The sequence below is a fragment of the Rhyacophila brunnea genome, unplaced genomic scaffold (genome assembly GCF_057557595.1).
Source record: "Rhyacophila brunnea isolate RB1 unplaced genomic scaffold, BYU_Rbru_1.0 scaffold_2, whole genome shotgun sequence".
NCBI lineage: Eukaryota > Metazoa > Arthropoda > Insecta > Trichoptera > Rhyacophilidae > Rhyacophila > Rhyacophila brunnea.
This window is the reverse complement of record NW_028232859.1, coordinates 20,125,047-20,269,225: the sequence shown is the minus strand read 5'-3', so window position 1 is coordinate 20,269,225 and position 144,179 is coordinate 20,125,047. Positions and strand designations below refer to the sequence as shown.

Here is a 144,179-nt window from a genome sequence, read left to right as displayed (position 1 = left end):
ATAATTTTCAACTGTACGCGCGACGAAATTTTGTACTCGCTTCGCATTCATTGAGAGAACGTCGAGTCAGACATACGTCACTTTGCTGCGTGATGGCGACGGGCCAATTAATTCTAAAATCGTGTAAAGATGACTAAAAACGTTACCCATTTACTTTAAAAAGAAAACATGTCAATGAATATATTATTATTGTTACTAATAGAATAATAAACAGAACATAAAATGGACGTATGTTGGATTTATATGAGAAATAATATTTCGTTTGACAGGCGTCTTTTGCACCCGCGACCCGCAATCCGCACATCGCCTAGCAACGATCTTTTTAGACCGTGCCTCAACTAATGCATGGCCTTAAGAAAAGTTAAAAAAAGTGAATGTCTCATTATCTCAAAAGTTTATTTTGACAAATTGCTACCTTTTTTTCTTATGGAAGGCATAACAACCATTGACAACTACAACCCCCGGACAGAATAGATTTTACCTAGGCGTGATTGACAGCCAATGGGAGTTTCAATATTGTTCTTCTAGCTTCACGTAAGCCTAAACTTCAAGTAGAAAATGATATTGGTACACTTATGATGTTAGTGCACTTCTCTAGTAGCGGCAGCGAAATAAAATCCCTTTGTAATCACCAATAATATTTTTTGAATTATGATTCATACTATTTCTGGAATTGTGCATGCAATAAAAATAACAAATTTTGATACAATTTCAAACTATACCTACCTACTAGAGATTATGTGTGGATTCTGGATTATGACGCACAAAATACCTTACCTATCTATGTTTTGTTAGCTCTAATATGTACATACTCGTTTTGAAAATAATTTCCTGCTTCGCGTCATCAAATTAATATTGGGCTCTTGCGATAGCTCTATTATCAAAACAGTAAAATTACGTATTTACTATGTTAATACTATATTTTAATATTCCAGTGATTTCCAACCTATTTTATTTGGAAAGTTTTCGGGGAAGCCTTACCTGTCTGGCCATTGCCGACTGAAGAGAAAACCGATACATTCACGACTGGTCCTACCTTTCCGCCCCTCCCGTTGTCTATGGATGACCTGTCATTGCATGTCATTGTCTATAGAGTGCTCATACTGACGCGTCTACTGGTGTTTACTTATATATGAGTTAAATGATAAATAATACACTAGCATTAATACACCTTCTACAAATGTCATGATTAATGAATGATCAATGCTACATATTTTTTGGAAATCGATATTACCACCGGTTTTTGTGTAAAGGACTAGTCTGACGTTGATAGCTGATGAATAACAGGAATGTATATTATTTATAAATAACACTGATAGTTAATATATTTGATTTGAGATTTTTTTATAATTCAATTTGAAACGAGAAAGGGCGAATCAATATGTCAAGCAATCTGGGATCTGATTTTGACAGCTGAAAAGTGGACCACTCGTTGCTTGTGCAAACAGTTATGCTCAGGCTTTATTAATCTAAAGATGGCGGTGGTCTAACACATTAGCGTCGATAAACACATACAAATTATATAGGTTTTCATTTTACATCTAGCGTAGGTACAGGTAAAAAAACAAACGTTTTATATGTATATATTTTGTGTTAATATTGATCATTAAAAACCATCATCCAAATATTTTAACAAAGTTAAACGTTCAAAATGTTTCATTCTTTTATTAGGCGACATCACGGAACAGATTAATAAATATAATTATGGGTTATTAAGGGTAATGAATGTGTGAGTGTCCTACGAAAATGAAACACATTATAATAGACGTAGGTACAATGGTGTGTGTTGCAACCTACAAATACACCAATATTGAATGAGCGTCAATGCATACACCGGGAGCAGTTGTCAGAACGAAGAACAAGCTTAGAATGAAGTATTCTTCACACGTGTTTAAGTTTATCCCATATTCTTTCACACTCAAGACCGGTTGCCTGTTAATCCACACCCGTTAGGTATTTCAGTTCCCTGGTTGACATGAAAACCTTCAAATAAAGCACTGCAGAGAAATCGAGAGTTTACTGGTTACCCGAACGATTGTGTATGATTTGATAGAAATAACAATCTATTTTTATTTTTCCAAATAATAAATGCAGGAATTTTATAATGTTTTGTGAAGTATCTTACACTGAGTTCGTGATAAATGCGCATTTTCTTTAAAACATCAACATAATTTAATAACTTTGACTGGTCTCAACTAATCGGGGGCCCCCTTTTAAATTTTCTGACGAATCGGTTCCGTTATTTGGGTCGAAGAAACGTGCCGCTGAATTATTATACTTTGTTAAAAACTTTTAAGCACGATAACGTAGTAATGGATTAAAAGGAAAATAAACAAGCGTAATTAGTATAGGATAAAGTGTGATTTTTCGTTTTACCAAGGTTGTATTTTATCTATTTAAATATTGACTGTTTTATTGACATATAATGTGTGAAAATAATGAATGACTTTTTAAAACTTTGGATATACGATAATACTGAGGTAAATAATATGAACATTTTTGTCATTGCTTACTAATGAGAATTACAAACATATATTTTTAGAAGGTTAAGCAAAGTGTGCTGATGTATGCAGACGTTTTAGTACGACATTATTATTCAGATGCGATCACTTACCCACCATAAAATTTATCAAGGTTGTAAATAATAACTGTATAATTTCCATCGACAGTTGTTATTATTTAATAAAACTAACAAATGGAGCTTAGAATATTAATTATAGATGAAACGATGATTTCGCGAAACTAGGAATTAGTTTGAAATATGTTAACGTTTTCTAAAAATATGTACTTAGGTACCGGCGTACGTATAATTTATTTAAAACTATTTGAAAGGAACACCAATATATATTTCTGTCTAATACATTTCCCTATTTTAGTTGAAAGTTTTGATAGTACACCCAAATTTTCACATAAGTCACTTGAAATAATTATAATAGTATACACTAAACTTAAAGTGTATTGGCAAGTAGGTACTAAAAGTTTATAAGATTTTCCATCAATACGTTTCTGATTGCCTATATATATTGTAGCTATAATTATAAGTTTGGTAATTTTATCCATTGATTTATATATCCATACTCATATAGTTATAAAATATTATGCCGTCTGTCCGATTGGCTGAACATAGAAAGAAGGTATTTAAAATTAATCTGTTTCGAGTATGAGAGCACTTCCAAGAATACTAGGCGCCATTTTCAGATATAAGAAAAATTAATGATGGAAAAATAATAATAACTTATTATTGTTAATAAATTATTAATACATTTGAGTTTTTTCTCCATTATAATATAACTAAAAAAATATGCCACTGATAATCAAAGAAAATATTTTTTAAGGACACATACACACTGCCTACGTCGAACCATGTCCGCGCGCCAGCACGGATACAGTTTCCAAGATAATTCAAATTTCTTTATTTATACATCGTGCTTGATGAACTTTGCAAATTAAAAATTCAAGACGTACACTACCTGACATGAAAAGAAATGAAATAATATTAAAAAACAAATAAATAGGAGCAGTATTAGGACAACAGTATAAAAAGAGTAGGTGTAAAGAGTAAATGCAAAAAATATAAAGTAGAGGGATGGGCATACGTGAGGACACAACGAGAGCCACATTCTGGATTTTCATATATATAAAGAGCCACACCTTAGTCGCGTTCTCACGTAGTATTAAATACACAGATTCAAATTTAATTACATTTCTACACAACTCTTAATTGCTACATAAAATATAAAAAATACATAAGTATATAAGAAAACAAAAAATGAGAAAGAAAACACAAAATAATTAGTTCAAAATTTATTAAACATTTTTAGCTAAAAAGCTTCTTTAAAATTTGGTGTAAAATTTGTTACAACCGTTCGCAGCAAATCTGTCAAATGCTCGTTTGTTAGCTGTGAACGATGTTTTGATTTAACAAACGTCATAGATAAGTATAAAGATTCACAACTAGGTATATGTTGTACCGAAAATGGAAAATAATCGGCAAGCAGCATTCTTTAAATTAGGATATTTGAATATGCGCACACGCATACACCAATATGTGCGTCTTTGACAGTTGCATGTTGCATTCATATTATACGCGCATCTTGTCACTTACAACATTTAGAAAGGAAAACTCGCGAAAATAGAAGTATAATGGGGTAAGAAAATACCTATATTTTTTATCAAGAAATATTGGGAGCCGCACTTAAACCAACAAAGAGCCGCATTTGCCCACGTCTGGTATACAGTACTTCGGTATCATGGTCGTGTGACAGTCTCCCTGGATTTCTCGATTCTAAATTTCACTTAAATGTTATGTTTTCTGTAGTAGGTACCTAATTGTCACCACAATAAAAATGCATCGACAGAACTCGTAATCCAATGCATTACTGTGATTGCAATTTGAATTATTCTAAACAAACTGTTAATTTTCTGCTTTTGTATTTTGCCGCCGTTTGCACCAACGAGTGAAACATTACGAAATAGCACCGATTTTTTTCAAGGCGAAGGGACGTGCTCACTTGCATCACCCTTTTACACGTAGGTACGTACCGGTGTCTGCTGCACGCCGTCTTTTGTTACTTATCTCATCAGAAAATATTGTTTAAAAAATTAGGTTATTTATTTTGGTGTACGGGGCGAAGGGATGTATTAAGTTAATCCCCAAAGATCTAGCCTGTAATTTAGTTTAATTTGTGTTGTATTCTTCCTTACTGCAAAAATATTCAAATAAATACAGGTAGGGTTTAACAGAGTCCTCCCGCAAAAATCATTTCTTCCTAATTACTAGTAGGTATATTATAATATAGACCGACATCAATAAATCAGCGATAGCAGGAAGTCGCTGTAGTCGCATATATAAGACTTCTCACTGACGTACCTTTCATGGCGGCATCGCGCACACGGCGTGTTTAAATAATGTATCGACTCTCTTTTTATTCTTTGCAATAAACCAAAAGTTTACTAATATTAATTCTAACATCACTCCTGATCGTTTTAAACATATTTTTCATGACACCACGGAAACGTAAAATGAAATGATAACTTTGGGGGCGTTCCTCATTTGAAAACGGAAGTGCGAGCTGCACTGGAAGGCATCGTTAGTTCACATTTTTAACACGTGGACAAAAAGTTTTTGTTCAACAATCATATTATCTGTCTTCCGTTGAAAACTAAACTTAAGATTAAAATTTTGGATAATTAGGTTAACATTTTCTCACTATAACTATTTGTGTACATAATCGTTGACTAGTAGAATATACAATATGTGGGAACAGACATAATTTATTTTTAAGTTTCTCTAGTAAGTTACATTTTTTCTCAAACTATAGTGTGTAATTCCTAATAAGGTTAATGTCCGTTTGTTATTTTTAAGTTACTTTGCTTTATTGGGAAATTAAAATATTATATATATATAAATATTATTTTATTTAATGGTGAAATTGGCGTGAGAGTGTGTGATGCTGAGAAGAATCCACGACCAGAAGAACTTGCGCAGCAGTGAAAGCATCCGATGAAATTTTAACAATTTTCGTCAGTCGGTTTCGCCACTCTTGGTAAAACTAGGCCGACTCTAGCCTCGAGTATGTACGGTTAAGTTAGGTTAGCGCTGGCGTTAGATAATATTAAAAACAGCCGAGCCACAAGTGCGCCGATATCACGGACACTGCGAAGGTTTTCGGCACCACGTCTAGAAACAGGGCTGTCAACAAAGATTTTGAAGATAAACGTTCTCGTATGTGTGGGTTCGTTTTAAGAAATTCATGGGATCAAGCCAATAATTATTGATATCTAGACGCCTTTGTCCGATCCTATTTTTTACGTATTTGTCTCGTTTGCATTTGCATATTATATTTTTATTATTTTTATTAAGGCTATACTTCAGCTGAGGCATGGTCTAAAAAGATCATGACTAGGCGATGCGCGAACGAAATATAATTTGTCATAAAAAACATGCGTCCTTTTACTGATATGTTTATTATTATATTCGTAATAATAATAGTATATTCATTGACATGTTTTCTTTTTCAAGCAAATGTCAATAACCGCGTACTGACTGAGCGAGCAGCCTCGAAAGGATGCCTCGGGCATTTGCTGTGCGAAAATTCCTGCGCAAGGCAGCTCGCGACAAAATATTAACCTAACGCTACGTGAGGCTGTCGCGCGTAGCACCTTTAAGCATTGACAAACCGACAAAGCTTGGATCGGCCGTGGCAACGCTTGGGCGAAGAGGCGCATGCGTTTGCCGCGGACGAGTCGCGTACTGGCTGACCGGGCATTTTCCTCGCCAGGCTTTTACGTATAGTATCTATGGCGAGGGTTGAGTCAGTACGCGGCTATTGACATTTCATTATCCGGAGGGTGGTCAGGGCAGACGATTGGCTTGAGAGTCTGCCGGTATAATCGAGGTTTATATTTTATAGCTTAGCTTTATACTAAAGGCTCATGTTATTTTAATAAGGCGGACTTATGTATCCAGATAAAACTTTTATATAATATGAAAGTGAATCTGAAAAATAGTAGGTTACCTACGGTAGGTAACCTGACTAAAACTGATGATTAAATTAGCTCCAATTCATTATACGTTGCATATTCATTTAATGCTCTGATATTTAAAAAAATCCCTTGCATTAGTGCTACAATCATTAATTAAGTTGTTTTATTATTTAGTAAAAACTCATATATAATTACAAATAATAGTAGGTATGTAGGTTAATAAGTGACCACTATTTTCTTTTTTTATTTACAAACAATACTAACTTGACCAATTGAACCTTAAGAAAATATTTTCGGTTAAGTATTTATATAGATTTTTTTGTTGGCAATATAATGGATTATGAAATAATTAATTAAATAAGACATTTTCATCAACACCTATCTAATGACGTCGCACAATACACCGGTCTCGAGAGCCCTACCAATTTGGGGGACCTAGAGAATATCCCGTTTTATTCAGCTTATCAGATTATCGACGTAGTCTTCATTTTATTAAAAAAAAAATATATTAAAATTAATTTCATTTTTGTTTCATTGATGACCCTAGTACAGATATCGCATATAAAATGCATTGACTTCCCATATAAGCACATTTTCGGCGCAACGAATAATATGTGATTATTTAACCGGTCTAGTTAGGTACCTACATACCTATCGATTGCATATATTATTATTTTTTATTTGGCAATGTAATTTTATGGCATATTATGAGAACAGCAGTATATCTTGTGATATAATAAAAATATAATATGAGTATATTCAGTACCGGGTTTAGGATCGTGGGTGTATTGACTGATTTTGAGTTCCCATATACCTACATTAAAAAATAATTACAAGATAAAAAGAACTTTTTATAATCAACGTTTTTAAATTCTGTTGAACCATATAAACTTGACTTGACTAGCTTAAACTATCAAAAATTTTTTTACTTGACATGTCATATTGATTTTCATAGTAACGCACGTATATATTAATAATTTTGTTGCTAGAACCCCAGATCCCCTACCAACCAATAATGGTGTCGAAATAAATTTTCATACAAAACAGAATTAACTGAAAATGAATTCAATTCTACTTAAAGATAACTAAAAGTATCAAAAAAAGCATTGGCATCGTGTTCTGATATATTCTAAAAGTTTCAAATGTCTAGCTAGTCGGAAAGTTAGTTAAAAATCGATTGCAAGATTTGTATCGGACAAAGAACCACCGGACAAATAAGAATACGAGCTAAGAAAAACGTTGTAATAACTACGAACGTACCTAGTAAAATATTAATCTATTTTTGGAGGTAGATGAATGTGGAGGAGTTAATGTAATTGAAGCTTGGATGTTTGGAGGAGAGAATTTATATTTTATCGATACGAGAATACAATAATAAAGATGAGGTTGTAATCGCGGGTATGGATGTACTGGTGAGATCGATGTGATCAAGAGATTGATTATATTTATGAACTGAGAGATTTGATTCGAATAGAATGACGGTTGACTATGTCGAGTGAAGGACTCATGACAATAGTAGTGTGACGTGTGACGAACTTGGTGAGTGAGTGAGGATCCGTGGAGTATCCTTCCAATTTATACAAATTTAATGCAGTATATATATTACAAGAGATATTGTCACAATTAACAAATCATAACAGACCTTACTGATCTAGTTATGATTGCGGAAATGCTGACAATCATTATCATTCTATTGTTTTTTTGACAACAACACATGCCATATTAAAATGAGTCGCTCATTTAATGCTGAGTGGTATGATCGCTACATATCTGAAAAGATACAGGTACACAAAAACTTTTCTTATTTTGATTTAAAGTACACACTAATTTATTGTGCTTCTTAGAAAATAAATTAAAAACGTAATTTAAGGTAATAATAGTTTGCTAACTTTCAAGAATGATTTTTAAGTACGTTTGCTCAAATAATAAAGTTTTTTATATTTATTTAAATATGCTACAGTAACATCATGGTGTTAAAATCATTAAATGCAGCAGTTGGACTTTTGTGTGATTTAAAATAATATAATATAATGTAGGACAGTCATACTGTTAATCTGGTAGATAGGTACTTCTCGGTTATTGTGTCCCGTGGAATGGTCGCCGTGATAAGTGATCTCTACACCGACACCAAGTGCTGTGTGAGAGTAGATGGAATCTTCTCCTTATGAGAAATCAATGGAGTGTGAAATTCAGAATACGTAAAACGTCGCAGTTATTTTTGACTTGACAATTGAATGGTTTAAGATTGATTAAGATGATAGTCTTTTAAGTCGGTTTGCCATCCGCATATGCCTGGTGAGTTCCGATAGTAGTGCAAGTTATTGAGTAACTTCGATTACAATGTGGTAACGTATTCCCAGTAAATCAAGATTTTCGATTCCATATTATGTCGTTCAAATTGATTAACTTATTTCTTCAATATCAAACAATCATCATTAACTACAAACGGTTTACCATAACATTTGTAGAATACGAAATAACTACCACTACGATTGAAATTATATTATGATCGGCCTGAATATAATAGGGCTTAGCCTAGCGTAGTCGATAAAATTTCACTTGCGTGAGCTGAGTTGAAGTGGGCGCTTTTTTATTAATTCGTTAAAATATGTAGTATATATTAATATGTACCAGTTGCATGCAGTTCAATGCTTTAGATTCGGGACTATGAAATAATATTGTTTATTTATTTTACATTTTATTAAACTTAAATAATATGATTTCTCTAACGAGTCTAACGGTTTGATAGTAGTAAAACATAAGAGTACACTTTATGTATTTTTCCAATATTATCCCTAAGTAACCGCGCGTAGAGTTGGGTATTTCCCGAGAAAAACCTCAATCTCGAGATTCGGGATTTCCCGAAATGATGTAACTTTGGATTCTCGAGATTCGGGATTTCCAGAAAAGACTTCTCGAAAATTCTCGAGATATCGGGAAATATAAAAAATACTGTAAAAATCCTAAAATCAGTGTAAAAACAGACAAATTCCAAAAAATATGTTTTTTTTTCATTTATCTAAAAAGAAAAACGAATATAAGTAGGAAAACAAAAATAATTCAAAACATTACTTATTAAAATAGAATTTCAATCTTTCAGTCTGACAATCGCGTACGCTTTTGAGACACGAAATTCCCTGTTGTTGAAAAATTGCGCATACTTTGAGTCGAGGTTGACTTAATTGTTTTAAATACCCCGATCAGTCTTTGAACGTTTTGTATTTGCTGTCCACTTTTTTCATATAGAAAAATCGTTTTTTAATTAATATTTGATAATAAAGAAATCCCGAATCCCGAGAAAAGATTCTCGAGATCCGGGATTTCCCGAAATGTAAAAAATTTCAATTCTCGAGATTCGGGATCGAAAATCTCGAAAATTTATCGAGAATTCCCGTCGGGAAATTCCCGAAACCCAACTCTAACCGCGCGTCTCTGGTAGATAAACAATATAATAAATTCATTCAATTTAATACTCTATGCTTATACATAATTTTGTATTATACTATAAAGGTATTCTCCTACTGCGTTATTAAAATATAGTATGTAATAATTATTTTACTGTTTTCATTATTTTATTAATTATTTTTCGTGTCATATTGTGAATGTCTTAAACTTGTAATTTATCAATGTTCACGCGTGTAAATAAATACATGCATGAATTGAATTGTACTGAATATTTTGTCATCCAACTGGTAATGTAATAAAAAAAACAAAAGTAATGTTCTAAGATTAGTCAATAACAAACATTTTACAATGCTAATACACAATTGCAAAAATCGTAATAACTAACATGTCGCTTGTTGACACTATTGCATATTTTAGCGAGAGTAAGTGATTTTAATAACAATAGGTAAACATTACCATACAAAAATATGCATTATTATAATGATAATCTGTGTAGCCATACATTCTATATAATTTCGTTTCCATGGCCGAAATAGTCAAAATAGGTTAAAATAAAAATAATTATTATTGTGATTAATTGATCATTATTTTTACGTAACATGGCAATTTTAACCATGATTTCAGTTTTTATAACGTCATTGCGACTAAGGACAAGTAAATGCCAACTCGATTAATAAAGCGTTAAGTGTAACTTATTTATGTTACTTTGTTTTTTTTAGTAGTAAGTTAAAATACTATTAAAAGTTCAGAGAATAAAATTGTTATACTGTGTACCTAGGGATTTCAATACCGAATGAAAATATCAATTCCGGTTTTTCGGTATTTATTATTGAATACCGATATTCGTTAAAACATAAAAAACAGTAAATGTAGCTATTAAAATCTCTTTAAAACATTATTTTAAAGCGAAAACCTACCTATCTACATTTATTGTGTTGACATTTAAAAATATGTATTGATCATAATATTGTAGAACTGTGTGATTTTCACGAATAATTTCAATATATTGATAATTTTAACTAACCCTTTAAAAGGCTAGTTCATTAAGTGCACATAAGTGCGGGTGCAGGAAAAGCTCTTTCAACGCTTATGATACAGTCATATCAACAATTGTATTATAGTATAATTGAATATTTGTCACGGATGTTTTCTATTCCGAAATAATATTATGTTAATTTATCCGGACAATTTTTTAAGGTATATTTGATGGATTTTGTTTTGTTGTTATTTCACCTCTGTTGGATTCAGTCAATATATTTTCATTTTAGCAGCACATAACTTAACTTATACACTCAATTTAATATGCAATACAGTACAAAGTAATGAAAAATAACAATAAATTCATTTTCAAAACGTTAACGAGTGTGGTTTCTTAATACCAAAAATTGCGGCATTTTGGATTTTTAAAACCGGTATCTTGGTATTGATAAACACTGGAATACCGGTTTTGCAATACCGGTATTGCAATCCCTATGTGTACCATCTCTAATTTCAATGATTAATAATACGATATTATATTTTCAAAGGTCATTTACAATAATAATCATTAATGAGAATATTATTGTATAAAATATGTATTTTATAAATGTATGATGCATATTTACTTTCATAAAAGATTAGTAGGGAATTAAGTATAGTTAGCGAATGAATAAACAGCATCTGGAAACATTTAACTAAGGCTGTATTAAAAAATCTGGCTCGGTCAGCTACCAGGAAAGCTCTTGGTAGGCCCCCTCAATAAGTAACATCTAGGTCTTCGGTGGAACTATAAGATTGGCGAGCTGAAGAGTTTTTTAATGGCGTCATGTTCATCTTCTAAGTGGCCAGAGTGCGGACATGGCCGAATAAAGAAGTACCTAGCCAATAACTGTGACATGAAAATGAAAAGGCGATTGTGACATCAATTATGAACTTGCGTGTATATTTGCGATTATGGATAAAAAAATAATAAATTATATATTGTAAGATTTTTGAAATTTTATTATATAAAGTTAGTGGCAACATAAAATATCGAATTACAGCAGCAATCTTTGGATGACTGAGGTAAGAAAAAAATAATAGAAAATACTTAGATTCTGTGATAATAATATATATTTGTAGATACGAAATATGGGTATAAAAATTAAATAACCTGGTAACCGATTAACTGGCGAATTAGAGATAACATTACACTAACTAATCGGTTTCTTTTAAGGATTAATTCGAGTGAAAATATTGATTCAATTTTGATGTTGCACGTGTTAACGTGCACAACATTATTGTGTAGTCAATTTTAATCTATGTTCATGTATTTTTTTTTTAAATTAATATGGAATATAATCGATTACTGATGACATATTATATTATATTGTATTACTAATAAATAACCTAAATATTTTGGATTAATTTAAGTAGTTGAAAAAAATCTTTTTCCGTTTAACCTAGTTTTCAATTTAAAATTACTCGATTATCCGGTTATTAAGAATATCGAGTAATTTACATGCCTATATCCGATATAAGTTGAATAATTTTCTTAGAAGACGTGCGTGATGGTACAGTTAACTATCTTATAAATAATTTTATTATTATCGTAGTATTATCCAAAAAAAGTCCCTATATTTATTTATAATAACTTGGTATATTATATTATAAAACTATTTTATGCTTTTTATGTAAGATAAATTAAGTTACGTCATATGATATACGTAATACTTCTTGCGACAAATTTGTATATCAAAAGACATTAGAGAAACCTAATAACTGTTCTTAAAAAGAAAATCGCAAAATTCTAAAACTCAATTTTCATAGATTATAAAGTCAGATAAGATAGCATTACCTCGAGGTATTAAGGTATACAAAGATTAATTCATCAAACTTTATTATAATCTATTATAATACTTGTGTTAACAATGATTATAAATTTATAAAACTAATAATTTTCATAACTAATTTGTGATTGTTATTTATATTAAATGATCATAATTTTGATGTCAATAAATTCGTATACCTACACAATGTTTTTCTCAATAAGTAGGCACACAATTAATACGTATACTCTTTACTGCATGATTAGATAACAAAAATGAGCAGTATAATATGTGCCTATATATTTTTTATCATAGTGATGAAATTATTTCAATAAAAAATAATATTAGACAATATTGTCTCCACTATGATAGATTATGATTGAATGAATCAAATAACCCACGGGCGAGCGCGGTCTAGATTATCGTGTGTACACATACCGTTGATATAATTATTTTCAATAATTTAACACTTATAATTTGTAATAATAATGTTTCTAAAAGAAAAACAATTGAGTAAAACTGAAAAATATTTTATTGTAAGTACGAGAGTTGATCATCAAGGAAAATATGATAGAATGTAACGATTTATTTTTATTTTTCAATATACTTAGTAAATTTTCCATATAGTTGAGGAAAGAAAATTAATAACAAGGAAAAATTCGTATTATACAGTGATTCGTCCTTCGAATTGACATAGTCAAAGGCATTTTATTATTACAACGTTTTTCTTAGGTCGTATTCTTATTTGTCTGGTACAAATCTTGCAATCGATTTTTAACTAACTTCCCGAGTAGCTAGACATTTGAAACTTTTAGAATATATCAGAACAAGATGCCAATTTTTTAATACTTTTAGCCATCTTTAAGTAGAATTGATTTAATTTTCAGTTAATTCTGTTTGTATGAAAAGTTATTTCCGTAAAAAGTAAAACTATTATTGGTTGCTAAGTGGGTCTTAGCAACTAAATTATTAATATTAATATATACGTGCGTTACTATGGAAATCAATATGACATTTCAGTATTATTTCTATCAGTACACATTTTTTTTGATCGTTTAAGCTAGTATATAAAAAGTTATTTTTATCTTGTAATTATTTGTATTTATTTACGCAGATGGAAAGGGAACTAAATGACTTCCTTTGTCTTATATTGTAAGAAAAAAAATATTGACTGAGGAGGCTTTAAGAGCAATATTGATTGTGGTCACAATAATTCAGTGAGGGTGGCTGGATCGTAATAATTGGTTTGGAAAGTCTGCAGTAATGGAACTCGATTTAGACAGTTTCAAGACTTAGTCACATATAGTTTCCACGTTCAAGTCTCTGTGAAGAGTGGTGTTGCGAAAAAAAATCTTTCCTTTATTCTAAAAATCAGGCCCACGCTAGTGAGTTTACCACTTTGAACATTTTAAGTGTGGGGTAATTCTTGTACTTTGACTGCATATACGCCATTATCGATTCAGGTTATCTATAATACACAGATTTTTCATTTCCGGTCACTAAATTTAGTGATGATGGTTCTCACCCAGCAATATTTAGTAATCACGGCAATATTACCCCTTGATGCTGGGGAAATAGTGACAACATTCGCTGAATGCATCTCCATCCATGGACATGTATAATTTTTCAGTTTTTCTTTTCAACCCGTACCTGGAAAGATGCCCATTAATTTAGATATTCGTGAAATCTTCAGTCATCTCTCTAATATATCAGCAATCTTCAACTCTCTTGTATATTTATTAGGATGTTACTTTTATGGGTCACCTGACGTGTAAGAATAAAATAATAATAATTACAAGATAAAAAGAACTTTTTTATATACAACGTTTTTAAATTTTCTGTTTAATTATTATGCTCAATATGCTCAAACTTGTACTTGATATGAAGTAAATAAAAAACAAACAAACAAACAATAATATAGAATACCGAAATGTCATTTTGACATTTCATTTTGATTTCCATAGTAACGCACCTATATATTATTAATTTAGTTGCTAAGACCACCCCCTTAGCAACCAATAATAGTATTTTACTTTTTACGGATTTTTCTGAAATAACTTACCATACCAAACAGAATTAACTGAAAATGAATTCAATTCTGCTTAAAGATGGCTAAAAGTATTAAAAGAATACATTGGCTTCGTGTTCTGATATATTCTAAAAGTTTAAAATGTCTAGCTAGTCGGGAAGTTAATTAAAAATCGATTGCAAGATTTGTACTGGACAAACAACCACCGGACAAACAAGGATACGAGCTAATAAAAACCTAATAAAAAGGATGTGCTGTACTGAAAATTAGTAACTGACTTGAAGAAAATGAAGACTGTATAATATTTTAATAAGGTAGGTCTGCTAGATCACGATTATCCAGAGTATCGATTATCCGGTTTATACTATGATCATCAATTTTATGATTATAACCTAAATGAATTTGAAAAATAAAATCCATCCCTATAATTATTCCTGATACATTATAGATGGTTCTACTGTGGGACATGTTCGTATGCGCTGTAGTCTTATTACAATATGATGTAGGTATATTATGTTACCTAAATACCTATATTACTTAATATTATGTTATATATACCCACTCAATTTGTGAGAATTACGCATGTCTTTAAAAAAAATAGTACAATTTAATAATTATTACTGTATGACTGATTTGAACTGTTTCGAGGCCCCATTTAAATCTTCCAACAAATCTATTGCGTCATCTGCGTCAAAGAAAATCGCCGCTGCCAATATTACAATGTTGTAATATAACGCTTCGTAATTATCACACTTATCGGTTTATTTGACACTTATTGGTAGAATGTATTAATTTATTAATTAGATACCAAATAAAAAGAATTACAATAATTATTATTCGAGTAAATAAAAAAGAGTCAAAATTAAGTGTCAATCGATTAAGGCGGTTTGGTTTTTCAAGTTCATTGCCAAAGTAGCGTTGCTTCGGCTGAGCGAATTTCCGGCTAGCTGTACAACGAAATTTCCTCAACAACTGGTTCTGGGATCTATGTTCGAGTACGAAACTTGCATAATCATTTCTCGATGAAAGTAAGTAGGTAATGGCCTATTGAGGTGACCAGCTGTTTATCATTTCGATTTTTTGTTCCGCGTTCCGAAACATGAATTTCGCTTTATTGTCGAGTTTACAACGATTAATTTTGATTAATTATTTTTGTGAAAGAATCAAAATAGAGATAATGTTAATACAAACGTATCTAACTAACTTGGCGTGGACTTCTTTTGTTTACTGTTAGGTTTTTTATCTTCTGTTGAATGTTGTCATTGTCATTTCAAAAGAATAGCCTTTGAGTAGGTGCCGACCTGATTGGTGACTCTGGTTGTATAATTATTTTATATAACTACTGATCTCATAAGGTTCAAAGTACTGGACAATAGTGATTGCAGCTGAATAATTATTATGCTGGCTGTCTTCAGTGACGTCCTTAGACAAAATGCCGCCCCATTTTTTATACAGTATTTAAGAAATATGATGTATGTACTGTGACACCCTCGTATGGTCCCCATTTCGGGATGTCTTTGTGTATCTGGAGAGGCCCGAATCGGTATCAAATCCAACAAATAGTAACGGCTGATTGCGAAGATAATTGAATAATGTTAAATATCTGCCGGCAACATTGTCTGAATAGCGTTAAAAAAAATACGAATGGCAACGCCGCATTTCGTACGTCTCTCAAGTGACCGTTGGTTTTAGCGAGAGAAGCGCTGAAGCGCTTTTGACAGCAACGCTGTAAGCAGTGTTAACCTCGCTATCCGTCAAAATTAAATCGAAAAGAATTTGTATAAAAATGTAACCGTTTAGAATATATTAACGTAAATATACCTTGCCGTTTCCAAAACAATTCCGGTGTGTTATTTATTCACCTCCACATCCCGAATCCAGACGAAAAACCAGACAACAAAATAAAAGTGACAGTTTGTTTTCACTTACCAAAATGGAGGGAAATGATAGTACCTATATATCACTGATACAATATATACCACTAAATCTAATTTAAATGCCATCTCTACTTCAACAGACAATATTGCGAGTCCACAGTTTCAGAGCGAGTGCCTGGCGAAAATATTTATAAATTAAATATGTAAGTATGTAGGTACCTACCTATAATTCAAATATGATTCGCAAATCTGCACGTGTCATTTCTGGTTATCAAGGATGTGACATCCAAGGAAAATGTAAGTAAACTAGACATCGCAAACCCAAATAAAAATCTACAGTCCTGTTAAACCTTTTGTGTTAATTGATACATTTTGTTTCCAACCAGTGAGCTGATTTTTTTAATGGAAAGACATTCATTTCCGTCATTACTACGTTTAGGTACCTTTTTCTATATATATATATATATATATATATATATATATATAATGATTCTTCTCGATTTGCCGCCGTTCAAGTAACTGGCGCCCCCAATCGACGCTCAATATGCCTACCCCCATGGGACGTCATTGGCTGTCTTTGAGAGAAGAGTTTGCGAAAACGTATGCTGTAAACCTATCAGCGTTGCCAGGCATCCCGCTTTTCAAGCAATAAATAGATTGTCCCGCTGTTTTTTTCCAGACGTATTCTACAGGCACCAAACGCGGCGACTTCGTTCGTTCGTCGCACTGGACTAGCCAGTTCCTCACCGCCAAGCTTCATGGGTTTCGCTTAAACGAAGATGGGCCGGGTAGTACCTGTGGGCATGACCAACAAGACGCTGAACACGTCCTCTGGGATTGCCCGTTTATGGAATCCGAACGAGTGGAGCTGTTTGCCAGGGTTCGTCCTTACGCGGGCCCAATTGGCCACGCGGACCTGATTGCAACAGAGGCCAATTTTGCGGGATTTGAAAAATAATCCCGACTCACCCGTAGAATCAGACTAAATTCTTGAGCATCAGTACGCGGGTACACAGGGCGCATCACGCCGGCCAGCAGAGCTTGACCTCACTTTCTCACTTTCAGTCTTAATCACCGAGGTGCATGGTTGCAAATAATCTGTCCCGTGCGGCTCCGTTCGGGACGAAATATGAGTAATTAAATATTCATTCTGTCGCGATACAGCGCTGTGGAAGGCGGCCGTGCATAATCCACGGCTATACAGACACGGCGGGTGGAGGAGGGTTTATACTGTCCAGAGCGGGATAGCTAGCTTCACGATTATTCACAAATACAAATAAGACGTTTAAAATTCTATGAAAACTCTAGACAATAATATGCAGATCAGCGCTACGATTTTTCACGTGAAAGCATTTTTGCACAGCTATGTTTTATAACCATAAAGAACGAAATAAGTTTCGAAAGTATGGATAATGCAGTGTCTATATTAAATTTGATTGGAGAAGTCTATGGACCTGATGTATGAAGAATTTAACTCGCTGAAACCTATTATCGATATGATTGGGTAACAGTCTTGTGTAACTGTTTCTGAGAAATGGACAGTTATAAAACATACTAATGCTTCACACCAAACATAGGGTCTTGTAGTACGCCCGATTAAAACCGGGTGTTGCGCGGGGCAGATGTGTGGGAGACTTCTAACTTTGGAAGGTGGAGTGTAGATGCAATCGTGATCAATATGCTTAAATGAGAGCATCAAATCACTGTTGATTGGACGGATTGGTGAGACATGTGCAGCGGATGGAGAAGTGTGAGTTATGTAAGCTATTTGGCAAAACCCTAAAGGGCGAAATTGAACTTCTGAGGCTTCAGTAGGTTGATGGTTTCAGCGATTATGACGTGAGAGATACATCGGTACTGTAGACTGCAGAGTGATGTTTGGTAGTGGAGGTATCATCAAGCTTAGACTGATGTTTGAGGAGGTCAGACAGCATCATCATGTGCTGTGAATCCAAACGTGACAATAACGTTTGAATATACTGTTACATTACATTCGTAAACTCGTGAGAGGTCATATAAGGAAAGATAAAAAATCCGGTCAGTTGCTGTTGCAACTATATAAAAAGATAATAAATAGTACCGATGTCATTTATGAATACTTCCGAAAACAATGTGGGGATGATTGATTTAAAAAAGCTCTTATTAAAATAACACATGTAATCTTAAGTAGGTACTAACGTATAAATCAATCAATCTAACCATGTCCGATCCTAATAAGATCATATGGGCCTCCAGTGGAGGTTTGTATTAACAGATTTTGTTTTTACGAGAAATGGATGTCAGCCACTTGCTCAACCTACTAGGTCCATACTCTGACTTATACACAAATTGAAAAACAATATGTGTACTTACCAGACCCAGGATTCGAACCTGGGACCCACGACGCGATAGGCGGACGTTTAAGCCGCGCGGCCATCGTATGTCATTAAGCCCACTGTCGTCAATAGTTGAATAACTACACCATGAAATGATTCTTCATATTATTGTATCTACCATCACTTATAGGAGGTCAGCCATTATCCTGGTGATTATCGATTTATCGTTGGCTAATTTTATCAATCACTCTCTCCTTTTCTGGTATCTACGTATACAGAATCTTTGCCCTAAGACCCAAAGAATGCTGTGTGTACCTCTGTCCTCTCATTAATAATGGGCGAGATAGGTAAGTAGGTAGGTACTATAGTTTTCTAGTTTTGATGCTACCCAAAAAATCTTTAAGAGCGTACTTCAGTGAAACGGCAGATAATTTTCAACAGTAGGTACGACGAAATTTGGTACTCGTCGCCAATCGGGAATTGACAGTCGAAGTGTGTGCACGTCGATTTGTTTTGTCATGGCGTCCGATGAATATATTCTTAAATAGTGTAAAGATGACTAAAAAAACTTTTCGTATGTAGGTACTTGAAAAAGAAAACATGCCAATGAATACTATTATTATTAGTAATATAACAATAAACATAACATTAAATGGACGCATGTTGAATTTTTATGACAAATTATATTTCGTTCGGCACGCACAATCCGCGCATCGCCTAGCCACGATCTTTCTAGACCATTTTAGACTCAACTGAAGTATAGCCTTAAGATTATTTACCCTGTCGACCTTTAAGGATAATATTATGGAAGCATCAACAATGCATTTGACATTTCTGTCTTTATGTTGTTCTTGATTCCATATAATTATAGACATAGGTATTGAAATAGGTATTCGAAATATTAAATTTATTTAGAAAATATACCAATTTATAATAATATTATACGCAACCCATCTAACACTTAATATAATTAAATTAGGAATTATAAGTCAAAAGCAAGTTGGTTGCAACTTACTCAACCGACAATAATATTCATGAAATGTAAATTTTGTACTTGTTCTACATTCGATGAGAGTTACACCTCATTATGGAGTCTACGATCGTACATTCAAATAATTACCTATTATTATCCATCATGGACATTATTATACTGTGGTAAAACTTGTGTATTGAATCAATGATAGTAATCTTACAAATTTAATATCTCATATTATCAATATATTCATCACATCTTCAACATATTATGGACTTATGTTATTAATTCTCACTTACTTCCCCTATCAGGGGGCAAACCATTCCCATCGGTACTGTGTCATGTTCTGCGTGTCCCGTGGCGGCTAAATTTAATGTAAATTGTACGTCAAACATTTCAGCGTTGCACAGTTCTTTTATCGGAAAGAGATGACCGTATAGGTACTATACTGTCTCCAATTTTATTACATTCAATATGAACATTAATTCAATTTTCATAGCTGATTTTGGCAAAAATCATGAATTCAAGAATGAAAACCTAACCTAACCTAACAAATAATCCAGTATATCGGCTATTTACAAAATTTGTTTGCTGCTGGCTTCCTGTAAAGTGTAAACCGACAAGAACCGTATTTTATTTAGACATGAATTTTATGTCAGTACTATACGACCCAAAAAGGTTGGATGGTTTTTAATGGACCATATATTTCCGATACAACATTTAACGGTGAAGTGTGATACGGCGAACTGCATACATACAAGTTTCCGGACACGCTCCCGTGCATGGCAGGCCGGCAGCGCATCAAATATGGTATCGCTGTAGAGTGAGGGAGGTCTAGCCATGGTGGCGTAATCCCTGCGGCTGTGCCACAGGGTGGAGCTCGGAGTGTCAAATCTTGATTATATTCATCACTAAGCACTGACGAATCTATCAAGCATTCGTAACGCAGTCGTAACTGCGTAGCCCAAGGCCAACTATAGTCAGGCCGTAACACGAAACTGTAAACAACGATGGTAGTGCTAGTTATTGCTCATACTTCAAATGCAATATGGCAAACTGTTTGTTAAAAATGATGATTGCTGCATAGGTAAGTACTGAATTAAATAAATGGTAAGTTATAATTTGAGTAAAATATGCAATCGAAAATCTTCATTTATTGCGAACAGGTAACCGAATTTCATTCGAAGGTAATGAATAGTTAGCACTACCATCGTAATTCACAATTAGATATTAGACAGAAGATTAGGCATACCAGTATATAACTGGGGTCCTTCTGTGCCTACTTAATAATTCTAACGGATTAACAATATTAACACAGCTAAAATTGCTCTCGCAACTAAGAATAATAAAAATATTGGTAGTAATTTTTATTTTGAAAGTCAATAATGTCACCACGACACCCATCTGATGAAAAGTTTATATCAATTCACAATCGATAAGATAATGATAAAATTGGTGAAGATATTGTATCTACCTATTCTTATTTTGAAATTAATATCAATTCGAAAATATTCGAATACCTACCTACGACTGCATCTAATGAAATTAAAATATTCTGTAATGTGTCACAAAGTGTGTCTTGTTTCTATAATGCAATTTACACATTCAGTAGGTACAAGTATACACACGTAGGATTTAAAATAACCGTAGGCATCTTTTCAAAGAATCAATCATTCAAAAAGATTATGTTAATCTTTTAAACATATTTTTTTCTATCCACAACCCATTTTTACATAATACATATTATAGCGAAGATTATAAAAACGTAGTTCGATTTACAAATAATGATAGTTGCCTATTAAATTTCCGAATTCAATCATTTTAATGTATTCGAACAAATTTTACGGTTTGAAATAAAAAAATACTCTTTCCCAATCTGGCCCTTTACGGCCTATACGATTTCTTACAAAGGCTGATATGTATCAAAAATGATTGTAAAGATTTTAGTACCTATAACATATACCTACGCAACATTCATTTATGAAATCTAAGGTCATAAAAATGCTCAACTGATGATAAATGTTAAATTATTTTACTTATTACTGGTACCCATTAGAAATGTTTCATAAATGTAGGTTATTGCAATATTTATCTTGTAATAATAAAATAAATACTAATGAGTTAATGAGACCGACAAAACCTATTCGAAATAATCATAACGATACCACAGTTCAATAGGGGAACAACTCAAAATTTAAAGGTTTTGAGTTAAGAATGCCAATATAATTCAACAAAAAAAATAATCAAAGATTTCTTTAATGTGTCATAAAATCGAATAACCTTTTCCGAGATTAATCAGTAATTCCGTTATATAATCAAATTTATTGGTTAATTCTTTATTAAAATGTACAATTCCATTGTGCATTGACGAATTCCACTAAATTAAATATAAAAAAAACATAACCTTTCATCGAAATTAAGGCTTTAAACCTTTAAAATTACTGCAAAAAATTAAAACGCCATTATCTTGGAACAAGGTTTTACGAGTTGTTCCCCTATTGAACTGGGGGGTATCGAATTAATATCGCTTGATTTGTTATATATATATGATTTTTATGTATCGCAAATTTAGGACTGCAATTTTACCAGATTCCTAATAACAAAGATTTTTTCACAGTAGCAATTAAGAATGCAAGACATTACAGGGGCGAGCCTCACAGTATGTACGTACTGCGTCCAAAACAGTGATTATGATAAACTGCTTTGCGGCATCAGCTCGAACAGCGCTCGAAATGGACCGTAATGCACCAGAGCGCAGCTGCAGTTGGTGAATCTTCGAGAATATATATTATATATCACGTGACGTAACCATCGATTTTCGTAGGTATGCGGCGCCGACAAAATTTTAACCTAATATTTTATGCATGGCCCCCACAAGGGGGGCTGACAGGGCGCTAGCCTGGGGACCCGGGCTCTGGGAGGGAGGGGCTCGGCGTGACGAGACGACCTGATAAGTGAGATAAACACAGATCACAAATTTGCCCTAATGGAAAAAAGTCGCCTGCAGCGCTATTTTATTTATAGGTAGCCTCTTAACATTTTAAAATGTTTAGTTGTGTGATGCAATTTTGATTACTGTGTGTCGATATTCGACAACTCCATAATTCAAGTGGATTTATTTAACATAGGTACAAAAAAAATGCTAAAAATGCACCTGATATCCTTAAATTTACCTGAAACTACATTTAGAAAACGATTTTGTAAAGCGATGGGTAAGGGGGGCCGCCAAAGATCCTGGCCTGGGGGCCCGCTTCAAGATGTGGGGGTCATGATTGTATGCCACAAGTTCAAAACAGTTATTTCATTTGACAGACCGAACTTGGCAGGTATATATCTATTTATAATACCTACGTCGTCATACATATGTGAATATTTTCGGAAAATTATCGAGCACTCCGGTTCGTAAAATTTTCCATTTCAAGCTCTCCTCGAACAGTTCAAAAATTGCATATATTTTGGACAGTCTGGTCAAACTGCCAAGGGATTTTTTCAATTGACTTTGGCCTCTAGTCTTCAAATGCATTCTATTTTGGAGACGGTTGTGTGGTCCAAACATGGCGCGCATAGAACTTGTAATTTTTTGACTTTTACGATTCTTGGGATTCAAGATTTTTTTTCATTCAAGTATATTTTTTGATTGTCAAGAACTCGAAATTGGTTTAATGAATTCTCGAGATAACGAGAATTCTATGGAAAATTGTATTGAAGATAGATACCTAATACGTAAACAATTTTTTGTGAATTTACTTAAAAACCTGTACTTGAGACTTTTTTGTTCGTAGATGGTGATTCTATCAATCACCAATCGATTCCCCAAGGACAGTTTCCAGTTTATATTGAATTTTGAGTGTTTCAAGAATACCGCAAACCTAGAAAAGTGCTATGATTCTTAAAAATTTAAAAAAATAGTTAAATAGGTATAATACTTATGTCGAAATATATTATATTCAGTTGATTACCTACTGAAGGAATGAGTGAACCAAACTCCTCACATATGACAAGACAAGTGGACAAGTCTACAGTTTATTGTTTTATATTATTTAAATGTACCTAAGTACCTACTAGGTAGGTGTCTTAATTTTTATTTAACTTATTCTATCTTAAATTTTTTTAAATTTCTTATTTATTCGGTAGATCATTATTATAATATGTATTTTTTTCAACCACTAGGTACCTACCTATTATGTTAGATTTCTGAAAAGTTTTTTTTCAATATTAATTAACCAGTTAAATTGATAAATAAAGACAATAATTTTCCCAATTGAAATATTACTGCGACAGTGCGATAATAATATGGTCCTCCTCATTCATCTGCAATGCGTTCGCATGTAATCAGTCTTAAAAATATATCATAATTGAGCGTAGTTATGCACAAAGCAGCCAAGCCACAATTTTGAAAAAATGAGTTATTGTGATTTCCATAATCTCACACGTTTGTTTTACGTTCTGCACAAATCAGCCAAGCTGCTGTCATACAAACGTCTCATATAAATGCGTTTTAAAGATTTTGCAAATCGCAGAATATGACATTTTCGATTTGCATAAAGCAACCAAGCTGCTGTCATACAAAAATGTCATATAAATGCGTTCTAAAAATATGCAATATTCGTTCTGCAAAAAGCAGCCAAATGATATTATTATGAACTAACGTAAATTTTTAAAATCGTGACTGTAAGGTCTACATTCAATTAATAAACATTATTTTCTCAATTACATTATATGTTTTTCATTTTATTATTTATATAATATAATATACAGATTTTTCATATAAAAAATAGTGCCAGGCAACTAAATATTGATGTATAATTTACAAGTTTTTCGAATTATTTTCAGAATTTTGAAATTCCCATAATAATTTAGTAACTTAGAAGGCTATTTTTAAAGAAAATAATCAAAAATAAAGACTTTTCTCACAAAAATAAGAGATGGCTGCATTCTGCAGAATGCACATTCTAAAAAACATCATTTTACTCAAAACACCTGGACTGCTAAAATACTAAAATTTCATAGATTATATGCTTTTATCTCTTCAAAAGTTATACAAAATCATATATATACCTATATAATATCTATCATTCAAAAAGTATACACAGTATACAGAGGCTTTGCTGATTTAAAGAAACACAATTTACATAAAAGTGCTTCTATCTCTGTTTGAGGTTTGTGTGGCTCGGCTGCTTTGTGCATAACTACGCTCAATTATTACAGTTTTATGATATAAAAATCTTAAAAATACAACCGAAAAGACGCATGCAATTATTTTTAAAATATTGTAAATAAGTAATAAAATGTGTGGAGATGGAGGGCTGTAGTCATCTAATAAAATATTATTATAATTAGGTTCGTACAACATAAAAATGTAAAATATGCAGCTGTCATCAAAATAATATACAAATTAATAAATTAACATAGGTACCTATTGTTAATACATTTTTTATGTGGAGACATACAATAATATGATTAACGGCATCTATGAAATAAAATAACGAAGATAATATATTATCTGTATTTGCTATACTCTACAGTGCGCGTAGGTACAAGGCGTAATACCTACCTATTATGTTTTTATTTTCGGTCAGTAGGTAGTAAAATCAATACACATTCAGACGGTACCTTTCTTTAATTTTATTAGATACAAAGAAGACTCATTAAAGCAGGACCCATAGGTAATTTATTTCTGACTCCATAGGGCATAGATTATAATGCATAAAATTAAGTCTTTGGTTGCCGGTTGGCGTTGGCAACATTGTACCCAACTGTCAAAGTGACATTCTGACTAGTCTATGATTCTGACATTTGAAAACTAAGGGCTTGAACAAGTGCAAAACCACTAAGACTTCAGTAAAATTATTATTTATATAAATTTAATGTTATGGTTTTTATAAGTACAGAAGCAAATGATACTCAAGTATCTTTTTAAACCGCATAGTTATTTTAATTATGTAATTCAAATAATAAGGTTACAGTAATAAGGAGCTTGTTCAACTAATTTTTACAATTACCTACCTACATAAAAAGAGACTTGGGATAGAGGAATGTGTAGGTTAGGTAGATATTTACAATTTAGAGTAATTTTATGGTACTCTATATCGTTTTTGTGATCGAGGTCTTTTGAGACCAAAAACCAAACCAAACCAAAACCTAACAACCTACTGTACACCTTTAAAATAATTATCTATATTGCGTTTGGTTTTTGGTTGTTTTTCAGTGGGTTGTGTAAGGTTTTGGTTTGGTTTTTGATTCCAAAACACGTTAATCACAATGACAATATTATGGGAGTATTAATACAATTATCCTATTTAGCAATATATATACACATAATATAGACAAAAGTATTTATACTTGAAAAGCATTGAAATAAGTATCAACTGAATTAAATAAAACCACAAAATCTCTTGATCTTATTTATTTTCTTAGAACTATTTGGTACTTATGATTACTTACTTAAAACATACATAGTTATGTCGCATATTTGCTCAATACTTATGTTGTAATAATATTATAACTTAACATTAGTGATATGCAGGCCAAGCCGTTGAAATATTCTGGAACTTCGAAAATGCAATTATTTCTTTTATTAGGAAATTAGCAGTATACAAAAATCACGTGAGCAGTGACTGCTCAAGCTTTTCATAAAACAAATATCACATATAATATAGGCGCTAATATCAGCATAACACCAGACAATTAGATAAGTGTAATATCAATTAAATCTCTCTTATTGTGTAAATTCATAATTGGTACATAACATGCAACGGTACATTTTAGTGGATAAATGCATTATTTTCTTAAAAACCGAAACAAATACAGTAAAATACCGATTCTACGATTTTGAAGGGACTGACAAAAACATAAACAAAGGGAAAACGTAATTTGTTCAAAAATGTGGTTTGCCATAATTGTTAATGATAATAATTGTGTTCTTTTACGTTTTCAAGAGCGTTCCTTTTCTCTTAAACCTTATTTTTTTATTATATTATTTGAACGGGTGTAAAAAAGAAAACAACAAAAAACAAATACAATTGCGTTGTGCAACCTTGTTCTTAGAAACGTTGTAGTATAATTAGTCTATGGATACTGCAGACATGTCTATAAATAGAATTGCATACATTGGAATTCATTTCAATGATTGCCATGCATTGAATAAACATATTCAAGTAAATAAGATTTTAAATTTTAATACTTATGTACTTAATTTTAATCAAATTTTGAATATTTCAGACGTAAAATGCGGGAAATAAAAATGTATAGGCGGGAATTAAATGTACTGGAATGAAATGGGACCGCAGAAACCACATGCAAATAGCGGGAAAATGTGAATTCCAGGGATGTAAAATCGGGGTTCCACTGTAATGTGTTGTTTATAGTATGGCATGAAGTTACATTACAATAACAAACGACTGATTACACAATCAAATTTTAGATATTAAATTACTTTCATGAGGTACCTATACTTATTTTAGAATCATAAACAAGACATGGAAGCAAAAATATAATGATAAAATTGGCTTTGCTTGAATCGAATTTCTATTTCCACATAATTGATCTAGTAACATTTTACCTACTGCGAAAATTGTTTATAGTAGGTACACAAAATACCGGCAATGATTTAATCGCAAAATTAAAAATTATATGTCTTATCAACCACCTGATTTATTTTAATCATATTTTAATTCCAAATACAGTTATTACTGCAATATAACAAAAAAAAACGGTACATGTCGGTTATGGGGTATACAGCCACAATTGGGTTAGTTTAGGTTAGGTTAACCTGACAAATTATCCAGTATATTGGCTATTTTCAAAATGTGTTTGCCGCTGTACCGACTTGTACCAAAAAAACTCCAAAGTTTTTAAAACACAAACCTATTCATAGAATGGAATGATAGTTTTAATATGACCATTTTACTTGCCATACTAAAAATATTATTACATCTGGTATACATATAAACTCTTCGCCCAATGATAGTGCAAGTGCCCGCGGGAAATAAGTTTCGGTGAATCTGAGCCTTTCCATGCCCTAAGCTGGACCAAATAGTAAATTTTTAGGCTCTGCGGACCAAGAGGCAAACTGGTGGATATTTACGTTCAAATTGATTTCGAAATATGGAAACATTTCAGATAAAAATATCTATGAGTGAATGAAACTTATGTAAGTAAAACCAAATTAAATGAATTTTTAAAATTACTGACATCTATGAAAAAATGCGAGACATAATCATTTTATTGTCAATTTATTTGTCGAGTGTGTGTTCAAACATATGTTGATAAATCTTTAAAGTAAACACTGCGTATTGAATTTATTTTGTTTGACATGTCTAAAAACGCCACGCCACTATGGTGTGTGCAGTTGGTTATGCTTTGCTACCATAGGACGCGACATTGGCTGAAGCGGTAGGTAAAGTGTTAATAACTCTTTTAAGTCATATTGGATATCTTACAAAGTGATTAAATTACTATTTAATAGAGTGGGTAATAAAACTTTTGACAACGATTCCAAAATGTTTTCGGTATGGTTGAATTAGTAACTATTGAAAACAACTAATATTGTCGGATATGTGAAATGGATTATTTGTTGATAAAAAAGAAAATCGTGACCTACTGTTGATGTCTCGTTTTGGTTGCTAACTTACGTACTTAACTGTTATATGCGATTTTATGTGATTGATTTATGTTATCTCAATATTATAATTTATTAATTTAGGACAAGTTGTTTTTATCCCAGTAGTGCCCTAGAAGGTAATTTTCAGGGCACAGATGTGAAAATTGCTTTAAATGAATTTGTAATAAGGAGACATGACTTGCAGCTAGTTTAATTATTAGTCTGTGTAACCATTGTTCAGCTACGCTTTCATATTATATAAAAGGTCCATTGATCAAATTATATCTATTGGTTGTCAACAGAATGAAAAATATTGTTAATTGTGCTATTAGAAATATTCTCTCTTTCACTAATTGCTTACATGCCTTACTATTTAGTCAAGTATAGAAGTCATATTATTATAATTACAATACCTAATCCAGTAAAAATGAAAGATATTTTTGTATTATCATATTTTGTTGAATAAATTCCAATTTTAACTGTATGTAGTGAACTGGGTGATTTTTCTTGAATAGATATAGAACGGATGGATTCATAGTTTTTTTTATGAATACGCATTGTGAGAGACATTTTTTAATGGGTGACATATAAGTAGTATTGGTAGATTATTATTTATGCATGTATATCATAAATATGTTTTTTTTTAGTAATATTTCAAGTATTTATAAACAGAAATAGAAAATTGTATTTTGAAATATCTGTTTATATAAACAGAAAATTAATATATTTGATTGAATGTACCTATGTCCGGACGGATCAATTTAATTAATTATTAATTTAGAATTTAAATAAAATAAATCCACTTGATCTTCAACTATAAAAACTAATAAAATAATCTTTAAACCAAACGCCCATATTGGAATCCTTACCCACCAAAAACCCAACCTAAGGCAACTACTATATTTTTTTTATTAATGTTAAAATCAACGATAAGACTTACAAGTAAAATTAGCTTAGGTATTTACTTTTAGGTATATGAATATAATGAGTATGAATGTGAATTAAGATGAGTTTTATACTGATTAAATAAATAATAATTAGTGGTTTCTTAAGAAATATAGTATTCAAAAAATATTTGTTTTAAACAAAGTGAACGAATAGATTAACTTAGAAATTATTCATGCAATAAATATTCAATTAACAACACATTTATATAGAATCAATTTGGAAATGCTTAGTAATGTTTTATTAGTTTCTATAGATTGTTCAAGCAGCTGCAAAAATAATATGTTTATTATCGACAAATAATAATAAAGTAAACTTAGCCATATTGTTTGTTTTAATAAGATGTATTGATTTAAACAGATGAAATATGTATATTACATACACCAGGCATGTCCAAATTCAAGTTGGCTGTGATCTACCTTATATTGTCATTCTTTAACTTAAATAAATGTAATATATTTGGGTGAGGATATTGAGACGTTACACTTGTTTTTCACCATTAGAAAGAAATCCTCAATTTCCCATTCTCGTAAAACTTATATACTTTGGTCTTCTTGCATTCATTGTCAAACTTCTTCTATGCAAAGAGCATAGACAAAGGGAAATTACGCCTCAGTTTAAAACGTGGGGATTCCCATACTATTCTCTTTCTCCTCTGTGACAGGCCATAGGTGATGCTATTAAGTGATATGACGAGGTCATGTGAGCTTTCTTAATGTTAATTCGGAAACGACATTCACGACAACTGGTTAATAATATAAAGATCAGAATGGTTAATGTTTCCTCTTCCAAATCACAATGAAATCATACTATAACTGAACGTGCAGGATTTTTACATTTTTTTAGGCATATGGCGCAATCAACCAAAATCCATCCCTTGATTGATGCATTAGACATGCCTGCACTATACTAATAAATTATATATTAGGAAAATTACATCGATACATGCATGTGAAATATTTATAATCGGTCTATAGTAGCCTTTAAAAGAAGGATATACCGTATTTCCTCGATTAAAAGACATGTTTTATCCTATTTTGGTGTCTCTGAATTCGGGGTGCATCTTACAATCGCTGTAAAATTATGCGGTTGTAATGAATCATCACTGATTACTAGTAGTAGTGGGGGTCAGTTGGTCCGGCACAGCGGAGCAGATAGTCAAGTTACAGTAGCCACTGCCTAAACACGTTTGAGTTTGAATACAAATTTTATCCCTAATCACCGTTTAAAATGTCGACAAGAAGACTACATTATGATGCTGTATTGAAAAGAAAAGTTAATACGTATGCAGAAGACCACGGAAACAGAGTTTCAGGATGGAAGTTTGTCATATTAAGTGAAGCGAATATTCGTCGTTGGAGAATTGATCGTAATCCTATATTTTCTTGTAAATCAATGACTAAATTGTGATTGCTTGACTTTGTTATAATAGAGTTTATATTCATATTGTTTTTATTTTTTATTATTGGTATATAAACATAAGGGTGTGTCTTATAATCGAGGAAATACAGTATTATACAAGGCCTGAACAAAAACGATGCATGAGTGCGAGTGAGAAAGTATTCGGCACCCTTACATTCTCTGCTACACGCGCTAGAGTAAGATAAAAGGTCTACTAGCTACAAGCCAGTTTCCAAAAGTATCGCCATCAAATCGGGGCGAAACGCTTCTCATAGCGTCGATAACTTGCGAGCTCGTGTTGCTAAAATTGATATTTTTTGTGTTAAACATAAAGTCAGTGGTAAATATTTTTGGTTAATTAAGTAGAAAAGATGGTTCTGTGTGTTGTCTTAAAATGTGGTAGCCGTACTGATAAGCAAGAAGATGGTATTACGTTTCATAAGTAAGTTGATACATGTTCGTGATAATTTATTTGTATGTTATTATATATTTTAATATCAGTGACCTAGTGTTTCTTTAAAATAACTTAAATTATGGATATCTTTATCTAATGGTTGCATTTTGACCGCTTAAAAATACTATATAACGTAAAAAAATAGAAAATAATTTTTTAATTCTGAGCGTCTAGTGCGAGCACTTTGGGCGAGCACTAGCGAAATGGTCTATGGTCTCGAACATTTGTAGACGAATGCGTTGGCTCGCTCACAAACCAAACGCAAGGCACGCGGCTTCATTTAGCAATGCAACGGGTGGCGTCTAGATGTATCTATAGTCTAAGGTATTATATTACCATATTTATGACACTGCTATTTCAAACTGTTTGTTTTAACTATTTTATTATAGAATACATAAATACTTTTCTTCTTTTCATACAATACATAATAATGTAATGCATTTAATTCAACTCTTAATATCATACAGAGTAGTACTAATAGTTAAACAACATTTTGATAGTATATCGTATTAACCGTAAATAACAAGTAGGAACATAGGACACTAACTAACTAAAATTATTTAAACTAAGTGAAAATGTGATTACGGAAAAATCATCTTTTATAAGTTTTTAATAATAATCCAAGTAAACAGAAATAGTTCATAACAGAATCACATAATTTTATCTATTACCAGTAGGACATAGGTAAATGAAATTATTCTAGACACACGCTGTAGGAAGTTAACCTATTTTTAGATCAATCTTGACTTTTCACACTCATTCATGCTACGAGTATCTTGGACCCATCATAAATAATACGAATACTCAGATAGTATTACTATTAATAATTGGACCCTGCTATGTATTATAAAATCAAGGTACCTATCCGAAGAAGTAAGTTATAAATCCAAACTGTTAATAAAAACTTCATCTTAGAATTAAATTATTCTTTAATATTAAAGCCAACAATTTAAAATTCACGAAAGTTGCTTGATCTATAAATGCATACAGTCGTCCAATTGAGCAATCAAAGTTATAATATTGTATCATCACCCCCTTTCTGATTTGTGAGGGAAAAATGAAAGTTATCAAAAATATGTGTAATTTTGTCTCTATTTAGTAGAGATTGCAACATTTCATCAATCGGCTTTAGTAATTGCTGCCTGGAATTCTTGTTTTCGTTTATGCCAAAATCACATATATTGGATTCAATCTTCAAACACGATTAACCCAGAACTGTTGAATCACACTTAAAAGTGAGAACCGGGGTGACAATATGTAAAATCACTTTCTTCTATAAATATTGAGAGAATAAAATACTTCACAGGATGTTAGCATCAATTATAAAACATCGCCTTATAAGAGTTGTACATAAAAGTACCTACACTGATACTCATACTTTTAAAACATTGAAAAGTATTATTTTAAACATCAAGTATTTTTTCCAATTGTCCACCTTTTTTTAAATTATCCATGTTTTATAATAGGTTTAATGAAATCTCTAGTTATGGGCTCTATTTATAAAAAAATGAAATCGGTACCACTATATTTTTTTAACAATATCAGCATATTATATTGTAAATACAACATCTATTTTATTTTATTTATCGAAATGGATAACAGTGATGTCTATGTAAATTCCCATGCAAAATTTGTCTCGATTTCACTTCACATAATTTGTTAACATGACAGTAGGATGGGCTTAATAATACACGTTTATTAAACTACAATACAAGATAACTATTTGTTGCCGCTGTACGATACATAATACTGATAAAAAATCCCCTGCACTCGTGAGAGATGCTTTTTTAATTTGACATGGCAACAAATCGTCCTAACTACGGGTTTCTAAAAGAACAGTCTAAATTAGTTATTACTTTGGTCCATAAATAAATAATGCCAGTCCAACATTCTGTGTTTCAAACACAGAAAACACTGCAAGACCAACTGCAAATTAAATTCACCTAAGAACATTACTCAATAGATTGGTAACCATAGACATTCAAATCTGTCAAACTTAGAATTGTGTTAAAGATTTTGTTAAATCTCAAACCCATACTCGGTGAAGTTAAGAAGTAATGTTATGATGTTATATAGTTATTTTAAGACGTAAAATTTGATATTATTACATATTTTAATATCAATATATTTTTTAAAGAAAACATTTTCTAAGCACTGAATTAAGTAGTATTGGTTGTGTAATTTTGTTTAGTTTCTATTTATTGATGTTCTTCACAGATGTCGATCATAATTGGTTTCTCTTGTAGAGAAAGAGTTAATGAAGGAATCGGTAGAGGTGCATGTGATTTTCTTGAGCGTGCTATCCAGCATCGCAGTCTCACCATTGACCAGACAAGGCAGTGAACTATTGCTAAAGTAGTTATACACAAAACCACGAAAATCATCGATTTTCCAGGCTCGCTCCAATCCATTGATTTATAGATGTACGAATTCCCGTCTCTGAAAATAAAAATATATAACTGTTACCTAATCATTTTTGTGAATTTTTAATGGAAAGAAATTATATTAATTACATTTCAAATTAATATATATTATTTGTTTATAAAAAATGGTGTTTTTAAATATATTAAAACTATGAATTATTCAAAAATCTTTTCAATAAGAACATCAGAGAAAACTTAATAAACGACCATTTAAGTCTTTCACTGCTAAAGACGCGCTAGGCGCGTAGCCATTAGATGGCCATTAGATACTATTAGCATGATAATTAAATGAGGTAATTAATTCGTGATTAACTGGTCAGCAGTGAATGTGTAAGATGTTTTTTTTTGTTTGATTTAAAAAATATTTTTTTTTATAATGTTTCTAGATAACACTTCAAAATATAGATTATCATCAAAATGTCTCAAATTGCAAGCTTCATATTTTTCCGCTAGGTGTCTCTAGTAGGCGTAGTATGAGGTAAATTAAATTATTTTTGAACACAGAATATTCTTGGAATATTGTATATACGTCTTCATATCTAGCTGTAACAATGTATTTTTGTATCAATTGACAATGGTCCGTCTAAGCAAAAGATACTGTCCAGGATAATAACAATTAAGATCATTATTAAACTATTTGGATTATGAAATATATATTGAGTTTTATTTGAATTAATATTTATCATTACATAGCATAAGTACCTATATTATAAATTCACACCATGCTTTGGTTTGTAGCATCCCTTACATACACATATTAGTCTATACTCTATGCCTACAGATATAAGACATAATTTGTATTTGATCCACGAGATGGCAGTACGTTAGTCAGTAAAACAGATAACTGTTGACTAGAAACTTATCTCATTTTGTAACCAATATTATTCATTTATTTTATTCTTTATTGATCTAAGGAAATTTTTTTGTCTATTTGAAAAAAAGATCTATAAATATATTATACTTAATACAGTTATAACCAAACAATGTTAAAATAATTGGAGGGAAACATTTGGTGAGTCTCTTATAGGATATTATTATGTCATGGTAAGGTATTTTGTAGCTTTTCTTCTTTCACACACTTTACACCTCTTGTATTGATTCATGACCACAAGGCTAACTTCTATTGACTTTCTTCTACAATTATTTGAATTTGACATAATATAAATAGATATTACTATGTGACTTTTAATGACACAACATATTATGAATCGGAATACAGTTGAACTTGGTTATTACGAGGAAGATGGGACCGACTGAATTTGTTCGTTATAAGCATTACTCGTCATATCATTATATAACATTTTTCGCGCCACGTTCAATTTAAGCATAGAACATAAAAAATCTGAAAACAATGGTAAGACTCCCCGAAACAAGCATGGCATTCATAAACTACAAAATAAGTTGTTTATTGTAATGAAGTGCTGAGCAGCCGGCGCTGGTAGCTACCTACTGACTTCACAAAGCTTCGATTTTTTACATGCAATTTCAACCATATGCGTGGATACTTTTTCAATGTTGTCGGCGAAAACACCAATTAGGTACCTACTTAGACACTTAACTAGTGTCATAAACGTAATCCGACCCCGGCGGCATCGATCTAGTTAACTCCCCGGTCAGATTTTATTGCTTAGGGTTGAAAATGTTGTTTTTAAACGATCGATACATCAACAGTTTTACTCGGTATACCTGAGAAGTAGCTAGTTATCAAAATGAATAAATGTATGGAGAAAATCATAAACTTAAATGTCAACGAATGTTTCCTCATTACATCCAAGATCTCGCTATTTCCGTGATCGTAATAACCAAGTTCAACTGTATGTATTTTCAGTTTTCAGTAGTATATTGAAAAATGGAAAATATGTGGATTTAAGGGGGAGAGGCATTATGAATATTAACATTATTAAGCTCTAATGCCACTGTAAAACGTGTTGTATTTGTATTCTACCACTGAACTGAGAGGACTATTTATATAAATCATTATTGAGTATTACTTACTTGGCGGTCCCTCCACAGACGTAATATATAAAGGAGAAAATAGCATAGGTGATTGCCATAATTCCAGGATATATCAAGCTCTTCAGTTGGCATGGATGCATCACAATCCACAAATCTATTATCATTATGATTGAATTTCCTACATGTACTAACAGGTTAATGCTGTTTAGGTCATGGATCTCTGAAAATAAAACATATTTCATTAAATTTATAGAATGCCACGAACAATGCTACAACAGAAATAATATTTATTATTATTTAGAGGACGTGTTCCGAACCTTCTCTGAATCAAGATAACCATTTATAATGGCCGTGACCAAGTAACCTTAATAACCAGTAATCCCCTGTCACATTAGTATAATAGGCATTTTTAATAGGGTGAAGAAAATATTATATTTGTATTTCATAACTATTTTTTTTATTCAACGAACAATTCGCAAGATTTAAGAATATAACAGTCTTATAATTTATTAAGTATAAATTTGTATGACAACACCTCAATAATATAACCACTAGAAAAATCTTGAAAAAAATATAACGCCTTCCAGGATTCGAACCCGCGTGGCCCATGTGGCCTATCAAATAAGCATTGTGTGTCCTATCTAATTACGACTAAATTAACTAGTAGACTGCGGCATGTTTAACATGAAGCGTGGCCATGACACTTCAACTTATAATTTCCGCACTCTAGCTTACTAAATTGTGTTAATTTTAATGCATTCGGCTTTTGTATTTTAAATCATCGAAGTATAATTTACCTTAATTACTAACCGGTGTCAGGATCTTTTGAAATTTTAGTTATAATGTACCTACTTGCACTTGCTAATAATTTAATAAACTATATTTTATTCAACGAATAATTCTATATAATTATAATACGAAAAAGCAGTCGGTAGGTTTATTATATTGTCCGGAAGATAATAAATATGTTGTGGAAATTTAGATGGCTGTCTGAATTTAACGAAATTGAAATAACATAATTAACTTATCATGAAATAAATTGATAAATGTGTAAAATTGAATAATGATATTACTTGGAAACTCACTTGGATTATAGACTACCGCCCAGTAGACTAGAGTTATACTAATAGCAGCATCAATTGCAACATTATGCATTATTGCATAGATGCGGTAGTGCTTAGGTACCTCTGATTTTTCATCTGGAAATTAATAACAAACAAGTTTGAACTCTAATAATTGTATTATTTTTGTAAAACAACTTAATAATATGTATTAGTAAAAACAATTCAGTCTACAATAAAATTTGAAAATAAAAGATATCTGTTTTTATTTACACTAACCCACTGAACAATGAATAATCAATAATAATAAATAATATTCTTGCTTTTGTTGAAATCAGCTTGTCAGAAAAATTTATAGATGTCATTAGATGTCAAAAGAAATTATTCTATCATCCAGATATATTTTTGATATCATAAAAATATTATATGTATTACAAAGTGTTTTTATAAACTACCCACGATGGCCGAGTGGCTTACGCATCAGATTATAATGTCGATGGTACCAGGTTCGAATCCTGTGTCTGGCAAATACAATTATTGTGTTTTTTTTTATTTGTGTTTGGAGTCAGAGTATGGACCTAATATGTTGAGCAAGTGGCTAACATCTATTTCGCATAAAAACAAATGGTACTGTTCGGTTATCAGGAATACAGCGGAAAACACATTTTGAAAATACCCGAAATACTGGATTATTTATTAGTTTGGGTTAGTTTAGGTTAGGTTAGGTTGGGTTAGATTAACCTAACAAATAATCCAGTTTATCGGCTATTTTCAAAATGTGTTTTCCGCTGTATTCCTGATAACTGAACAGTACCAAACATATATGTCATAATATAATCCTAATAGGATCGGACATGGTCAAAAGAATACATATATTTTTTACCAAGTTCGATCCTAAAAAGATCATATCAGTCTCCACACAGTGGAGGTTGTATTGATAGATTTTAGCCAGATCCACAATTCGAACGCGGAACTAATGACTTTATAAGCCAACACGTTATCTGCTTAGCCATCATGGGGTAGTGAAGTTTATAAAAATACTTTGTAATATATAAAATATATATTATATTTTTAGCAGATGATATGAAAAATATTCCTGCATAAAAAAAAATAACTGGATAATAATTACATTTCCATATTATTATAAATATTTGCTGTTGTCTAATAAAAATTTGTAAAAAAACTAGTCTAATGCAATGAAAAAAAAAAGTTTTGTTTATAGATGAATGATTTACCTCTCTAAAGAGTTTATTTTCACATATAATTAGCATGACAAACTAATATGATATTAAGTTAGTCGCAATAAAATTAATTACACGATTTTAAATACCCATTATGGTTCGAAATTCACTGTGCTCATGGAGACACCCTTACATGCAAAAATTATAGAGAAAGAAAAATCTACCCTATGTGGTAAATTAATGGATTAGATCAGGGTTTCCCAAACTTTTTCTGCACTGGAACACTTCGCAAATCCGGAAATTTTAACGGAACACTTAGCTTATTTTTTAGGTTGGCCGGTCATGTAAAAACAATATACCTAACCCATTTCGTTTCATGCGCACGGTGTGAGAAAAGATGGTCCTCCGCCTGTACCTAGATACTTGACGTCATAAACATCAGTGGAGATTGATCATCACTCGCCTTTCAATATGAAGTAGATTAATTACTTATTTTAGTTTTACTTACTTTAATTATACTTAGTAGAAGATCTTTAAATGTGTTGCAGTGTATAAAACCTTTCCAAATTGTCGCGGAACACTTATTCAGGTTCGGCGGAACACTGGTGTTCACTGGTGTTCCGCCGAACATAGTTTGGGAAACCCTGGATTAGATTATAATATGTGGACCTAAGAGTTAAGTTGAATTAATTGCAGAGCATGTCTTTGTTAGTAAAGACTTATTGAATTCAAAAGTTGTGTTTTGCACTTAAGTTATAATAGGTAATGCTCAGTTGCAGAATGAAAATAGACCATGGTTTTAGCTTACCTCTATATTTGTCAAAGTGTGAAAATTGTACAATAATTAATGCCAATATTGCTTGAAACAGACACAGTAAATACCCCCAATTGGTAAGGTAGATAAACCATTTTGAATACGAGTGTTCAAGCTTGTGTTTTGGATTCACTTCTAGAATACTACAGAGCGCTATTATCAGGAACTGCAAAGCCACACACCATCTGTATATGAGATAAGCAACGTGGGGCCGTTTGCTCTTCTGCCACTGAAAGTAAAAGAGAATATTATTATAAAATTAAATGCTTATGGCAATTTAACTTACAAATTACTTAATTATTTATCAATTCTATGTTAAGTTACTATTCAATAAAATATAATTTTGATGACAGTGTAACACTGTTATTGTTAGGATTGCTTAATTTCAAAGTTCTGAACCCTGGAAAAATATATTGAAGGGGAATACTCTACTATTCCAATATAAATTCCACTAAATACTATCTACAGAGTGTATACGACAGAGCTACGGGATGCTGGCATGACCTGGAATGTGACAAGAAAACTGGCAAGCGATAGAGATTCTTGGAGGCAAGGTGTGGTGTCCATATACTGCAACTAAGGGGCGGACATGGCTGAAGAAGACTGATATTGTGACCATACCGAAATTAGATTTGGTATAAATAAAAAGGATTTCAAGGTATACACATTTACATTTTTTTTTTAAATGGATGTTTTTTAAAATAAATATAAGAAACATTTTATAACTTTACTATGATTTAATAAACTTTTAATAATAAATATGACCATAAAATAATATGATCATTTTGTAATGTCTTTGACTAAAAAAATATTTTTAAGATACATATTCATTGGGTAATTAAAACATTTCAAAATGTAAATTATCAAAAATAGTGTCTCAAATTGCAAGTTTCGTATTTTTTCGCTAGGTGCCTCTGTTAAGTGAAGTATTATCCTTAACTACTAACCTACCTGATTTATTCTTTAATATATTAGATTATTTTATGTTGAGAGAGATAATAATATAATGCACAACGTTTGGCATCACAATTCTTATTTTATCATGATATGATGATGATATCATTATATGATAACCACCTATCAATATAACATACACATTAAGGTGAAGTCTTTACTTAGCCTTTCTACCAGAGGCACCTAGCGGAAAAACACTAAGCTTGCAAATTGAGACATTTTTTTGATAATTTACAATTAAATTAATAATAATTAATTTAATAAAGACATCGCCTTAAGTACAAACTAAAGATGTCTTAAAGTTATTTGTCTTCAGCATTCCAAAGGTGCTTCAGGAATTGTTATCCGGTGACAAAGTTACAACTATTTTTTGGATATCAAAAAATACATGGCGAAACCAATAATTTTAAATTGGTCCCCTGTATGTTGCGTATTGTCACTTGCGCTCTTTTTGTTGCTTTAGAAGTCTCGGTATTAAATTAAATGTTTTGTAATTCCGTCATTAGACGCCCCTTAAAACATGGACTGTGATTTTGTTTTACCTGACATAATTCATAATGATGTGGATATATTTGCTGCTGCTCCGATGTGAAAGGAGCACATCTTTTCTTCCATGGACTATTCACCATTTTCAAGTCCGTAGCAATTCAAATCTGCGAAACAGAAACAAATTACACAATTATCAAACAAGAAAATGACAAAACATTGATGAAGTATAGAAAAATAAGTTATTTTAAATTTTCTGTTGAATCAGTTGCACCATTTGCGCCAGAGAAGCTCGCCCCTGTATATTATATACTTATATATTATTATATAGGCAGTTTTCAACTTGTTGAAGTTGAAGGACCTTTATATTTATTTATGAAGGTTTGGTGTTGCAAATGTATAGAATTAACGTTTTGTTCGAATTGCAATAGCTGTATAAATTAAACTATTAATGACAATGGCTATGTTATGTATTGTTAACTCATCATTGTTGTAAATAATAAAAATCAATGTAACAATGATCAAAGAGGAAGAACTCAGTATCAGTCTGGAGTTAATGTTTACTTAAAATAGGTCATGCGTTCTATGAAAAATTATTGAAAAGGTGATTTAATTGAATGTAGTTTCATACCTTTACTAATATACTATACTAGCTCTTCAATAATAATATAAATTATATAATATACATATTTCTCTTTTTAGAATTTAAGAAAAGATGTTTATTTATTTATTTATTTATTTATTTATTTTGTGTACTATTTTGTTGGTAGACACGATATTGTTCGATCGTATCCGGAAAATTGTACGTTGATATGCAGTTGACCCTATCAAATTCAAATTTATTTATTTTTACATAAAGTGAACATTACAAATTATAAATTTAAGACGTTCACAATATGACATTTTTTTTAACAATTTGAATTTAGAGAGTGCTTATGAGCAGGTATTAATTAATAAGGCCAGAATAGTAATAATATATAATAGTATATATATATTTTTTTTTTTTTTATTAAAAGCCATGAAGCCTCTAATAGTATATATGTTATAGTATAATAGCATTATAGTATATATATATAATAATAATATAATAGTAAAAGTTAAAATTTGTCGCAATTAAGCATGGCAGTCGTAGCATAGTGGTTATGTACAGGGCGCGAAACAAGAGACGCAGCTTCGATTCCTGCCGGGTGTCTAACTTTTTTCGAACAAATTTTTTCTACTGGCTATATTTTATCATGAATTGTTTTCGAAATTATGTATGTTAAGTAATTAGAATAGTACATTCTTAAATCTTGTGAATTATTCATTGAATAAAAGAAATAGTTAAGTAATTACAACTTTTTAAGGATTTTAAAATGACGATATTCTAGATAGATCACTCACAGAACATAGCACACGCATAGTTTAGCACTTTTCCGATTACGCCATATCGCAGGTCCACCAATTTTGAAACTGTCTGCCAGAATGACTACTACAAGCTCCACCAAGTTTTTGTTTCTTATTCGGTATAGCCATTTTTGTGGGTTGAAATGAAACTATTTGTTACTGTATTACATAGTTTGGTTCTTTACGCACAAATTGACGGTAGAATTGCTCCGATCAGATGAGACATTCTCTCGCTACAGTGGTCTCAAGCATTATAAATCGATCAAAATCAGAGGTTTGCGGTGCGGCTTCTCCCGCCGCCTGATGAGGTTAGTGCGATAATATTATGTATATGTAACGCATAAAGTATAAGGACCGACCTATTCAATTATAATATATTTACATTAAACGTAATGCTTATTCTTGATGAGTATTTGCCTGCTATTTTTTATGCAATGCGATCTGTCATTTATAATCATGATAGGTATATTTTGTCTTTTCAAAATAAAACATTTACGTGCCATGCAAAATCATCTCGCGTGCTATAGGTTCACCACTTCTGCCCTAGGGCTTAGGGTCTAAGCTATAGGCAGTTAATATAGTGGTCTTATAAACGCTGATTAATAAATTATCGATAATAACGATTATTCTAGGATAAATATCTCGAGCAGTCATAAAAATCCCTTTGCAAACGAGCCAGATTAATTTGTTTGTCGGCCTATTTTATGTGGCCCCATGTATGTTTGTAATTACTGAACTAACATTAAATTTCAAGGAATACCACAAAATTATAAATATATTCGTCGTAACGTTTAAATTTGATATTGTAAATTTTGATATTGACACCAATCATTGCTATCGTCTGGCCTTACCTTTTTTGCACGCTGGCCACAAAGGTTGTTCATGTCTAGGTATGACGAAAAAGTATTGGGACCTCAGAGTAATAATATAAAGAGAGTGTATGTTGTTCAGCTATATGAAGCCGTGTTTCTTGCGTATAATACCGGGTCCACACTGGCAACATGTCGCCGGCAACCTCGTTAAATTTTACGATAATTATCATAATTGCTTAAGAAATTTTACGATAATTATCATACTTATCGTAAAATTTAACAAGGTTGCCGGCGACATGTTGCCAGCGTGGACCCGGCATAACGCACAGTAGAACCTCAATTTTATTTTTCACATACTAATAATTATAAAACGTTATACCATCATGTTGCATCTCAGTATGGTTACTAAATTTAAACATAACCATGTTTTCTACTAAATTAACTAAACATGATTACATACCACTAACTTTATATTTACTTACTTAACACATAAACAATAAATTTCAGCAATACGTGCGTTTTTTAATAAATTGGGTCATTCAAACCAATATTTACCGGCGACGTGTATAAAAAATATTTAAATCGGCCGTGGAAATTCTATCTCACTCTAATGAGTCTAACGCATATTGCGGAGAATGCGTGCCGAATGCTTTCTCACTCGCACGTATAGTTCATTTTTGTTCAGGCCTTGATTGGGACGATAACAGTATCGATAAGGCGTTGGCCTTCCACCCGATTTGGTTGGCTCCGATTCCCGATGAGGATAAAATATTTATGTCAAAGCCTGGGTGTTTGTGGGTGTTCAAAATTACTAACAACCACCTTGTACGAAAAAGCAAGGACATGGTTATTAATAATTCTAAAAAAAAAACAGTATGTATCGATATTTTTGCTCGGATACGTTACTTTGTTACCTATACCAAGTAGTATCGATACTTTCTTTCGGTATGTACGGTATTGATATTCGCTTCTTTCTATTCACAGATATAATCTTTCGATACATTTTCTTACAATATCTGATCAAGGTGTTTTACATTTTACGTTACAATGATAAGAATGCGCGCATCTATTGCGTCAGATTCAAAAGTCAGTAGTCACATTAATAATATGCATGAAAATTAACTGTTCAATATCTACAACAGGTGATAAGCCAACATTGCGAAACGATGCGGTGAAAGTAGGTAGTAAACAAGGTAGGTGAGGTACCGTGCTAAACTTTTACAAATCATTCGATCTGCGATTTTTTATATTGCCATATATCTCGTGTATAATATAAATCAGCGGCAGTAAACCTATCGCACGCGAAACAATTGTATATTATACTTTAAAGATATAAACATTTAATTGAAATGTGTAAAGTATACATTACAATTAATATTTGCAATATATCATTAACAATATATATCGGTTTTTTTAATAAGCTCGTTAATATTCTGTTTTAATTATCCGTGTGTATTATTCATATAAACAACACAACTTACTTTTTTATGAAAACTATAGAGAAATAAGTAAGACAAAATTAGTTTAGCGTTGAAGATAATATGACACAGTTGCAATAGTGCAAATGAATAAATTTTCACGTACTCTTCATTATGAATTAATGTGTCGTAGTAAAATCATTGACGCACTGAAATTCTAAACAAAATTTAATTTTAAATACCTAATAAAAATGTATACGGTTTTCACGACCGTGACCGTATATTCACGGTATTTTTTTCAGAGATTATGCACACGTAAATGCACTGATATGTTTAATAATAAGAGTTGCTTATACCTGGTCCTGAGCCACCATAATATCCATTCCCTCCAGAAAGAAACCCACCATTATTGTGGGCTCCACTGAACAAAGAATTGTAACCAAAAACGCTAGATGCAACCACAGCTATCTTTGCAAGGATAAGAGCTTTTTATATCAGATCTAATGAGATCGTCCTGGTCCGGTTCTTGTTAAGCCGCAACCAGTGCGTAAAGCGTTACATAAAACCTGTCAAATGTCATAATTTTTTTAACAGGTAGGTACCTAAGATTAACTTAAAAAGAATCTAGATCTAATCTTAAGAAGTATCGAAAAAATTGTTCTAACGAAAAACGAAATAATATGCAGAAACCTAATAAAATAAAAAGCTTCGACTTGGATTTTGGACGGAAATGAACGGTTGTACTTTGTCAAGTCTTTTTACTATTTATTATTGTCAATATTTATACTAAATATTGATAATAATTTTTAAATATTGAGTAAGCCGCAAAATAGCTCGACATTTTCTACATAATCATAGAACACAGAACCGCGTGCGATGATTGTAATAGCCATTGATTAGACTCACTGTTTAAAATAATAAGAAATCTGTAATCATATAAGTACATGTAGGTATACAGTTTTTTTTCGATAATAGATATAGGGTATATAGAGGTATATACCAAATGATTCTACTCGATTCACCGCCCTTCGAGTAACTGCCGCCCCCAAGCGACGCTCAATCTGCCTACCCCCTCGGGACGTCACTGTTTATATGCTTACTAACAAGTCTAAAAATTATAGTATTTTTGGCATATAATTATTGTATAAATTATTGTACAATTGGCAATATACTGATAGATACATTGAACATGATGTCACCTAACTGCTTCAAAATTCTCAAGATCTCTAGGTTATCAAAAAAGTAACTGTCATTAATTCTTCTGAGATTTTTTTTACATCCTATGCCAGATTATGTAATTGCCATCACAATAATACTCAACTATGGCACAATACAATGATTAAAATTTCTCTTACTGATATTGAATTTAAAGATACGTTTCTAAAACATGCATGCAAACTGCCAACCGGTAAATAAATTAATGTAGTGGTACTGCACTAGTATATTTCGTATATATGTATGTATAGGTATCTTTTAGAATTATATGATATATATACATAGAGTAATAATTTTAATACTCAATAGACGATGTAGACATAAATCGTAATATCATTCATAGCTAATCCTGATATTGACTCAATAGTTTAATTCCTGCGATCATATGTTCGATGGCTTGATTTATTGTTATAAATGTGTCCCAATAAGAGCGCCGGATTTAAATGTCGCGCCATTTTTTCTATAAGGTTGGCAGCTCTTAAAAAATCATGTGTTTCGTAAATATGGAACGCTACACGACAGAACAATGCGTTATTATTAATAAAACTCATTATAGGTAATTACAAGATTAAAAAGAACTTTTTATATACAACGTTTTTAAATTTTCTGTTGCTCAAACTTGTACTTGATATGGAGTAAATAAAAAACAAACAAACAAATATAGAATACTGAAATGTCATTTTGACATTTCATTTTGATTTCCATAGTAACGCACGTATATATTAATAATTTAGTTGCTAGGACCACCTCCTTAGCAACCAATAATAGTCTTTTACTTTTTACGGAGTTTTCTGAAATAACTTTCCATACAAAACAGAATTAACTGAAAATGAATTCAATTCTGCTTAAAGATGGCTAAAAGTATCAAAAGAATGGATTGGCATCGTGTCCCGATATATTCTAAAAGTTTCAAATGTCTAGCTAGTTGGGAAGTTAGTTAAAAATCGATTGCAAGATTTGTACTGGACAAACAACCACCGGACAAACAAGAATACGAGATAATAAAAACGTTGTAAAATGGGGAAGGTTTTGCTAATAAAATCATTTATTGTAATGAGGTACATTTAACTCAATATCTACATAAAGAAACAAAATTATTGTCAAGTTTGGGATGCTGAGAACTTAAGAGTGATTCAAGAAAAGCCAATGCATCCACTAAGCGACACTGTTTGGTACAGTTTTTGGGCTTGTGGAGTGATTTAGCTGTAGGTACTTATTTGAAAGTGATACTGAAGATGCGATTACAGAGAATGGTTTGCGATGCAGAACGATGATAACTGATTTTCTGGAAGACATGACGTGGTTCCGACAGGACTGTGCTTGAAACCATTGAGTTGTTGCAAGGAAAATTTCGAGGTCGAGTAATTTCAAGAATTGGTCAGTGCAATATTGTGGGATTTGACGACATAAAACTTCGTTTGTGGTTTTTTGAAGTCGCGTGTGTATGCCAATAAACCACAACAATCTCTGAGCGGAGATATAACGTGTGAGATACAACAATAAAATTATGAAATAATGCTATCATAATATTCATCAATAGGGCAAGACTTTGTCAGTAGAGCCGTGATGCGCATTTGTCTGAAATTGTGTTCCATACATAATCGCAACATTTGTACGAACTAAAAATATGATCACTTTTCGAATAAATAACTAAACTAAATCCGACGCTCTTATTGGGGCACCTATATAATTGGAGGGATTCAGGTCGTTTCCCACTCAATTGAGTGTTTGATTGAAACACAAAAGCATGGTTTGATATATTAGGTGTCTGAGCAGATGCGTCGCACGTAGAAGCGTAGTTTTTAGTCTGTCCTAGTATGATTTACGAGGCGTGACCTGTCAATAAATATTTAACAATATGGAGTCTCAATTTGTCAGTAGTTAGCGCCGTTTCTGGGTCGAATTGTGAATAAATCGATCTTAATTGGAGCTACCTGGTAAAACAGGTGTTATTGATTTGAAAATTCCAATATTTCTCATGTATAATTTAAAGAAAAATCAACACAATAGGTAGTACCTAATAATAAAGCGATAAAATCGTCTCATACGTTAAACTCTATTTTACAAATGTAATATTCGTATCAACCGCGTAGGCAGCTTCCTACATAATATGTATGTATTTACGGATAACCTAATTGATTGTAAGGTGCTGGGGGGCGTTGTTAAGAAAATCTAGCAGGTGCCAATGATTTCCACATTTACTCCGGCTACTACTTATAACCAGAGCGTTGGAGTGGAGCTCGGAGCAGGAGTACGGAGCAATGGAGCAATAGGATTTTACCCGCAGCAGGAGCACCGAAAATGTGTAGTGCTCCACTGCTCCGGATGTTTTTTAGCCTGACTATGTATTAACCACGTATGTATCTACTAATATCTATTTAAATGTAATATGTATAATTTATTTGGCAGTTGAGATATTGTATTTCATAAATATTAATTAGATACTAAGTCATTAAAGTTGGTTAAAAACATCTCCGCTTTTATCCATATAATAATAAAAAATGTCACTGAATTATATTTGTTTGATTTTTTACTAAATTTTCATTTACAGTTTTCAGCGTGCATTCTTAACCGGTCGCACATCTTAACTTGTCTCGACTACAACACGTCAAATATGTCGATGCGACTGTTTTTGGTATTCACAAAACATAATATGTAACCTAATACACCTCCGCACACTGCTCGAATGAGACAATTTAGTTTGAAAAAAAACAAGCTGGTATCTATCGCAAGCAACAAATTTCATCCAACAGGTATAATAAAAAAAATTTGCATCGGCACAAGTGCAAGAAATGAATTTTCATTCGTTTCGGCTAGCCACGTGACGTCACTGTCCCGGCATAGCCTCGCCTATGCGCACGGAAGAAAGTTGAAACATTGCGCCCAGTCTTGATTTGTGACTATATCGCAATCGAGACTATTTTCAATGTGCGACCGGGTTTACTATGACCATACGTCTTTTATCCTTTAGCTTTAGATCTTATCCTCAAAATCCCCACGTTTATTTTCATGTTTTGCGATTTGAATTTGTACACAAATTCAGTTTTAAAAACTGTGTAATAATACAATTTGCTGATTTATTGAATTAAAAACTGTTTATGATATAATAATATGCGGTGTGGTTTAGTTCCAGTGTTTCACAAACTTTTCATACCACGGCCCGCGAAATCAAATAAAAAAACCAAAGGCTCCCTTCCTCAACAATTTTAGTCTTTAGTGACCAACAGTACCTATTTTATTTACCATTCATTATTATTATGGGTAGATTTTTATAACAAATAATTGAACATTCCATTTACTTGCTTGTAAAGCAAAAAAAATGAACAAAAATTAACTTGAAAAAACAATTTGTTTTCAAACAAACAAACAAGGGGTGTGATTGCATATTTTGACATAATACATCAATATCTGGTACAATGTTTGAAATGCAGGGTTTGCTCCAAAGTCTCTGTTGAAAGACACGACTTGTGTTTATTTTTTATTACCAGTAATGATAAAAATGCTATTTCGTATAGGTTGTAGCAAAAGGAATTATTATTAACAATGATGCTTTTGCGATTGTCGGATATTCTTGCTGTCGCCCTATCCAAAATTCTTTCATTAAATTCGACTTCAAGGGAATTATCTGATCTAATATCAATCTATTCTTCTTGAGCTGTCCACGCTATATAATCATATTTTAAGGATTTAGCAAATAATGGTGTTCTTATCCAATTGTACTTTGGTTTTCATTTAAGTTTGGGAAATATTATCGTCCAGTGATCACGTTTTTATGATTTTTCTTAAATGCTGAAATATTTCGCGGCTCCCTGGCAGAAGCTCCAGGGCCCCCGAGGAGGCCGTGCCCCCCAGTTTGAGACGTACTGAGTTACACGACAATAATTACTGTGGAATTTTGTTACGTTGATGTTTAAATATGTTTACGTTCATGTATGTATAAAAAAACGTTTTTAATGAATTACATGATGAATTTCCTTTCATTAAGAAAGCAAAAATAGAAGTTGTGTATAATTTTAACTGTGAATAGTGGTTAAGTCACCGTAATTATGGTATTGCATAATAATATGCATAATGGGTATTATGCATTCTGCATATTTCAGCAATTATTACCATGATTTTGACTGAAAATTTGAAATTAAAAAATGAGAAGGTACTTGGTCTACGTGAACATTGTTATTCACAATATTATTGTTAATAACTTTTATTTACTTATTGTAAAATCACAACTGAGTGAATATTTACACAATAAATTTCTCTCGGGCGCGACGAGAGAAGAGTCAGAATCGATTAAAAATATCTCTAACCTGAATGTCTTTTGTTAGCGTATCTCCGAGAGTGATATTAAAAAAATGAACCGCCTATAGCTATAATAGCTCGTATACCAGGCATTAAAAAAGGGTCAAATGATTAGCTTGCATCCTGTTCGGAATGATTCAGCTTCTATATAATAATATATATTGTATTTTAAAGTCGTTAACAACTTTATAGGTACTACTCGTAGTTACATACAAGCTTATTCACCTAAATTTTAAAATATATTATATTATATTGTTTATTTATGATTCTTTCGATGAGTTGTTGACTAAATTTCTGATGTATGGTATTGCGATGATTTATAATGTATGGTACCGTGCGGTAAAATCCATATAATATAATACTTATTTACTACGAATAATATACAGTGGCGGTTTTCGTTAGATCACAGGAAGCGCTCACTTCATCAGCAAACGTAGGTATTGGTACGTCATGTGACAGCCTGACGTTTTTAAAATCGTCGCAGAGCGATTTTTTCGCGTAGTCTTACAATTACAAGATGGAATGCAAATACCCATATAAAATTCCGTTGAATAATATCTATATAAAATAATTACTGTTGATACCAGTATTGTGTTATGGATTAGAGACACATTAACTGTCAGTGAGCGCAGAATCTTGAGAAAAATTTTCGGCTCAATCTGCGAGGATAACATCTGGTGAAGTCACTATAATCATGAGCTCTACAAGCTCTTTGATGAGCCTGACGTCGTCAGATTGATCAAAATCCTTCTGCGATGGGTCGGTCACGTTGTACGTGTGAAGAATAAGCACCAATACAACGGCGTACGTTTAATGATCCAGAAGGGAAATGGAGTGTCAGAAGTTTTCGGTGGCCATATAGCCTACAAAGGGCGGTAGTAGTGATCGACTGAAGAAGTATAATGGAAAATTGGGAAGAGTGGAGGAGTTTTTTTGTGGTGGTAGTGTTCGAGAAGAATACCTACATTAACTAGAGCTTCGAAATCGGTCAGCATTTAAAATCTCCACGTACCTTAAACAACCATAGAACATATTATGGCATTTATATACAACAGCAACAGATTCATTAGTTTTAACTAATGCCTTTTTATCCGTGAAATGATTTCAAAAAGGGATACCTATGCCATACTAATAAGCATTAGGTTGCTAATGATAGTTTGATCGATTAAGTTCGACGTTAAGTCGATTTTATCGAAAGTATGCGACTAAATCTCAATATGTTTCCTCGTTCTGTGTCAAACATATCAATATGCAACGTCCCAGAAGTTGAACAATTGTTAGGTTGCATATTAATTTGTAGTCAAGAGAACCTCTTTTATGTCGCGGATGCAATTATTATTTTTTATCTCTGTTTTATTCGATTGTCTTAACACCTTATTGGTGACATAATTACATGGATAGAAATACACCACTGACCGGATATAGCGTTTACTTTGTATCGATGATGCAATTTGTACCTACCTATATTAATAATTTATGATTTATAAATACTAAACGTGGTTTTGGCGTTTTGAACTCGCCGTAGGATTAGCAAAACATTTTTGATTGTTTATTCTATAGAGGATATGAGTCAAATTCAACAAAACCTCCATACTACTTGTGTATAATAAGTATATGCAGTACATATAGAATCATATAGGAAAAAACTGACGTAATTTAGGATTTCAGATGTTATCTTCAATCATAATTGCCAAAACTTTCATTGTTGAAATATACGACCAATGATAAATGCAGATTATAATGTAAATTATGTCTAGTATGGACAGGAGACTGGTACAAATTGAATGAGAAATCATTATTATATAATTATTATTATAGTATTTACCAAAAAGAATATAATTAAAAAATGGAACATAAATACATTATTATTAGACTATTTTAAATATTAAATAATCTGCATCGTGACGGACTCGGAAACTACTTCCGGATTTTTTTTATTCGATAAAAAAATACTATGATGACATATTATATTAAATACAATAAAAGTAAGTTGTTTAAGTCTCATTCTGAATTAAATATTATAAGAGATTTGATTCACCATTGTATTATTGAAATATTGACTAATTGACTATTGAGCCGAATCCAAAATTTTTAAAAAGAGAATTATCCTAACAAATTATCCAGTATATCGGCTATTTTCAAAATATGTTTGCCGCTGTATCCAGGATAACTGACTTGTACCGAATGTTAGATACTTGCTCACTCTATTAGGTAGGTATATTGTCCGGGTCCAAACGCTAAATATTATACTCAATTACGTATCACGCTAAAATATATATATAATAATATGTAGGTAAGTACTATTATTATAATAAAAATAAATAAAATAAAAAAGCCTTTTTATTTCTTACAAACAAAAAAGTAAATGACAGTGAATTGACTATATCTAATGTATATATATCTATCTATCTATGATTTTTTATTTTTTATCTATATTTTTATATTTTTTGTATAATACCTACATATATTAAAATTTTTATTTTGTATATAATACTGATAAATAATGTTTATATATTAAACAGTGCTATGTAACGTTTATATAGTATATATAACCCTCCAAAGGAAAATACAGCCACGCTAACAAACCTTGCATCTATCCCACCAACCAAGCGTTACATATCAACCTACAATAGAACAAAAAGGAAACGCTACAGATGAAGACCCCATGCGAGATGGCAAGACGACATCACAAAAACAGCGCTCCCAATTTGGCTAGACATAGCCAAAGACAGAGTCCAGTGGGATTTCTTTCTTTGGAAGAGGCCTTCACCCGAAGAGGGGTTCTTACTATTATTATATGTATATATATTTAAAACGGTAGATATTCTCCACCGTCCCGAAATAATATAGTCTTTAGACAAAATGAAATCGGAAGAGATATTAATTATGTTTCTTCTTCCACGCCGCTACATCCCAGGGTGGGATTTGGCTTCCTCCACAACCGCTCTCCACTCACTCCGGTCTCTCGCCACACTTCTCCAGTTACCGGGTCTTCCTATATGAAGCCAGTCCTCTTCTACGGCGTCAGCCCATCTCCATCTTGGTCGGCCTCTAGGTCTCTTCTGTTGGGGTAGCCACTTCGTCATAATCCTTGGCGCTTTAACTTCAGGCATTCTCTCCACATGTCCCGCCCATCGCAGTCTTTGGGACTTACAGTATCTTATGATTGTGGGTGATCCAACGTGGGTCCAAAGATTTTTCGGAGTATTTTGCGTTCGAAGACAGCTAATTAATTATGTTTAAACTAGGTAAATATTACGAAGCATTATTTATTATCAAAGGTTAAAGTTAAAGGAAAACATAATATGCATATGGATCTTCCATACCTTGCAGCGCTTGATATGTAATCGATAATTTTCTTAAAATATTAATATATTTTTATGTATAGATATTTTGTAAAAATATGTGTTAGATTTTTTATTATATGTCCTACTTGGATCAGATGGTCAACTTAACTTTTCTACGAGACGGAGAGATATTCTCGGGGATTTCATGAACCGGAACTGCGCTCCGATCCATTTCGAGGCCTGGTTAAATTATTAAATGGAGTATGGTCTGCAAGGAAATCATATTATATACTCGTTTGTAAATCACTTCTATTTCTCTGAGATAAGTCTTGCGTCGGTGTTACATTGAAGTTAATGGCCCTACTAAACTACATTCGGTCTTAATCGTGTGTATCAAAGGAACCTACGTATGCATGTGAAGCACCAGTTCTTTTTATGTCTGGCATTGCCTCAGAATTACCCAAGACATCGGTTGCCATGTCTTCAAGTGTGCTTTGACTGAATTTACATGACATTAAGTTAAAAGTGCCCATGTGAAAGAAGAGCACATCTCTATGTGCTCTACTTTTTTAAAAAGTTGTAAATAACAAAAGTTAATACAAAATCAAACAATCTAAGTAAAGAGATCTTCACGTTGATAGTATGACGCCAAATGCAACACAATTGGCCTTTGTGGCGACCAAGTCAGACAGTCTGATGGGCCTAACAGCTGGTTGAACCGACTTGAGCAGCTCTTTCATTTCCATACACATTTAAGGACATCCCCAGATGATGAGGTTTGAATCTTATGTTTCTCCGCCACATGGACATGTTGAACTGGTAGTAAGACCAACCTCATAGAGCCTGCCAGCGTAGCTACCATGTCTAGTCTAAAATTAACTGGTGTAATTATCCAAAGTATTTATTTTAAAATGATTATATTAAAAAACAATTACTATAAAAAAACGTTTCTATGGGCCTCCAATGAACATATTAATTATTGTATTACGATTCAATGATAAATTCAGCCCTGTGGATACTGAACACGTTTTGAAATAATGGTTATTAAGTTTTGTAATGAAGAAAAATGTTTGTTTTACTAGTTCTAGTAGTTTAATCTCTGACGAGGATGTTTTTTATTGGGTCGAAATGAATGTTGAACATTTCAAAGCCAAAGAGGACCTTTTACATTCTATGGAGAAAGAGACATTGATCAAAGTTCCTGACACAAAAGAACATCTCACTTAGAAATAGACACAACTTTTTTCTTAAGTGAATCCTCGTATAATCCTCGTGTTAGGTTATGTACCGCAAAGAATAATACCACTGGAAGCGGACATTTTTGAATATTTTTGTATTTTTGTCGCCGAGGGTTTATCGCATTAGCTGCTGTTTAAAAAAATGTAGCATGCACCAACAATAAATTAGTTCGCGTGTATCAATCACTGTTCCAGAAATGGTATAATTTCTCAAAATAATGTTGGTATTATTTTTTGTTCTACGAATGTCAATTGCTTGGTACTTAGTTTAAAAGAGATACTCCTCTATGAATCAAATATCCAATCAAATATTCAAAATTGTCATTAAGACATATCATGGCCATGTATAGAACGATCAAATTTCAATTTCGGTAATCAGATTACCATTTGTCACTATTTGTAACTGCCGTCATAATAAATAGTTGTGTAAGTGTTGCCAGTAGCGTTCAGTACTTTTTTACGCCTTCTAAAGTAACTGGCTTAAAAACCCATTCTAGTAAGTGTGCGAGAAATCGAACAAAATCTGAATTCTATTCATATGTACAATATATTAATATTAACCCATAGCTTACGGGCCGCACAAAATTATGTTTTTGTTAATTACTTTTCAAATGCAAATTAACACGTTAATTACAAAATTAATTAAAAGGGCACGTAAGCTCCCATGTCGAAGTGTATGGTACTCACGCGTGGCTCTCTTGCTATCGTTATGGAAGAGGAGGAAGGTTACCGTAGATAAATTAACCTAAATCAAAATAGTAGGTACCTAATATAATATATACTGAGATACTGAAGACGAGAACAAAGGGAGGAATTTCATGGACATTTTGGATGACTGGAAGGAAGCAGCGAAGACTCGAGGAGTTTATTTCAGGCGTTGATTTGGACTAGGTATATTGTCTCTGAAGAAGGTGAATCATAATTCCTAACAAAAATTTGTTTTTAAAAACTTATTTCGAATTCTGCATTTCTATTATAAAACTTGTATTAGGTATATTATATAATTTCAGTATCATTCTCTTATTTTGAGAAGTAAACACATAAAACTGTATTTTAATTGAATTATTATTGAAAAAAGTACAATATTTATTATAGTTTAATAACAAGAATGTATTTTATTTTTTGCTTGGTCTTGGTAGAGGTTCTTGACACGTAACTGATATATTTCCCCGATAGCCGACCAAAACACCTTGGAAGTAAAAATCAATAGTTTTATCCGTAAGTGGCCTATTAAAACTTAAAATATGTAGAGGTAGGACACATTTTATTAAAATTTTTAGTTAGTCTACGTTTTCATACTAATAGAACATATCTAAATAAGCATAAGAATAAGGGGAGAATTTTTAAATATAAATTTTAGTGGTCTCATTATATATTTTTCAGTAACTACTCAAGGTACAAAAAATATTGTAACTTCATCACGGAATAACTCTTATTCACGCAATCTTAGGATACTAAAGATAGACATTCTACCAGTGATGCACAATAATTTTATCAGTTTGGCCAAATTGTTCACGGGCTGCAGATACAGATACCACCAAGTTCAAGAAGATGTTTTGCGAGGAGAAACACAATTCCATTGATTGGTCTGCCTAGTAAAGGCCAAAATACGTCATTAAACATTGTACATATATAAAATATTCGAATGTTGTATCAAAGTTGTTTCCGAACATTTAAGAAAGTTTTGATAAAACTGATCATATATTATTGTTGAACCTACATAATTTTGAAAAACACTTTCTAAGAAAATATATTATAACCAATAGAAAAAATCTTTTTTGAAAAAAGTAAGCCACCCCGGCAGGGAATCGAACCCTGCATCTCCCGGGTTTACGCCCCATCCGCGCATTACCTTTATGCTACGCGGTGACATACTAATTGCGACAAATTTTAACTATTGGCCACTTTTAATACCCACTCATCAGCGCTCTTCTAAATCAAGCTACTTTGGCAATCGATTTTTGTTTATTAAATCAAAGTAGATACCTATTACTTCAATTACTAACCGACGTCGTGGATTTCTCCAATTTTTTTTATGATATAACTTACTTGAACTTTCTAATAATTTATAATTAACTATTTCTTTTATTCAACGAATAATTCACAAGATTTAAGAATGTACCATTCTAATTATTGAACATACATAATTTTGAAAAACACTTTCTGAGAAAATATATTATAAAAAATCTTTTTTGAAAAAAGAAAGCCACCCCGGCAGGGAAACGAACCCTACATCTCCCGGGTTTACGCGCCCCATCCGCGCATTACCTGGTACATTCTTAAATCCTGTTAATTATTCGTTGAATAAAAGAAATAGTTAATTATATATTATTGTTTTTGTTTTCCGACGGGGATGGAAAACATTATTCATATATAGATGTTCTGGGTCTGAACTAAGCATAATAATCACTAAATGTGTACTGCAATTTATTAGGATTCCCATTTTTCATTTAGTCCGTAGTCTGCAATCAATTTTGTTCACCACAGTTCCAAACCGTTTAATCCCACCAATAACTCATTTTCGCCAAAATTTCCTGTATGTGTTTTTGACTTAGCGCCCTCGACATGAATGTTGTCACTTACTCGCAGAGAGATTTAGTTACAATTTTTTTACTATTTAAATTCGTAAAGTGAGGGGAAAAAAATAGTAGGAACCCGTATAAAATAAGTGAGTGCGAATTCAATTGTGAATATTATGACTTTTGTTAGTATAAAACTAATAAAATAATATTTCAACAATCTGCTGGTTATGTTAGACACACACTTAAAATGAGAAATTCCACAGATAACCACCAGGTACCTAATAACTAATATTATATGACATACGTCGTACAAGAAAACGGTGTTTTCTACTGTTTATCAGTTTCACAATAAGTTAGGTATGTCGGTACACTTGTACCGTGTTTTTTGGTTGTAACACTGTGATCAAAATGACCGGAAGCGTAATAGAATACCTACTTGAAAAACTAACTAATGGGATGTCGATTGATGAAATATACCATTAGATAATACTTATATTTTTGCAATACGTGAGTTATAGTAAAAATGAGTCTTTTTGATGTGCTATGGTCATACCAAAGATTTCATACTATCGCTAACTAGAAGAGATAGTGATGACTGATGATTAATGAGATTCGAGAAGGTTCGCAGAGGATAAGATACGGTGGGGAAAACTGACACAAACTCCGAAAGGACCTACTTAATCTAAAGTGATGACTAGCTTTAGCCATCAGGGTAACCAGGAGGAAGATAAAAACGGGAATAATATAATATGATAAAAACCCATACAGTATAAAAACAACAAAATAGAATAGATACGAGCTTATTAATATCTTAAAACGAGTTATGCAATGTATAAACTTTTATAATATTAACAGTGGCGTCCCTAGGCAAGTGCCGTCCTTAAACAAACTTAGAGTGTCATCCCTTTCATTTTTAGTTTCAAATTGTCTGCAGGTTCGTTAGGTACCTACTTTTACCTAGATTTTTGTGATTTTGGTATTTAGTTAGTAAAATAAAACACAAATTGATTGTTTAACTACTTGCTTACAGTTTACCAAGCAATGGGACGAATCATTGTGACGTGTGACCCTGCATTGGCGTGTTGTATCAAGATTACAGTATAACCTCTCATAACGAGCATAATTCGTTCCAGAATCTTACTCGTAATGTGAAACACTCGTAAAAAATAATATGTACAACCATTATTTATTTGAAAAAAATATATCATAAAATAAAAACACCCAAATGGGCACTGGTTGATAAAAAAAACCATCATAAATCATAGTTTTTCCAAAATCCTGATAGATATTTTTTTTTATATTGAAGTTGTTTTAAGATATTAAATATCTGATGCAAAATGATAGAGATCGGTTTGAAATGAAGATAAAAATACTTTGCCCTATAAAGGGTTAAGCGAAACCATTTTCCCCATATAATTAATGTAACATACGATAATGCGTTCTTTGCCGAAGAAAATACTCAATTTTTTTTATTTATAACTTTATTCAAAGAAAATTACATTTTATTATTATTATTTATGAATTTATGACAATAACTAATTCTTTTTTTACTAGAAAGCTGTGTAGAGACATTTATTTTGTTTTTTCCGACGCTTCAAAATTTGGTGAAATTTGGTGAATACATTTTTGTAGAACGCATAGCCACCGCACCGCTTATTAGGGTGATGCTTCTCAATAAACGACGCAACAGTTTCCCATGCTTTCAGCATTTCTTGCGCCAGAAGATTGTTGTTTTGCTACCTCCTCTTCCTCCACTGGCAAAATCTTCTCCACAACTTCTTGCTATGAAACACGATTCAACTCCATAAACTCTTCCGCGTCACTTGTTATGCGAAATGTCGCTCGTTAAGGGAGCCATTATTTTACAATTTGTTTTGTTCGTTATGCGAATTGCTCGTTATGAGAGGTTTTACTGTATTTGATGAAATTTAAACCGTGGCGTTCCTGGGTAATGGTAATGGCGTGCCAGGGTGCTACAATGCACAATTTGAACATCACTTCTACAAAGATTTTATTTCTGAAATATCAGTTTTTTATCAACGGTATTCGAAAATCACAAAATTTCGATTTTTATAGATAATGTCCAACGTGCAATATTAAAATAAAATCCGCAGGTCGAGTCAACGTGCCCTCCAAATTATGCGACCGTGAGAAAACTGAAAAATGAACACACATTTAAATATAATATCTAAAGTATATGCGGTAACGCAAATTCACAATACATTAATTATATTCAACTTAGTACCTACATATCTAATTTTTGAAAATTACGGTACGGTTAAGTTTGCGTTTTTTTGTGTAAAGGCCAATATACGATACCTAATGCCACTAAAGTAAATTAATTTTGTTATCTTCTTTTACAGCATTATAAATATTATAATAATAATGTTCATAGACAATGCTTAATGTTAAGTCAGTTTAATGTATATTGTCAAATTAATATCGTAGTGGATACATACACATTTACATTTAATTATCTAAGAGAAGCAAAAAAATGTATAATTGTCTTAAATTAAAATGATTTCTCTTGAAATCACCGGATATTTCTTCGAATTATAATAAAAATAATTATTTAATTCAATGGTATAGCTATTTTGATCTTATGATGTAAAATTGGTATAAATATAATTCACAAAAACAAGCGGTAGAACATCTTGCATTATCGTCATATTATTTAATTTAATAATGACAAAAAATGACAATATTTCCTCAAAAGTAACGTAGAAACATTTTGAAGTATTTGAAAAATTTTTACACCACCTGAATGATAAATATTGCAATAATAAGACACGCATTTCAGTTATAAAGAAATAAAACTTCTAAATAATAGTATAACATTTTTTACTAGTTTTTCCATCTGTATCGCACGACATTCTAGCAAAATTGTCTGAATATGCACTTCAAAGATATCGTTTTTTTTCTTTTAAAATAATTTATGGACATTGTGAAATTTTTGTGCATACAGCTTGCAGTTTCTCTTTTATATATTAAGAAAAACTAAATGTAAGCCTCGATAACCAGTCAGTATACATAGAAATTGCAAGTAGATTTGAAAAAAAAAAATGTTAACAATGTTCAATAATAAAAGGAACTCATTGGGATATTGCACCCGCTATATATACGGTGTGGCATGACAAATACTTTAACCATAGAACAAGAAATTCTTTTCTGTTTCTATTATTATTTCTTTTCTCTTATTTTTAACACTTAATTCTGTTCAGAATCGTCTTCGAGAGGCGGCCCCATTAATTTACTATATAGGATAGGCCTTTAGCAAAATTTACTTAATGCATACACATTTTCTGATAATTCGTAAAGCATTCGCAGCTATTAATTAGTTGGCTTATTGGTATTAAACGGTTTGCAACCAATTCGGTATCACCTGATTAGTATAGAGTGGTTTTCAGTCAATGAGATTTTATATCGGGTTGCTCAAACTGAAGGTGGGCAATGGTACGATTTTCGTACAATTACCGAGGCTTTCACAAAATCAGTTAAACATGATGTATTGTCAGGTTACATCAGCTACTAGTCGTTTGCTCTTACAAAAGATCATTCAGTTTATATATCACATTGCCCTAAATAATTAAAAAGGGAATTGTGGCAAGCATCAAATTAAATTTAAACTGGAATTTCGCAGAAAGAAATGGTCGGCCCAAAGTTGAGGGCTGTAATAATAACCAGGTGATGCATTGGCGTTTATTCGTTAATTGTAGGAGGCGCCTACTTCATCAGAGAGTTTAAAAACTTAAAAAGACAAATATTTTCACAATGTGAGTTTTTTTAAATATATTATAAGTTATTGCAGCACCAGCATATTCCTATATTTTTACAGTCCATGGTAGCATATCACACATATCTTCACAAGTGAGCATTCAAATTATGATACAAATCATTTCATTCCACAAATTTCTACCACCGGGGGGCGGGGGGGGGTCAACATCAGTTATAGCGAAGAAAATATCCCGAACATGCGCAGATGAGATTTCTTCTAGTGAGTACAAATAATTAGGCAGGGTTAATGTAATTAATTATCTTTACGGTTGCTATCGTCAACTGTATTTACAATAATAATATTTCATCGTTCTCGGCGCTCTTACGATTATGTTTAGTTTTCTGTTAGAACTGATGAACCTCACGTTAATGTGATATGTTTATAAAGCTTGTTGCCCCTACGGACCTTTACTCCCCATCAGTGACTAGTGGTGGACTTTGGTTTTATAGCTATCACCAAGCTCGACAAAGGACAAACAATATTTTTTTTGGAAAAAAAAATTATCAAGAAATTTTCTTATTATTCATATTACACTACAATCTAACAAATATCGATATTACCATTTTAAACTAGGTACTGAAATAAGTACAATCGTGTATTACATATTTCATCGTTTTTTTAAATACAATAAAATTGAATGAATATCAGCTATACCAACCCTCTGAATACTGAAATTTAATAAGATGTATTAAAAACCATTATCCAATCCTAAGAAGATCATAATATGAGCCGCCAAAGAGTGGAGATTATATTAACAGTTTTTTTTACGCGAAATAAATGTTAGCCACTTGCTCAACCTATTAAGCGGTGGCGAAGGATGGGGTAGGCTCTAGGGGCGGCAGGTTATATGCAAGTATGGTGAAGCCGGCTAGTATGGCGAAAAAGTATGGTGGGGCGGGCTGGTAATCAATTTGTGGCAAAATTTGAATGTTAACATTATATTATATGGGTACAGTATAATGACCAAAGTAAATCCTCTGTGATGCTCTGATTTTTTTTATCATAAGTTATCGGCTATTGTTGGCCTGCTTCATTCAGCTGTATGAGAAAGCCGATTCCTTGCCCCTCTTTTAAGGCTAGTGCATACTAAACTTTGTCAGTCAAAAGAATTTGTATGCATTGAACTAAGACTGCCTATTTTCAAAATCCAATTAAACTCTGCTTAATCCAAGCCATATTAAAAAAAAATCGTTTATTTATAAAATATCTAAAATTATGCCGAATATTTTTTAACTATTATGTTTGTTTGGGCAATGAATTTTGAATTTATTTATTTCTTTAAAAGACCATCTGTAATATGTACCTATTCTTAATTCAACGAAAACAAATCTTAAGTATGACTGAAAAAGTGTGTACTATTTGTGTCGGATCGCCCATAGCATAACTGAACTATTATGGTTTGGATTTGGCAGGATTTAATTGAAATTTAAAAATCAACCAGTACCATGTGCAAATTGTATTCTTACTTTAATGAAAACAAATAAGTATGACTGACATAGTTTAGTGTGCACTATGTCGAATCTTAACAGTCTACCTCCACTCCTCGTCACTGCTATTAGGTCCATACTCTGACTCCTAACACACATTGAAAAACAACATGTATATTTGCTAGACAGGATTCGAACCTGGAACCCATGCCATTATGAACCCACGCGTTGGCTAGATCATATATTATGTAATGGGTTGAAATTATAATAAAAGGTACTTAAATTTATATTATTAATTATGACATTATTATGACAATGATTCAAAATACAATACAAAATCGAAAAAAGTCGAAAGTACATATCTAGTATATTGTTTTCAGAATTATTTTACTATTAAACATTAATAATATGATATAATTACATAAACAACGAATTAGTTAATTGAATACTCGTGTAAAATGTCATTAAGTATGGTTAAATGTTTTTGCGTGTAGAAAAAATAATACGTATGATCTTTCTTACAAATTATTCTTTCTGGCCATATTTTTGCATGTTTCTGTTCATTGAGTATTTTTCTTCTTCCTGCCAAGTCTCTATTTGCTACAGGTTGTTGATCCAGGTTGTTGATCACAAAATAAGCTAATGGGTAAGGAAGCAGACTAGAGTTCGTGATATGATAGAGATCGCTAAGCAAATGAAATGGCAATAGGGTGGACAAGTCGCTCGGTGAGTGGACAACCGCTGGACAAATGCCGTTACACATTGGTACCCAAGGGGCACAAAACACACAAAAGGACGCCTTAAAGTTTAAAACTTGCCGGACAGACGAACTCATAAAGTTCGGTCGATGTACGTGGCAGCCACTCGGGAATGAGAAGAGTGGAGTGAGCTATGGGGAGGCCTTCATCCAGCAGCGGATAGATCCCGGTTGATAAATAGTCTACCATGATGGTGATCGAATAGGTTGTAATCTACCACCCGAATAGAGAAATTTTTGTTTAGGCACGAGTTTCCCAAAGATTCTTTGGGGCTTCAGAAAAATTACGTTTTTCAGAGTTAATATCTCATTTTCAAGGAAGAGATTGTTAGATGAGTAGTTTTCATTGATAGTTATGAATGTCAATTACCGGATTGATATTCACCGAATTTATTTTCAAACTTCTGCATTTTGTCTTTACACTTATTTCCTTACCTGGTGCTGCATATTAGGTACCTACCTAAGTGGTCAAATCTTATACATACGGGTCAAATAATGTCATCATGGCCCCCACATCCTGAAGCGGGCCCCCCTACCTGTCGCTAAGGGTAAAGGCAGTGTGACGCGCTGAAGTAACGTTTTCCAAATGGTGTACGTGGTAAAATTAAGGTGTATTTTTAGCGATTTTCTGTATTTTTTTTTCTGGTACACCCATTAAAATACAGTAAAAGTTGCATCGTACAACCAAATATTTTTAATTATTAATATCATTGAAGTAAAATAGCGCCGCAGGCGACTTTTTTTACTATTATAGCAAATTTGTGATCTATGTTCATCTCAATTATCTGGTCGACTCGTCACACCGGGCCCTTCCTAAACCCGGGCCCCCTGGCTAGATCCCTGTCAGCCCCCCCCTGTGGAGGTCATGAATGTCATAATTAGTTTAAATTTGGTGTCGTAATATGGAACTAGGTTTGTCATATATCCAACGAATTTTCTTTGTAAGTCTAGGTTCATACCAGTAATTTTATCTGAAAAATCAGCAAGTAATGCCAGACCAGATCAAACAATCACTCTTTATACTATAAATAAGCTTATTCATTTCCCCTCTCCTCCTAAAAGGATATTATTCCTCCTAACAAACAAACTGCGAAATGTTATACGGAGGCTCAAAGAACCTATTGTGCGACGGTAAGAGGAAACGATGCCTGAGTTTAAAACTCGGGATTCACATATTCTTTTTCTCTTATTTCTCTGGTAAGCCGTGAGTGATGCTATATGAACCAAGTGCTACGACGAGGTTACGCAGGTTATCTTATAGTTAGTTTTAAAATAACTTTCACGTAACTGGTCAAGGAAACAAAACTAGGAATGTCTAATGCTTCCCCTTCAAAATCTCAATGGGATCATATTATATAACAACTGAATGTAGGTACACGTTTTTTTTACGTTTTCACGATTCAATTTATATGGGTCGATGGTGCTTGAAATGCATTGGACGTCCCTGGTATATAATATGTATATATTGTATGATGAAATGAAGTTTGGGAAAAATCAATGAGTAATATGTCAATACTTTCACTAAAGAGTATTCGAATGGTGCTTTGAAAGAATCTTCAAGAATAAAAAACATTCCTCCCTTATGTATAGGTTTACCATAAATTATGAAACTCTACACCGGCACAGGAAAGTACCAGTAATACTTCTCGCTGAAATGAACCTTTTTCTCACCCTTCCTCGCCGTCTCATCACATATACCTACGCTATACGGTCAATCATGACAATTTATTATTGACAATCATTCATACGCAGAACAGCTGGGACAAAATGCCAAACTGACCGGGACGCCGGGACCAATGTGTGAAACCGGGAGAATTCGGTCATTTTTACCACATCATTTGTAGTTTGTAGGTATGTATTTAATATTTTCACTTGAACAGGGTAGACGAACATGTACAGGTGTTAAGCGATACAAAACACTACCAGTATCTTAAAAAAAAATAATCAGCTGTAGAATAGGTACAGCCTGCGATGATTTCTATAGAATTCTGATCATATTTTTTGCATTACGACCGTCGCAGATTTACCATATTGTAGTATGATTGTATTTTTTTTTGCATTGTGAGGTGGTGAACGATCCACTGTGTTAAATGGTAGACTTTCAACCGACGATATGTCAAAAAATACGCGCAATATTTGACAAGTAACAAATGGCATGACTGTGGAATTCGTACCACGTACCTACTTCGTTGGATAACTAAATCACTTAGATTTTCACATTGTTGGAAAATTTTTCAACGTAACTAGATTAAATTGGTTATCTTGTCACTGTAACATGGTAATAATCTGTAATTTTGTAATTATTATTAAAAAGTGAGCAAAAACCAGGTCTCTCAAAATATTAGTGTTCGGTAGATGCCTAATAATTGTAGGTACATACTAAATACCACGTAGTTATATTAGGTTCCCATTACGTGATAACTTATCGGCTGATTGCATTATTGCACCTATCTACCAGTTCAATAGTATTATCAAAATCCGCATAAGTAAATTAAGTTCTTGTTAGTATGACGTGACTAGGGAATCCAATCCCGAGCCAAAATTCTAATCCCGGGATTTCGGGATTACAATTTGACAATCCCGGGATTCCGGGACTGGTCCCAGGATTGGCATTTTTTTCCATTGTAAATATGAAATTTTTAAATTTACAAATAACATTGATAAAATCGGCCAAAAATAAATCTAGTATAATTTATACTATTTAAGACATTAATTGTTAATATTATATACGTTCAATCTTGGAAATACATAAGTTTAAAGGAGTAAATAATATTGTAATATAAATAATAATGTGAATTCAATATGAGATTGCTGTTTCTGATAGTAAAGACATAATGAATGGGCTAGCGAGATTTAAATTAGTAAAGCAAATCATGGTGGAATTACTTTGTTAAAAGTGCGAAGCATTGTTTTTTTTCCAATCTTTCTGATTTTGAATAATTTATGTGAAAAAATAAAATGAATCGGCAACTTACACATGGGTATAAATCAAATTTCATTCAAACTCGGTTTATTTCTTATGTAGTTATTTGTTATTAAAAGTATTTTTTCTGTTATATTTTCGTTTTCATTTTATTTTCCATAAAAATTGATAAAAAATCAATCCCGAAAGTTTCGGGATTATGTTTATCAATCCCAGGATTTATAGGTATCGAAAATAGCTCAGGATCCCGGGATCTCGGGATTGGAATCCCTAGACGTGACTATAATGTGTATTCATATTACTGTTTAGACAGTTCTCATACAAATTGAGTTACTAATTAACAGCAGTTTTCAGCGATTTTGCTAAAATAATTACTATAAAAATGCGTATTACATCGCATGTAGAAAAGAGTAATTTTATCGTTACCAAAAACATTTTGAAATATGAATATTAAAATTGACTTAGAATAGCCTGGTAATGAGTGGCGCGTATAGTGAGGGAGAATTACTTGTACGACCCGGAGAGCGATTCCTGGCAACGTTCAATTGATCCAATACGAATTACAGTCCTTTGCAATAGAATAATAATTATATTCTAGCGAATATAAGTGGCCGAGATTTGCTTATAATACTTTATTAAACTCAATCAATTGACCAGAAAGTGACTGCAAGTCATGAGAATGATTCCTCCAAACGTCTCCCACAGTCTGTCAATAATAATTGTTATTAAATTAGGATCCATTGGTAATTCATGTATTATGTCTAGATGCGCGTTTAGTGATGTAGAGACCCGACACACTGACTGATTTTGAGGCCCCCTACGATAAAAAATGTACAGTCTAATTTTAATTTTCCAAATAAATCCATGCATTCAAACAATTTTTATTTTGTATAAATTATACAAACATGGTTTAATTTAAACAGTCTAATTTCTTACAAATCATAATACATACGTATATACTTACAGCAGAATGCCTACCAATTTAGTATTTGGAGAATAGTTTTAATGAATTTATATTTACAATAGAATAAAACGAAATTTTATATTTACAATAGAATAGAACGAAAGTTACAATAATGAAGGTATATTTTATCAAAACCTTCTGAATATATCATATTTATATAATATATATCCATTCATTTTATAGGACGCGACATTAACAGATTAACGACAGAGAAAAAATCTTTACGACTCTAAAAAACTACACAGTATACCATCAAATATGTGTGTTTGGTTTTAACTCTTCGGAGGCCCCCTTTAAATTTTCTCATGTTCGTTGCATCATGTTGCGTTAGGGAAACGCACATCTGCTGATAATGTTATAGTTTCTAAGAAGACCTGTAACAAAGATATTAAAATATTATGTACCTACATTGTAAACGGTCTCACAAATCTTCTATGATACACGAGTAGGTAAACCATTCGCAAGGTCTTGTCACCTGATCAAATACTTCTGCACTGTATCGTTGTTTATAAATGATTTTGCTATACCTAAGTACATTTTGATTAATTTGAAAAAGATATTTGCTGTCTGCACAGATAATTAAGTATTTATTTGACATTGTGTCTGTAATTAGAAAGATATTAAACCGTAGTACTTATGTAAGCAGTGATGTCCCGTGGGGGTAGGCAGATTGAGCGTCGCTTGGGGGCGGCAGTTACTCGAAGGGCGGCAAATCAAGGAGAATCATTTGAAATATATAGAAATAGCTACCTAAACTTAGTAATAACGAAAATATCTTTCCATTAAAAAAAACAGCTCACTGGTTTTGTCGGGTTCGCGATATCTAGTTTACTTCCGTTGCCCTTCGATGTCCATGGTGACCAGAAACGACACGTGCAGATTTGCGAATAATTAAAGTCTGATATTTTGTTAGTAATGTCTCCATACTTTTATCATTTTTCTTATCTTTATCATATTTCTTAGATATTGGAAAGGATGATAAAAATACTGTATAAAAAAAATGGAGCGGCATTTTATCTAGGGACGTCACTGTGTGTAAGATCTATGACGGCTGAAGTAATAGCGGTATAATAGTCATAACATCAATTATTATATTACACTAATTTGGGTAAATTTTGTCAAAAAAAAAAACTTAGATTTTCACTAAGAACTCATTATATCTAATTAGGCGGAACGCTTACATAACACTGTGCAGTCATATTATTATTACGAGTACACAGAATAAATATAAAAAAAAATATTTTACCAAGTAGGTACATAATAATATTATTGACGTATTCATGAACTTGAGTGAAACGCAAAAAATCGCCTAGTTTTGAGACAGTTTTTCATATGGCGAACGTCTACTGAATATTTATATTATTAATATATTTATCCTGAAATCTAAGCCACCTCTCTCTCTGAGTGTCTTTGTTACGCGATCGCATAAATAGAACACCTACGTTGCATCCCTCTTATGCGCGCTGCACTTAATCGCTTATGCGTCAATGACATTGAGCTACTTTACAAGCTGTTTGTTGTGATGATGACACACAAAACTTTCCATTCGCTGAGAAACTAACAAGCTAGCGACTATTTTGACAAAACGTAGTTCGTTTTTTTACCTGGATGTCACTACTACGCTCTACTGCGCAGACGCAGTAGGCCCACACGCCGGTGTGTAGCGTGTAAAGTTGACCGGCTTTCAACTTTTCTCGGTAGATTTGATTTGAGAACTGCTTGTTAGCTTGTTCGATGATGACACTGGGCGACTTTACAGGCGGATTGTAAATTCGCTAACAAGCAGCTCGTAAAGTAGCTCACTGTCATTGACGCTTTAGTCACTCACGAATACGCGTTCTTTAGGTATAAATATTGTTACCATATATTGCTTTGCTGATGGTATACAAATAATATTATTATTAGCTAAATTGCGCGCATAGTGGCGACAGGTGGCACTGCTACCTTGGATTTTTTTCCAGTAACAGAATAATATAAATAGGTATATTGAAAGTAATGATTAGTAACTAATTAACCAAATTTTCGTTTAGTTAATTCAGAGGTTATTTAAATAACATGACAAACGAAATATCAAAGTTTGCAACGAAATATTGATGAAATAAAGGTGGATTCTAGTTATTCACTGGCACGTATATTCGTCAAACTTTGTGAGTTCGTCGATCCAGCGGGTTTTGGGCGTCGATGTTTTTGTTTAGTGCCCCTGGGGTACCACTGGTTGATAGGATGACGTATCCAGCGCTTGTCCTCTCGCCGACCATCATGTCCATATACGCATACTTATTTATTACAACGTTTTTCTTAGGTCGTATTCTTATTTATCCGGTGGTTGTTTGTAAGGTACAAATCTTGCAATCGATTTTTAACTAACTTCCCGACTAGCTAGACATTTGAAACTTTTAGAATATATTATCAGAACACAATGCCAATGCATTTTTTTAATACTTTTAGCCATATTTAAGTATAATTGAATTCATTTTTAGTTAATTCTGTTTTGTATGAAAAGTTATTTCGATACCATTATTGGTTGCTAGGTGATCCTAGCAACTAAATTATTAATTAATATATACGTGCGTTACTATGGAAATCAATATGAAATGACATTTCATTAATCAGTATTTCTATCAAGTACAATTTTTTTTGATCGTTTAAGCTAGTTAAGTCAAGTTTATATGATTCAACAGAAAATTTAAAAACGTTGTACCATACCTAAATAAAAAAGTTCTTTTTATCTTCTAAGTATTTAATTATTTACTGACATAGGTATAAATACATATTATGTACTTTATTTATTTTATATGTTATAATTTCATTTTGTTTATCCATATATTGGGTTACACACTTTATTCGGTTAGTAACCGCAATTTGAATTGATGTTTTAAAATACAACAGCCGGTTTGAAATCTGAAACAGTGTTCGAAAAAAAAATTTTTTTTGGCGAATTTACAGAATTTTATTTATGAAATATGGTTTCAGACGTGTCGTGTCGTATTATTTTATAAATACCGCGATATTTAATACTTCATGAATAATGTTGCCTAAATTAATTTTATTATTTACAGTTCCAGGGGTAGTTAACCTGGTCCCTACCGCCCACGTTTCAGCTTTCATGGTGGGCGGTAGGGAATTTTAAAAACATGTTCATTATGTTTTCATAAAAAAATTCCCCGTGAAAAATTAAATTTCAGATAATATACAGTTTGTATCGCCCTTGCCTACGTTTAGTTCACGTTTCGTAAGTAAACTAAATGGCCTTATATCCAAATATGTGGAAAATGATATTTAGTTAATTGATACCTTTCCCTACCTAATATATTGTGGAATCAGGTTTCAGTGCAATCAATCATATTATAACCAAAGAAAAAAACGCCAGAATATACATGCTTCTGTATGTAAAGTATAAATTTATTAAAAATATAGATTTAACTACAGTAAGTTGTTTTATAAAGATGTATTCTGCCAAACTTAGCGAAAGTCTTACATAAACTCATATGCTTTAATTTGCTGTAAGCTATTACTGTGGAACCGGTGAGCGGTTAGAAAATTTTACTACTAACAGAGATACAAAAGTGGGCGGTAGGTATAAAAAGGTTGACTATCCCTGGTTTACACAATAAGATCTCTTCTTCTTACTGGACGGATCTGATTGTGATGATTGTGATATTCTTACTGGATCTTACTGGACAGATCTGATTGTGAAGTTAAAATATAAATAATATTTTACTAAAATGTTTTAATACGAGGTATACCTACAACCATGGAGACGATGATTACTTTTGTGCAACAAAAAGTTTGATTATAAATCCATTCAGCCGGAACCCGTGTAGAGTCAGGTGACCAACGCGGTGCGGTCTTGGTTGAGTTAGTCTCTGGGAATCTTTAATATGATTTCGCCATTTTTTTTTTTGCAAAATGTCAATTGGCAATTTTCTTTGATTTCTCATTTCCTGTCGCTTTAGTTACGTTGGTAGGAATTTCAGGGAAATTGGTTGTAAAATAAACGAAAATTAAAAGGTTAAACGGAAACAATTTTTTTCAAACAATTACTAATTTAAGTACAATGACAGTAGGATGGGAGTAATATTATTATAATATTATGATTTATTGAAATAAAATTAATTGAAAAACATCGAACGGTAATTGTTTCAAATTTGTATATTTATTTTATCTGTAGTGTGTAAGTACCAGCTCAAATATTGAATGAATAAAGGATGTAGATAATTTTGATATTCAATAATATGGAACCAAAAAGGATCCTCATAAATGACACTGAAATCTAGCGGGTCGACAACTACGCCTATCGCGGACAACAAAATGTCAATAATTGACATTGGAATGTATGAGGATCATGGTACCCACATCCTGAAAATCCCCCTTCCTATCGCTAAGATTAAAGGCAGTATGACGCACTAAATTAACGTCTTCCAAATTGTGTTTTCATTCAGTGTATTAATAGCGATTTTTTTGTATTTTTAATACATCTATGTACTTTAATTATGGAGTTGTCGTGTATCGACACATAATATACGTCGCATATCATAATATAATTTAAAATGTTAATGACCACGTATGAAAACAACATTTTTTACTATTAAAGTAAATTTTTGATGTGTGTTTATCTCACTTATCTGGTCAACCCGCCACGCCGGGCCACTAGGCTAGAACCCTGTCACCCTCCCCTTAGTTTATTTCATGAAATCGCTACATTTTATATAATATGGTTCGACCTACATAATACTTATAGTTATGTAATGTCGCTCTGAGGCGAACGAAACCGGTCTATATTTATTAAATAATAAAAATGGAATAAGTACTAAAATTTTTGCGTTTTAATAAATTAATCAATAATACAATGCAGTTCCACCATGTGACAGTTAACACACTAAAAGAAATAGTTATGTTGTTTAAATATGCAACGAAAATAATATTGAGTATTGGATGTGACATGAACTACTTAACTGGAATCGATACAAGTTTCATGTTACCGTAGGTACGGGGTTTCGTAGTAACATATATAACTATTATAGTATTATGCTTAGTGGAGCATAGATATGAATAATCCGATTTATTTCGCTTTCGCAATAGGTAATACTGAAGTCTAATCAAATTATAACTGTCTCTAATACATAATAATAATATGTAGATGGACATAAATATTGTTAAGTTATAAACGGGAGATAATATTATAAAATATTACGGACGTACCGTACTTATGTTAGGAATGTCAAACCTATGGATTCGCAGACCGTGGACCACACTAGAAATTTATATGGATTATTTTTATTTAAAGTCATCGTCAAATAATGGTAACATCAAAGAATTTATAGTGTAACTCGGCACTTATTAGAAAAACCACACTCTTGCTATGTCCATCATTAAACAAACATATTTTACGTTATTACGTAATGTATTTATTATTATATATTTTTACAATTATTATTATACAGCATTATATTTATTATTATATTATTATATGTATTATTACATCAGTTATTATTATAAATTCGAATTATATGTTATTATGTATAATTCCGAAAAAAAATTGAAAAAATCATTGCCAAACTTTACTTTAAAAATTTTTTCCTCAATATCTGTATCAATAATGTTTTGATTGCGGCATATTGTGTACAATTTAATAATAAATACCACATGTACTATAAAAGTAACGACTTAATAGGATAATTCCCTAAGTATTTTTCAAAAATCTGAAGAACGGTCAAAAATGAAACTACGAACTACCATATGGACGCCATTTGAATGTCAGATTCTGTCCAGTTGCGAGTTTTGATTCGGTAGTTTTCGACTGTGGCTCCCCCGTCCATTCTTCAGATAAGTTTGTAGGTCTGTACATTGGATTATACCATACAGTTAGGGCATAGAATATAGATAGATAAAGCGCTAGAGAAGCGTTTGATGGAAGCACAGATATTTTTTTCAGTCAATGTTTACGATGATGTGGAAGAGACCACTGGTCCCAGAAAGTTTACAGTATTTACGCTATTATCTGTAAAAAAAAAACTATAGTCATAACTACATCATTTGAGAATATACGTCAGCTTCAACTGTTGCGGGAACGGTACGTCACAATTTATTAATATTTTTTTTCATAAAAATATATAACTAAAAAAGCAGCATAATTTATGGTTGCATTTCACAATATTCAAAAATTCAATAATATATCCCGTACTCACAATTCCGAAATCTAGTTACATATGTATTTCTCATATTACATTAATTTATTATTTAAGTACATACATAATAATATTGCATTGTTATAGTTTCATGGTAGCAAATAATTCCGCAATTTATTCAGTGAATTCTAAGAAATGTTGATATAACATAAATATGTGCAAATTTTCTCATTTCAAGTTAAATTTCATTATGAAACTTGAACTTAACGTAAAAAAGAAAGTGCAGACGGATTACGTCATAGTTTAATGTAATAAGAGAGATAATTAGATTCTATAGTCATATTGCAAACATTACTCTTTCTTCTATCCTGCCCAAACGACCGAAACATACGTATTTATGATGTGGCAGATTTATAAAATTGCCAATCAACATGTAAATGAAAAAAAAAACCACTCATTTCAACCATCACATACAACTGTAAAAGACAAACAAATGTTAACGTCAACAAGCATAACAAAAATAAATAAACAAATTTTGTTTGGGTTTTACGAACATGATGCATAATATGGAAAAATCCAAACTTACATCGTTTAGCATTGATATGTAAACTAAAAATCAATATTTCAACAAAAAAATTGTAGCATTTATAAATCTCCACGTCTTTTCAATAAATTGATTGTGTTATTATTTATCGGTGGCGGATGGTGGGATTATCATTAATTAGCCCCTAACATTAAAATAGTTAAAAAGTAACTTAATACACATAGAAAATTATCGATCGTTCTGTTATGTCCCGTCTATGGTCCCGTCGATGAGTACTTTCCGGAAATAGGTGATATGGCTGGCAGGTATCCTATATGGTTTGATGGTGTTAACCTTCCTTACGTTTCTTACCGGAACTGGGACAATCTGTGAGACTCCTTGATGTTATTCTTCACGGTTTTACGTTTATAGACCGTATTGTCTTGAAGGTAAATTTGTCAGGAGGATTACCTTCTAGGATGCTGGAGCGGTGGACGTTGATAATTGATTGTGAACACGGTGAAGTAAATAGAGTTTTACGTAAAGTAAAACTATACTGTTTATTTCAGTTGTAATTTTAGTACAAAATATTTAACAGACAGAGCTACGTATTAGGTGAACGGTTTCAAGGCAATAGACAACAGGGGTGACATTTCCTGAGATTATATACTATTCAATTTAATGGGTTTTTGACTTGAACAAGTTCTGTTTGTTCTGCACGTGTTCATTATGATATATGCTTTTACATTAACAAGGAATAACATTTATAACATTATTTGACTATGCATGTGCTCATAAGTGTCTAAACTAATCCAAAATGATGCACATTTGTGCAATTAATGTAGATAACAAATTGCTTTACTTTAAGTATTGAACAGAAGCTCGTAAATAATACTGATAATTACCAGTTAAGTGTTTTTTATGGCTTATTTCCATAACACGCAAAAGCGTGGGAGCAATTTCATGATGATGTACTTGTTTTAAATCAACATAGTTAGAATGCAGATGTTTACCCCAAAAGGGTGAGAACAGATTTCATGAGCTCGTAAATAATATTAATAATTATCACTTAAATGTATTTCTTAACTCGTGTCAGTATTTTAAAAGAGATTTTTGTATAAAAAGGATACATATATCATCTTATTTTTTACTGCAGGTGTGCATTTTGGTTTGAGACGTTACTTTAGTTAATTTATTGTTTTTAGATGGTGACTTGAATGCTGTGAGGTCCCTTTGAACATTTATTAAGTTGATACAGTTAAGTGGGTGCATAAATGTTTATATTATATTATATTGTTTACTTTAAAAGCTTTAAGTTTATATGATGCTATAATCAAATAGCATTGTAAATTAAATAGGTGTGATGTATTATTAGTGTACACAACAGTTCGATAACCTACTAAGTAAATTTCATTTAATCTATCTCACCCGGAGATCACTCTAAAATGCAGTCTATCGGAGGAAACCAAATAAAAACATAGGTATGAGATACCTATAACCCACATAACGCAAAAAGAAATATCCAGTAGTAATAAAAATTATATACTAATAATTCATCGTGAATGATTAAATAGTAGACTATTTTTATGCATTTGTTAGATTCATTTATATTTCAAAATAAGCCTGACCTATTTTTTTGGTACGAAAAATAAAATAAACTATCGTCTCTCGATTGTGTGAAAAAAATATTTTGCTCGCAAAATTGGATGAACGAAATAATTATTTGGCAAGGAGGGGTAAAAAAAAACTCGACTTGACTCCTGTTGGACAGCTATGCTCGACATTCTATAATATTATTATAGTGCATGAGAGTCTAATTTAACACATCAGCTAATTCCGTAGACACGTCGACGCCAGCTACATAGTATCTACATTCACTAGTGATGTCAAAAAGTATTGATACATACTTTTTAATCGATACTTCGATATGGTAGTCTGCAGTGGCGAAGACGTATTATATACAGGCGATTATTTAGAGTTAAAAATACACCAGTTGCGAAGACTTGATAGCAAATGATTATTTTTTAACATATCATTATTTTACCTTGACTTGTACAAAAATATGCGATAATATGGAAACACAAAACGACGTACTTAATAATATATCCATTAATAATTTTTGACATCCTTCTTTCTCTATTTTTAATGAGTTAAAATATATATATATATTAGTACGCAGGGACGGCATAGACTTAGTGACGAAGGGTGGAGGTAGGCTGTTAAGATTCGATATAAATAGTGCATACTAAAAATTGTTAGTCATACGTAATTGTTTTCATTTAACTAAAACTGCAATTAAATTTACAGATGGATTTGGTTAGTTTTTAAAATTCAATTAAACCCTGCGATAACCAACCCATAATAGATAATAGTCAAAAAATACTATATAATATCTATAATTATGACATTAAATCATACATAATTTTGGATATTTTATAGATAAAATATTTTTTTTTATATTGTGGCTTGGTTTAAACAGGGCTTAATGAATTTAAAAAAAACTGACCAACAATATTAATAAATTGTAATATGTATTCTTAATTCAACGAAAATAAATAGGTGTGAATAAAAAAGTGTGCACAAAGCATACCAAAACTATTATGGTTTGGTTGTTCAGGATTTAATTGATTTTTTTAAATGCACCAACTACATCTGTAAATTGTAGTATTAGTTCAATGAAATAAATACGCATGACTGACAGAGTGTAATGTGCACTATTTATGTCGGATCTTAACAGCCTACCTCCACCCTTCGCCACTGCACGGTCATAGTAAAGAATGGGATTCTACATAGAAAATTACAATCAGCCTACCGCAGGACCAAACCAAAGGACAAACTGAATGTAACTGGTTCAGTTTTATGTTTATCTCATGCTGTTTTGTTTGGTCGTTTTGGTCGTTTGATCGACAATCGACAGGTTGCATAACAACTCGTCTCGCGTTGGTTTGAAACACGAAGAAAACCAACGTCTTGTGTAATAGCATCTGTCCTGATCCAAATTTCCCTCTGATTAGCGACGGAAAAAACATCGAGAGTGTCGACAGCTTCAAGTACCTGGGGGTACACATCACGGGAGATGGCATTTTGCAGAAAGAGCTCGCTATCCGAATGGGAATGGCTGGAGCAACATTCAACTCGATGCGGAATGTCTGGGACTCACGATTGTACTCGGTCATAACTAAATGCCGCCTATTCGACGCTTGCATTCTGACGGTGCTGCTTTACGGTAGCGAATCATGGCACCTTACGAAGGCTCAGAGCAACCGTATACTGAGCTTCGAAAACAGATGTTTGCGACGAATACTGGGTGTACGGGTGGTATGACTTTAAGAGCAACGAGGAGATAAGAGAACGCACCAAGCAGCCTCACGCTGAAAGTGAAGAGGCGACGTTGGACCTGGCTCGGCCACGTGCTGCGGATGCCAGAAGAGAACTTCAACCTGGCTCGCCTGTTCTTCAAGCCGACCGGATTCCGGCGTCCTGGAAGGCCGCTAAATACAATTTACAGAGTGTATACGGCGGAGCTACGGGATACTGGTTTGACCTGGAACTAAGCAAGAAGACTGGCAAGCGCAGAGACTCTTGGAGGCGCCGCGTGGTGTCCATATGCTCCAGTTAAGGGGTGGATATGGCAAAAGAAGAAAGAAGAAGTTTTGTTTGGTAGAGCGGTCGTCTATAAAAATGGGGGCGCGGGATCAAATCCCAAATATAATATGTACTGAAAATAAAACAAAATTCTACTTCAAGACTCGTAAGTATGACACTTCTTTTGGTTACTCATTTCCTACCTCTCTCTAACGGACACTATACTATGTCACTTCCATACCAAGACAATATCGACTGGCTTTGGGGGTAGTTACAAAATGATCTCGATCTGAACAAAACTTTCCAACATGATACCAGTAACGATTCAGTAGAGATACTTTTTATTCCTATATAACATATCTACTTCTGCCTACACGTATATTACGGTTATTTTGCTTAATTATTATGTAAAAATGTTTGCATTGACGTTGGTCTGCTAAAAGAAATTACGGGCCAGCGCGTTCGCCTTGAAGTAACTAAATTAGAATTACGTAAATGTAAAAATTGATCGGTAAGTAGGAATTACCAAAACGGTGGCATGATTATTGATTCATTAAAGTGACTTTAATAAGTCAGTCTATTATTCCATTGCCATGGGATCACGGCTTGGCGGTAGAATGATTTAAATTACTTAGTAGTTAATTTGTAAAATGAAATTGATATGCAATTATTTAAGACCCGCGGATAAGGTTTATCCGACCCCCGCATGCACACTTTTAACCATATACCTATATGTATAACAGTAGCGAGAGGTGAAGGTAGATTGTTAGCATTCTAAATAAATAGTGTAAACTAAACTTTGTTAGTTATACTTATTTGTTTTCATTGAACTAAGAATATAATTTGCAGATGGTGCAGGTTAGTTTTTAAAATTCAATAATTAAACCCTGCCTAAACCAACGATGATAGTAAAGTATGGCCGATCCTAAAAAAATAGTGCTCACTTTTTTAATCATACTTATTTGTTTTCATTGAATTAAGAATACTATCACCTATCACAAATGGTGTTGGTTAGTTTTTTTTTAATTCATTAAGCCCTGCCTAACGAAACCATAATCGATAAAAATATGCTTATATGTATAAGATATATATTATCGATACCACAGTTCAATAGGGGAACAACTCAAAATTTAAAGGGTTTGAGTTAAGAATGCCATTCGATGTAGAAAAGTCTTTTCTTTATAATTCAGCAAAAAAAAAATAGTCAAAAATGTCTTCAATGTGAGATACAATCGAATAATCCTTTCTGAGATTAATTAGTAATTCCGTTATATAATCAAATTTATGGGTTAATTTCTTAATAAAATGTACAATTTCATTGTGTATTGATGAATTCCACTAAATTAAATATAAAAAACATACACTTTTAACGAAATCAAGGCTTTAAAATTAAAATGAGAATTACTGCAAAAAATTCAAACGCCATTATCTTGGAACAAGGTTTTATGAATACAGTTTACGAATTACTTATGTTTATTATAATATTGTTGTTCAATAATGATTTCTACAAGAATATTTTGGACAAGATTTAAGAATATTGCATTATTCGAACCCCAACTTTTTTATGTATGTTTCTGAGGCTTTTTAATGATAAAATAATGTATGTGTAAATGTGTAAAAATTTTGTTTTGATGCGCGATTCCATCATGTCCATGATTTTCTTATAATATCTTATTTTGTATACATTATGGATGAAGAATTTAAGTGATAGGGGTTGAACTGACGCCTTGGTCAGTAGTATGGAACACAACATTAATGGGAATTGGCTTACTCTACGGGACGTGGATCAGTTTTATTATTTGACTATCCGTAAATTTTAATATTGGATGCGCGTTATGTTTACGTGACAAACTTAAATGCATATTATGAGACAGACGTAGCTATTGAAAATAACATATACTTTAAAACGTCATGTTTAAGTTCGTCTAATATTTTTTTCACATCCGAGATCTGTACCCGGTTATACCACACCCGATAGGGTAAGCGAATTCCCATTAATTTTGTTTTCTCTTGTCAGGAGGTTAGAGGCGGGTTACAAAAATCAAGAAGTTATAGCCGAGAACGATGACGATTTACTCGATAGTCGGCAGGTGAAATGGTCTCATTTCTCACATTGACCTACCCCATGTAATTGATTGGGTCCAATTGAGGTGTTTTTAGAACGTCTTATGCGATGGTGGTGCACGATGGCAAGTACCATCTGCCTTCTCGGAAATGGGTAGGTTTAAACTCTAGATAGCGTCGCTGTAGGATTGGTTTGTCGAATAGACCAAATGTTTAGGAGACGAAAATCAAATATTTAAATCCATGGAGATATTTAAATTGTTATTTTTACAGCATATGAATGATGTATTAATTACCATTACGAAGTAATTTAAAGGAAAGGATGGTTCTAGTCCATTTAGATACACAAAAAAAAAAACATTCTGCATTAAAAGGTCGATTTCGACAAAAACGGATATTCGACAAACCAATCCTGTCGCAACGATAGGTAGTTTATTAAATAATTTTTATTACAGATAATTTGTACACAAATAGTTTTTTGGCTAACTCCATATTATATTTAGACCATCAAACGCTGGCTCCTATTTGTATCTGTAATATGTCATGAAAACTTTATATTTTGGAATGTGAAAAAGTCACCTACTTGCGTGTTGATTTAATTGACGTAGGTATTAATTAACAAGACTAAAGTCATTGCTTTTGCACGTCCTTGTAAATTAAATTTAATAGTGACTTTTGAAATTATTAATAGTCGTCATGTGCGAGAAATAATAAATCGAATTTACATTATTCCTATAGACAGAGAATGATTCCTCGCAACGTTCAATTGATTCAATACGAATTACAGTCCTTTGCAATAGAATAATAATTACATTCTAGCGAATATAAGTGGCCGAGATTTGCTTATAATACTTTATTAAACTCAATCAATTGACCAGAAAGTATCTGCAAGTCATGAGAATGATTCCTCCAAACGTCTCCCGCAGTCTGTCAATAATACCTAATTGTTATTAAATTAGGATCCATTGATAATTCATTATTATGAATCCATTCATGTATTATGTCCAGAGGCGCGTCTATTGACGTCTTGAGACCTGATGCACCGACTGACTTTGAGACCCCCTACGATAAAAATGAACAATCTAATTTTAATTTTCATTCTTCTCGACTATTCTTTTATTTTGATTGGTTATAATGTAATTTTGATAATAATAAAATAAAACAATTGTTTTATATTCTTTTTTTTTTAAACGATTAAGTATACTATGTTGTAATACAGTGTGTAGCAAATATACATAATTCAGATTACCGTATATCATAACATAACATCATAGAGCTTACCTTGCACCTAACCCCTCGGAAGAGCTCCTGCCTTGTTCTGCTTTATCACTAACAAATGCCAATCATCACTTAGGTGGGTATCACACAAAATTTTAATATTACCACCTCGCGTACATAAATGATATGCTTTGACTACTTACAGCGAATTAAGGATTGGTGTCAAAGCGAAACACAGATTTTTCTTGAGTACATTCTACTGTACTGTGATAAACACCTCATCTGCAGGTAGTTACAACTGCTGGTGGAATGCTCACCTATGAGTCGCTGTGATCTGTCACATCCACTAGTTGTTATCTCATGTGCGTTGACTAACTGTCCTAATCATGCCCACCCTCACAAGGGGGGTCTGACAGGGCTCTAGCCTAGGGGTCAGGAGTGGTGGGTCAACTAGTTGAGTGAGATAAACACAGACCACAAATTTACTCTAATAGTAAAAAAAGTCGCCTGCAGAGCTATTTCAATTCAAGAATGTTAACATACAAATTTATCTAGCTGTGTAATGCAATTTGATGTGATATAATTAAATGAGGGGTATATGTTCAAACTGAATGTTTGCCGCCGTGTTGAGCCGAAAATGAGTTATCCATGCCAGAATTCAAAGGATACAATTTTTAGCAAGTATTTTTTGTATAGAACAACCTTATGGCATTCAATCCAGTAAAAAAATCGACTTCAAAATCAGTGTTAGTTACAAAAGTAACTTATACGAATACCAAAAACATAATATGTAACATCAATACCGTAAACAGTTTTTTGGCGTTTGTTCAGTGAAATAAGTTCACTTTGAAAATACACCCCTCAAAATGATAATTCACGCCAAGAATTTTATTTTATAATATTTTTAGTCTGTCTAATAACAGTGGTTATATTTTATCCAATATAGCTAAGGGTCGCAAAATTTTCGCGATTAGTGCTCTATAATATGGGTTTATTGAAAAATACAAAAATCGTTAAAAATACACGGAGTACCCTAAGGTAATTTTACCGTGTAATACAATTATGGGAACACTACTGCAGAACATCACACTACCCTTAACCTAAGCGATAATTTAGGGTGGTCCGCCAAACATCCTGGCCCTGGGACCCGGTTTAGGATGTGAGGGCCATGGTCCTAATAATTATTAGAACCTTTAATATCTGTTTGTGTCGCCTGCGCCGCTCTGTATTGTCTTTTAGAGATGCAGCATGGAAATATTAAAAAAACATTTATTTTAATGTCACAGCAGTAAGTAATATTTCATTCACCAAAATAGTCATGTTTTTCGATCCTAGGGGTCTGGACACGAGGAAACAATGTGTCTGCTTGGCTGCAAGGTCAATGTGTTTGATTGAACTATGCAATTGTTTTTTTTAGACGTCAAGGCAAAGGAGTATAATATTATTTACGAAAAAATGTAAACGTCTTTAGCAATTTGTATCTGGTTAGTAATGCTAATGACTAATGAGAAATAGTTGAAATATCAAATAATTACGTCATGGAAAAAATTGGCTGCTAAGTGAAAAAACGTGCTGGAAGAGGATTATTTAAATTTAAAAAAGATCCAGTTGATCCGGTGACGTCCCGTGGGGATAGGCAGATTGTGCGCTGCTTAGGGGTAGCACATTATAAAGGGCAGCAAACAAAGGTGTGAATGGATATTATAACTTTTGAGAGCAGTGACGGCTTTCTGTGAAGTTGAAAACTGCCGACATCTTAATTTAAAAAATAATGGAAGCATTCAAAATCCTGGTAACCTATCCTATTACACCTATTTTGTATTGTAAAACCCAATGTCAGTTTATCACACGGTAAACATATTCACGGGGGGGGGTCCAAACCTGTCAAGGGCACAGACAGAAATGTATATGAAAACATCGCTGTTCGAGACTATGTTTCGTGGAAATGCTCTAGTCTAATCCTAAGTAGATGATGGCTAATAAAATAATTCGGTAGGTACCCAACAAATTTGCATTCAATTTGAGACTAAATGAAGAGGGATGGCATTCTAAGTCTGGTTAAGGGCGGCACTTTGCCTAGGGACGGCACTGATTCACAATCAAGGTCGAAAGGATACTTCCGGGTTTTAGCTGGCACAACAGCTTTGAAGAGCATTTATAGTTCGTTACGTCACGGTATTCGGCTCAAATGGTGTGACAATAATGTTTACCCACTGTAACTAGAGATATTTTTTAAACCACTTTCATCTGTGTTTATCTCTTTAAGAAAGATTATAATATATGAGCAGAGCCTAGCATATCTAATGACTATGGGTCTCGTCTATGAGTGTCATATTTTTTATATTCTATGTCCACTATCCAAAATAATGCTACAAAGTTAAATTTTTAATTAATCACAGCGGAAAATTCAATTTTATATGCATTCTATGTTCTGTGCGACCTACTAATGAATGAATGAATGAATAATAAAAATAAATCAGGAAGGTAAGTAGGTAGTAATTTTTGTCGTTCCCAGACGGTGCATAATATGATGGTTCTCAATATGTATCAGTATGACGTGTCCTAGTTAGTGAAAAAGGACAAGCACAAGGGAATGAAGATGTATTGTATTATTATCCTGGAAGCATCCAAGATACAGTGATAATGATTTATCTTAGTTGTTATTCCTATGATTGTCAAATTATCGGCGTTGGTTTGAGTAGGACAACGGTTCTCAATTGAGGTTCCGCGAAGTGAATTTAGTGTTATATGAAAAAAAATCGCACATTAACAGTTTAAAAAATGTGGTCGTTTTTACTGTAAATCTTTTGTACTACATAATTAATAGTTCCCACCAAATTAACCCACCCTGCACCACACTCGGTCTTAATCGAGTGTATCACGTTTGTATGTGAAGCATCACTAGTTGTTTACGCTTGGGAATGTCTCAGGAGCAGATGCCCAAGACTCAAGTGTGATTTGACTGAGTTTACAGAGACTTTCGAATAAAAGTGCTCATGGGAGAGAGGAACACAGAGTATTAACAAAAGTAAATGGTTGTAATTAATTTACATAATAATTATGTAAAAACAAAGCTAAAATAATACGGAGAGAAGAGGTCTTCACGTACGCAATAACATTTTGTACTAAACTGCATTTTTTATTGTAATCCAGAACCTGCAAATTACGCTGTAAAATACCCCATTAATTTAGGGCTAAGACACGGCGCTGCGTCATGCGGGTCTTCGAGTAAGACCTCGGTTGACGCAGCGTCGTCTGCGTTGCCATGTGTCGTGGACCTTACTTAACTAAATATTAGGAAACGATGCGTAACCTATATGGCAGTAAATTGCTAAGCTTCGTGTTTGAATCCGTATTTTGTATGGTGGTTAATCCTTCATAGGCATCAGCATCGGTAAATGTAGTAATCGCAACGTAGTTAAAGGAGCACTTCCATAAATCAACATGATATGCAAATTTTAAATTATTAAAATTAAAATTTGGCATGAGCTGTTAGTTAATAAATTACTTCTTACATTTCAAATCGTTCGGTATTTAGGAACAGCGATGTTATCCCCTATATCTGAAATAGTTCAATTTCCTGTCTTGGAATTTGAAGAATTTTAATATTATTCAATGATAATATTAAACGAAGAATTAAACCTAAGATAGCGAAAAACTATATAATATACCTTTTCAAGGCAGCTGTATTTGTTTATATTACACAGAAAAGCACAAAGTTTGTATTCAAGAGTGGGTATTTGGAATTTAAATTGTCAGCACACCTGTGATGCCAACCGTACTATAATTATAGTACAATACTATAATTTTAATTCTGCGAAAAATGTAAAATACTATAATTTTACGCCAAATATACCAAAATACTTTAATTTAAAAATATTCAAGATGAAAAATGTTCCTGTACTATATATTTTTCTGAAATACTATAATTTTTACGCCTTTGTACTATAATCAGCATAGAAAAAGATGGCAACACTGCAGCACACATGTTATGCTACCTATGTTACAAATTACTTAAAATACTAGGTACCAGTAGCGAAGGGTGGAGGTAGGCTGTTAAGATCCGACATTAAAAGTGCAAATTAAACTTTGTTAGTCATACGTATTTGTTTTTATTGAACTAAGCTACAATTTACAGCTAATGGTGTTGGTTCAATCAATTAAACCCTGTCTAAACTAAACCACAATAGTTTTGATATACTTTTGGTGATACGACAAAATTCTGCACACTTTTTCATTCATATTTATTTATTTTCGTTGAATAATATATACATTACGATTACACATATTGTTGGTTAATTTTTTTTAATTCATAAAGCCCTGCCTAAACCAATATCATGGATAAAAAATATTATTCTATCTATAAAATATCCAAAGTTATGTATGCTTTAATCGCATAATTTTAGATATTTTATAGATAAACGAGTATTTTTTGAATATTTTCTATTATGGCTTGGTTTCGCAGGGCTTAATTGAATTTTAAAAACTAATCAACACCACCTATAAACTGTAGTCTTATTTCAATGAAAACAAATACTTATCACTGACATAATTTAGTGTACACTAATTATGGCGGATCTAACAGCCTACCTCCACCCTATGCCACTACTAGGTATATAACGTGAAGGGGTTCCGAGACTAAATTTAATTGAGAAACGATGCAGTAGGCCAGTAGGGCAAAGGTGCTAGCGGAGCGGCAAAAGTTTTGTCAGGATGGTTATTATTAAATTATTAGTCGCCGAAATAATATTCTATCAATAAATCACTTTTGCTGAGAGAATTCATTTGAATTAGATATACCCAGACCGCAGACGCAGTGATGCATTAAGTATTAATAACACCATAAAATGATAGCTACCACTCACTTGTTTTATTAAAATAGATGTTGCAATTTTTATCATTGGAAGAAATATTGTCGTATGAACATAAACGACAATGGCAGCCAGTGGCGAAGGGTGACTTTTGGAAAGAGGTAAGCTGTGGAGATCAGAGAAAAATAACACACTTGTCAGGTAGAGAAAATAAGAAGATAATACGATATTACTACTGATGAATAGGTACCTACTCACTAATGATAACGACACACTAAAACGATGAAATTTCAAAAACTCACTGACGACATAAACTTGAGCGAAGAGTTTAAATTACGTATTTTTCAAGACATTTATAGGTACACATCAAAAATCAATAGATACAATTTATTTTTATTTTCAAAAACAATCTACTTATATTTATTAATATGCGATTAAACGCCATAGAATTATTTTATTTTTTTATTATCTAATTATTAATTATTTTGGTTATGACAACAATATTATCTGCGATGGTTTTAAGCTCTGCGATAGGAGCCTATCATTTTCATATAATTCGATAGACTGACGTGACGTAATGTTCAAATATGACAAAAATCTTTGCGAATCGAAAGTCGGTATCATGCCAACTACAATAGAATTGCGGTGTCTTTGTTTACGTGGACCATCAAGTCTCATTTGAGGGTCTCATCCTGACTACCACATAATATCTTATGGGTACAAAACAGAGAGCAACTTTGTACCACTTTTGCGACCGTGAACAAAAACGTCCCATTGACCGACCGGTTCTTCTTATTTCATAATCAAACACTTCTGATATTTCTTCAACAGTAGGTGTGTTATATCGTCCAAATTTATCAGCAAAACAAAAGCAAATGTTGGTTCATTGCGTCAGCTGCAGTCATTAATGATTTAATGGAAAGGCTGACAATACTGAATGCAGTGACGTCCCGTGGGTTAGGCAGGTCATACGTTGCATAGGGTGATAAATATTACAAGTTTTGAGAGCAATGCCGATTTTACATGAAGAAGACGATACGGTCGTTTCATTAGAAAATATCAACATCTCATTTTGAAAAATGATCGAAGCGTAAATGATCCTGTCAAACACAATTATTGTAATAATTATGTAATAACCATTGTAATAGCTGTTTATCGCTCAGGCAACTTAGGCAAGGTGCCTTCAAACCTGTCAGCACAACAGATCTCCACGTACCTAAAACAACCACCGTTTGAGAGTAGGTTTGATGTAAATGATTTAATTCTCATTAGATGTTGAGTATGTCAATAATTTAAAGATTTTTGGTGTGTTTGTCTCAAAATAAAAAAAAACGGTGTGTATACTTATGTACGCGCGTTAGAAGTTATACTTTTTTGGCGTAACAAAACAAAATAAGCCGTTACCTGAGTCTGTTTATATTACAGTGGATTAGGTTGATGAAAATGTACGCAATTCATCTGTGTCTCATACAGCACATGATAATTGTAATTTAATTATTGTATAGGACCAAAACTCATCTTTGCCATACAGCGGTTATAATCGATTCAGAAGTGCCCATGATGAATTAATAAAAAATCAAAATGTAATATATTTTTTGAATTATTTACCAACTCAACATTCAAAAAAATTAATTATTTATTGATATATAATTTTACTCATTTATAATACTTACATAAATATAACCTCAAATCTTGATACACAATCTTTACAATGAAACATAAATATACACTCCAATATAATGCATGCGCATGTACCCTTGAGACCGAAATGAATATAATCATAATAATAAATTGTGTATTGCATCGGGGCGTGCAACTTCATCACACGCCAAAAATACACTCTGATATGTTTTCCCAGTAGCGCCAATAGAAGTATAACTTCAAAAATATGTAAGTACCTAACCTAACGTAAACTAACATCACGAACTTGCAGACAATTTGAAATTAAAAATAAAAGGGGCTGCATTATAATATAAGTCTATTTAAGGACTGCACCTTGCATAGGGACGTGTTTTAAATGATTATTTTAATTGCGACCAATATGCGGTACGGTGTATTGTTTTGCAGTGCACGAAAAGACTCCCGCGGTTTTCAGGAAATATTTGAAAAGTAAAAACATAAATTCAGTCCTGCAAAAATGTAACATCGCCCACGGCAGAGCATACCCGCCCGCGGTCAATTGGTTGTCAAATGTGACCTCGCCACTGTCAATTGTCGGACGCATAGGATGAAATTACCGGCACAATTTATCAACTATCGGGTTTTATACACATTGTCTAGGATTAATAATTCAATATTGTTTATTTATAAATTTGCGCGCACAATGCCGATGTCACATTCTATAGGACTATTATTAGTATTATATTATATTAGTACTAGGTATCCAACAATTACAAATAGCCCAACGTGGTACAGAAAGGCCACAAAAGAATACGATGAATTAGAAGACATACAAGCGTATGCGATGTGATATAAATGAGACCTCTGCCATTCTGGGCAGTGTTGACCTGTGTGTCCCTGATAACTATCTTAGAAATTTGATGTATTCGACTTGCGTGAGGGTGAGTTCAAGTGGACGCTATTTTATAAATTCTTAAAATAGGGTCTCCTTAGCAAACTCGGTGTACTTCTCTGAACTTATATAGATGTGTAATTGTATTTTAACTGCTTTTGTATGTTTATATTATGTTCACTTTTTATATTTTCATTTTTATCCCTTTTTATTACCTATTACTATTATTTATTATTCATAATAATGATTCATGTCATGTTGTGAACGTCTTAAACTGAGAATTTGTAATGTCCACTATATGTTAAAAAATAAATAAATTTAAATTTAAAATAGAGGTCGTCAATCAGATCAAATGGCAATTGACTGGCATATCGCTCGGCGAATGTACAATCGTTGGGCAAATGCAGTCATACAGTGGTACCCAAAGAGCACTAACTCGCTTGATCGACAAACTCATATAGTTCAGTGTGTGTACGTGACAGCGACTAACTAAATACCGAGAAGAGTGAATGGACCTAGGGGAGGTCTTCGTCCAGTGGATCGACACCGGCTGATGATGACGATCAGTGGCGAGTTTCTTTGACGCAAATGACGTAACCGATTTGACAGAAAATTTAAAAGAGAAGTCAAAATAGTTCAAATCAGTCATAAAGTTCACGCGTATGTATTGAAATTTGTAAACACGTGTTCTCTTTATGCGAATAAATTTGATTAAATGCCACTTGATAATTTATTAAATCATGTTAGTGTATACAAAATGAAAACTAATAAATTTTGGAATGCACGAATTTATTTGAACAATTGAAATTCGATTGTTGTTTTTTTAATCGGGGCTTCAAAATTATCCAGTGCGTCGGGCCTCTACGACATTAAACGTTCTACTGGTGATGATGATATGGTACCGAAAAACGCTAGATCTGGCAAGAAAAAAGGGTATGTTGGGAACTCTGGATCCACGCTCTTACAGGTGGGTATTTTTATCACTAGTCAACCTCAAAGGCATATAATTACACAAATTCAAAAGTTTTATTTAGTCATTAGTTTATGGTTTAAGTTTAAAATGATAGCTATCGGATTTTTCGGGTTATCGGTTGGACACAAACGTCACTAATCTAAATGAGCACACATTCTACGTCATAGCGTTATAGTTATTCAGCCAATAATTTTCAAAATGACGTATAGCGATTCGCGACATTCCACGCGGGCTATGTGTGTTATGTCGTTATGTCATTCTTTTTGCTTATTACCACTGTCTAAAGCCTCAATTACATTGAGCTTCTTTACGAGCTGTTTATTGGCGAATTTAAAAGCGGGCGATTCAGCTACTGCGATTTGATGATTAGTGATTACACACAAAACTTTCCATTCGCTGAGAAGCCACAAGCCAGCGACTATTTTGACGGAACGTAGTTCGTTTTTTTACCGGGAGGTTGGTACTGCGCTCTACTGCGCAGACGCAGTAGGCCCACACGCCGGCGTGTAGCGTGTAAAGTTGACCGGCTTTCAACTTTTCTCGGTAGAGTGTTTACAACCTGCTTATTAGCTTATTCGATGATTACACTGGGCGACTTTACAGGCAGATTGTAAATTCGCCAATAAACAGCTCGTAAAGAAGCTCAATGTAATTGAGGCTTAACAGGCATCAGCTCTTCCCTTTCGGTAGGTACACATTTCAGAGCATTCTCAGAGGACATGACATGCAATCTGTACTTATCCGATGGATGGACATCGAGGCGACGGGTCAACCAGCTGCTGTGCCCATCGGGCCGTTTGACCTGGTCGCCACAAAGGCCAATTTTATTGCTTTAAAAAAATCGGCGACATAGGTACTGAAAACGTGAAGATCTCTTCACTCAGATCGCTTGGCAGTTTTATATTGGCGTTTGATTTATATTTTATAATTTGTTTTTATATGTTCTCCGTGCTCCTAACCAGTTAAATACCGAGAGGTATTATCATGGCAGTACCCATTAGGCTGCGAGTTGCTATGAAAAAAACTGATGTATTTTTGGAAATATATGAAAAGTATAAGTCGCACCTCGCAACTAAACCGCCACAAGTCCAAATGTATGTGTTTTGAGTTAATTACGTTTCATTGTCTATCGTTCATAGTATATGTACCGAAAATTTCTCTAAGTCATCAAATTCAAGTCAAAACTTCATTCAATATCTAAACATATTTCAAAAACAAAGCTGATTTTCTCTGTTTGACGAATTTGGATTGTGGCAGTTTAGTTGCGAGGGTGCGAAGTATGGCAAAGATTTACAATGTGTGTACAATATTATATTAAATTATTTAAATTCAAATTCGAGTAATAGCGAGTAAACGCGCGTGGTAGGGTCAATGTTTGTATTGTCAGATAAGCAGTCTTTGCTACTGCATTATTACCACAATATTAATGCTTGTTTCGGAAATACCACTGTTTTACCTATTCGCAAATATTCGAGAGTGATTCTGAACAATGTTTGTGAAAACAACCACTAAAAATAGGTATTTGAATATATAAGTATTTGTAGATAGGCCTACTATATATTATATTTAGCAAGGCGTAGGTACCTAGGTACGTGTGGTAAATGTCTGCCAAAAATCTAATTTGACATACTTTGAGCAATTATTGTCGTGAACAAAATCGTAGGCTCGAAGATTGAGATGCTTAACGAGGAGTGCTATAAATACCAAAGACATTGTATTTTGACGTATTATATTTTTTACCAAATTACATAATTTCGATTGTTTCCACCGAACGTAGTAAACTATTTTTAGATTCGTACAACTAGGTAGGTGTAATACTATTCATATCTCAAGTTTATTATTGAAATATTACTGCACTGCCATTCAATTTAAAACTCAAAATTAATTAATATATTTACATAATATTTGTTGTACAGTCTACACTCTACAGCAGGAGTTCTTAACCTTTTTGCGGTGGCGGGTGCATTTGAGATTTGGGATAATAATGGTGAGCCCGCCATCGGATTTCTAAAAATTCGTCAAAACGTTATCGCAAATCTTTCGATTTTAAGATGATGTTATTTTGAATATCTAAAATTTCTTCTTCAATGTTTGGTGAATCTTCTTAAAGAATTTCGGCTATGGAATTAGCAATTTTAGTAATGTCTATGTCTGTATTGAAAGGATTTAAAAAAAATGTAGCCATCGGTTCGGTAATGGAAAATTGCTGGAATCTATTTTCAAATTGCTTTAAAAGCATCTGAAGATAAGTAATAAATAATTTTACGCCAAAAATATTTTTACCAATCACTTTTTTAATCCTTGGAAACAAATTTTCGATTTTTTTTTATATCCAAAAGTGTATTTTAACTTTGAAGGCTTTTAGAGAACCAATCATTTCTGCTTTTTCTTTATTTTTTCCCTAATGTTCACGATTTAAATTGTTTAGTTTTTCACAAATTAGCATTTGTCAAAAACGCCAAGTCCATCAGCCAATGATGGTTATCTAATTGTTCGAATGTTTAACCTTTTGAAATGATTTTTTTTGTATCTCAAATCTCAAAAATATGGGTATTTCTAGGTATATTATTATATGGCGATTTCAATAAATAATTTTATTAAAAAATAAGAAAAATATTTTTTCGTAAATTGCTCCTCGGGCATATATGCACCCGCGGGCACGCGGTTAAGAACCCCTGCTCTACAGGTAGACAGAATAATGTAGTAATATGGTAAAAGGCATAGGATGTATCTATAGTCTATGCATAGGACCAAACGTAATGGAATCAGTTTGAAGGTGACTTCATCCGATAGCAAATCAGTCTAAGCTGATAGCGGGAATATTAAATAAAAACCTTTGGTCAAGAATTCTGCAGTAGGTACTTCATGGTCCTTGAGATCCTCAATCATTAATTGCTTGTAAAATCAACGAAAGAATTACCATTGTATAATGTTCCAAAGACATGAATTTAATGTCTTTGGGGTTATATAAAAGCTGTAGGTAGTTTGAAGTAATTTTAACGACAAATAAACTTGTTTGGTATTTAACATTATGAAGAACATACTTGTGTATGAACAATTTAAATTAAGTACTGGTTCATTCCGTAAAATTATCAATCATACTTATGTCATTGAATATGTTAAAACATAGTACATATTATTACAGGTTGTTATACAATATACATAATATCATACGACAGAGATATTAGTTTCACCGGATGAGCGAGGCGTGAGAAAATTACTCAAATCATTAATTAGTCTCATCAGTAAAGGCCGGATCTTTCAAGTTTTTAACCGTCAACCCATAAAAAAACACATTAAAATGGTGGACGAATCCAATATCCTAAGGAGACTTTTGCCCAAATGATTCTTAGTATGGATTTCTACAATTTGTCAGTTGTTTTTTCTGGCAGCTCAGGTGCGATGGTAATTATTGTAATTAAGATAATCGTCTTGCCAATATTATAACGCGACTTGCGGCTACGACAAACGAATTCAAATTCGCAAAATGCAATTAAAAAGATCGCATTACAAAATTGATGGTTTGTTTTATTGCAGGTAAGTAATGGTAAACCATTTTTATAAAATGCGTGTAGAATATGTTTTTTCATAATTAAATATCGAATAGCTTTTGCGTACCTACCACTAATATAAATACAAATATTGGAAGATTTTGTCCGCTGACCCGTTTTATGTTCTAAATGTATCATATTGATACCTATTAGTACTACAAGCAACAATACCGTACCTACATATCGATAAAAAAGTCACATACCTACTTGTTTATTTCTTTAGATATTTAAGTATTTTGAGGATGCTCTGCCCAAACTGGTCTATTTGATTATAAACTATTGACATTGAAGAATTTCATCAAATCGATCGTAAGAAATTTCATCTTCAAAATACCAGTGGCGTACATCTGAAGATGCGAGACATCCCTGAAAATATTCGTTTGAACCTACTATTATAATATTATGTATTGCGTAAGCCGTAATTGCATTCTTCTAAAGGTTTTGCAATATAATATTGCTTCAGATTTTCACTTAGTCATTGTATTACGTTAATATTTATTGTTGTTTAATTTAATAAAACGGATTTTTTTGTAGTACTTATTCCACTTTTAATCAATAAATTAGGACCAGTTTCGTTCGCATCAGAGGGACATTTTCAACTGAACAAGGGAAGATTCAGTTGAAAATGTCCCTCTGAGGCGGACGAAACCGGTCCTAATTTATAGATTAAAAGTGGAATAAGTACTACAAAAAAAATGGAGCCATTGTCGAAAACTACCCAATCAAGACTCGTAACTGGACAAAATCTGACATTCGAATGAAATTTTCAAAATGGCGTCCTATGGTAGTTCGTAGTTCCATTTTTGGCCATTCTACAGGTAAGTTTGTAGGTGTGTAACGTTAAAAAAAAGTCCCGCCGTCCCATGTAATACTTCAGATTTTCACTTAGTGATTGTATTACGTTAATATTTATTGTTGTTTAATTAAAAAAACGCATTTTTTTGTAGTACTTATTCCACTTTTAATCAATAAATTAGGACCGGTTTCGTTCGCATCAGAGGGACATTTTCAACCGAACAAGGGAAGATTCAGTTGAAAATGTCCCTCTGAGGCGGATGAAACCGGTCCTAATTTATTGATTAAAAGTGGAATAAGTACTACAAAAAAAATGGAGCCATTGTCGAAAACTACCCAATCAAGACTAGTAACTGAACAAAATCTGACATTCGAATGAAATTTTCAAAATGGCGTCCTATGGTAATTCGTAGTTCCATTTTTGGCCATTCTACAGGTAAGTTTGTAGGTGTGTAACATTAAAAAAAGTCCCGCCGTCCCATTTAATACATTGTACGCTAAAGGCGCGCCGATTCGACATAATTAGCATTATATTTAAATGTTGTTATTAAAAAGAAATTATCTGATATATGATTATATTATGTATTTGATTTAAATACTTACATATTATAAAGTGTAAAGAACTATTCATCACATAAAACGACTGGTACCTAGATACATATTTCATTAAAACACTTTATAATATGTACTTTCGTACTTTTTCCACATTTATTCCATAATGTTGATATTCAACCGATTTTATCCTAATGGACATTTTCAATTGAATAACAGTACAAAATATAGGTAGGTACATATTATTGCATAAAAAGTCAATTAAGTATAGAGGACGTGGGAGTCGATTGTTTACTTGAACTAACTTGTTGGTGATATTTGTCCTTATTTATTAAATGACTGGTTTATATACATTAAGAAATAGCGTAACTTCAAAACTGTGAAAAATTTGCTGTGTTTAAAATTCACCTGCCGTAGGTGTATGTATCAAAAAAGGTTCCCGACCAATGACAAAAACTTGAAGACGATTTTATTGCTTTTGTCGCATGATACGTACAAGAAACCCACAACTTAAAAATGAATTATTTTCCATACGATAGTATGTATCATCATCAGCTGTAGTATATACCAATATTGCATATAAATTTATGTTTACATTTTAGATATAATAGTGCAACCATCTATAATACCGTGGATTTACAAGAATAAAATTACAAAGCGGCAGGTTTACATAGGTCGTAAGTGCATTTGCTAGTCACGCAGCCTTCGCTATCGAGGCTTGATAATTATATATTATATACTTACACAATATTATATATGTGACATATTATAATATTTAGGAATATTATATTTCATCCATTGTTGTTATTTTTAAGTTAATAAGTCAAAAGAATAATATCAACTAAGATTTAATAACAATAAACAAAAATGCAAAATGTACAAAGTGTTTAAAAGTACCTTATACACCTTCTAGAGGAAAGTGGTATAATGGTCCCTATATCTAACGGGTACGAGTGGCAAAAATATTAATCAATAAATTCTAATTGATTTATGTTTTGTACTAGGTATTCTATTAGTCATTATTTACGACCCGGCTTATGCCTTCTGGCTTATGGCCTTCTGGCTTCTTCGTGCACTATGCGCACTCACCGATCGTAAATGCACATTGACATAATAAAAGATTGTTAAAACCTTCTTACCTATTAGTAAAGGATCAAGTAAAAAACAAATTTTGATTATCTGAAGTGTTTGTGAAAAACCCGTAATGAATATATTACATACTATTAATACATTCAATAGGTAAGCCCGTTAAATCGTCATTTCCCGTAAACAATGGAACCAGCTAATGTGAAATATCACAAAATATACCTACTCACTAAATAAAAACAAATAAACAATTTTAAGCTATAATCCATAATCGTTAAAACTGAAGTGATCTCGGATTTTAAGAAAATACGTAGATCAGTTAACAAACGCGCAGGTTAAGTTTTTTTTTGTTTTTTCTACCATATTAATATAACATCAAATTATAGTTTCATGTGTGAACTCCCAGATTGGATAAATCAATGAACTATTAGAACCAAGGTCAACTTGTTAAGGCAAATGGTAGGCACTGCAACTGTGTTATACCTATTTATATCTAATATTTTCTTGATAAAATAATTTATTATCAATGGTATCAGGTACTATATATACACAATGTATCAATGTCGACTAATTATGATTGTATCATTTTGATAACTTCCGAAATAAATAATTATATCGGGTTTATATATTTCATTGAAATAATACTATGATATATAATTTATAGTATTAGGGAGTAGCAATTAACAGAAAACGCATGTACTTACATATTTTGCATGATGAATATAAAGTTTTTGAAAATGGCCTATAAAATGTCAAAAAAAACATTACAACATCAGTACCTATATATTAAAATTGAATATCTCAATATGTCCAACCACTTGCTTGAAACACAAAAGTACGATTTGAAGTATCTTTCGTACGAAACTTTTTCTAAAGGGTTTCATTAACCACATAGGTCCGATATTCCCCATTTTACCCATCCATAAATCCATATAATATAATAATATGTTTTCATATTATATATTTTCGTAGTATCAACATAATATACGAAATCATTCAGATTTGGTACGATTTTAATAATACACTAGCTGTCAGGTCCTTCTCATTATGGGAGCAAGTGTGATTTGTTATTTGATAGTGAAAATAAAAGTAGTTTAGTAGAAATTTTAAACTTTGATTACAATAATAGGTATGTATATAAAAAGTGGAATATTATTAAATATTATAGATATTACTATTAACAACTAATTTTTCCACTCTATACGTAAGCGCTTCATTAATTTCTCTAAATAGTTTAGTATATCTACCTACTAATAGCAGCGTTTCTATATAATTAAGTATCGATAAAGTCTCTTGCACATATTATCAATATCATTTATTTCATATTTCATTGTACCTACTACATCGTACAACTTATTTTTCTGAAAAACATAGGTTCCATAAATTATTAACGCATTTTTTAATTAAAAAATGTTGTAATATTCGAGTCCGTCCCAAAAAAAAAAGGACTCCAGATATCCGGTGTCTACTCATCAGTTTTCAGCCACCTGTCTTATTTGCATGCTATAACCACACTATAATATTATAGCTTAATATGTATGTTATTTCTCGTTTCTTACATTTTTATTAACACCTTTACCTGGTCGTAGTGCATAAGCGGCTCAGTGGTTTCCAACCTTTCTCTCGAGTATCATATCATAAGACAGAAAAAAGTAACAGCGCGTAACCCCAATATCATAATAAGTATAGTTGTAAATATTTATATATTGGTATATTTTGTTGTGGGTCCCAGGTTCGAAACCTGGGTCTGACAAAATACACCTATTGTTATTCAATTTGTGTTTGGAGTCAGAGTATGGAGCTAATAGGTTGAGCAAGTGGCCAACATCCATTTTTGTTGTAAAAACAAAAATCTGTCAATACAAACCTCGACTCTATGGTGGCCCATATGATCCAATTAGGATCGGACATGGTCAAAAAGTATATATACTTATATATATATATATATATATGATTTAATTGAGTAGAGATATACCAGTGGCGAAGGGTGACTTTTGGAAAGAGGTAGGCTATGGAGATCAGAGAAAAAGAGCACACTTGTCAGGTATACGTAGGTACGGGAAATCAGACGATATTACGATACTGATGAATAGATATACACTAATGCCAACGTCACACTAAATCGGTGAAACAATATACAATTGAGCAATGAATATAAATTATGTATTTTCCTATACCTACACGTAACATACGCCCAAAAATATATCATCGGTAAATATAGCGGTATCAACAGCTCAAAATGACAAACAACTAAACAAAGCAATAATATAATTATGTTAGTCTATGACTGAATTAACTGTTACTTAAATATAATAATCACGAGATAAAATCATGATTTATTTTTGTAAATATTCTATATTTATATGACGTGATTGAATTCATAGAAATTATATTTTTAATTATCGCATTATGTATTACTTACTTATTATTTGAATAAAGCGGCAATCATCGACACTAAATGTATGCAGAGATTTTAAGCTTCGACTTTTAAGCTTATAGATTTGTGCCAGACTACCCCGATGTCACGTGACATGCAGTTCATACTTTTTGCACGCCAAATTTATCTCGAATGAATCGATATTTCAATACTAGCCAGAGAACACGTGGCGCTGCTTGACACCTATTTTTTATTTATTCCTAATTCTGACGATAGATGGCTGTCATTTTTATTTTTAAATATTAATTAATTATTCTGACGATAGATTGGTTGACGCACATTTTTTATTTATTTAAATTTAAATACTTTCTATCTATTTTTCTTAGAAGGTAGGCTTCGAATAATCGCCTACTAAGGAACCTTCGCCATTATATTATCGCGTCCTCCCAAGGATGGATTCGTGTATCCCCTTACCGAAGTTTTCCGAATGCGTAACTGTTTCCGAAATCACCCGAAGTGCCACGTTCACAAAATACACCTCCTACAAAGATCCTAACTCCTAAATACATGACGATAGTTTTGAACTGAATGTGTTTTCATCGCAATCTGAAAAGTGTTTCTATCCGCAAAAATATAATTAATATTCAATCATTTACTTACAAACGATAAGGAATTGCATTTACCTCTACAACAATCAATACATCGTAATAATTGGCATTGAATTATTGATGTTTGTGGCATAACGTGTAGGTACCCATCGAATGAAAGGAGGCAGACATTATTTGATTTTTAAATAGAAACAGTAATTTTAATAACTACTATAATCAATAAAAATGACAGTAAATAAACTAATTAAGAGTGGTCGGCGAATTAACTACAACGTGTATCCCCATTCATAGTTTTAGATTAAACCATTGCGATATAAATCATTTCAACAATAATTGAAGACCATTTTTTTTTTTCCAACACTACAATTAGGTCACGATGTCTAATTATAGTTTGTAATAGTAGTGTAGTAGCCCACAATGCCCAAGCGTTTAACGAGTCGGCTTATGATGTCATGGGTCCCGCGTTCGAGTCTTGGGTCAGGAGAAAATCCATGTTGTTTTTCAATGTGCGTTTAGAGTCAGAGTATGGACCTAATATATTGAGTAAGTGACTAACACACTAACATCCATTTCTCGTAAAAACAAAAGTCTGCAACCACCAACATTCTGTGGATGCCTAAAATGATCTTATTGGTCCGTACATGGTAAAAAAGTATGTTAAAAAAACGTAGTAAAACAACCACAGAAATGGTCAGGATTGACCAAATCGTAAAGATATATTGTGACCTCGCCGAGAAACGTCATAACGATGAAAAGACTACGTTTTGGACTACGATGGTTGCCAAGATAATAATTTTGTTTAATAGTATAGATTGATCGCAGGGGAATTATTTTGTACACAGTCGCGATAAGCAAAATTTCACAATAAAAACTTTTTCGATTTGAAACAATAAACAATTTTATTTAAAATATGACACTAATAAACCAAACTAAATTAATAATAAAATAACCGTCACAGATACAATAAAAATAATATAACTTTGCAATAAATTTAAAAAACAACATTAATGCTGTTCCGCGTTGCAAACCAGAATCTACATAGTTTACCCTGCTTGGCCTGTTCGCATTTATTATGTAAAAATTGTCGATAATTGTAAAACAATCTGATCGTACGTGAGTGATTTCACTAATCATGAGGATTCCTGGCACGTGGCACATGTCAAAATAAGTGCGGAAAAAATATTATTAAAAATTGATTGCGATATAACGAATTAGCCGGGGTCTATGTATTGCAATACCGGTATTTCAAAACTGGTATTCCAGTATTTATCAATACCAAAAAACCGGAATATTCGGTATTAAAAACCAAACTCATTTACGTTTTTGAAAATGAATTGAATGTTATGTCTATATTACTTTATACTGTATTGACTATTAAATTTAGTGTATAAGTTATGTGCTGCTAAAATGCAAATATATTTACTGAACCCAACAAATTTGAAATAGTACTCGTAATAAAACAAAATTAATCAAATATACTTATTTATAAAATTGTCGCGATAAATTAACATAACATTATTTCGAAATAGAAAACATTCGTGACAAATGTCCAATTTTATTATTCTATAATAAAATTATTGATGACTGTACATGAATTGAATTGAAGAAGCATCTCCTGCAAACGCACTTATTTGAACGTCTTACTGAACTAGTCTTTTTGAGGGTTTTAGTTATCAATTTATTCAAATTATTTGTAAATAATTACAAGATAAAAAGAACTTTTTATATACAACGTTTTTAAATTTTTTGTTGAATCATATAAACTTGACTTGACTAGCTTAAACGATTATAGAATACTGAAATGTCATATTGACATTTCATTTTGATTTCCATAGTAACGCACGTATATATTAATAATTTAGTTGCTAGGACAATCCGCTTAGCAACCAATAATGGTGTCGAAATAACTTTTCATACAAAACAGAATTAACTAAAAAAGAATTCAATTCTGCTTAAAGATGACTAAAAGTATTAAAAAATGCATTGGCATTGTGTTCTGTTATATTCTAAAAGTTTCAAATGTCTAGCTAGTCGGGAAGCTAGTTAAAAATCGATTGCAAGATTTGTACCGGACAAAGAGCCACCGGACAAATAAGAATACGAGCTAAGAAAAACGTTTTAAATCACCAATTCTACAATATTATCATCAATACATATTTTAAATGTCAACATAATAAAATAAAAATGTAGGTAGGTAGGTTTTTGGTATAAAATAATGTTTTAAAAAAATTTTAAAAGCTATATTTACCGATAAGTACTTTTTAATGTTTCAACGAATACCAGTATTCATTAAAAATACCGAAAATCCGGTATTGCTATTTTCATTCGGTATTGCAATCCCTACTGGAGTCGCATGAATGACATATAATTCCTGTATATTCTGGGTATTTTACATCTACGTGAATTTCAACTTACACATGGTGATTTGATGGTAAGATTTCTTATGGATTTTTTTATTCTATACACTTGTTAAAAATAAACCACCTTTAAAAAATAAATTAGTGTTTTATGTAAGTAAATTCAAAATTAAAGACAGTTTAGTCAGTTAGACAGATTTAATTGGGAGCTTCGGTAGAGTCTCGCCCGCATAAGAGTTGTTACCTACTAAACTTGACAATTATTAATATGTAATCCCGCCAATTTTCGGCAAGGAGGATTTTTTGCAGCTTCCTCGGCAATATACTTGTACAATAAAAATGTATCGGAACCATAGGTGTAGTACCAATGTAAATAAATTATGTCAATATGTTACTGCTCGCCCCCCTTGTAATGAGATTATATTTCCAGTGCCCTCTGCCGCCCATTTTGAAAGTAGGTAACTGTACGGCAAGAGGATGATGTGATACCCACATTAACTCGGAAAAATGGTATGGGGGAGGTTCATTTCAAAGAAATATTTATAATTGTCCTTTTGGGCGGCAGGAGGGGGCGGAGTAAAATCTAGCAGGTGGCGTTTAGCTTCTCTTCGTTTCAACAGTGGACTCCCCCCTGCACTTCTCCGGGTAATTTCCCCATACCCAGACACTCGCACTTTGAATCTACTGATGAATGATGTCCTAATATTATAGCAAACATTGGATGACTTAGACGGTTACACTAATTCATAAATTTTACTAATACAGGCTTTGTATATCGTAAAATTCCGAAAGAAGAGGAGAAAACCCGTTGAGAAAGCTGTTCGACAGCCAAATCATCTGGGTCACGACCCTCAGCTATGAGGTACTGACGAATAAAGTTCTATTCCATTCACCAACATATTTTGTATTTTTTTCGTTTTTGGGTGGGGGGTCCGATCTCGAAAACCCCCCTTTTGTTCGCGTCTAAATATAGTCTGTCTTCTATAAGCTGGCGTGCGGTTTCCCCCCGCTTCAGCATTCAGCACTGCATTCCCTCTCGTTCCCTTCCATTGAAAACTTGCAACAGTTGAACGCGACGGCACAATGCTTTCCGTGACGCGTACGCCAGCTTATAGAATACTGACTTGTATTCTATAAGCTGGTCTACGTATGGGCTACGTATTTTTGTCAAAATAATATAAGTAGGTACTGTGACGCCTTTATACATTAGCTTAGAACTAGGTTAAAGTGCTTCGTAATTGCTAATGTATGTAAGTAGATACTCGTACTTGAGATAAGCATTTCAGCTTTTCTAGTTCACGGTATTCAGATGAGACTGAGTTCGGAAAACAACTGATTCATGATTATCCACATAGACATAGAGACTGGGGACTCATTTCAAACAACGAAATGTAATGTTGACTAGAGCGCCAGACTCGAATTTTGTTCATTCTGATTATGACAATCGAGCTCTGGCGAATATAATAATTTATTTTTATATAATATATTCGCAGGGTATTTTACTGTTATAAAAAAAACACAGAGAAAGAGTATAATTACCATGAACAATCAATAGGCAATATTGAGAAGTCGTTCATAAAAAAATATTATTTAAGTAAGCAACCACTATATTGTCATCTTCGTGTGCGGAATATGGCCCTCCACAATACGAGAGGGACCTTCAAATAAGTTTTTTAGAGGAATAACCATTGGCCCCACATCCTTAAGCGGGCCCCCAGGCCAGGATCTTTGGCGGGCCCACCTACCTATCGCTGAGGTTAAGGGCAGTGTGGTACTCTAAAGTAGTTTTTCCCAAATTATATACTGGAGTTATCATTTAAGTACGTATATCAATCATCATATTTATATCAAATAATAATAAATAATGAATAATTGTAACGCGCAACCACATATTTAAAATATTTAATAGTCCTGATAGAAATAAGCGTCGCAGGCGACTTTTTTACTATTAGAGTAAATTTGTGATGTGTGTTAATCTCACTAAGCTGGTCGACCCGTCACGCTGGGCCCATTCTATGCCAGGACCCCCAGGCTAGAGCCCTATCAGCCCCCCCCCCCTTTGTGGGGGCCATGAGAATAACTGTCATATTAATAGCCAATTGTATACGTACACTAAATGTGTACACCGTTATCTAAAAAGTGAAAACAAAAAGTGAAATGCGTATTTTTTAACGTCGAAAAAGTGGACATCTAAAAATGACTAAATGAGCTATGATATTCGGTTGGCAACACATAGACTGAATTTTACGGTCGGCTTGTTTTACCCAGTATACGATCGTAAAAAAATGTCACAGCTGCTATTATTATTGATCGTGTGCTTACTGCACACCGACTGCAAATTGTGATTTATATTGCGTATTGAAACAATAACTGCAACCACTGCTATCTATGTATATACCTACTTATTCAGAGCCGAATTTACAGTTGAAGGGGTCATGGCTTAATAAATAGCGGACCCTCCCAAATAACTCTAAATATTGAATCGTATTTTAAAAAAAATGTCTTTTTTATATAAATAGTAAATTCTATTACGCATTCAAGATTTCCTCAATATATATTTTAATTGGCTCAAAAATTGTATGTCCTTGAACATGTGATCTGAACATCTCAATTTATTTTCGGGTTCCGTGTCCCCTACCAATTCGATGTCCTGGGGTATAGCTCTTTAGCAGCCCAGCCCTATTGTAAATCCGGCCCCATATGTATTGTAACTCTTCGATAAAGCGTCTATGTGTCATATTACAAATACATTCCTTGTTTCGTCCGATTGTCAAATGCCATAAAATATGGCGTCTTATAATTAAAATAAAATTGCAAATAACCGCGACAATTGGTGAAACATCAAAAACACGTCAACTCCTGAGACCTGATTGCATGTTGAAATTTAATGAATTAATGATATTGCTCACGTTTCGTGAGTCATTCAATATCAGGTGATTCTTTAAAAATGAAGCTCGGGATAAAACCAGAGGTGTGCAACCAGTTTCTTTATTGTGTGGCATACGAATAAATTCACAATTACTATTCGCGATAGGTGCGCAATAAACACACATAATAATATATTGCAAGTTAAATTAATAGAGTGAATTTTATTATTAAATGCTACGTATTGAATCAAACTCAGATAAGTATTTTTTTTTTAATTATGGAGAAAAACTGGTAAAATTTCCTATTATATATAAAATGTTATAAAAAATATTATCGTTTTATTCATTTTTTATATTTTTGGAGTAATTCGTTTAGTTTAGATTTATCTGGGTCTGGTGTAATTTATTCGAGTAGCCATTTAAGTACAGTGATGGCACGTAGAAACTTTAACAATAATTCATAGTACCTATATCTCATTATTTTGAACTATGTACAATATTATTATGTTTGTATCCATAAGTTAATAATATCTACATACATACATACTATGTTATGTGCCTTTAAAAAAATGTATTAAATTGAACAATTATGCAGTGTGTGACAGATTGCCAAGAAGTGCATTTCTGAACTTATAAACAGCGATAATACGTAGAGCGGATGAGTTTATAACGATTTTGTAATACAGGAAAGTAAATATCAGTTGAGGATACGTGAAGACTTATAATAATCGCGAATCAATCCTACAATAAGCAACCATTTTCGAGTCAAACGATATTAATAAGTAACATAATGTATTATTATTTTGATTTGTTTACATGCGGCAGGAAATACATAAGTACCTATTCAAAATTCAACTAAAATTAAATTCATTCTAATACATTCGATTGGGATGTATGTATAAATGCACGCCAATCATTGGATTTTTAAGTTGCAGATGCATAACCGCACTTATTACCACGTTTTTATTAGCGGTTGTTTATCCATTACAATTCTTGCAATCGATTTTTAACTAACTTCCCGACTAGCTAGACATTTGAAACTTTTAGAATATATCAGAACACGATGCCAATGCATTCTTTTAATACTTTTAGCCATCTTTAAGTGGAATTGAATTCATTTTCAGTTAATTCTGTTTTGTATGGAAAGTTATTATTGTCGGTTGCTAAGGGGGTCCTAGCAACTAAATTATTAATATATACGTGCATTACTATGGAAATCAATATGAAACGTCAAAATGACATTTCAATATTCTATAATATTTATTCAGTATTTCTGTCAAGTACAATAAAAAGTTTTTATTAATAGGTACCTACATAGAATTGTCAAGTTTATATGATTTTACAGAAAATTTAAAAACGTGGTTTTTATCTTGTAATTATTTTTACTTTTTACTTAGTCAGCCGTGTAAATGCTGACACAATTTCGCATTTCTTTTTTATAGACACGGCTGGGAATGTACAAGGCCAAACAATGCAATTTGTGGGCGAGCTTATATGTAGTTTGTTTTTACTATAGACTATCGTGTATGTAAATCCAGATAAAATGAGTCAACAAATTGCGTAGGTAGGCTACATCGAGTGGGGACATGAAACTGTGATAGTTTAAATTGAATTGGTAGTTTTAAATACAACTAAAGGGCAGCCGTTTTACGCCTTGATTTTAGAATAAATTATATTCGTAGTAGGTACCTAAGTACTTTAAGTTCAAGTCAAGTCTATGTGTAATGATTTTGTCAATACCGAGCGGCCGAACTGAGGTGATAACTTATGAAGGATAATTACGGTAAGCATTATCTTCGTTGTGTGAATAGGGTTGAAGACTGATAGGATAAAATACTGAAATGATCTTGTAAACACGCCAACCAGAATGTATCTATTTTTATCACTGTTTAGTTGGTAACAATGGAAAGGAATATGTGGGGGTGTATTTAAATATGTATGTCATAAAATCGCTCACTCTTCGTTGAGTACCCTTAATCAGATACTATCTGTAGCGTGCGAATGTTGAGTTAGTACAATATCGATCGAGACGGCGGAACTACTTCGAGCATGACTGTTTCAAATATGTATGTAATCCGACGGTTAATTAATTCTAAACTATCAAAATTATATTGTTTTTTCTGTATTACTATTTGATTATAAAAAAAATGATTAAGCATTATATGGCGTTAGTAATGTTTAGAATGCATTTTAATGCCAATTAATAAAATTGATCTAGATGGGTTATAAAAGAAGTCTACATCACGATTGAGTGGAACGCTCAGATGGAGCGGTTTCTATACCGCATGGTGACGATCGACGATTTTTTAGTACCTGCGAGGCCCGAAATAAAATTCGTTTGTCAGGCGCGTTGCGAATAAATTCGCTGCATTACTTTTCGTCTATCTGCCGAACTTCGGCAGGTCTCAAGTCACACCTGTGCGAAATTTTACCGCTGCATATAACTATCATAGTTTGTGCAATAGCTACACGCCGGCAGAGAAAAGTGGATAACTGTAAAGTAAAAAGTCCGTTTCTAGTAAATAGAATATGTCTATTTATAATTCGACTGCGTAATAAATTAAGTATAAAACAATATAGGTATACCTACCAATTAATACACTTGTTAATATGATTACGAAATGTAGTTACCCGGGTTTCCACGAATACACGTCATTAAAAACGCATGTCGTTAGAACAATAATAATAAACAGTTTGCAATGTTGATTAATATAAGTACTTATATTTTTTTTTCATATAGCTATTTGATAATCAGTGTGTAATGTATTATACATTCAGTAATTTATTACGTATGTACCACATATAATATTGTTCATCATTTTTTTTGTGAATATCCAAAGCATTTCTGTTATATTTACAATCATATTGAGTCTGTAATTATTATACTTATGTCAATTCGCCAATTTCATTTATTTGAATTCTTTACGTCAAGCTGTGTTTGAAGTACAATATTTAAGTTGATAATAACTCAGTAAATGTCTTCATACTTATACGAATTTTATACATGTTAAACGCAATTAAAATTAATTATGAGACCACGTGCGTGTACCTATTTACTATAATTTAGTGTGGACACTACTAATTATTTATGTTTGACCAGACTTGGCGCCAAGTTAAACAATTTGTTTTTATTCATAAAAATACTATTTCTAAGAATAAAATTAATAAGTTGCATGAAAACAAATTAATTAAATATATTACCATCACCTCCAGTAATATAACCGTTAAATTAGTTATGTCATAAAATACTAAATTGCTCTGAAGTTACAATTATAAATATTATAATTATACGTATGTAATGCATATTCAACTGTTATACTTACGTCTACAAATAAAATTATTATTTGAATATACTTTTTCATTGATAAATATTAATTCAATTTAAGAAACGGTTTTAGGTCTCCAGTCTCGTAATAAGATCATTTGATATAAATATACCTACAATAATAATTAATAACAGCTTACCTTTTGCAACAAATTTAACCGATGTAGTTATGAAAAATCACAAAAACACAGAAGAAACTATTATTTTAAGCCACTAAAAATAACTGAAATCTGACGTTTGCCACCGCAATGCACCGGCGTGAAGAGTCGCGATCTGTACAATACCACCGTGCTTGTCGACTGCCGGCAGTCAATTAAATATTAACTGTTCTACTCGACCCCTGCCTGCCGACTGCCTACCTTTACAATCAATGAATCAATCCCCTACACAAGAATTTCTCTCTTTCTCACAGCGCACCACTTCAGTTTTGCTACCCCATAGAAATAGGGCTACCACAAACACATTTAAAATATTAAAATATTTTGAAATATTAATAATAAATATTAATAAACTTGTATTATAATATATCGACTCTTTGTGTAAACTATCACTGTGAATTTGTGGTAGGTAACAAATAAATACTCATAACAAGCATGCAATGCTTGTGATTTAATAGGTTGATTTATAGTTTAAACATTGAGAGTTATATTATTATATGTAAAATGTCATATGCATGTAAAATATACATTACATAAGAGATTAAAAACTGTCCTCTTATAAAGAATTAGATAAATAGTGGGTTCAATTAATCTTTTCATCAATAAAGCATTAGATCCAACAGAATACCTCAATATATGTGTCGCTAGATTTCAAAATTAGCCAAGTCCATAATAGATTGAATATGAGAACAGCTTTTTGTTTTCTCAAATACACAGTCACAAGGGTGAAAGTTTATATTATTTCGAGTATAGAATATTTAAAATTAATAAATTCCAAATTTTGATAATGCAGAAATGTTAGAAAGCAGTACTTCTTCAGCAATTCACAAAAAAGTCAAAAATATCTAAAGGTGGACTTGGCTGATTTTGAAATGTAGCGACACATATGTGCTTTGATGTGTCTATATTTATATAATGATTTGGCATTAAAAAGTAAATTTCAGAAAAACAGGTGAGATAGGGCTTTATCAAATAAAACTTAAATATTGCGGTTCATTCATAAAATTGATTCCTTGTGCTATAAAGAGGAAGCCTATTTTTAAACTGAGAAATAATTTGTAATCTCAGTTAACAATATCAGAAAATATAAAAATTAACACACACTATGGTGAAGTCTGGATCTACTTTTCAATTAGAAAATCAGAAATAACCACAAAACATTTGATTATTATGACAATATTTTGAACTTCGTTATTATAAAGCAATAATATGTTATGACTTTGTGTATATTATAACTTGTAACATAAAAATCGAAAAATGAACGTTATTATAAAGTTTACCAAGAAACTCGTCACCATAATATGGCTATCTTGTCGTAAGGCTTATTCAGTTTTTTTTCTTAATTCAATCAGTTACGAGTATCATAGTGTATTTATATTTACGTGTAGATAGGTAGTGAATTTAACAAGTTATAAATTCAAGACAATCACACACGGAATGGGAGGAAAAACAAAAGAAGAGTAAGCCGAAATATCCCAAAAGAAATACACCGAATGATTAGACTGTTATATTATTATCTAGAAGTGTTTGTTTAGTTGTTATCGGGGCAGGATTTACATTTCATGACGACTTAGGCTAATATATAATTATTGCCTCCCCAAAAACGAGCTTAAAATACTCACACAATTAAAAAATATATATTATTAAGAGTATACTTCAGTAAAACGGCAAATAATTTTCAACTATAGGTGCGACGAAATTTCGGACTCGCTGCAAACGGAGAGCGAAAGTATAGCTGTGAACACGTCAATTTGTTTTGTGATGGCGTCGGGGGAATTAATTCTTAAATCGTGTAAAGATGACTAAAAAACGTTATCCATTTACTTGAAAAAGAAAACATGTCAATGAATATATTATTATTATTACTAATAGAACAATAAACATAACATTACATGGACGCATGTTGAATTTTTATGAGAAATTATGTTTTTTTCTGCACGCGTCGTTTGCACAATCTTCGCATCGCGTAGTCACGATCGTTTTAGACCGTACCCCAGCTGAAGTATAGCCTTAAATAATACGGTTAAAATGAAATGAAGATCTTTATAATATATATTAAATGCCAGACTCTATTGGTATTCTTCTTCTTCTTTAACAATGTCAATGTCAATGTCAACAAAAAACAGGCATTCCAGGTTGAAATTCTCAGCCTGATGAAAAGCTACTTGGTTAACTTTTTTATCTTCTCGTTACTCCTAAAGTCATTCCACCCGCGCACCCAGTATTCGTCGCAAACACCTGCTCTCGAAGCTCAGTATACGATTACTCTGAGCCTTTGTTAGGTTCCATGATACGGTACCGTAAAGCAGCACCGTCAGAGTGAAAACGTTGAATATGCGCCATTGGTTTTGACTGAGTACAATCGTGATAAAAAGTGATTACTTATATAATAAAATATTCACAAAACACATGTAACCTAATGTACCTCCGCACACTGCTCGAATGTGATATTTCAGTTTCAAAAAAGCAGTCGGTGTCACAAGCAACAAATTTCACTCGGCATATTATGGCGCTGGTATCATTGCAAAATGTCACGCTTGCACATGTGTAGAAGTGGCTTGTTCATGCGTTTCGGCCTGCCGCGTGACGTCACCGTCCCGGCATAGCCCTCGCATACGCACACGGAAGACAGTTGAAATATTGTGCGCAATTTTGATTTATGACTATATCCCAGACGAGACACGATTTTTAATGTGCGACATGATAGAATTCAAAATACATTCATTGCAAACGTAATGTTAACAACACAATTATTATGAAAACGGAATTAATAACAATATAATTTTTTTTTTTTTTAAATATATAAATAATTATTTCGAAACTTTATATTCTAAAAAACGTGAAATTATATTCGTAATACCTATATAAATATTTGTGATTAAGTAGTACCTACTTAAATATACTTAGCTTTTTCTTGTTGATAACAACACTATACATTTTTTATACAAAATGTATACTGTCCATTATTATTAATTCTACAATAATAAATAAATGCTTACACATAATGTAACATTAATAAACTATATGGTTCAATTGTTATGAATGTATATAAATAATATTTATCAAAACGTCATGAAATGAGACTATGCACCAAAATATAAGTTATTAAAATTGAGATAAATATTTTGCCGATAGTACGTACATATTATTAAAAACAACTTTTTTGTGAATCGAGAATAAAATGTAATAATGGTACATAATTTACTAATTTAACAATATTGACATAATGACGCACCTAAGTACGTGGGGCGTTCATTATATTATTAATTAGACACCGGATATCTGGAGTCCTTTTTTTTTTGGGACGGACTCGAATATTACAACATTTTTTAATTAAAAAATGCGTTAATAATTTATGGAACCTATGTTTTTCAGAAAAATAAGTTGTACGATGTAGTAGGTACAATGAAATATGAAATAAATGATATTGATAATATGTGCAAGAGACTTTATCGATACTTAATTATATAGAAACGCTGCTATTAGTAGGTAGATAATTATACTATACTATTTAGAGAAATTAATGAAGCGCTTACGTATAGAGTGGAAAAATTAGTTGTTAATAGTAATATCTATAATATTTAATAATATTCCACTTTTTATATACATACCTATTATTGTAATCAAAGTTTAAAATTTCTACTAAACTACTTTTATTTTCACTATCAAATAACAAATCACACTTGCTCCCATAATGAGAAGGACCTGACAGCTAGTGTATTATTAAAATCGTACCAAATCTGAATGATTTCGTATATTATGTTGATACTACGAAAATATATAATATGAAAACATATTATTATATTATATGGATTTATAGATGGGTAAAATGGGGAATATCGGACCTATGTGGTTAATGAAACCCTTTAGAAAAAGTTTCGTACGAAAGATACTTCAAATCGTACTTTTGTGTTTCAAGCAAGTGGTTGGACATATTGAGATATTCAATTTTAATATATAGGTACTGATGTTGTAATGTTTTTTTTGACATTTTATAGGCCATTTTCAAAAACTTTATATTCATCATGCAAAATATGTAAGTACATGCGTTTTCTGTTAATTGCTACTCCCTAATACTATAAATTATATATCATAGTATTATTTCAATGAAATATATAAACCCGATATAATTATTTATTTCGGAAGTTATCAAAATGATACAATCATAATTAGTCGACATTGATACATTGTGTATATATAGTACCTAATACCATTGATAATAAATTATTTTATCAAGAAAATATTAGATATAAATAGGTATAACACAGTTGCAGTGCCTACCATTTGCCTTAACAAGTTGACCTTGGTTCTAATAGTTCATTGATTTATCCAATCTGGGAGTTCACACATGAAACTATAATTTGATGTTATAGTAATATGGTAGAAAAAACAAAAAAAAACTTAACCTGCGCGTTTGTTAACTGATCTACGTATTTTCTTAAAATCCGAGATCTCTTCAGTTTTAACGATTATGGATTATAGCTTAAAATTGTTTATTTGTTTTTATTTAGTGAGTAGGTATATTTTGTGATATTTCACATTAGCTGGTTCCATTGTTTACGGGAAATGACGATTTAACGGGCTTACCTATTGAATGTATTAATAGTATGTAATATATTCATTACGGGTTTTTCACAAACACTTCAGATAATCAAAATTTGTTTTTTACTTGATCCTTTACTAATAGGTAAGAAGGTTTTAACAATATTTTATTATGTCAATGTGCATTTACGATCGGTGAGTGCGCATAGTGCACGAAGAAGCCAGAAGGCCATAAGCCAGAAGGCATAAGCCGGGTCGTAAATAATGACTAATAGAATACCTAGTACAAAACATAAATCAATTAGAATTTATTGATTAATATTTTTGCCACTCGTACCCGTTAGATATAGGGACCATTATACCACTTTCCTCTAGAAGGTGTATAAGGTACTTTTAAACACTTTGTACATTTTGCATTTTTGTTTATTGTTATTAAATCTTAGTTGATATTATTCTTTTGACTTATTAACTTAAAAATAACAACAATGGATGAAATATAATATTCCTAAATATTATAATATGTCACATATATAATATTGTGTAAGTATATAATATATAATTATCAAGCCTCGATAGCGAAGGCTGCGTGACTAGCAAATGCACTTACGACCTATGTAAACCTGCCGCTTTGTAATTTTATTCTTGTAAATCCACGGTATTATAGATGGTTGCACTATTATATCTAAAATGTAAACATAAATTTATATGCAATATTGGTATATACTACAGCTGATGATGATACATACTATCGTATGGAAAATAATTCATTTTTAAGTTGTGGGTTTCTTGTACGTATCATGCGACAAAAGCAATAAAACCGTCTTCAAGTTTTTGTCATTGGTCGGGAACCTTTTTTGATACATACACCTACGGCAGGTGAATTTTAAACACAGCAAATTTTTCACAGTTTTGAAGTTACGCTATTTCTTAATGTATATAAACCAGTCATTTAATAAATAAGGACAATTATCACCAACAAGTTAGTTCAAGTAAACAATCGACTCCCACGTCCTCTATACTTAATTGACTTTTTATGCAATAATATGTACCTACCTATATTTTGTACTGTTATTCAATTGAAAATGTCCATTAGGATAAAATCGGTTGAATATCAACATTATGGAATAAATGTGGAAAAAGTACGAAAGTACATATTATAAAGTGTTTTAATGAAATATGTATCTAGGTACCAGTCGTTTTATGTGATGAATAGTTCTTTACACTTTATAATATGTAAGTATTTAAATCAAATACATAATATAATCATATATCAGATAATTTCTTTTTAATAACAACATTTAAATATAATGCTAATTATGTCGAATGGCCACCTAATCGGCGCGCCTTTAGCGTACAATGTATTAAATGGGACGGCGGGACTTTTTTTAATGTTACACACCTACAAACTTACCTGTAGAATGGCCAAAAATGGAACTACGAATTACCATAGGACGCCATTTTGAAAATTTCATTCGAATGTCAGATTTTGTCCAGTTACTAGTCTTGATTGGGTAGTTTTCGACAATGGCTCCATTTTTTTGTAGTACTTATTCCACTTTTAATCAATAAATTAGGACCGGTTTCATCCGCCTCAGAGGGACATTTTCAACTGAATCTTCCCTTGTTCGGTTGAAAATGTCCCTCTGATGCGAACGAAACCGGTCCTAATTTATTGATTAAAAGTGGAATAAGTACTACAAAAAAATGCGTTTTTTTAATTAAACAACAATAAATATTAACGTAATACAATCACTAAGTGAAAATCTGAAGTATTACATGGGACGGCGGGACTTTTTTTTAACGTTACACACCTACAAACTTACCTGTAGAATGGCCAAAAATGGAACTACGAACTACCATAGGACGCCATTTTGAAAATTTCATTCGAATGTCAGATTTTGTCCAGTTACGAGTCTTGATTGGGTAGTTTTCGACAATGGCTCCATTTTTTTGGTAGTACTTATTCCACTTTTAATCTATAAATTAGGACCGGTTTCGTCCGCCTCAGAGGGACATTTTCAACTGAATCTTCCCTTGTTCAGTTGAAAATGTCCCTCTGATGCGAACGAAACTGGTCCTAATTTATTGATTAAAAGTGGAATAAGTACTACAAAAAAATGCGTTTTATTAAATTAAACAACAATAAATATTAACGTAATACAATGACTAAGTGAAAATCTGAAGCAATATTATATTGCAAAACCTTTAGAAGAATGCAATTACGGCTTACGCAATACATAATATTATAATAGTAGGTTCAAACGAATATTTTCAGGGATGTCTCGCATCTTCAGATGTACGCCACTGGTATTTTGAAGATGAAATTTCTTACGATCGATTTGATGAAATTCTTCAATGTCAATAGTTTATAATCAAATAGACCAGTTTGGGCAGAGCATCCTCAAAATACTTAAATATCTAAAGAAATAAACAAGTAGGTATGTGACTTTTTTATCGATATGTAGGTACGGTATTGTTGCTTGTAGTACTAATAGGTATCAATATGATACATTTAGAACATAAAACGGGTCAGCGGACAAAATCTTCCAATATTTGTATTTATATTAGTGGTAGGTACGCAAAAGCTATTCGATATTTAATTATGAAAAAATATATTCTACACGCATTTTATAAAAATGGTTTACCATTACTTACCTGCAATAAAACAAACCATCAATTTTGTAATGCGATCTTTTTAATTGCATTTTGCGAATTTGAATTCGTTTGTCGTAGCCGCAAGTCGCGTTATAATATTGGCAAGACGATTATCTTAATTACAATAATTACCATCGCACCTGAGCTGCCAGAAAAAACAACTGACAAATTGTAGAAATCCATACTAAGAATCATTTGGGCAAAAGTCTCCTTAGGATATTGGATTCGTCCACCATTTTAATGTGTTTTTTTATGGGTTGACGGTTAAAAACTTGAAAGATCCGGCCTTTAATTATTATCTACCTCAGCATAAAACCGATGACAGATTAAGGCCCGTTTCAGACGGGACACCGGTGTCGCGCTCGATATACTATAGGAGGCCTTTGTATTCGAATAAATTTGTATTATGTTTATGAACGCCCCAGATCTAATGAGTCAACGCGTGTCGGTACACTTTTCCGTCGGCCGCTACATTTTCAAGCCGCCGATACACTTGTTTTTATTACCAAAGCCAGTTTTATGTTCTAATTTATAACGCGAAATTATGCATTGACTCATTAGCTCTGGGCATTCATAAACATAAAACAAAGGTCCCTTTATTCGAATACAAAGGCCTCGTATATTATATCGAGCGTGACACCGGTGTCCCGTCTGAAACGGGTCTAAAACGGTTTTTTGTAAATATAGTCCCCTGATAGTTAATTAATACATACCTACTACTCTAGCAACGACGTTAACCATTTAGAAATATATATTTATATTATTCTAAAAAGCAATGGGAATTGAAAAATCAGACGGCGTCGCGACAAAACTTTACGGTAAGTGGTTTCCTGTCCTTTCTTTTAAACTGAGACCTCGTAAGGTCTAAGAGAAAAACATCGGTTTCCTGGCTTATTATATTTTCTAGGGTTGGGTCTTGTGAGTACATTAATGCCCTTTCCCACGTGTGATCTAGCTCATAGTTTCTTAACCGGTGGTCCGCGAAGATTTTTGGGTGGGCCGCAAAAATTTCCTGCGGTTCAAAAATAGTTAGTATCCATTTTTAAAAGCTTATATTAAATTTCAAGTAATAAATATCTTTCAGAACTCGTGCGCCTACAAGGGTTCACAATGAATTAACAAGTAATTTCCGGAAATGACTTGTTAATTACGTACCTACTTAAATATTGTTATATCAGTTGCAAAATTAATTGTTTTGAATAAAAAATCAATTATATAAATATTTATTATTTCATTCCAATGTTAATGGTCCGCAAAACATTTTTTAATTTTTTTGTTGTGGTCCGCGGATGTAAAAAGGTTAAGAAACCCTTCTAGCCAACTATTGAGCTTTTGCATTTACATTTACATTCGCTTTTCAAACAAGTCTTTCGAGGGAAAACTGTTAAGAAAAACTCTCTTCCTAATATTTTCACTTCCGAAACCCACACTCTCGGATGTAAACTTACGCCTTTGTTGAAGTATATACCGGGGCGTTGTCGTAATTATGATAGTAGCGTTTCGATGAGAGCTTTCTACAATTTGTCTCTTTGATAAAACTCCCGAAAATGTGTCATTCTGTTACAGTGATTCTACCCTGTTTTGATTGTCTTGTGTTGATGGCATAAATAAAGGTCTTTTTTAACTGAGAAGACAGTTGTCATCAGTGACGTCCCATGGGGGCAGGCAGGCCATGCATTGCATTGGGGCGGCACATTATACAAGGCGGCGAATGAAGGAACGAATAAAAATATTACAACTTTCAATAGCAATGGCGGTTTTCCATGAAGCAGACGATACGGTAGGCTCATAATAAAGTATCTTAGTTTAAAAAATAGTCGAAGGATAAAAAATCCTGACAGCATTACTATTAGGGAATGGGACGATTTGGCACCGCCAACTGGCCTCCGGCGATTGACCTCCGGTAATTGGCCGCCAGTACAATCGGACGCCGGCCCAATTGGACGCCGGCCCAATTGGACGCCGACCCAATTCGACGCCGACCCAATTGGCCGCCGGGAGGATTGGACGCCGCACAGTTGAATTAAATGCGCAAAAGAATATACGTACGTTACGATTTGTTGGAGTAAATAGTTCAGTTTAACCCATAGCTTACGGGCCGCACAAAATTGTGTTTTTGCTAATTACTTTTCAAATGAAAATTAACCCGTTAATTACAAAATTAATTAAAAGGGTCGTAAGCAATACAATATATTACTTACTATTCGTAATTTAATAATATTTAGTTTTATTCTTCTGTATAAACCCATACTTATGTTTATTATTATAATTATATAAATCTCATGTTGTGAACATCTTGAACTTAGATTTGTTATGTCCACAATGTTCTGTTATCTGAAATAAATAAATATTATATTGAAGATACTTTTTTATTTATGTTAATACACACGTTTTTTTGTACTGTTTTAAACCTAGAAGACGCTGAAAGAATCAAATAATTGTTGTAAATTTAATATAAAATCACGCAAATATTGATTGATTTGTAAAATATATTTAATTATACCTAACGACTAAAAACTTTCTATATTTTAATAAACATCGTAAGGCATAATAATTCTCAATCTAAATCAATATTATAAAAATTGGGTAGGTAAGTATCTGTCAAGTAAGTACATAAGTAGTTTGTCAATCAAACTACTGAAACATTTATACTTAGCAGATAACTTATTTAATATTTTGTTTGTAATTTCATACTATCTTAAAATATGCATTTATGCATAATAATATACATGTTTAAGCTTTAAGTCGATAAAACGCTTAAATATAATGTTATTTTCATTCTAACATCTAACACTATTTTTAATACCTATTTGTTGTAAATACAAATATGTACCCATGTAGGATAATTAATTGATTGTGCACATCTTTAAGTTCTAACGAAGGAAGAATTATTTTTTATTAATAACATCATAAGGCATAATAATTATTCTCAACCCTTATTAAAGATGTGTCAGGCGCGAAATGTATAAGGTACAACTACTGAGAAGATGAAAGCATATTAAACTGACTTGCTTATTTACTCCAACAAATCGTAACGTACGTCTATTCCTTTGCGCATTTAATTCAACTATGCGGCGTCCAATTTTCCCGGCGGCCAATTGGGTCGGCGTCCAATTGGGCCAGCGTCCGATTGTACCGGCGGCCAAATACCGGAGGCCAATCGCCGGAGGCTAGTTCGCGGTGAAAAATCGTCCTAGACCCTTACTATTATTGTATTGTAATATTCGCACCGTGAGTGTAAAACCAACGTATGTGCAAATTACATAGTTTGGAGATATAAGGGTTTGAAGTTTTCATTTGGTCAGGATAAATAGAGTTTCTAAAATAAAACCATAATATTTGGTGTATGTATACATTATGACATGTTCTTTTATTAATTTCATTTTTTTTCATATAAATCCATCAAGATTACAAGTTTTAGCAGTTGCTATGGTTTTACACTTTCATGATGCATAGAAAATGTTGATATTTCGCAGTTACCTGAATTGCAGTAAGATTTTTATTGGGAACTTTGGTAATACCATTATAATATAATATATTATATTATTATTAAATAAATCAAGAATGATATTTACCTATAATATTTTGATATTTTAAGCTTACTAACTATAATTTATTAAAATAGATGCATACAATTTTAAACCAAAATAAAAATAGCAAATTACAATAATTATAATGTTTTTATAATTAATTTTATTGACGTCAATTATTATCTGAATCTGTATTTAAATGTGTAGATGAAGGTTTTTTTTTATAAAAATTGTGGTGTATTTCTGGTATCACTTTTGATGAACATAGGGAAATCAAGTCATTTAATTTTGCTTCGGAGATCCGAGGTGGTTTTATAAATGCTTTGTGTAGTTGAGGTTGTACTGATTGACGTCCGCCCTGACGTTTTCTAATATTTATTATATCAAACACTTCTGTTTCATACTTGCAATAAGGGTTATTACAGGCAATAAGGATTGTTTTTCCTCACTTCAATAACGCGAATGTCTACCCAACTAACCTTTTTACTATTTTCGTTGAGTTGAAAACTATTGCCCATTTCATTTGCTAACTTGTGAAAATCAAAAATCTCGTCAGTGCCAATTTCCAGTGATTCACTGGAATCCACTGTATTGGTATATAAATTGGACCTGACTTCAAGACTATTTTTTTGTTTCTCTATGCAAGAGTGTTATAGAGTCACCCTTGTTCTAGGTGTGTCCTACGACCAAAAAGTTGTGTGTGATTTTTGGGATATTAAAATTCTGGACGGCGTATAAATATATTGCTGTAATAAATTTATTTTTATTCTGTCCGGCACAATTATCCGAATAAAAAATTACTTCCTTCCCAATTGATTGGTCTTCCAAAAATTTTACAACACAAGAACCAATTGCATTGGCCCCTTTGTTTGTAGTCCCTTCATGCTAAACAAAACAGTAACCATTTTTATTATTAATGTGTGTAAGATGGTAAAATTATAGGTTGAAAGCTTTCTTTTATAATATAGCACTGATATCTGGGCATTTGGTGTAGATAATATGGCCTGCAGATTATAACAACATACTATTTTATTCGTCTTTCGCCTTCTGTGTTCTCAATAATTGTTTATTTTTTTTGATGAATGTCATATATTATTTAACTTGAATTATATTTTTCTCTTCGCTACTGCAATTTTTATATTTTTCACAAAAGTCACATAGGTCCTTGTTTGGTTGAAAAAAGCCTATATTATAATGGGTATTGTTCCTCTTGCAAACCAGCAGCATCCTTATCTATATCCAACATGGGTTCTTCAGCATCAGAAAATGTACTTGTCACATTTTTGAAAATCTGTAACATTGCAAAAACAAAAATATCATAGATCTGATTGATATACTGTTGTGTTAATTGAAAGAGTTTATTATTATAGGTGCATAAAATAAATACATAGGTACATAAGATAAGTCGATAATAATAAGTTTCATAACAATAATAATATTAAGGCTAGTTTTGTATATCATTTTAGTATAATATTTTATCACAAAGTCTTACCTTTTTAGAAGTTTTTCAGCTTTTAAAGCTAACTCCACCATCATTCGAATCCTTAAACTCATATTTGATTAAAAAAAATACACTGCACTACATTACTTGAATCAAAGGAAACAATAATGTGTTGTAGAATATGTCTGGATGCGTTATCAAAGTCTTAACACTGAATCATTTCAATAATTGCCTGCTATCACAATAATAAAAACAATGCCACATTGCATACACCAAAAGAATGCGTCTGATGCTCGGGTTTCATAATTAGTCATGGATAATCATTTGCAGATACTATGGTTTTACATTAACAATGGAAGTAAATCTTTGTATTGTAAAACCCAAATATCTGTCTTTTTTAATGAAAATTTTTAAGTTTGCAGTAACTTCAATTTTACATTATCAAGTTTATGACTATTACAGTTGTTTTGCAATTAAATCTCGAAATTGAAAAATTTGCACTTGTTATGGTTTTACACTCACGGTGCGATATGTTGTTTGATATGGCAGGCAGAATTTTACAAGGGTGCCTTCAAACCACCACTGTTCGAGAGTAGGTTTCATAGAAATGCTCCGATATTCGGTACATGGTGTGTATGTCAATTTACTATTGTCGGTGAATTAGTTTACTAAGCTAAAGCTGGACATGTATGAGCGCACCGAGCGGGAGTGTTAGGGGACACCCTACACAGTATCGTGGTAGCAGATTTTAGCGGTCGGCAAAAAGGCCGGTTAAAAATAATAATATTAATAGAAATCTTATATTTTCATCTTAATTCATAGGAAGCACCAAATCATGATAATACAATTAATACATATCTATTATTTTATAGTAGGGTGGGTGTATAGTAGTATATACTTTCTGTCCTTCTAAAATTATAGAACTAGTATTATTATGACGTTTAAAAATCGAATTGAATTATTCGCATTATAATAAGTAGCTATATATTTTTAATTGAATGTCTATCATTTAAATCTATATTGAAATCGAATATTTAAAAACATCGATTTTTCTAAGAAAAAAATTATATAAGTGTTGTTTAATTCGTAACGGCTCAGTGCCATCAGCCAAATTTATATATTTTTAAAAGTAGAATTACGTCAATGGAAGGGTTTGGTTGATGGATAGATCATTGCTGGTTTCGATACTGAATACCTAGTAGATCACAGCCAACTTAAAGTTGGACATGCCAGACATAGTATAGCGATTCGTGACATTCTGTGAATCTCCGCCTAACAGAGTTTGTACTGATGCAGATACTATTGTAGTATACTATGGAAAGGAAAGAGAGTTTCTTCAACAGTAACGCTATTTTTGATAAATAATAATTAATGATTTTCTTGTTCACAGATAATCGCTGCTCTGCTTCATAGGTAATTTTTATTACATTAGGTATATGTAAATCAGTATACAGTGGCACCATTGCCGATTTGCCTGTTTATATATTATGCCAGGGGTTCCCAACCTTTTTGTACTCTAGAGCACATTCTAAAATATCGGTAGGGTGGCGGGCACCACTTATTTTTAATCGACTAACTCCTTCCATAACTTCTCATTTTCCCATTATTTATTTTCTTATATTCATAATTTATTAATAAATAATAAACAAAAATGTTTCAAAATAATAAAACTATTATTCAAATTGCATACACGCAGAGAAATGTATTTACAAAACGTAAACAAAGTAAACAAAAAACACAAATACAAAGAAAACATTTTATAAAAAAATAGAATATCAATATGTCAATGTAATTTTTGGCATTGCATATCATTGGCCAGTGCCTCATAATTATGAGAGTATGACGATAATCCTGTTAGCAAACAATCATAAAGATGCTGATCGGTGAGTCGAGATCTATATCTTGATTTTATTAAGTTCATGTTTGAAAACAATGATTCGCATAAATATGTCGAACCGAAAAATGATTCAATTTTATATGCCGCTTTTTTCAAAAATGGGAACTTTTCCCATTTCGAGTCCTCTGATATTAAGGATTTAAGCAAAATATCATTTTTAAGCTCCAAAATTTCTAACTCTAGTTCTTCTGTCTTACCTTGAACAAAATCTGCAAAACATGCAGCCATTTCCATTACATTTATTTGGCAAGTAAAAGGATTGATACAGAAGGAGACAATTGGCTCGATATCTGTAAACTGCAAAAATCTCTCTTCAAATTGTTTTTTTAACACTTGAAGATGCTTAATAAATAATGACCCGTTTAATTCATTGTTACCTAGCATTTTATTCATATGTGGGAAATGCACAAGAGTATTGATCTGCAGATGTGATATCAACAAATCCAAATTAGCTTTAAATGACTTTACAGAGCTTATCATTAATTCAGCTATGTTTTTGTCTTTCCCCTGCAACTCAAAATTTAAAGAATTCAATTTTTACATGATGTCTGTGAGAAATCCCAAATCAATCAGCCAGCGAGAGTCAGCTAGTTCATCATAATTTTCCTTTTTACAGTTTATAAATGTTTTTATTTCTTCAATTAAACTCACAAATCTTGTAGGAACCTTTCCTTTACTGATCCAACGTACTTCAGTATGCAGAATAAGATCATGTTTTTTATCTTCAGTATCTTCTAACAGGGCCTTGAAAAGTCGGTGTTGCAAAGGAGCTGCTAGAATAGAATTGATGTTATGATTGTAACTATTTTCATAACATGTTCAAATGGCAATATTTTACAACACAGAGCTTCCTGGTGGATAATACAGTGGTAGGACATAAAGTTTGAAAATGATTCATCCTTCTTGCAGAGGGCAATAAATCCTTTGTTTTTACCTACCATTGCTGGTGCCCCATCGGTGGTTATCGCAGACAGCTTCTGCAAAGGCATATTTATTGACTTGGCGTATGTTCTGAATGTATTATAAATATCCTCACCCCTTGTCTGTCCTTTCATAGGTAATATTTGCAACATATCCTCTTTTACTGTGAAGTTACTAAATACCATTCTCACCATAACTGCTAACTGTGCGGTGTCTGATATATCTGTTGACTCGTCAAATTGTAGCGAAAACCAGTCACATATTTCCAAGGCAGTCTTTAACTGAGTTTGTATGTCTGTTGAAATTGCATGTATTCTTCTTGTGACGATATTATTTGACAACTGTAAGTCTTGTATTGCTGAGACAATCTCACGTTTGTTAGAAAATCCATCAAACAAACAATCGGCACCAGTCAAAAATAGTTTTTTAAACAACTCACCATCAATGAAAGGTTTCTTCATTTTTGCGAGCATGTGAGAAATTTTGAAACAAGCAATGGTGGCCTTTTTAGAATTTTCCACACGTCTAGTGAAAACAGTCTGTTGTGCAGTAAGACTTGATTTAAGTTGATATTTTTTTTCTTTCTTACTTCAGATTTAAGTGGATAATTCACATCAAAAGTGGCATGAATTGTCTGAAAGTGTCGTTCACAATTATGTTTTTTCGGCACTGCAATACTACTACCACACAACAAACAGACGCATTTATTTTTCACGTTAAAGAAACAATATGATTCCTCCCAGTCAGTGTTAAAATTATAGGTTCGTTGTCTTTTACTCGGTCCACTCATTTTAGAACTATATAGAAGGAATATCAAAACTCCTAATTCGTATTTCGTCAGACGAAGATGTCTCCTAGCTAACTGTCGCGACCCAAACGGGGCAGCAATCGCAATCACAATGACAACAACGCGGTTCCAGGCGGGGAATGCTATTTGCACAAAACGCGAATAGAGCCGATGATCGCCGAAGCAATCGGGACGGTACGAGCACGTGACTACTGTCACGTGCTTCGGTGTTCATCGGCTCAGTTCGTGGCGTTCGTTCACATCGGGGTTTTTTGCGTGTGTCAGGCTAGCGTGAAAATTCTGTCTCTGTCGAATAGTGGCGGGCACATACGAATCGTTCCGCGGACGCCATGGTGCCCGCGGGCACGGGGTTGGGAACCCCTGCTCTAGAGCGTCACACTGCCTTTATCTTTAGCGATAGGAAGGGGCCCGTCAAAGATTCTATCTTGGGGGCCCGCTTTAGGATATGGGGGCCATGACTGCAATATTGCAATATTGCACCATTCATTAAACTTATTGTTAAGAATGTTATTTACCAAATAAATTGCTAAAATTTTCATTTGACGATGATGATTCGTGTTGCCCTAGTCCTAGTCTGTTTACGAAAAAATGCAATAAACCCAAATTGTATACATAGAAAAAATAGTTGAAATTTTACTTTTTATCGTATCGTAGAAATCGGTCAGTTCATTGGGCATCCACGTCATCAAACTCGCCACTAGTTGGGAGTTGATAGCGGAAGATAGGCGTAAAAATTCTGTCTCTGTCGAATAGTGGCGGGCACATACGAATCGTTCCGCGGGCGCCATGGTTGGGCAGGGGGTTGGGAACTCCTGTATTATGCTATCAAACAACACCACTCCAACTATCTTTAACGTGCTCATGGTGCCACTGTTTGCTGATTTACCTATATCTTATTAATTACACTAAAATAAACTTCAGTAAACGTCATTAACATTAAATTGAATTCGTACTCTCCTTATTGATATTAGTTATTGTTGTGAAATTAGTCACTCAAAACATAATTATTGCAAGCTGTGTTTGTCCGGTCTTCTTATTACGACTGAATTATCGCATGATAAATTAAAGTAACAAAACAAATTTAATCATATCGTTTCTAATGATTTTGTTGAATATACATAATTTCACTTATGTATATTCAATACGGTTCTCATCAATTGTAGTCAAATCGAGCGAGTTAACAACTACGTCTATCGTGTACAACAAAATGTCAATCGACGGTATGTATGACGAGATGCTCGCATAATCAAACTGGCATGAAGTACGTTAAACTTTCGACCTGAATAGTATCTTCAAAAGTGACCTCCCACTGTGTCTTAAGCGTTAAGTGATCAACCAATAATGTGTGCTACCACTGCTCACGAATACATGTGAAATATGAACTCTCAATGTAAGAAAAAATAAAAAAAATGCAAGTAACACAACGCGCCGTGGAAAGGTGCATGTTGGACATAATGCGGAATCACAAAAGATACCGATGGATAAGGAAGCAGACAAGAAATGACTATGGGCTGGACAAATGCCGCCATACAGTGATACCAAAGGGGCACTAAACGACAACAAAAACGCTCTAAAACCCGTTGGATAGACAAACACATAAAGTTCGGTGGATGTACGTGGCAGAGACGAACTAATGACCGATAAGAGTGAATATCGCTAGGGGAGGCCTTCAGTCAGCAGTGGATCGACCCCGGCTGATATATTTGAGGTGTTTTCAAATTATGTAGGTATGTTCAATAAAGACTGTTACATTCTCAAAGTATTCGTTGAATTAAAAACATAGTTTATTAAATGATTTGATTTTGATCCCAGGATTGCTGAAAGCATATAATGTCGTCCATTTTTTTCACATCTTCATACATTCTTTTCACATTTAAAGATAATAATATTTCCTCAATCATGTATGTAGGTAAAGGAAAAGTTTTATATTTAGTTATGTAAATAATGCATAATCCATAATTCTGAGGAAATGCATACGTACTGAACTTACATTACAATGAATTGACCCTCCTTCGTTGATAAGGCCGGACAACGGCTTCTGTATTTATTATACACAGTTATTATATTGTATTAATCTCGTTTGTTTAGAATTTATTTTGTATTGGTTTAATACTTGATAATTATACCTAACTATTATTATGTACAATAATTTCATTATTTTTTTTTTGTAGTAGGTACTTATTTAATTTAAAAAAACACACGAATGAAATACATGTATAATAAATTAATAAATATTGAAAATAATTTAACTTAGGTAATTCCTTACATTATAATCGTTTAATCATGCCAAAAATACAGCATCTTAAAGAATAGCAATGCAGCAATTAACACGCATTAATCGTGTTATATCAGTGACGTCCCTAGACAAAATTCCACCTATACATGAATTCACACGGAGCACTCCGAGCCTATATAAAAATATTTAAATTGAGGGACGATGACTGCTGTCCATGTGATAGCTACATATCTCAAACTGTGTGTCAAGTCATCAACGACTGCCCAATACTTGAAAATGAATGGTGAACTCTCAGAACTCTGCAGACAACATAGACATAGCTAGAAAGAGACAGTCAAAGATATAGATTCCTGGAGGATGTTTGTGCAGTCGGCCACGGACCTGAATGGTCTGTGATATGAATCATATTGCACTTTTTATTACAGATGGCTGATGCGGACATTCGAGACCTTCCGGGGACCATGGCAAACGAGGCCGGAAAAGATGCACTTTTTAATTTCTGTATTAATGTAATAAAAAGAATCAAAATAATAAATGGTGACATGTAATGATGATGCCATAGTACCTTTCAGATCCAGTGACTGCAGTCATATGATAGGATAAAAGTATATGCTCAGAATATCAGTCCTACGCGACATTTATTTTACCACGGGAAAACTCGGCTATAAATCGCAGTCCTCAGTTCCCAACGAATACGACAAAATATTCATCAGAATCACTGCGCTACAAAGAATATGCAAGGCGGTTTCATAGGCCCTGGCCGAATTCAAATTAGCAATACCCGATGCGGGTAGAACAATAGTTTTCAATAAGGCATATTTTCTCAGCCAGCACAATTTTCATTTGACTAGCATCAAGTAGAGTAGTTTGTGTGCCAAAGTCCTTAAAGAAACATCGCTAGTAAATGCAAGGTATCCATAAAGGCATCTAGAAAAAAAAAACATTGACAATAACATCACGTAAGTGTATAAGCAAAGTGTTAAAACAATTCGTAATATTTTTTTTATATTTACCAATTCAACCACAACAACATCACTCAGAAATCACTGTCAAAGTGTTGCCATAAAAACGTTCAAATCACTTCCTCTCGGTATAATCCAACCTCTTTTGTGACGACAATAATCTTCTTTTCACTAAACGAAAACGTTTCTTGAGCTATTTATTGGCTTTAACGCAGTCCATTTTCATATCAAATTAGTGATTAATTATGAATTTAAACACTATTAAAAATTATCAATAATTATTAAATTGTCAGGAATTTTTATTTTTCTACATTTACCATTCACTCACTGAACCCGAATTGCTGAATTGATTTTGTAACAATATGTCAAATTACATTATTTGTTTTTTATTATGTTGAATAATATGTTTTAATTATGTTAAGTATACGGAAGAACTTACTTTTGAATGTACATAATACGTTTGATAAAGGAAAAACTGTGTAATACTCAGAGCGAGAAAATCTAATAGCAATTTATTATTTCATCATGGGGCACTGACAGTAGTAGGTGTATGACTTTACCGTCTGATAAACTACGGGGTCACTAAGTTGTCTTGTACATAGATTTTTTTCATGCACTTCGTTCATCTGTTGGACAGGTGCCATCTACCGCGTCACAGCATAAAAAATGGTCTATTTTGAGGAAACATTGGCTTTTCAATTTTCACGTGTCTTAGAATTTCCCAGCGGCCTGGCGTTGAAAAATTGTTTTTTAATTTTGTTTACGCGCAGTGTAGGCCAAGGGCCCTCGATAAGAAATGAAATATTATACGTACCTGCTCAATAAATTAACATGAATGCTAAAGATACATAGGTAGGTACTCATCGGTGCTTGGTTAATTACCTAATTTAGTACGCATGTACCTACCGAGTATTGTAAAAATCATGTGGTATTATTAACTCTTAATATCAACAAACCAAAAAAATACTTATGTAAAATTATAGATCTAGTACTGTCTTGTACTATTCTTTGAATGGCTCCCACATAGTGAAGCGGGCCCCAAGGCTATGATCTATGTCGGGGCCCCCTACCTATCGCCAAGATTAAAGGCAGTGTGACGCTCTAGAGTGGCGTTTTCCAAATGGCGTTCACGGTCAAATTAATTATTTTTAATACTTACAACTACTTGAATTATAGAGTAAATATCAAGTAATGACACAATTAAAAATTCCATCGCACAATCACACATTTAAAAATATAATCAATATTAATATTTACTATTAGAGCAAATTTGTGATGTGTTCTGACTTATTTGGTCGCCTCGTCACGCCGGGCTCCCGGGCTAGAGTCCTTTCAGCCCCCCCCCCCCTTGTGGGGGCCATGATTCTTTGTATAGATATAATGTTAGATTAAACCTAGTTCAGACCAATATAGGTACATCTGAGCAAACTATAATAATATAATCGTTAGTAGACTATTGTTGCGTCATAAATACCTATGCACAATTATTATTTACATATTTGAAACTCAACGCATATCCACACCTGCTTATTTGTCAGTAGGCAAATTTATACAAGTTTTCCACCGCAGTGATAGGTATTTAAAAAACATGAAAATTTATATTAAAATGTATTTATACAATGTTTGTTTGTTTACGGAGAATAATCATTTATATTATATCAGTGTCGTGCAGTGATTTTTTCTGACAGATTCTTTATTATACTTAAATTTATATTTGAAATTCCTCAGTATATTAGGTACAAAATATGATTTCAACAACAAATAAGAAAGTAAATTAAAGTCAAAAATGAAATCAAGTTTAAATACTTTGTTAGGTTTGACAGAGGGGGAGGGCGGGGAGGGGGGTAAATACGCGTTAGCCTAGGGTCCCTTCAAGTTGACATCCAGCCCAGTATTGTATATATAATATATATTATATTAAATATAAGTTATTATAGGCAAAATGTAAATCATTCAATTTAATAATGGATGGGTATAGTATATAAATCTTGTGAGAGTTATATGAATTAATAAGTTTAATATTAATTATTTGATATTTATTGTATTTGAAAAAACATCGATCTTTAGATAAAATAAAGAACATTTTAAGTTAAACATGATTATATTATCTAACATGTCGTGTCTGCTGCATTATATTGTGTTTGGCACGTTGATGGAGTAAATGTATAAATACAATTATTGGCCTTGACAATGAATGTAGGTAGGTACCTACATATCATGGAAGATAAGACCATTATCGCGATTATGTGTTACTTATATCCGTACTATTATTGAATAAATATATATTTGTACATTAATTTCGGTGAACTAATGGTATTATGTATTGATTTTATAAATATTATCGAGAAACGTAAACGTAGTACAAGTTATGGAACTTGTTTGAATTGAACGTATTGTTCAGTTTTTATAGTTAATATTTCCTGAATTCAGAAGAAAATCCAACGATAAATAACCCAGTTTTATACAATACGTATTTATTTGTAAGAATGATGATTGATGATAAATTGGCTTTATTCAATGGAATTTGTTAACATAATAATGTTTATTATTTTTATTGATTTAAATATGTACAATAATATTATTCATCGAAATATAGTATAAACACAGATATATCATAATTAATAATACATAGAATACAACTGTAAAAGCGAGAGTAATACGATCGATTTTTCAACTATCAATGAATAATACAAAATTAATCGCACCGTGAGTGTAAAACCAAGGCAAAAGACATATTTTTGATATATTAGGGTTTGAAGTCTTCGTTTTGTTAGGACAAATAGAGTTTCTAAAAAAACATAACATTTGGTTTATATCTACATTAAATTGCATCTTCTTTTTTAAGTTACTTCACTTTTACATTATCAAGTTCACGACTTTTGCAGTTGTTTTGCATTTAATCTCGAAATTGAAAAATTTGCAGATGCCTTGGTTTTACACTCACGGTGCGTTTTATTTAAAAACTGTATCATTGAAATTGATTTTATTCGCAAATTCATAACAAAATAAAAGAAAATATTTACCTCTGTGTAAACTACTTCGGTTTACCAAGCTTCATTTAATAGATTAGATATTTACTAATATTTATATTTTAGTCGGAAATATTATTATATATCGCTGGTTTGCTGGTAAAACTCATTTTAATATAATGAGGCTTGAACAATTTTTTTGCAATAACGAATCCATTTTCAATTTAATATTTTTTCCCCTCTATATAGTGTGGTATGAAGAGGTGCATGCTGGACATAACGCGAAAGGTCAAAAAAAAGGAATGAGTGGATAAGGAAACAGATAAGGGTTTGCAATATAATAGAGTTCGCTAAAAAATCTCAACTGGATACATAGCTCGAAGAAGGGACAATCGTTGGACAAATCTAGTCATCCAGTGGTACCCAAGAAAACAAAACGTCCGCAAGGTCTAGAGGCCGCTGGATCGATGAAATGTTTAAGTGCTGCGGAAGTACGTGACAACGCAACACACAGGACCGAGAGAAGTGGAATCATCTTGTTGAATCAGCAGTTGATAGATTCAGACTGTTGATGATAATTTCTATAAAATATTCAAAAAAGCAGAGAATAAAATGAAGATAATCAGACTCTGTAAAAATATTAGGAACATTAAAAAAAAGAGTTTTTGTACATAATGAGTTTTTCCTCACACATGTTTGTCGGTAGAGTGATAGTATGTCAATACTTTGGCAAGGGTTTTTGTAATATTTTTTATTGTTTTAGATTCTTTTTGAGTACCTATGTACTTAATAAATTACTAATATTGAATACAAATATTTAAACAAAGTTTTATTTTCACCAAAATAGGAAACTAGTAACAATTAAAACTGTAAACAATTAAATATATTACACTGAGGTTAATAGTAATTTTATTGATTCACAATAATAATATTACAGTTGATATGATAAAAAGGACAAAATAATAATTATAATAAATTGAGGTAGTATAAACAGCATTAGATATTATTCTCTATTCCTCAACGATGTGAATGTCTTCCAAAACATCTGGCTCTGGTAATGTGCCGCTGTCAATAGATGGTAAATTTTCATCTTAGCTCTTCCGGAATGTCACCGCTTTTACACAACTTTTTTTTTCAAAATAGATATTGGTAAAATGAATTGATATGCACCTACTAATCGTGGAATGGCACTTCTCCGTCTCCCTCTTCCCGTTGCATATTTTTTTGTAATGTCTTGTATAGTTATACCGATATTGGAAAATTCCAGGTAACTTTTTCTAATAACGAAGAATTTAATTTGGAGCCACATTACTTGCTCTCCATTTTCATCGATGTTTCTATTATTTAAAATTTTGAAACTCAAAAGTTTTAAATCATAAAAGTCATTAAATTTATATGTTGGCACCTACCCGAAAGATTCAAAATAATAAATGGTGATATGACATAATGATTCATGCCCTTCAGAAACAGTGATTGCAGTCATATATATATACGTCATATGCGACGTTTCTTTTACCACGGGAAAACCTCGGCTATAAATCGCAGTTCTCAGTTCCCAATGAATACAACAAAATATTCATCAGAATCACCACCGCCTTGCGCTACAAAGAATTTTCCAGTGTTTTTGCAAGGCGGTTTGGCCGAATTCAAATTAGCAATACCCGATGCAGGTAGACGAACAATTTTCAATAAGGCATATTTTCTCAGCCGGCACAATTTTCATTTGACTAGCATCAAGTAGAGTAGTCTGCGTGCCAAAGTCCTTAAAGAAACTTCGATAGTAAATGAGAGGTATCCATAAAGGCATTTAGAAAAAAAACCCGTCTCTAAATTCGACTCTAATCTCATATTATAATATTTAAAAATATTCAGAGATATCTAGATACCTACATATATTAAGTGTAACCACCATCTGAAATTAAACATGTAAGAAAAATATTAATTAAGTACCTAACCACTACTTCCTCTCCTAAGCATATTATGTGTATTCAAAGAGTGTCGATTAAATTTTATATTTTTACTCACTTTTACGGTAAATGTTCATTAACTACTCTCTCAATCTATTAGATTCATATTCTAACACACATTTAAACAATAACATGTAAATTTGTCAGACACAGGATTTTAATTCTCAATTCACGGCATCAGTGACAGAAACTGGCACTAGGGCTTAGGCCCTAGGCCAGTGGTCGGCAAACTCATTAATCAACAGAGCCAAATGTCAACAGTACAACGATTGAGATTTCTTTAAAGAGCCAATTTTTTTAAACTTAAACTATATACGTAAATACACTGTTTATTAAATTAATGAACCATAATAAAAGTTTTAAGTCTTAATTAAACTATAGGTATACTGAATAAAACTCGATTCATACCTAATAATGATCTTATTTATTGATAAAAATGTAATAATTGTATGTAAGGTATCCATAAAATTAAATCATGATAATGACTGACACACTTAATGCCTTGCATCCCTTGAAAAATTTGGGTAAGTCAGGTTTGTATGTTGTTGTTTATAATTATAGGCACGATTCCAGGCATCAATAAGATGACTTCTCAATTTACTCTTGATAAGGCTCATGCTTGAAAAATATTGTTAGGATGATGTCGAACCGATAAGGGAAAGAACAGCAAACGCTATATGAGTCAGGAATACTATTCCAGGTGTTAAAAATCCTCATGTCTTCCTTCTCCAGGTCTTTTAAAACAGACCACTTGTGCTGTTATTTGTGAACTAAGTTCACATTATTTGTTTTTCTCCAATATTTCCATATCGGCACAAAGACGTTCAAATTTAGAGCTCCATAATTCTTTTAAATCAAGCAATTGCATTTCAAAGTTGCTAATGTCTACATTAAAGAGAGAAAAAATAATTCTCATACAGTAGCATTAATAGGTTTTTTTTAGGCTAACGTCGCTTTGATGTTTCTGTATTCCTGAAACCGGTTAAGAAAAGCTTCCCTCATTTTTAAATTGTTGTTTTGAAATAGCACATGACAATATCAAAATCTTGAGCAAAGGGGGATAATTTGTTTTCGAATGAAATAACTTCTTCTAACATTGAAAAATTGTAGTTTACGAGCTGATTTAGGTGAGATGTAACGCCTACCATGAAATATTTTTGTTTGCATCAACTGATCATCCGTTATTTCTGGATAGTGAACACCCTTCTCAAAGAGAAATATTTTAATTTCTGTTAATAAGAAAGCGAACCGTTTTAAAACGTTTTCTTTTGATAACCAGCGTACTTTGTTATGCAGCAGAAGATCTGCATACTCACTCTCTATTTCAACTAAAAAATCTTTAAATTGGCAATGATTAAGAGCTTTAGCTATAATGAAGTTGATAATCTTAATCACAAATTCCATAACTTTGGATTTTTTTTGGAAATATCGGCGCACAAAGCGCTTGACAAATAATGCAATGGTAAGCAAGTATCTCGTGATTATTTTTTTCTTTCAAAACATTCACAAACCATTTTCTTACGCCGGTCATACTTTTCGCCATGTCTGTTGAAATTTTGCAGAATTTTGCAATTTTACAGAATTTTGCAATATCCTCTCCACGTGTTTGACCCATGGCCCCCACTTCCTGAAAGGGGCCCCCAATCTATCGCTAATGTTAAGGGCAGTGTAATGTGTTTCCCAAATGATATACCGTAGAACTCCAGGGTTCCGTGTAAAATAAAGGGTATTCGGTATATTTTTGGCTACTTTTGTTATGTTTAAATAAATTCGCTTGAATTGTCGCCACTAGCATCATATTTTGAAGCACTGATCGCGGCCCCCTTTTGTGATAGCCAAGTAATATGTGACCCTTCGCCATATTGGTTAAATGTTTATAACTCAAGAAACAAGTAATTATAAAATAAAATTCTTCTCGCCTAACAGCGCCGCAGGCGACTTTTTTACTATTAGAGCAAATTTGTGGTGTGTGTTTATCTCGCTTGACCTGCCACGCCGGGTCCCTCCTAAGCCCGGGCCCCCAGGCTACAGCCCTGTAAGCCCCCCCCCCCTTGTGGGGGCCATGGTTTGACCTTTGAGTGGCAATATTCCTAAAAGTTTTTCTTTAGGACCTGTAGATAAAATAAATCGTACAAATTTGTGCTGTATCATTTATGTCACAAGACTCCTCAACTGCTATTGATATAGCTAAAACCAATTTAAGATCTTCGACTTGCCGGTGGGTTATATTCGAAGACATTTTGACTGTTCCACCTTTAACTGTTTTAGTCCGTACGTGGTCATTTGTTGAAGAGCCACACTGAAGGGGCCAAAGAGCCACATGCGGCTCGCGAGCCGCGGTTTGCCGACCACTGCCCTAGGCCATCGCAGATGTTATAGTAACACCTATCGACATAGAAGAGAACTAACTGTCTCAGTCGATAATGAAGCACTCGTTACCGAACAGTTTGGTAATAGCAAAACTAATCAGTAAACTGACGTTTCCATCCGAAAGTGATGAACCTACAACAAAATATAATTACATAAATTATTATCATAGAATAACAACAAACAGTGTCCCGGGCAATGACATGACACTGCAAATGTAATTCCTTCACACGAATAAACAGCCGTACAAAACAGTTCCGTGTTTGTTAATAAATAATATCCATTTGCAAACTAAAAGTAGCAGTTGAACGTAGTACCGAATAACAGGGTAATTGAAACTATGAATAACTACGAATTGGTACCCCTGACGTGATTAATTATTAATAACAAATACAAAATAAATATTAATATGTAGATTAAAATAAATGTTTTGACAACCCTAATTAGTGCAGGATCCCATAGACTTCTCGTATACATAATATGCGGAACGCATTCTGTCAATTGGAATAGGTTTTAGGGGTCACCAAGATATATAATGTCGATGTTGCCAGGCGATATTAGTGGTCAATTTTTTTTTATTGAGGTTTTAATTTTTTTTCTTATAACCCACCAAAAATTGTTCTGAATTCTTCAATAAAACCAAGACCGAATCAGGGATTGATTGAAAATGCAATAATTGTACCATGCCATCGGCATGGTCGTAGAACGTTTCATCCCATTTGAAAAAATAAAAATAGCGGGTAGTGCAATGTGATAAAAATTATCGATTCTTAGGATCCTCCATGGCTTAAATTATTTTATTTAGTAGCATGTTTGTATAGAATCACCCAGATTGGTTTCTTTACTATATCTATGCATATGACATGAGTTTTAGTATTATGGTTAATCCAGAAACAGTGTAGGTTGCATATATAGGTACGTGAATAAATTAAATAACGATAACCACTAACCACACTAAGTACACATTTTTATTAAAAAAAAAAGAAACAACAAGTCAAGTGTTCAAACTGCTTTAAGTAAAGTATCATGATCACAGTTTTTACAAACACTACTTACACATTTGCACAATGATATACATGTCAAAGCCAATTTCTTATTACTACATGATAATGTACGGCAGTTAGAATTACATATGCATGGTTTAACCTTGCGTTAAGCCTTGGAGATCGTCCCTTAGATGTGGTGGATTAATTGCAAAGATTTTTTTGTGAGCCCTCAAAATAAATTACAGCTTTTTAAATTTATTTGCAAAAATGCCTCACATTTGCAAAAATCAACGAAAAAAGTGAGCTGTACATTTATGGTGGATTTGACGACCACACACTATGGTTTAAATTGAAGGGATCAATTTTCACTGACGCCATTGACTTAAAATCAAAATCATTTAGAAGCAGACTCTAGAATGTTCTGTCATATATTTCATGCTGTAAGAATGCAAAATTTGGAGATCATTACAGTCCCGATACAGATGTTTTAATCTTAGCCATTTATTTCTGGAATAAACTTGCAACGATTGGTTGCCGTGGATTATGGTTTGAGGGATCTCAGAAGAAATCCCGTATTTTAGGATGCCATTTGGCAGCTGAATCTCTTGGCGAAAATATTTGTAATATTTTGCCAGCATTTTATTCTTTAACCGGCTGCGACACCACTAGTCGAATATGTACAAAAAAACAAGCTGTAACCATCTCGTTAATGAGTTTTGTTCAAGATGCACTTTCAGCTTTATGAAATGGATTGTTGGAGACCACATCAGTTTCAAGACCTGGAAAAAGTTTGCACTTACCTATTTATAAACAAAAAACAACAGCGGATGAACTTCGATATAAATTTATTTCCCAAAATATTGGATTTAGTTTAAATTTGTCAAGAGTGATATTCACATGTGATTCATTGTATTTACAATGTTTAAAGGCTTCAGCACAAGTTTATTTATGGAAAAGCTCACCTGATCCACTATTTGAGCCTATTGATTCCTACAACTTGGCTATGAGTTACGAGAAAATAATTTGTATCCAAGACAATTAATCACGAATGGACCTCTAACAAATTATTTAGTTAAACCATGCAAATGTAATTCTAACTGCCGTACATTATCATGTAGTTATAAAAAATCGGCTTTGACATGTATATCATTGTGCAAATGTGTAAGTAGTGTTTGTAAAAACTGTGATCATGATACTTTACGTAAAGCAGTTTGAACACTTGACTTGCTGTTTCTTTTTTTTAATAAATGTGTACTTAGTGTGGTTAGTGATTATCGTTATTTCATTTATTCACCTACCTCTATTTGCCACCTACACTGTTTCTGGATTAACCATAATACTAAAACTAATGTCATATGCATAGATATTATATAGCATTCTGGGCAGTGTTGACCTGTGTGTCCCTGATAACAATCTTAGAAATAGAGACCACCAGTTGTTTATTCTCCCAAAGTGCAGAACCAACCTGCCACTGGTAATGCCAATTGGGAGAGTGATAACTATGTTCAACGAAATTGCTTCGGGTGTTGATATATTCCACCTACGTGAGAATGAGTTTAGGTGGATGTTGTTTTATAAAATCTTAAAATAGGATCTGCTTAACTCATCCGGTGTACTTCCTTGTACCTATCTAATTCATCTACTGATATATCTCTTTTTTTATGTAATACTCTTATATTTATATATCTTTGTTTCTAAATGTCATATTGTGAACGTCTTAAACTTATAATTTGTAATGTCCACAATATGTTAAAAAAATAAATGAATTGAATTGAATTGAAGTAAAGAAACCAATCTGGGTGATTCCATACAAACATGCTACTAAATAAAATAATTTAAGCCATGGAGGATCCTAAGAATCGATAATTTTTATCACATTGCACTACCCGCTATTTTTAGTTTTTCAAATAGGACGAACCGTTTTACCACCATGCCGATGGCATGGTACAATTATTGCATTTTCAATCAATCCCTGATTCGGTCTTGGTTTTATTGAAGAATTCAGAACAATTTTTGGTAGGTTATAATAAAAAAAATTAAAACATCAATAAAAAAAAATTGACCACTAATATCGCCTGGCAATATCGACATTATATATCTCGGTGACCCCAAAAACCTATTCCAATTGTCAGAATGCGTTCCGCATATTATGTATACGAAAAGTCTGCACAAAATGGTGTCATATTATTTTTGTTGGTTGAAATTTGAGAAGCTTCAAAGCATATTACCTTCTCACTCACACATTGAATATTGCAGTTGTAAATTTCACGATCGGTGAGCGAATAATTTGCACAACACAAGCGTGAGTGGTGCACAGCATATCGAATGTATTATGACATGACTGTACCTACTGCTTATTTAGATTAGCGTGAAGACTTTACTTCAAACAATACTATGCTTATCTTCATTTTTTTTCGGAAACAATAATCAATAAAAATTAATTAGGTAACAAATTTCAACACATTTTGCGTCAAATGTCATAAGACATCTCCAATATGGTTGTTACCAGGAACCACAAAAATAATGAGAAGTATGTTACCTTCTGGGTGAGGTAAAACAATGTTTAATTCTCGAATATGGATAAATATTAATAATTTTAAACACGATTTCGTTACCTTACATTGAAAAGGTTCTAATTGCACTTGACCATGTTTTGAGCTATGAGCGTTTGAATTTTGGAATGGTCATATTTTCAATATAAAATACATGTAGATAGAACTCAGGCATACTGCTAATTCCCATATTTGACAATATCTAATAATCTGAAATGAACTTATATGATAGAATATGGCTAATGGAACCTTTTCACACGAAAAAGTCATTTTAGGCCAAAATGTCAGTTAGAACCTTTTCAAAGTAAGGTAACGATTTGTTATTTTTATGTTAGTATGATATTGATAAAATGCATGAAAGTTTGTTACGCTACAGAAACGTGCGTTCAGTATTAGTAATATTCGAGGAGATTCCGGAGGTTTTGTATTTCTTTTTATAAAGTGAATTTTCAAATTATTTGTACAATATGGCGACTGTCTTCACATTTTTATATCTGTTCTGTTGTCGTTACAGTAGGCGTTACTGGAACAGGGTACACAAAATTAATAAGATATGGCTTACCCTACCGGCTGCGATAGCAGTTTTAAAACATGGTTGGCTTTGTTACGTTAGACCAGGGATTCCCAACTCTGTGCCCGAGGGCGCCATGGCGCCAGCTCATCGATTTGTGTGCGTTCGCCACTATTCGATCGCAACAAATTTTTTTAAATTTCAGTTTTATTTTGACGAATTTCATAAATACTTATTCAATAAATATGTAATTCGAACTCATTTGTCTGCATAAATCGACAAGCAAAAGTTAGTAAAATCAATGGGTTTATTGCCCTCTGCGAGAAAGATGATTTTCGATTGATGATGATTAAGATTAATTTTCAAACTCTATGTCCTACCACTGTGTTATTCACCAGGAAGGTTTACGTGGTAAAATACTGCCCATTCGACATAATATTATGAAAATAATAACACAAATAATCAACTTTATTCGAGCAGCCCCTCTGCAGCACCGACTTTTCAAGGCTCTATTAGAAGATACTAAAGATAAAGAATGTGATCTCATCCTGCATACGTAGTATAGTACTGAAGTATGTTGGCTCAGTAAAGCCAAAGTTCTTACAATATTTGTAAGCTTAATAAAAATATATCTTAACGCTAAAAATCAAAATTTTGATGAACAAACTGACTCTTGCTGGCTGGAAGATTTGGATATTCTCACAGAAATCATAGAAAAATTTAATTCTTTAAACTTGGGGTTGCAGGGAAAAGATAAACATGTATGTAGATAAAATGATAGGCTCTGTAAGCTCATTTAAAACAAACTTATTTTGTAGATATCACATCTGCAAATGAAATCTCTTGTGTATTTCCCGTAAGATAAACGTAAATATGAAGAAAATGTCAGGTAACAGTTAATTCAACGTGTAATTGTTTGTTAAGCACCTTCAAGTGCTTCAAGAAAAAAAGAGATTTCAGCAGCCAAGCCAATGGTCTCCTTTTTATCAAATATTTTACATGCCAAATAAATATACATACATAATGGAAATAGTTGCATACATTGCAGAGGTTGTTCAGGTGAAGGCAGAAATTTTGGATCTTCAGAATGATAATATAAAATCCTTAAGACTTCTGGAGTACAGTGGACAAAAAAGTTTCCATTCTTTAAACAAATCGGCATATTATAAGATAAAATCATTTTTCGGTTTCACGTACCTTTGCGATTCATTGTTTTCAAACACGAATTTAATAAAATCAAAAATTGATTTCGACTCACCTATGAACATCTTTATGATTTATTAACAGGAATATCATCATACTCTACTAATTATGAGGCACTAGCCAATGAAATGCAATGCCAAAGATCACACTGACTTTGAGATTGATATTATAATTTGTATATAACCTTTAATTTGTACGTATGATGCAACTGCGACGTGTACCTATTCATTTTACAGAATATAAACAATAATTTCTATATTTTAAAATATTTTTTTTGTGTATTATTTATTATCTTTGTCCAACTATAATTATTTTGCTTTGAAAAAATAGGTGGTGTCCGCCGCCCTACCGATATTTTAAAACGTGCTCTAGAATACAAAAAGGTTGGGAACTCCTTGGGTATCTATGGTCTAACGGTTAAATGCGCCGATTATTATAAAATATTAAATGCGCGTTATGTTTACTTGACAAACTTTAATGCATATTATGAGATAGTCGTAACTATTGAAAATAACATATTCTTTATCAAGTGTTTAAGTTTATCTCGTATTTTTCCAGACTCGCGATCCGTACCTTGTTATATCTTACCCGGTAGACTAAGCCAGATCTCATTAATGTTGTATTACATGAGAAGACCATATTATCATTCAAATAGAGTCTTACGAGAGTTATTATGACAGCCATACTAGAGAGAAAATGCATTCGTTGAAAATCTTTATGTGAAATGTGCTGCGAATCATCATTGGAATAAGATATAAATATTTTTTTGAAAATTACCTAGGTTTATAAAAGAGAAGGAAAACATTATCATAAATATAAGAATATTATGTATGCTCAAGCTTATTTTAAAAATTGTATGTAGGTTAGTAGAATAATAATGATATTCAATTAAACCCTTTAGTCGCTAGTAATCAATATTCATAATCCATAATAGTAATGATAATAATGGCATGTATGGTCTGACTCTTCACATAATATAATATATTATAAATAATATTTGTGTTAACACATACTAAGTAATTATACAATAAAACGGCGGAAAAAGATTTATAAACTCTCTTTATGGCAACACCGTTACAAAAGGAAATTTTATGATAAACACCTACATTTCCTTGTATCTACAGTTCAAGGTCAATCAGATGTTTTATAGGTCACGTGACCCTTGTTGCAGCGATGCGTTTTCCTATAATGCTTAGGCTATAATATCGTAAATGCAGCCGTTGATGGTAAATTCTCAGTGGTGGCCGATATATTACGACGCTATCATAGTTAAAATGTGATTTAATAAAAATCAGCGATTCCCACAGTGCGTGTTAACGCTACCTTTGGGACAAAGATGGAAATATTTGACATAATCTCTAAATAGATAGATAGATTAGGTATGTCAAAACAATCCAATCTCTATATATATAAAAATCTCGTGTCACGGTGTTTGTGGTCGAACTCCTCCGAAACCGCTAGACCAATTTTTATGAATTTTTTTATGTATAATTGTTAGGTATGAGAATAGGTCAACAAGTATATTTCATACCGCTAGGTGATTCGGGTATCTCTATCCAGAAAAAAAATTCTTTAAAGCTCGACCGATTTTTATGATTTTTTTTATGTATATTTGTTAGGTATAAGAATAGGTCAACAAGTATATTTCATACCGCTAGGTGATTCGGGTATCTCTATCCAGAAAAAAAATTCTTTTATTTTTTTGACAATTTTTTTTTTGTATTTTTTTTTTATTTGGCATCAAAAAATATCTATAACCCAAAATTTTCACCCTCCTACTTCCACCCTCCCATTTTTTAATCGCGATTTTAGTATTTTTGTATGAACAAATGAACCGTCGTTCGTATTTCAAACAGAACGAAATTATTTATATTGTTGAATGACAGATGGCGCTATGTCCGAGAAGAATTCACGAGAAGCGTCGCGTTATTTTGACATTTCATGTACAAAGCGTTTTCCTAAACATTTCACCAACGACACGATCACAAATGTCGACGGATATCCAATATATCGTCGAAGAAATACTGATAATGGCGGACAATCATTTACGCTAAATATCAACAACGCAGACATTGACATTGACAATCGTTGGGTGGTACCATATTCGCCTCTGCTGAGCAAAACATTCAATGCTCATATTAATGTTGAGTTCTGCAGTTCGGTGAAGAGCATCAAATACATTTGCAAGTATGTGAATAAAGGCAGCGATATGGCTGTATTTCAAATTCAAAATACCGATGTGAATGCTCCTCGATTGAATGACAACGACGAAATAATGCGCTACCAAATTGGCCGGTACATCAGCTCCAATGAAGCTGTCTGGCGTATCTTTGGTTTCCCAATTCATGAACGGGACCCAGCAGTTATACATTTAGCCGTCCATCTTGAAAACAGCCAGCGCGTATTTTTCACCAACGAGACAGCATTTGAGCGTGCCATAAATCCACCAAAAACTACTCACCGAATTTTTCGAATTGTGTAATCGTGCGGATACTTTCGGTGCCTTTGCACGAACATTACTCTATTCCGAAGTACCTCGCTATTTCACATGGAATCAAACAAAAAATGGATGCCCCGCAAGCAAGGCACACCAATTGTTGCGTGCCCCGGCCTATTCAAATCAAACACTTTGGGCCGAGTATATACAGTCAATCCAAGGCAGATTGAGTGTTTCTATCTGCGACTGTTGTTGGTTAATGTCACCGGCTCATTATCATTTCAAGATATACGCAAAGTGAATGGGCAACAGTATCCAACATATAAAGATGCATGCCTTGCACTCGGCTTGCTCGAAGACGACAATCACTGGGACGATATGCTTGCTGAAGCAGCATTGGGCTGTACAGCAACACAAATTCGTCTACTATTCGCTATAGTGTTGACTACATGTTTCCCGGGACGAGCAGACACGTTGTGGGATAAGCACAAAGATTCAATGACTGACGATATATTGCATCGAATTCGTACACGGTGCAACGATCTAACGATTCCATTCAGTGACGCTATGTACAATGAAGCATTGATTACTATCTAGGATCTTTGCGTTGTCATTGCCAATTTACCACTCAGTCATTTCGGTATGAGTTCGCCAAATCGAAGTACTTCTGATTTAATGGACACCGAAATGAATCGTGAACTGCAGTACGATACTGCAGAAATGGCAGCGATTGTTACTCGCAATGTCCCACTACTGACTCATGAACAAAAAATCATTTACGACCGCATTATGCTGGCAGTTTTGGTGGGACAAGGTGGATTCTTTTTTTTTTGATGCACCAGGTGGAACTGGCAAAACATTTCTCATTTCGCTAATTCTCGCCAAAATACGATCAAATAATGGCATTGCATTGGCTGTTGCATCATCTGGCATTGCAGCAACTTTATTGGATGGAGGCAGAACAGCTCATTCAGCATTTAAGCTGCCACTGAATATTCATAATAACCCAGACGCAATGTGCAACATAAAAAAACAATCGTCCATGGCCACAGTGCTGAAACAATGCAAAATTATCATCTGGGATGAATGCACTATGGCACACAAACATTCTCTTGAGGCGTTGAACAGAACACTCAAAGATATAAGAAACAACGACAAACTATTCGGCGGCACTCTGTTACTCCTTTCAGGTGATTTCAGATAAACACTTCCCATCATTCCACGTTCAACGTACGCTGATGAGATCAACGCTTTGAAATCATCGCCACTGTGGCGTAATGTTGAAAAAGTCCAGCTAAAAATAAACATGCGCGTGCAAATGCTACAAGATTCATCTGCTGACACATTCTCGAACCAATTGTTAGATATCGGCGATGGAAAAGTTGCTGTCTATGAAAATACTGGATGCATAAAATTGCCCACTAATTTCTGCAGAATCGTTGATTCGCAAAATGCTCTCATTGACCGCATATTTCCCGATGTACGCACACAATACATAAATCATGCGTGGCTAGCAGAAAGACCTATGTTGGCAGCAAAAAATGTGGATGTTGACGATTTAAACTTCAAGATACAGCAGTCGTTGCCAGGCGATTTGGTATCATACAAATCAATCGATACAGTTTGCGATGTCAACGAAGCTGTAAATTATCCAACAGAGTTTTTGAACTCACTGGATTTACCAGGCATGTCAACACACCTTCTACGACTGAAAGTTGGATCTCCGGTTATTTTACTTCGGAATTTGAACCCACCACGGCTGTGCAATGGTACGCGATTGGTCATTAAAAAATTGATGAAAAACATTATCGAAGCCACCATTTTGAATAGCAAATTCCGAGCCGAAAATGTTTTGCTGCCACGAATTCCAATGATTCTTACAGACGTGCCAATTGAATTCAAACGCGTTCAATTTCCTATTAGATTGGCATTCACAATGACAATCAATAAGTCGCAAGGCCAAACGATGTCTGTTTGCGGCTTAGATCTGGGCACACCATGTTTTTCACACGGACAATTGTACGTGGCATGTTCTCGCGTGGGCAAACCATCGAGCTTATTCGTGTTGGCTAAAGACGGACTGATAAAAAATATTGTACACTCAATTGCTCTTCAAAATTAATATTGATTTTCTTTATTTCATTTTCCTACTTTAGGATAAAAAAATTATAATTTTTTTTCACTTTACATTTAACTTTTAAGAGATCAAACAATGAATATGTTATCGGCGGTCATCGTCTACAGTGCTCCATTCCTCTTTCTGTCATAGATCTCATCCCAACAAACTTACAATACATTCGTTATTTTTATTTAACAACCAAAATATTTACTAGAAATAATTTAGATGGCAGAACAACGTTTGCCGGGTCAGCTAGTAATTTTATATAATTTAAGAGAAAATGCTTGGGTTCTTAATTCACTAAAAACAAAAACACTGTCGTTTTACTTAGTAGAGCAGTATTATTGATATAAGTACAGTGGAAGATAGCAACCGTAACAATTATCATAACATTAGTCACGCCTAGCTCTTATATATGTTCAGGGCAGGGCTCGAAATGGACCGGAACGCACCGGAGCGCCGTTCCGGTTCATACAATCCACAAAATTATCGCTCCGTCTCGTTTAAATATTAATTTAACCATCTGAGCTAGATATTTCATATGATAAAAAAATAACACACATATTTTTATAAATCAAATTTACAATTAATGTAGTTATAGTATTATATAGTTGATATTTTCGTAAAATTATCGAGCGCTCCGGTTCGTAAAATTTTCCATTTCGAGCGTTGGTTCAAGGTCTGGCAGAGTAGTTAGGCGGTAATAAAAATAGTAAAATGAATAATAAATTATAAATGGTGTGTAAAAATTAATTGTTATTTAATTAATAATGATTATTAATACTATCCATCTTTCCCGCCGGACCCATATAATATGGCTTCTGTATATACCATAGATGTTGATGAAACTCTTCTTCAATAGAGATGGAGCCTTAATAAATGTATGAAAGTGAAGCAGAGAAAAGGACACCCTGTCTATTGATTTTAATACAAATTGCTATTTCATAGAAAAGTGGCACTTATAATCAACTGAAAGTGCTTGAGCGATTATGAGAGCGAGAGGTGCAATTTAATAAAAATATCTTTGAATCATAAATAATTATCTAATTTCATCATTTTAACAATGTCGTATATTAGAGGGAGAGCTCTTGAAATTGATAATATTAAGAACCGGAGCGCTCAATAATTTTTCGAAAATGTTAACTTATTTATGTAATAATTTTATATACTTACTTATTATATTATATAAAAAAAATATTATTTAATAATCATTAAAATAATAAGTATTCGATATTTTTGTTATGTAGGTAGAGTATATGCTCTATAACTTTGCACTCCGGCTCTAGGGTGCAAATGATGTACCTAATATATTCTAAATATATTTTTTTACATATATTATCTATTTATTTATTTATTTATTTATTACTACACGTATTAATACAAGTGAATATCATTTGATCTAATTTTATGCGAGGTAATCAGGCAAATAGGAGTATATGTACGGTAAATAATGCAAAGTTATAAAACGTATACTCTACCTGCCAAGATCAGACAGTCAAATGACAAACAAGATTAGGGTATAACATGTCGGCTCCTAAAACTTTTAAAAATATAACTTAAATATAGGATTATAATAATTTTTAATAATTTACGAATCGTAATGCAATGTTTCCTTTTTCCACGAGATGGCGCGGTATTATCGGGGGTTTCACGAACAGGTGCTGCGCTCCGTTGCGTTCTAATCCATTCCGAGTGCTGACTGAGAAAGTCGCCTTTCGAGTTAGGTTACTGATGATTTTCCGAGTAGTATATATTATTATGATATAATGAATAAGTGAATGATTAGAAAATGCGAATAACGCCATCGGTTATGAGTGACCAAGCCAAGTCTGGAGAATAAGATCGATTGAAAACGTGCTAAATTTTAGGAAGTATGACATGTTATTATGACGTGGACACGAAAAAAAAATAGTATTTATCATTGTATTCACTATCAATTCTCTGGAAAACTATTTCTGTGTCTACAGAAACACTCCATTTGCTAATCTAATTAAAGTTACCTAATCATATTTTAAGGATGCATTCAATATTAGTGTTTACTATTTTAACGGTGCCCTAAAATACAAGAAATGGGATGGATGCGCAACTCCACTGTACTTCTTAATTCTGGTTTTAATAGGAACTAAATTAGTAAAACGCATTTATTATGAAATGAAATAATATACCTCGTTTCCTCACATGTTAATTTCCTTTGCTATGGATATGTACGCCATGTACTGCATATCGTGGAAATTAATTTGAGTTTATTTATCGCTCTCAAATAACATATCGATTATATTACTCACTGGATCAGGTGTTATACTAAAATCATCAAATTCGTTGTTTTTTGTGCTAGAACAGTAAGTTTTCATAAAAATTAGTCGGGATTCCAGTTGAATATAATACGTATACAGGATTGAATGATAATATATAACAATT

At 32.7% G+C, this 144,179-nt stretch overlaps 1 protein-coding gene across 1 annotated transcript; it reads right to left on the bottom strand.

The window, feature by feature from the left end:
* Positions 1–26,261: 26,261 nt before the first annotated feature.
* LOC147072018 (protein rolling stone-like) lies at positions 26,262–105,840 on the bottom strand. The gene is made up of 6 exons (XM_085946751.1): positions 105,641–105,840; positions 40,205–40,315; positions 38,703–38,937; positions 36,738–36,851; positions 35,692–35,872; positions 26,262–33,712 (listed from the first exon to the last, which is right to left on the bottom strand). Exons 2-6 carry the CDS (start codon positions 40,289–40,291, stop codon positions 33,472–33,474), a joined length of 858 nt encoding a protein of 285 aa, XP_085802877.1. The 5' UTR covers positions 40,292–40,315; positions 105,641–105,840; the 3' UTR covers positions 26,262–33,471.
* Positions 105,841–144,179: the final 38,339 nt, after the last annotated feature.

What these genes read in the sequence shown, in the direction of transcription:
- LOC147072018 (XM_085946751.1), bottom strand. Translation starts at nt 40,291, where the DNA reads ATGGTGAATAGTCCATGGAAGAAAAGATGTGCTCCTTTCACATCGGAG. An exon ending in ATCATTATGAATTATGTCAG is followed by an intron (nt 38,938 to 40,204) that starts GTAAAACAAAAT and finishes TTTTACTTTCAG; the next exon opens with TGGCAGAAGAGCAAACGGCC. An exon ending in ACACTTTGACAAATATAGAG is followed by an intron (nt 36,852 to 38,702) that starts GTAAGCTAAAAC and finishes ATTAATTTCCAG; the next exon opens with ATGAAAAATCAGAGGTACCT.